Consider the following 144179-nt stretch of genomic DNA (forward strand, 5'->3'; position numbering starts at 1 on the left):
AGCGTTCCCTCTTACGCCGAACACTCGGGTTCGAATCCTCAAAGTGTGCAATGTGTGAAACCCATTTCTGGTGCCCCGCCCTGAGTTTCCTGGAATATTGATAAAAGTGGCGTAAACCCATACTCACTAATTCACAAGTCAAAATAGGGAACAAAATAAAACCGAATTAATTTATCAGACTGGCATCTGGTTAGGTAGACACAATTTTATGGATAACAACTTCTTTAATACTGTAAAAAGCGGTGTTTCGGTATAGATCCTTAAACCGTTGTCAAGCAAGACTGCTTGCTTGCTTGCTTGCTTGACAACGGTTTAAGGATCTATACCGAAACATCGCTTTTTACAGTATTAAAGAAGTTGTTATCCATAAAAATGTGTCAACCTTGTCACGCGTCAACTTCTAAGTAATGCCTATCAAACAATTTGACATCTGGTTGGCAACCAAACCAACATATATACCATTCATTTGACTGGGTGCTCAAAGTGTTATGGAAGTGACATCAAATCTTCACGCAGAGAAGTATCGTTACAGAGTAAAGAAATTGATTTTGATGTTGCATTTGACACTACTTTGTATTTCTTATCGCAGCCTTTGACGGAATGAGCCACACCGACACAACGCAACATCTCTGGAACAGCCACAAGATAAGGACACGGCTGTTGATGTCAAAGCCCCGCAATATACATCAGCAACAATTGAAACAGTTAAAGCTAAACACTTCAGTAGTTTCCGTCTACCCTACCTTAATCAACTGCAACGTCAGGGCATTGTTGTACGTACCGCTCCCAGGGCAGATTATCATAGCCGTAAACATGCAAACAGATCTGATGACCCTCACATTAGATGATGGTAAACGGTCCACTCTCAGAATCGGTTTACGGGTTAAAGATATGGACGTAGATGAGCGTCGGCAAGTCATCTTCCTTAATGTGTTCAAATCTGGTATTCAAGTTTATAGCATGTCAACCACTGGAACCAATGTTACGCACGTTTTCACAATAACAAGATACAAATATGCCTTAGATATTGTTGTCGATGAGAAAAGAAGACAGATTTACATTTCTACCAATGCAGATATTATTAGTTCTAGTTATGAGGGTAACGTAATTCAAACTATAGTTGTTAAAGGCCCGATAAGGGCGGATTTAATGGCTCTGGAACCAAAGGACGATGTGCTTTACTACACCAGCAATAAAGGCATTATAGGATTATCTTTACCAACAAACAGTTCACGGATTGTCACACACGTGTCTTCTTCTGTATTTGACATGGTTCACTATGATTATAAATTGTATGTCAGTACCAGTGGACAAATTGTTACCGTTGATCTAAAGAGCAATGACAGGTATGAATCACAGCTTCCGCCATCTTATGCAACCTATATATGTTTGATTCCCTAACTGCTCCTACTGTTTGAGGACATTTATAATACCACAGCAAGTTGTACCATATTATCTTTTATTGTGTGTTTCTTGTTTGTTTATTACATGGATTGTTACATTTGTTTTATATAGACATAAAATAGCAATGGCCACGTTCCTGAGACGGATGTCAAATATCTGACATATTTATTAATGAAGGTAGTTAAATAGTATCTAACATCAATCTACAGAAGAGAAAGAACAGCAACTTGATGAGTTTGACTGTTTGTTTGCTTGTTGTTTAACGCCGCACTCAGCAATATTCCAGCTATAGTAGAGTGTAACAGCTATATGTTACAAGTTGCAAATATACTGAACCGCTAACGAAACGTCACCGTGGATAGATATATGAGAAACCTTATTTGTCCAAACACTGTCAACATACTTTGAGACATATTATAAAGATGAAACCTGGCAACACTGATCATCAAGGTTGAAATTAAAGTGTCAAATGTTCTTAAAATGAAACACAGCGCTAGTCTCTGAGAAAATGTCATCACAAGTCAGTACCTCGTGTGTCCGCCATGTGCAATCATGACTGCCGTGCAACGTCGATACAAGAAACAGGATTGATGAAGGCAATAGGCACTTGAGCCCACACTCTGATGAACGCTTGACGCAGTTCAGCTGCAGTTGTCGGCCTTGGTCGGACGTCATTCAGACGTCTTTGAATCTCGCCCCACAGGTGCTCAATGGGATTTAAATCGGGACCGAGGGCTGGCCACTGTATGGTTCTGATGCCATTCTTCTGGAGGAAGTCTCTTGTTGCTCTCGCAGTGTGGTCACGGGCGTTATCATGCTGAAACTCGTGGTTGCGGCGACGTGCCAAATGAGGTATGGCTTGTGATCTCCAGACACCATTGCCTCTCCCTGGACCGATGTTCTGGAAGAGCACAGGGCCGACCTTCTGTGCAAGACCATTCCACCCCACACCCTGATGCTCGGACCACCCCACGAGTCTCTCTCAACAACACAAGCACACGACCCTCTCGCTGCCATCTGCTGTTGAGATACAATAACAGCTCTCGCCTGGGAAGAGGATTCTTGTGTGGCTGGAGGCGCCAATGCTGGTGCTGTGTTGCCCACTGAAGGTCCCGGCGATGACCTGGTGTCAGTATGGGTCCTCGGTGTGACCTGTGAAAGTGGAGATGTCTGCTCGTCAAACGTCGACGCACGGAATTCGCTCTAATGTGCCGCTGGTGTGTCCCCATGGTCTGTCGAGCAGTTTCCGCAGCAGTAACACACAATCTGACGATCCTGACGTCGGGTGATAACCCTTGGTCTTCCACCACGTGATCGGTCATCTGTAGTGTTGGTGGTATGGTACCGTTGCTGGAGCCTGTATGCGGCCCTCACGTGGACTTGAAATGCATTGGCTTTTTGCCGGGTGGTTTATCCAGCTTACAATTATCCAAGGGCTTGATGTCGCTTATTTCTTGTCAATCTTGGCATGTGGAAGCAATTCAATAACGAGTGAATGTTATACGATCTGGGCGGATTTTTATAGGGCAAGAAATGGGGGAACACATGTGCATTTCAATTTGCACGGAACTCACGTGCATCGGGTTACCATGGCCGTTGCCATGATGCGTTTGGGCGATCAGTTTTATTGTCATCTGCTTTGTTTTTCTTATCATCTAATTTCATTTTTCCGGACAAGGTAATGTTAAGTTTGAGAAACTTTGACAAAAATTACACAGATATTTAAATGACAATTTTTCATGCAATGTTACTTGGGGTGACGTTTATTTTGGAGTTCAGTATACATGCTTATGATAGGCTTTGAGTGACTGTAGAAAAGTGGTTAGTTATTTCTGAACGAGGCACTCTACTGTTAATTGGCTTTTGTCTCCTACATGCCAGGTACTGTGAATATCCAAGTGTTTTTCAAGACACCTGTTACATGCGATCAATAAATACATTTTAGAGCATATTATATTGTTGGTATTCTGGAAGAACCATTACGAACAGCCTTATTTCTTTTATATTTGACATTCCATTCAATCCTCCCATATTTTTCAGACAACTTACACAACCCTTCTATTTTGTCCATACACTCCATCGATACCTATGATAGCTACTTGACGAGCCTATCAAAAGGACAAGACATATCTGTGACCCCAAATGACGGAGAGCTTAAATTGATATTGTCAAGCCGTCTCTAGATCTGTGGTGTAGTGGGTAGTGTCTGCCCGAGAGTGGAGGGTCCGGGGTTCCATCCTATGACCGAGGCAAACCAAAAGACGTTGAAAGATGGTACTTGTCCTGCCTGGCGTTCGGCATAAAGGGATTAAAACTGATCGGCTCGGAGTCATGTGCATCATATGAATAAGTTGGGCATCCATATTAATCTGCAGCATGGTATATCTGTAAAACCGGAACTAGCCCGGACCAGCACAAGCAGCCACACACATTCATGCACTTCGCTGTATCAGTGTAATGCTCCGGACCGCGATGTTAAAGTCCATATCACTTCACCCCAAAACAAATATTATCAGAATTAAAATGGTTTTGCTTTGTCTGTGCGTCTAAAAGTCAGCTGTTCTTTGCACTGTTGTACTTAATTACAAATGAAGCTACTTTCTGTGTGCAAAGTCAGCACATATCCTGCTCCTTTGCTCTCGGAAAATGTTTCTGATAGGCTTGAATACACAAAAAAAGATACTGTAAATTTATATGTCCGGGTAAGACAGGGCATGTCTTGCACGTTCCGCAAAGAGGTGGTATCAACACAGATTTTCAGTGACCCATTCATATAATTTGATCGTTATTTTCCCTTATAGTCCAATGAAATGACGGATTATCGAGACTGGTTAATCTCAGTCCTTAACTGATAATAAGAGTGAGTTGGGTTGAACTCCGCTTTTAACATTATTCCAGTTAGATCACGACGTGTGAAGATAAGAACACCCTTAGACCTGCTTATAAGAAACATTTAGTTAACTCTATTTTCAAAGCAGCATACAACCTTAATTCTCTTAATTTAATGATGATTTGTTCGTTTGTTGTTTTAATGCTGCACTCAGAACTGACAGCATTCAATGCCTCATTACGCTTTCAAAAGCTTTTGGGGGTGCAGTTCCAAATGTAATACATCAGTGACAAGAGTAATGTCTGATGCCCCTATTTTCACTTGTACCAAATGGTGTTTTCAAGTGAATAACTATCTTGTCCTTGCATAGGTTTTGTTTTTGTTTGTTTTGTTGTTGTTATTGGGTTTTTTGGGTTTTTTTGGTGAGGTGTCTTTTTTGTGACGGGTGCCACAGGTGAGTCGTATACTGAAATCTTAGGATTTCTTTTGATTTCTTAGGATCTTATTTAAAGGGAGTACAGTATCAGTGACCACATTTCAGCTGTCATATCTAGAGCAGTGTTCATCTACTCAGCATGATGAAACTCACTGAGTCAGGTTACCCTCCAACCACACAATCCCCGGCTGTAGCCCGTACACAGGAGAGACCACGAGAGAACTTAATTATTGATGGTTTCTCATTGTTAAATAGCAGAACATCCATATTTAGAGTAGAAAGATTATCCTGCAAAGTCTAAAAGTGAGATATGTCTTATCTCTTTACACGGATATCAGATTATTCAGCAATACTCACCAGAGACCATATGATAGATTATATGGTCTCTGTTCTCACTGAGCATCATAACAATAGTTTCATTGTTGTTTGAGACGAGGCCCATAGCAACGTGATGTCGAATGAACGCATTGTCGCAAATAATAAACATGATGTCCTGCATTGTTCATGACGTCATGTTGATGTTATGTTCCACCAACAGATCAACCCAGCTATTGTCTCCATTGGACATCAGGGCCCACTTGCACAAAGCGATCTTAGCGCTAAGACCATTGTAAGCCTGTGTTAAAGTATGGGAGTTACGATCATCCTAGCACTAAAATCGCTTTGTGCAAGTGGGCCCAGGGAACCCTCGCCAAGGCCCGGACCCTACAAAATAAATCCACTCCAGAAAGATAATCCATAGTTCTTGGTTGTTTGTAGGTTATTCTCTATTCTACCATGACACTAAAGTATGCTTCCTTTTAATTGGTCAAACTCAGGTGTCAAATACCATTCGATACCTCAAAATCAACACGCCTTTTTAAAGAAAACATTGCACATGAAAACTTCGATCTAGCGATAGCCTGCACATCGATGCATATAACAATTGCTGTCAAGAATCATTAGAATTGTATAAGTTTCATACGAGAACAACGGGTTATCAAACATGATGATATCTGTTTAAGAACACGCACAATTAAGTTACACACACACACACACACACACACACACACACACACACACACACACACACACACACACACACACACAATGTGTGTTTTATTGTGTTTAAACATTTGTGAATAATTTGCACATAACCTTTGAAATGTTTTTGAAAAACAAATAATATATAGCCCAACTGTGAACAATCATATTTTGTTCTCGGCCCTACATCAAACTATCCAAAGGTCCATCAAGAGAGGGTGCATTTCCTTGACCTGATCGAGAGAATTCAAAGTGAATTCACCCTGTAGGATTATTTCTTGCTACGTGATATCTTAACTGGATTGGCACAAATATTTCAGGCTGCCTGGGGGGTATTGAGATATAACACAGACGTTAATCCAACGTTGGCTTAACTTAAGTAATAACGTTGGTCCAACGTCTGACTGCTTGCTGATGTGTATCTGCGGATCATGTTAACACCAAATAATTCCCGAAATAAAAACTAGGGAACAATCAAAAATTTGAAGAAAAGGTTTTTACATACCATTTATTGAACTTGAAACATACAATGCTATGACATGATAAGAATCAGGAACATTATATCAACAAACACGAATCCTGCCATTGTATTCTCTCACCAGCATCCATGGACCATGTGACCCGTGAAGATCTGGGGTAGAATAGGTCTTCAGCAACCCATGCTTCCCCTAAAAGACGACTGTGCTTGTCGTAAGACGGATCGGGTGGTCAGGCTCTCTGACTAGGTTGATGCATGTCATCGATCCCAATTGCTGTTGATATGCTTTGCCACGTAAGCAAACATGTAACAGGCAATAGCATACAAACATGCACATATAGTTAGGGAACCAAACATATGTAGGCTATTCTGGTAATCATTTCTTTTGTTTCATTGCTCCTCAAATCAAACGTAACGAGTGAATCCCAAATACTGATATACAGTTTGTTACCATAGTGAACCATGTCAAAATTAGACGTTGGCAAAAGTGACACATATCGTGAAACGTTTGTTTGTAATGAAAATACACTAATCATCTTGTCATTTATATAGTAAAACACATCTTGGTTTGGTTCCAAAGTCATTGTATTTACTTTTATAAGGTTTTTAACAATTGTATGCATGTTGTTACCCTCGTAACTAACACTAATAATTACTTTTGTAAGAATAGAAATGTACAAGTTCTTTCTCTTTTCATCAACAACAATGTCTGTGGCACCTTTATACTTTTTTGTATTGATAACCTGTGTAAAATTAGCACCCGTGGTTGTCATTCTATAAATGGTAACTCCCTTTCCGATAATATTCATGAAAACAAGTTGTCTGCTCTCGTCGACATCCATATCTTTAACGCGCAGACGAAGCTTGAGAGTAGACAGTTTACCATCATCTAATGCACAGGCCTTCATGCCTTTTTTGTTTGGTATAGCAATTAGGACCGTTCTACGAATAGACAAATACAATAATGCTCTCACTTGACAACTGATCAAACAAGGGTAATAGGTGGAAAATGAGGAAGTGTTCAAATTTAGCTGTCTCAAGTGTGTCTGACTTTTCCCAGTCGGTTTGGAAATCAGTAGTCGTGTCCTTGTGTTATTGTATCGTCTCCCTTCAAAGGCTAAAAAAGAAGAAAAACAGAATCTGTGTTTGTATCAATACCAAGCCGGATGTGCTAAACTACATGCGATATGTTTTCTGTAATTTACAATCCTCTAATGGAAACGCTTCCACGTAGGTTTGTGTTATAAAAAATAGTATTCTTCTAAAAATGAAAAAAATAAATAAAACAATGCTCCAGAATTGATTAAATTATTGTTCCAAGTGAGTTTCCAGGAGTTATGAGGTGCCTCTGAGACCAGTGGACTTGTCCTGATCTCTCTCCGGGCCCTGCCCGTGTCAGATATCCATTGTGTTTCTGGATGCTCTTCATAAAAAGGGGGCGGTCGGGTAGCCTAGTGGTTAAAGCGTTTGCTTGTCACGCCAAAGACCCGGGATCGATTCCCGACATGGGTACAATGTGTGATGCCCTTTCAGGCACCCCCGCCGTGATGTTGCTGGAATATTGCTAAAAGCGGCGTAAAACCATACTCACTCTCCACTTTATAAAAGATGCCACACAGAAACAGTGTATATATTAAATACACATAATTATGAATACCAAATTGTACAGGACATATTTTCTTAATAAATATTATGCCAATACAAATAGAGATCACCACATCACATTGCTTCGGGACTAGCTCTACTTCATTCTCTACTATACTGCCGATGTGACTGTAAATCTTAACTCACTCACTCACTCACTCACTCACTCACTCACTCAATCATTCTCTACTCTACTGTCAATTGATCACTTCAACAGTCCTTGTAAAGAGCCACAATGCTTAGTGTTTTCGGGGATATGACAAACGGGTAGTGCACCTTGTTAGCCATCGTTCGAACAGGTCTTCAGCAACCCATGCTTGCCCTTAAAGGCGACTATGCTTGTCGTGCGAGGCGACTAACGGGATCGGGTGGTCAGGCTCGCTGACTTGGTTGATGCATGTCATCGATCCCAATTGTTTGGTTCGATGCTCATGATGTCAATCACTGGATTGTCTGGTCCAGACTCGATTATTTACAGACCGCCGTCATATAGCTGGAATATTGCTGAGTGCGGCGTAAAACAACAAACAAACAAACAAAAGGTTGTAACACACATGCTCTCCACTCTGGAATTTCATTGTCTTACCTTTGTGGTGCGAAGACGCTGTGAATGAGACCATGTTAATGCCTTCGTCTGCAGTAATGACAAGCATCGATTGTTGGGCGCTATATAACAACGTCAGCTAATATGGGGAGTAAGGTGAGTGAGTGAGTGAGTGAGGTGGGTTTAACGCCGCTTTTTTAACATTATTCCAGTTATATCACGGCGTCTCCCCTTAATTTGGGAGGAAAGCCCGAAGTGATACAGGTCTCAGACGTTTACCACATCGTTGAAACCCACGAGCACGGGTACGGTGCTGACAAACCTAGAAACATAATTGGGGCGAACCGGGATTCGATCCCACAATCATAGGTTTCTGGCGAGCCCAAGGTATGCAACTCTGCACAGCAAATCGCGAGGGGGGGGGTGGGGTAGCAAGGTTCGCTGTATCACAAGGATGTTTAAGACATTAGGACCATATTGGTCTTTTGTTGAACTGTTTCAGGAAACAGAGTAGAGCTATTGTTATGGAATGGGCAAAACACTTACATGTCTGACACAAGATAATCTTGCTTTTGGTAATAAACTTTATCGACGTTCTTGGACAAGACGTGTCTGTCAAGTAGTATAGAGTGGCCAAACAACCAGTAATATGGGGGTCGTTTGCCTTTGGCTCCATACGAGCTTTACCAACAGAGCATGCAGTGACCCACACCAGAAGCATGCAGAGAAGAGGAGACGCCCAAAGAGTACGACCCTCCATTCTTCGTTGTTCTGAAATGCAAATTATACAATCGATGAATTGTCCCAAAGTGAAGATATTGCATGTCTTCTCCAAAATACATCTGCGCTTTGACCCGTGAAGATCCGGGGTAGAATAGGTCTTCAGTAACCCATGCTTGCCGTAAAAGGCGACTGTGCTTGTCGTAAGAGGCGACTAACGGGATTGGGTGGTCAGGCTCGCTGACTCGGTTGATGCATGTCATCGATCTCAATTGCGTGGATCGATGTTCATGATATTAATCACTGGATTGTCTGGTCCAGACTCGATTATTTACAGACCGCCGTCATATAGCTGGAATATTGCTGAGTGCGGCGTTAAACAACAAACCAACCAACCAACACCTGCGCTTTGAAGAACGTGTATCACAGTTCAAGTAATGTGAACCATCGCCGTTATATAGAGAATCTCACCCGAGTGTCTTTTGAGCCTTGCCGAGGGTTTTTCCACTTTTATCAACGAGTGTTGATATATTTGATATCAAAAGACACGAGGGTGAGATTTTATTTATCATCCAACATCATTCGTCCAACTTTTTAAGTTTATAGACAGTAATAAGCAGTGTAAGGGAGCGTCCGGGAGAATGATACTAAATAATCAAGTGTATTCCATATAATTGTGTTCTTGTATTAATTGTTAAAAAAAATAACGTATAGCTGGAAAATAATTACACACACCACTATTCTTTTTGAATGGTGAATCTGTGACGCAAATACGATTTTATTTAATTCGCGGTGGTCGTAACTGAGTCTTTGAAGGATACGATGATTAATAGGATTTTATCATTTCCCTTATTTTTGTCGGTAGTATATTTTTCATTTAAGACCTCCTAGTCAGAAGTACAAAAATAATATGTTGAAATTTCGAACAATTTCATAATTTTCCCGAATTCAAAGAATCTTCACTATCAGTGATTTGTTGGCACACGATTTGATATAGTCGAAATCATATACTGGTTATGGAAACGTTTTTATTGCTTTTATTTACATCACATTCAACAGGACGATTTCACGTTATGTGCAGTGCAGCTATCTGTGTAACATTATTGAATCATTTGTTCCCGTGAAGGATCTAATGGAAAAATAAACAGAAAATGAGGGGACAAAACCCTTTCCATATCCAATAGAAATATCTGCATAAAGCAGAGTCGATTGATTCCGACTATAGCATAACATCTTTATAAATCACAAACAAGTAGTAATGATACCAGGTGTGTGTGTGTGTGTGTGTGTGTGTGTGTGTGTGTGTGTGTGTGTGTGTGTGCGTGCGTGCGTGTGCGTGCGCATGCGTGCGTGCGTGCGTGCGTGCGTGTGGTCAGCACCCGTGAAGATCCGGGGTACAACAGGTCCTCAGCAACCGGCGCTTGCCGTAAAAGGCGACCATGCCTGTCGTACAGGCCGCGTCATATAGCTGGAATATTGCTGAGTGCGGCGTTAAACAACAAACAAACAAACTTGTTAAGCGCTTGCCTGATTGAAATTATTTGAAATTATCAATTATCAACGAAACAGCACAAAGAGGGGGAATAAGAACCGACCATCTGCAATTGGAGCTGCAATAGTCTAGCTATATAACGACTGCATGTCGAGTGTCGAGTGACCAAAATAAATATTCCGGTATATATGTGTTTTGTTTGGGATTGTATCCATCGCACTAGGGAGAGGTGCACGGTCACCTTTGGTCTACCTCGTGCACGGTCCGGGTAACTACACAACGAGGCATCCTATTTAATACAGGAATTTGACATTGCATGGAAATAATACATGCATTAATGTGTTGAAAGGATTCAGGACCCCGTTCCACAAAGCGATCTTAGAGCTGAGATTATCGTAACTCCCATACTTTAACACAGACTTACGACAGTCGTAACACTAAGATTGCTTTGTGAAACGGGCCCTAGAACAATAAATATACACATCATACGTCACGTGAACAATCTCGTAACACATTCCTCGTCGCAGTACTTACAACTTTGAACTTGATAATACACGTTAGAGTAGTCTCCCTTCGACCAACGGGTCAGCTGTAGGGTCGTTCTTCCAAGGTCGACTCAGTGCAACAACCCAATGTCCTGAAAATCAGGCGTGCGAGCTCATGGAAAAGTCCAAACTATTTTCGAAATTCTCAAAACCAAGCGTTTGAGTAAAACCAATAGCCTATCGACACGTGTCTCGCGCTGATTCCCTTACTTTTAAATCCTATCTATGACGCTTTGGTTTCGTCCGAATGCATCTTTCGTCTCCTCGTTACGCCGGTGACATCTTTCATCAACCTTTTATTGGAAAATGTGCATAATTTACGTGGGAAATAACCAAATCGCGACAATCGCTGAGTTACGTCTTTCAAATACTCCGTCGTGTAGTGGTAGAGCGTCCACCAGGAGAGCTTAAGGACCGGGGTTCGATCCCAGGCCGCGTCATACCAAAAGATGGTACTTATTGTGTCTGGCGCTTGGCATTAAGGGGCTAAAACAAGGACTGGTAGGTTCGGAGTCAGTATACAGTGTCTGAGTGGGGTATTCATGTTAAACTGCAGCATGGTATCTCAGTCGGTGGGCACTATCAATCGTCAGCCGGACTAGTACAAGCAGTCCAAGATGACCTCGACCCTTGACAGACAGCGCCAGCAATATTTGTTTATTTGTTTGTTGTTTAACGCCGCTCTTAGCAATATTCCAGCTTAATGTGGAAGGAAAGCACGATGTAGTGCAAGTATCAGACGTTTACCACTCACACGAGCAGGGGTATGGTGCTGACCAACCCAGAAACATAATCAGGGTGAACCAAGATTCGAAACCACAATCATAAGTTTCCTGCCTGCCCAAAAGTTGGTTTGTTGGTTGGTTAGTTGTTTAACGCCGCACTCAGCAATATTCTAGCTTTATGACGGCGGTCTGTAAATAATCGAGTCTGGACCAGACAATCCGGTGATTGACATCATGAGCATCGATCCACGCAATTGGGATAATGGAGCCTGATCACCCGATCCCGTTAGCCGCCTCTTAGGACAAGCATAGTCGCCTTTTACGTCAAGCATGGGTTGCTGAAGACCTGTTCTACCCTGGATCTTCAAGGGTCACATTTCAAACTGAAAAGGTTGTAACACTCAATCAGAATCAAACAAACCATGTATCAACACAGAGATATGAATCAAATGCTGAGAATAATAGTGACCATTTTAAGAAGCTATTTTCGTTTTCCTTTCTTAGAGCAATAAATTTCTCGATTTAATACACACATGTGTTTTAGTACGAGATATGGTTCCTGTGGTTTCTGCTCAAAATGTATTTTTGACCCTGCAGACATACTCTTATCTTCCCGAGGCAAGTGTGTTAACTGGACTTTTACAGTCAGTTAACTCCCTTGCCTCGGGAAGATGACATACTCTCCTCTGAAACAGCTTTGGGCGTTGTGTGTATATCAGTTTGTCATATTATGAGGACTGTAGCGTGTTTTGTGAAACACTTGAAATGTATTGTATAGCAACGTCTATGGCATATATGAAGGTCAGCGTTGAATCTTGTGTAAAGGATATTCAGCTGTGTGTATTGAAACAATGTTCCACATATGATATTCGCTCTTAAATATTATGATATTCGTTGCTTGGTTGGTTTGTTGTTTAACGCCGCACTCAGCAATATTCCAGCTATATGACGGCGGTCTGTAAATAATCGCGTCTGGACCAGACAATCCAGTGACTAATATCATACGCATCGATCCACGCAATTGTGATCGATGACATGCATCAACAAAGTCACCGAGCCTGACCATCTATTATGAAATGAACTCCTACATACTTGGAAAGAGTGTGTTACTTTGATTACAGTTTTCATATTTCTTAATTTTTTGTCTTCGTTATTTATTCCGCACCGTATAAGTTTTCTTGTGCCTGTTTTGCCGTTCCGACAATAATTGTGAACTTTCTTATGTATTCATTTAATTACTTGGGTTGGGAGGGGAGTATAGGATGGGCAGAAACATGTTTATGAAAGTGGATACAGTAAACTACGGTTATAACGAACTCAAAGGGACCACTGATTTTAGTTCGATATAACCGTAGTTCGTTATAAGCATATATACAGCATATATACAACAAATGGCCGGGACCAAAAATATGTAAGCGTGTTCGTATTAAACGTAGACTACTGTATTATTGACTAAATCTGAAATATTACATGTATGAGTTAGCTTGCTTTTCCAAAATCCTCTGTCTAGTGCCTGCCTCAGCTTAATATCATGTCACACGGTTAAGTATTGATGCGTTTAAGGTATTTATATCATCATTAAGGAAGCTAAACACGGCATAAATACAGAATAAGGACATGCTAATAAATAAATAATAATATTAGGGAATTGCAGTTAATGACGATATTAATAAGGAATCGTAATGTGCAAAGACATACCTCGTTATATTAACGAATTTCATAATAATGAAGGCATTACATGAGCGAAATGTGACTTCGATGACATTTCAGCTTCCAAATGTCACTTAAAGATATAATAACTTTGTTATATCATAGTTTGTCAACTTAACTTTACTTTCCATCCCAAACTACCACATAGTCATGAAATACTGAAATCTTACAGTCTTGGAGGCTTGTCATTTGTTCAGGAATTCATTTAAAAAATACTTGAAAAATTAAAATAGCATCATAAAATAGAACAAATATACAGTATATATACAATATATATATTGAAATGCTTTAAGAGAGACTGGGGTCACGGGAGGCGCCGCGATTCTTTTGGGCATGCCAGAAACCTTTGACCTTTGACTGTGGGTTCGAATCCCGGTTCGCCCCGATTATATTTCTAGGTTTGTCAGCACCATACCCGTGCTCGTGAGTTTCACCGAAGTGGTAAACGCCTGAGACCTGCATCACCTCGGGCTTTCCTCCCACAAAAAGCTGACACGCCGTGATAAAACTAGAATAATGTTTAAATGATGAATAAAAGCGGCGTTAAAACCCAAATCACACAATATTGCAGCGATGTCATGGCGTCCTGAAAATATTCTAGTCTGCACCGGACAAATCAGGAATTTGATTTCAAACTGTACTAACACCGGCGTCATATGATTTTTGAAGACACTGTTGTTGTCGTAGATAGAGTGTCTCCCGGGACATACAACGTCATACCAAAAGAAGTTAAAAGAAGGTATTTGCAGTAAACTGCCTTGTACTCGGCATTAACGGACAAAAGAACGACTAGTCGACGTGGAATTAATGAGTAAAAACTCGAAATTTGGAGTTACTGAAACAAATTTAAAGTAACGAGAGTAAAAAAGAGATTTCGAGTTTTTGAAATAGCGAGAAAATAATTCAAGTAATAAGAAAAAATTGAAGCAACGAGAAAATAATCGCAAAAGCGAGGAAATAATCGAAGCAATATGAAAAAAAATCGAACTTTCTTGTTATTGAGATAAACTTGAAAAAACAGGAACATATTCGCAGTAACGAGGAAAAATCTCGTTATTTTAATTTTTTTTAAACAGATGAAAAATCCCCGAGAAAATTATCGTAGTTACGAGAAAATAATCGAAGTAACGAAATGCTTGAAATATCGACGTGGCGTTAACTTTGAAATCACTCACTCACTCTTTCTTTTTAAAAATTCCTGTTTGTAATGAGGATTCGGTGGCCACAATGTGTGACCTTCTTCAACACCTGATTGTGTGTCGTCATTCTATGGCGTCGTATGTAGTTGCCCATCAATCACTGTTTCGCCTGGGTTGCTGGTGTGATGAAGATGGCATATCGCAAACAGTCACGTTAAACACGTTCACAAAAGATAACGCTTTTTTGACAGGACAGGCCGTCTCTTTGGTCGAGTTGATAGAGCGTCTGCAGGGAGAGTGGAAGGTTTGTGGTTCGATACCCTGGCAGCGTCATACCAAAAGACGTTCACACGTGGAACATGTTGTTACCCTGCCTGGTACTCGGCATAAATGAAATAAAACAAGTTCAAGTCGGCGCCATCTTCCCGAGAGAACTTTTATGGTCAGTTAACTCCCTTGCTTCGGGAAGATGAGTCGACTCGGTCTCAGTATGGTGAGGTAAAATGGGGTTTAACGTCGCGTCTAAGATTTGTTCACTTAAATAGCGACGTGCATGCACGTTTGTGTGTGTGTGGCTGCTTGTACTAGTCCGTGCTGTTGCCGATTTATAGTGCTAGTCCACTGAGATACTAACAGTTTAACATGTATACACCACTCAGACACAGTATACTGACTCCCAGCCCCTTAATGCCAAGCGCCAGACAGGGTAACAACAAGTACTATCTTTTAACGTCTTTTGGTCTGACGCGGCCGGGGATCGAACCCCGGACCTTCCGCTCTGGTGGGCGCTTTACCACTAGACCACGGAGGCGGTCCGGTGTCATTATGATGTGTCTGAGTGGAATACCCATGCTAACTGCAGCATGCAACACACACGTGGATGCTCGTGTCTATATGAGTGCAATAATCATAAAAGCGAAGTTGAACCCCATTTCACCTCAAATGTCAGCAAGACAACTTTGTGTTCGACCCGTGAAGATCCGGGGTAGAATAGGTCTTCAGAAACCCATGCCGAAAAGGCGACTGTGCTTGTCGTAAGAGGCGACTATATAACGGGAGTGGGTGGTCAGGCTAGTTGACTTGGTTAATGCAAGTCATCGTCATCGATGCTCATGATGTCAATCACTGGATTGTCTGATCCAGACTCGATTATTTACAGACCGCCGTCATATAGCTGGAATATTGCTGAGTGCGGCGTAAAACAACAAACAAACAAAAGCGCATTTACCGATCACCAAAACGCACCTGCATATTATTTTGAAACAGACTTGGGAAAAGATCGTCACACAACACAAAGGTTTCAGCCTTAAAATAAGCACAACATGGCTGTGGCAACACGACAAGAGTCTGTTTACAACAACTGCCATGTTTCAGCAGATGCAGAATCGGAGAAAAACATAAACTTTAATAACATGCCATATTTAAGTGACGGTATCTTTAAACAACTGGTGACAAGAATGGTGGTTTATTAAGCGATGTGTAAACAATCCTAGCTCAACCCATGTCCGCACAACATGTCAGCGTCACGTGCTGTAATTAATGGACGCGCTCGTTAAGGTCCCGATGTTTTTTATAACAAGCCCTGATCGAGCGTACATGTACAGAAAATAATTCGGTGTATATCAAAATCTTATTATTCAAAATAAGTGAAATGATATAAATCTGGTTGGGGTCATATTCCAAAACGCGTATCAAATTGGGAAATGATATGGGACTGTTAAAATTCCTTTAATTTTATCGAGAATTGTGAAATAATTAATTGTGAAGTGTGAACAAGGAAGTTGATAAATATATTTGTGAATACATGGTTGAAGCATATCATTTATGTCACGTAGAAACGTATCCATCTGCAATGATTCCGAGTAGATTATTGCAATGAATCAATACCCATTGTCATTTTAAGCATACAGAGAGTGAACGCAAAATGATTTATTGCTGACTTTTCTTCAAAAGACAAAAACAAATTTTCAATAGGGAAGTTTGAACAATGAAGTTGTTAAACATGATGACTGAAAAAATGCCTGGCTGAAGCATTTCTTAATGGAATACGCACGACATGCTCACCTGTTCGTGAGCACCTGCCATCATAATTATTTGATAGTGATTCATAACCAAATTTTTTTAAGAAAGAGATTTTCATCTTCATACAGTAACTGATGTCTACATTTTGGGTCTACAGACAGGTGTCTACATGTGTGGTCTACAGACAGGTGGGGCGGTCGGGTAGCCTAGTGGTTAAAGCGTTCGCTCGTCACACCGAAGACCCGGGTTCGATTCCCGACATGGGAACAATGTGTTAAGCCCAGTTCTGGTGTCAACCGCCCTGACATTGCTGGAATATTGCTAAAAGCGGCGTAAAAACATACTCACTCACTCACTCTACAGACAGGTGTCTACATTTGTGGTCTACAGACAGGTGGCTACATTTGCGGTCTACATACAGGTGGCAACACATGGGGTCGAAAGACAGTTGTCTACATTTGTGGTCTACAGATAGGTGTCTACATTTGGGGTCTACAAATAGGTGTCTACATTTGTAGTCTACGGACACGTGTCTACATTTGGGGTCTACAGACAGGTGTCTACATTTGGGGTCTACAGACAGGTGTCTACATTTGGGGTCTACAGACAGGTGTCTACATATGTGGTCCAGAAACAGGCGGCTACATATGTGGTCTAAAGACAGTTGTCTACATTTGGGGTCTACAGATAGGTGTCAACATTTGGGGTCTACAGACAGGTGTCTACATTTGGGGTCAACAGACAGGTGTCTACATGTGTGGTCTACAGACAGGTGGGGCGGTCGGGTAGCCTAGTGGTTAAAGCGTTCGCTCGTCACACCGAAGACCCGGGTTCGATTCCAGACATGGGTACAATGTGTTAAGCCCAGTTCTGGTGTCCCCCGCCGTGATATTGCTGGAATATTGCTAAAAGCGGCGTAAAAACATACTCACTCACTCACTCACTCTACAGACAGGTGTGTACATTTGTGGTCTACAGACAGGTGGCTACATTTGCGGTCTACATACAGGTGGCAACATATGGGGTCGAAAGACAGTTGTCTACATTTGTGGTCTAAAGATAGGTGTCTACATTTGGGGTCTACAGACAGGTGTCTACATTTGGGGTCTACAGATAGGTGTCTACATTTGGGGTCTACAGATAGGTGTCTACATTTGTAGTCTACGGACACGTGTCTACATTTGGGGTCTACAGACAGGTGTCTACATTTGGGGTCTACAGACAGGTGGCTACATTTGGGGTCTACAGACAGGTGTCTACATATGTGGTCCAGATACAGGCGGCTACATATGTGGTCTAAAGACAGTTGTCTACATTTGTGGTCTACAGATAGGTGTCTACATTTGGGGTCTACAGATAGGTGTCTACATTTGTAGTCTACGGACACGTGTCTACATTTGGGGTCTACAGACAGGTGTCTACATATGTGGTCCAGAAACAGGCGGCTACATATGTGGTCTAAAGACAGTTGTCTACATTTGGGGTCTAGCAGATAGGTGTCTACATTTGCGGTCTACATACAGGTGGCAACATATGGGGTCTAAAGACAGTTGTCTACATTTGTGGTCTAAAGATAGGTGTCTACATCTTGGGTCTACAGACAGGTGTCTACATTTGGGGTCTACGGATAGGTGTCTACATTTGTAGTCTACGGACACGTGTCTATATTTGGGGTCTACAGACAGGTGTCAACATTTGGGGTCTACAGACAGGTGTCTACATTTGGGGTCTACAGACAGGTGTCTACATTTGGGGTCTACAGACAGGTGTCTACATTTGGGGTCTACAGACAGGTGTCTACATTTGGGGTCTACAGACACATGTCTACATTTTGGGTCTACAGACAGGTGTCTACATTTGTGGTCCACATATCCCCTACACCACGGAGGCGGTCTCCTTACAGATGCTCTATCCACAACACCACGGAGGCGGTCTCCGTACAGACGCTCTATCCACTACACCACGTAGGCGGTCTCCGTACAGACGCTCTATCCACTACACCACGGAGGCGGTCTCCGAACAGACGCTCTTTCCACTACACCACGGAGGCGGTCTCGGAACAGACGCTCTATCCACTACACCACGGAGGCGGTCTCCGAACAGACGCTCTATCCACTACACCACGGAGGCGGTCTCCGGACAGACGCTCGATCCACTACACCACGGTGGCGGTCTCCGAACAGACGCTCTATCCACTACACCACGGAGGCGGTCCCCGAACAGACGCTCTATCCACTACACCACGGAGGCGGTCTCCGAACAGACACTCGGTCCACGGTGGCGGTCTCCTTCATTTACTTTCATGGCAACAAAAGTTTATGCTTAGTTGCATTTGTGTCATTTAGGAAAAGAAAGAAGTCAAATATTGCAGCAACTGACTGTAAAGAAAATTATGAATGAAAGTAAATTTGGTAAATAATGTTAAACATTAAATAAATTATATTATTTATATTTATAATATATTTAGTTTAATATGTCCATGTCCTAATGCCGAATGCCACGTTTTCAAACTTTGAATGAAACAGGAAAATAAGAAAAAGTATTCATGCGCAGTGAATAATTTTGCAGGCTTCGAAAGACACGTTTTTCAACCAATCTGTTTGAGCAAATTTATAATTGTTACAAATATAGTAGCAGATATGTTTTGGGTTTTTTACGTTTTAATCATACTGTTTGTTAGTTCAGTTATTTCATCCATTAAAAAGTTAAAATACAGTCGTCATGCTGTGCAAATATATAATATTTTTTGACAAATTGAAGGATTGGACCGTCTAATTTAGATGTAATAATTCATACATCGAATGAAGAGAAACGATAAGCAGACAGGAGTACTGTCCCTTTAGTGTACCGGAAGTTATAATAGTGTCAGCTGCCAGCTGTATTTGTGGAAGTGGTCCGTGTTTAGTATGGAAATTTAGCGTTTTGGTACCCTTCTATTTACAGTTTTCACAATGATAAAGGCCATTCTTGTATTTAACAACCATGGGAAGCCTCGAATGAGTAGATTTTATCAGCACTACGTGAGTACATAGCTTCCGTCTTTACTCGATCATATTACACATGATTTCTGATTCTGATTTTAAATTTTCCACTCTGTAAACTGAAATGTTTTGTAGCAGTCGTTATCATTGACAGTGCAGTTGTTTTCATTGACGGTTTGACTGTTTTTAGATGATAAGTATGTCATACAGATCATTTTTCAGTCGTCAATAGACTTCCTACTGTAACACTAGATCCTATTTATGAAATGACACACCCCTTTTTCAATATTTTCTATTCGACTCTCATCTGAGTGTAAATAAATTTCGAAGAAACAGATTATTTTTCATTTTACTGATGACGATAGTGGTTATATTTGTTTTATTTTGCATCTGAAGTACATGCAACACATGCACTCTCCTTCCCAGAGTTGATGACGGCCTCCGTGGTCTAGTGGTAGAGCGTCCGCCCTGAGAGCGGAAGGTCTGGGGTTCGATCCCCACCTGCATCATACCCAAAGACGTTAAAAGATGGTACTTGTTGTTACCGTGTCTGGCGCTCGGCATTAAGGGCTATAACAAGGACTGGTCGACTCAAGAGTCAGTATACGGTGTCTGAGTGGGGTATTCATGTTAAACTGCGGCATGGTATCTCAGTGAGCTAGCACTATAAATTGACATCAGTCCGGACTAGTACAAGCAGCCACACAAACACACACACGTACATGCACGTCGCTATATAAGTGCAATAATCTTGGACGCAATGTTAAACACCATTTCACCTCACCTCACCTCACTACCTCCCAGAGTTGATTGCAGACACAGGAGATATGTCTGTACAGCCAGATGTGACAATATCTTACTCAGTCCATTCAACAAAGTATATTGTTTTCTTCTATTTCATGTTTGCAAAGCCTTCACATTTAAATAAAATATGTTATGAAATTGGTAACTTTCATTGAAAAATATCATTAAAAGTGAAAAATTATGCATCTCTTGTTTACAATGGTTGTACTGATTTGACGTGGAGACATCCAGCCAAGATTACCAGTTGTCAGACTTTCATTTTTGTAGAAGCCCTCTGACTGAGTGGGTTAGATCCCTGACTTTGTGTGCTGGCAATTAGGTGCCTCACTCTGGCAATGTGGGTTCAAATCCTGGGTGGGACTCAACCCAAAAAAGTACTAGAATCTGTACATTACTAAGAAAGTGTTATCCCAAATTTAACATTTGTTACATTAGACCACTTTCTAAATGACATTTATGTTCATAGCTTTCAACCGTGTTAGCCATGCAAATTTACACTCGTCAAAAGGGTACACAAAGTATGTGATCTAAACTATCAGTTGTCGGACTTTCATTTGTGGAATCCTCGGTGGCTGAGTGTGTTAAATGACTGACTTTGTGTGCCCATGATTATGTGCCCCACACTGGCAGTGTGGGTTCGAATCCCGGATGGAACTCTACCCAAAACGTTACTAGAATATGTACTAAGAAAGTGTAATCCCAAATATGACATTTGTTACATTTGACCACTTTCTAAAAGGCATTGTGTGTTTATTCCTGAATATCTGGTCTAATATTTGGAAATAAAACTGTCTCATTTAATCAGTACTTTATTTCAGATAAAACTGGAGTGTCCAGTATTTGCTATTATTAAATATATTAACAAATTCCCTGTTTTCAAAAATACCTCAGACAGCTGACAAGGTAAGGATGTCATCTCTTTGATGACCCCACGCCCTATGTTCTATGCTCTATGCTTACAAAAAGAACATGCCAGGTACACTCTTATAATTTACAGGTCATGCTATTGCAGGCACTGGCATAGAACAGTATTCACATCAGTTATAATCATAACACTGCGTGTTGAATCTTCAATGTTTATGTCCTGGTTGCCATGGTTACAGGCGGAAGACATTCAGCAGCAAATCATCAGGGAAACATTTCATCTCGTGTCAAAGAGGGACGACAATGTCTGCAACTTCCTGGAAGGGGGAACGTAAGGATGTCTTCACGGTCAATCTGACTTGACTTCAGATTATTCTTTGAATCAATGTACCAACACTACTGTCTTGTATGCTAGGTTAAGACTGACAGTTTCATGCTGAAACAATTACATGTTTATAAGGTGTCTCGGTTTCTATAATTTGGTTTTCGGATCCACTGTTGTTACCATTGTTTAACTGTTCCAGATTCTTTTGCTTTAACAGTATGGGTATTCTGTGGTTAGAATAGTATGAGGGTAACGCTATTTTTCAGGGCATTATCATTTGCAAAAGCCCAAGGTCTTCCATTAACTGCCTGACAAAGATAATGCCCTGAAAAATAGCATTACCGTTGTTATAGCTAAATTGGATGGACTTTTTTATCAAATAAAAAGAAACAACAATATCAGGTTTGAAACATTTACTGCAATCAACACGAATGACCCTGACCCACTTTTACAAATATGGAAACGTCTTAGAAAAAAACTGATGACGTCACTATTGAACGTGACGTCACCTATCCTATCCTATGACGTCACCTAACAATGGGCGTGATAATGGCCCATCGTCAAGCGATATGAGGGCATTATCAAGTTACAGTGGACCGCACATTTCTGATAACATGCAAGCGGTTTACTGATAATTCTATCCATTTTAGCTACAATTCCCAAATAACCTATGTTGGTTGTAAGAAGCAACCAAGAGGATTAAGTGGTCACAGGCTCAGTGACTTGGATGATGCTCACAATATCGACTTGATTATTTACAGGCCCCAGGATTTATGTAGTATTCCAAACAAAGAGCCCAAGACTCACTCACCCTTGTCTTCTCCACTACAGGCTCATCGGAGGCTCTGATTACAAGTTGATCTACCGTCACTACGCCACGCTGTACTTTGTGTTCTGTGTCGACTCCTCGGAAAGCGAGCTGGGGATTCTAGACTTGATACAGGTCAGTATGCTGACTCCAAGATGACCAGGCCTTGTTTAATCCCAGTCATCTGAGGCACCGCAGAGTGAGTGAGTGAGTGAATTGGGTTTAACGCCGCTTTTAACAGTATTCCAGATATATCATGGCGTGTCAACTTAATGTGGGAGGAAAGCCCGAACTTATGCAGGTCTCAGACGTTTACCACTTTGATGAAACCCATGAACACGGGTATGGTGCTGACAAACCTAGAAAGCAATTAAACAGTTGTGTACCATGAACCTGGAAAAGGGCCTCCTACGTATACAATCATACAAACTCTTATTGCCACCATGACCATAACACAAAATGCTCAGTAAATATGGTAAAGCAGTAAGCAGTGCTCTTGTGAAGGGAAGTAACTGCGTAAAAACGAAACGTGCGGCAGAGTTCATGATGATGTGGGCGGTGCATGAGAGCCAAGGCTATTTTGTTTTTAGCCTGAGTTAGTGACGAGTCTCTTCATCATGGCAGCCATAACTCGGGCCAATCATCAGTATTTTGTCTTTGAAGTTTCTATCTGTATCTTCTGGTTCTCACCATTATTCCAGATACAAATCCTAACTTGTGCTAAGATGTGTTTTCAAACTTAAAAACAATTTACTTTTTAAACTTATCCTACATGTGCAGTCAATTGAATTATGATTTATATAGAATTGGTATAAAAGATCACCCGAACTGTACATGTTCGAATACATGTGAAAATTCATATCATTATCTCATGGAATGTCCATTCTTTAGTCATCAGCTCGAAATTATGTTAAACAGCCTTAAACATATTGTTCATAACATACCTATTGTACACTTACTGTTACACGGCAATGCAGATCCCGTTGTTACAGAAAATGAAGCTATATTTAAGGCAGTACAACATTATATATGTACAACTAAAAGATTTGTGTAAAGAACTGTTCATTCAACAATGTCTGTCTGTCTGTCTGTCTGTCTGTCTGTCTGTCTCTCTCTCTCTCTCTCTCTCTCTCTCTCTCTCTCATCTATAGTGTTTTATGTTTTATGCATATATATTGAATTTGAAATTGTGAATATTTTGTAAATACCAGGGAGAGGGCATTCTAAGTTGGAAGAACTTGTCCCCCAATCCCGTTCACTCCTTGTGAATAAATATGTTTAAATAAAAAAAATCAAATCACTTTTCCTATCTCACACTGTGCATTTCCCTTTCTTTTTGTCGATCCTTATTGGAAACATGTCTGAGACAATAGTTTATAGCTTCTACTAGTAATTCACCCGTGCATACCTCACATCACCTTGGTCACCTCCCAACATCTGGGTGACCCATGCTTCCATGATGGAAGAAAGAGAAATGCATAGTGTGATATAGGATAAGTATTTAATTATACAATTTATTGTAAAATTTACTAGTTTGACTTATCAGGATTCGTTTTAACTTATTTTTACTCTTGCGACTATAAATTGAATTCAAGGCAACTGTGAATTTGACATATCCAGTTTAAAATAGTGATAAATGTATAGTGCTGTAATGGGAAAATATTTGTATTGCAAAATAAAGAGATACAGGTATATCTATTGCAATATATTGGCAAGTAAAGTGTTTGATAGTGACTGACACTGATTGTACATGCAGATCCTATTTTCTACATACTAAAGTAAATTACTCAGCATTGTCAGTTGCCGCCATTTTGTAGTCATGGATACAGGGGAGATAACAACCGGAGAGAAAAATCACTTCCTTGTTTCTGCTGTTTTGTCGATCAGTTTGTGAATGAATTTCTGTTTAGATTTTAGGTTAAAAGATACAAATAATAACAGAATTTGTTTTGTTATTTTACCCCGTATACCAGAACTATTGCAATATGTATCGTTTGGAAAGAATATTCCATTAAACCAATATTCCGTGCAATCCTATAAATATCGTACTTTGCCAGGACTAAATTGTGAGTTCGACACAACCGGGGTTCGGCACATCCAAGTGAGAACTGGGGTTGACTGTATGTCATAATTTGTGTAGGTGAGGGGTAGCCTAGTGGTTAAAGCATTCGCTTGTCACGCCGAAGGCCCGAGTTTGATTTCCACATGGGCACAATGTGTAAAGCAGGAATATTGCTAAAAGCATAAAACCCAACTCGTAATTAGTGAGAGTCAAAGGAAGGGGCAGGTGTAGGTTTAGTTCTCCTTTAATAATCTGACATATAATTGAATATGTTGACCATGTTATTTGCAGGTATTTGTGGAGACGCTAGACAAGTGTTTTGAGAACGTCTGTGAGCTGGACTTGATCTTCCATGTAGACAAGGTATGTGTCCGCTTCCCTCTCAGCCAGTGGAATCTGTCCAAATCGGACTCTGTCAAATTCGGATTTCGGTGAACTCCAGACTTTTTCACCAGTCCCCTCTATCCAAACTATCCAAACTATCATTACTCAAACTGACCTACAACTCTCTGATTCAGACATATCATCAAATTGTACTCTGTCTGGCATATCCCGTGTAGACCTGGGTTAGAAATACAGTATTCGACGTAATAAGCTCTAATAAGCACCCACGGCGATATTTGTTAATATATTGGCTAGTGAACAATCCCAAATAGCACCCCTTCCGATTGATCAATGTACATAAGACTTATTTATTGGTGTATAATACGCACTTGTGTGTTTATATGCACCCTTATTTATGGGCAATTAAATTCTGGAAATATATATCTGTCGTACCGGTATATAAACATTTCAGGCTGTCAGCATAAACAGCAAAATTTATCTTTCAACTCTGTTTTTTTTCCACCAAAATACTATTCTAATAAGAGCCCCCAATTTCTAATTTTGAGATCGCCCTGGGCGCTATTAAGTCAAATATGGTAACCTTCAACATGCCATGCTTGTCTTAAGACGTGACTAATGAGATCGGATGGTCAGGCTTGCTGACATTTGTTGATGCATGTCATCGTATCCCAATTGCGTCGACTGATGCTCATGATGTAAATCAGTGGATTGTATGGACCAGACTTGATCATTTACAGACGGCAAACATATAGCTGAAAAATAATGCACACAAACAAAACAAACCTTTTATTGTGGCTGTTTGCAACCTACTACACTCTAAATTTGACGGCTACAGACAAACATTTCGATCCAATTCCTATGATCTGGGGATGCATTTACAAGACTCATAATTCTCATTGAGTGATCTCCTTTGATGTATGAACCAGTAAGTATAGCAATATTGTCATGTCATTCAAGGGAAGATGGGGTAGCCTAGTAGTTAAGGTGTTTGCTCATGTCGCCAAAAATCAGGGTTTGATTCCTTGCATGGGTACAATGTGTGAAGCCCATATCCTATATCCCGAACCGTGAAGATCCGGGGTAGAATAGGTCTTCAGCAACCCATGCTTGCCATAAAAGGTGACTATGCTTGTCGAAAGAAGCGACTAACGGGATCGGGTGGTCAGGCTCACTGACTGGCATGTCATTATATCCCAATTGTGTGGATCAATGCTTATGATGTCAATCACTGGATTGTCTGGTCCAGACTTGATTCTTTTCAGACCACCGTCATATATCTGGAATGTTTCTGAGTGCAGCATTAGACAATAAACAAACAAACAAATCCTATGTCCCATGCCATAATATGGCTAAAATATTGCTGAAACTGATGTAAAAACTGTGACCAATCACTCGCGTATGAGTGATTCATTGATTTGATCTTTAGTTCATTTGAAATTAGCTCCTTTGGAAATTGTTGACACTGCCAATAAAGTGGAAGAGGCGTTATTGCTTCGTTTAACATTATTGCTGAAATAAAGAAAATAAAAATAATACCTATTTGGAAAAAAATAACACTCGTTCCTCAATTTGCTTGCCAAAGGCACCAAGTTTTTGAATGCTGGATAAATCCCCACTCACTTACTCAATCACTCAGTCACTCACTCTCTCTCTCTCTCACTTGCAGAACTGGTTTTAGGTTTTCAACAAAAAATTTTAAAAATCCTCAATTTGCCTGGCAAGGGCACCAAGTTCGGAATCTCACTCACTCAACCCTCACTCACTCACTCGCCCATCCATACTCACTCACTCAACCCTCACTCACTCGCCAATCCATACTCACTCACTCACTCGCCCATCCATACTCACTCACTCACTCACTCACTCGCCATCCATACTCACTCACTCACTCACTCAACCCTCACTCACTCACTCACTCGCCCATCCATACTCACTCACTCGCCCATCCATACTCACTCACTCACTCACTCACTCACTCGCCATCCATACTCACTCACTCACTCACTCAACCCTCACTCACTCACTCGCCCATCCAAACTCACTCACTCACTCGCCCATCCATACTCACTCACTCACTCACTCACTCACATACTCACTCACTCACTCAACCCTCACTCACTCACTCACTCACTCGCCCATCCATACTCACTCACTCGCCCATCCATACTCACTCACTCACTCACTCGCCCATCCATACTCACTCACTCACTCACTCACTCGCCATCCATACTCACTCACTCACTCAACCCTCACTCACTCACTCACTCGCCCATCCATACTCACTCACTCACTCACTCACTCGCCCATCCATACTCACTCACTCACTCACTCGCCCATCCATACTCACTCATTCACTTGCTCACTCACTCACTCACTCGCCATCCATACTCACTCAACCCTCACTCACTCAACTCACTCGCCCATCCATACTCACTCACTCACTCACTCACTCACTCTCAGGTCCACTACATCCTGGCGGAGCTGGTGATGGGTGGGATGGTGCTGGAGACGAACATGACGGAGATTCTCACCCGCATCGAGGAGCAGAACAAGATGGAGAAGCAAGAGGTAGCCAAACAAATATTGCTCAGTCACCCAAAACAGTCTGCTTTCACTGATCAGAGTGCCCCACACCTTTGCAAAAATAAGTGCTGAAACAATATTTAGTTTCTTGTGTTTTATAAAATGATATTGTTAGTTTAAATATGGCTAAAAAATTAGTCTTGGTTCTCAGGCACCGCCCGCATCATCATGAAGTATTTATTTCCACTGAAAAAAAAAAATTAAAATTAAAAAACCTAATGTTTAAAAAAATGAGATTCTATATAGCATGCAGTTACTTCACTTTACATGCGCACAGTTTTACTGCGCATCGTGTTATGGTCATGGCGGCAATAGGAGTTTGTATGCTTGTTTATGTAGGGAGACCCTTTCCCAGGTTGATGGAACACAACTGTTATTTGGGTTACATACTAGTTTGAACAAGCAACAACCAAAAAACACAAAAGTAATTGTCTGAGAACCAATTCTTTCATCTTTTCAAGCTGATCCCATTGTTTTTATTTTTGCATCGCATGTATACATGTCGTTCCTCCGACACCAGGCAGGGCCATGTATAACTCACAGAAGTCAAATGAGCCCTTCTCTTTGACAATGTGTGGAAAATGTAAAACCTAGACTTTGATTAAGAAAAGTTGCCTCTCTTGCTTCGGCAGATGTAAAAACTAGACTTTGATACAGGCGAGTTTACTCCTGCCTCGGGAAAATGTCAAACCTCTAGACTTTGATTTAGGCGAGTTGACTCTCTTACCTCGACCGATGTGAAAACTAGACTTTGATACAGGAGAGTTGCCTCTCTTGCCTCGGCTGATGTGAAAACTAGACTTTGAAGGGAGTTGCCTTTCTTGCCTCAGGAACATGGAGAAGTTGAACAATTGTGACTTCTGTAACGCTCCTTTTTCACAACATCCAGCATCAGCAGTGAATAATTCCTTTTTCGTAAAACCTGGGGTAAGCAAATCATCTTTCCCAAACAAATCCTCCCTCCCACAATATCAAATGGTTGGTCCCCAAAACACAAGAGTTATTTTGTATTGTATTGACCACAAGTGGACAACTCGGTGTTTCAGGCGGGCATTGCTGCAGCTCCAGCTCGAGCTGTGTCAGCCGTCAAGGACATGAACATTCCACAGAAGATCAAAGACATCAAGCTCCCGGACTTGCCATCAATAGGCAACCTCAAGTTCTAACTGACCACATCGTGTCTATGTACTTTACTCATATAAGTCATGTTGTTGCTCTCAAGTTGAAAGTTCATCAATCATTGTCAGAAATTAAGGGGGTTGCCTGAGTTCTTCTTGTATGGTGTCTTGGCAACTCAAGAAGTTCTTTAATATAGGCTATTATATAATTATTTGTTGAATCACAGATTTCTTTTACAAAGCCAGATTTCAGAGGAAGGAATAAAATAGCTCTTCAGCTCTCTCTGATTTTAAATGGGATCACAAAATGCTCTTACAAGTATTACCTGTTGGGAATGGGGGAATGATCCACCATCTTTAGTGCCAATATTTGCTGGAAGCTTTGAGTTTTTTCTCTGAAGACAAAGGGAGTTACTTTCGTCAAAGACTGTGTATCAAGACAAGGGACATAACTCTTTCGCTACGATTTGTTGACTGAACGATTTGGTGAAATATTATTAATTTTTTTCTAATTTTCAAAAAAAACATATTTCAACAAATAAAAAAGAAAGGGCCTAAAGGTTTTGAAAGGACCCAGTGACTTTCATCCTTAATTCCGAACATGGATCAGGATGAAAATATCCTTATTTCTGACCTCGTTTCACTTGTCGCCATCATCTGTTGTGCTGAAATTGATCAGGACAGTTAATGACAAATTGTGAATCTTGAGAAACATGTATATTTGTGTATACTATGTGCAATCTACATTGTGTGTCAGTTGTCGAAAGTTATTTGGTGTGGAGTATGATCAGTAATGGGACTTGTTGTCACTTGACATAGCCAGGGCCAGATGCCAGGGCCTCCTCTGAGCAGGTGCCCTTGTGTGTTTCAATCAATTAAAGGCAAATCACATATCCATCTTTTGTGTTCTGTTTTGGCTCACCTGACTGAACCTTTGTCTGGCATCTGTCAGACCGGTCGGGGTAGAAAAGGTCTTCATAAACCCATGCTTGCCGTAAAAGGCGACTATGCTTGTCGTAAGAGGCGATTAATGGGATCGGCTGGTCAGGCTCGCTGACTTGGTTGAGACCCGTGAAGATTCGGGGGGGGGGGGGGGGGAAATGAGTGTTCAGCAACCAATGCTTGTCATAAAAGGCGACTAACGAGATCAGGTGGTCAGACTTGCTGACTTGGTTGATGCATGCCATCGTTTCACAAATGTGTGGATCAATACTCATGTTATCAATTACTGGGTTGTCTTGTCAACAAACAAACACAAGCATACAAAGGTAGGATATAATCTGTTGTAGACTCCATGCCCTGTTTGAAACTTACTGTCAAGTAAGATTTTGTTTGTTGTTTAACACTGCTCTCAGCTAAATTCCAATCAGTTGTCTGTTAAAAAATCGTATTTGGACTTTTGATCCATTGATCGATATTGTGAGCAACAATCTTGGCAGACAAATTGGGACTTAGACAACAAACACACACTTCAAGCGTGAAAGAGGGGCGATCGAGTGTCCCAGTGGTTAAAGCGTTCGCTCATCACGCTGTAGACCCGCTTCGATTCCCGACATGGGTACAATGTGTGAAGCCCATTTCAAGTGTCCCTCGCCCTGATATTGCTGGAATATTGCTAAAAGCGGCGTAAAACCATTCTCACTCACTCAAGTGTGAAAACACAATTGCTAAAGGTAGAGATGGCGAGTGATTCACACACTGCTCACACAAATACAGCTTGAAATAGTTTCTTAAACCTTAAACTGCCACGAGGAATATCAGTGGGTAGCACTATCATTAGCCTGGACAAGTACAAGCATGCACACACTCACATCTTTATATATAAGTATATATAAGGTACAATTATCTTGAACGCGTGACGTTAAACACCACTTTACCTCGCCGCGAAACGTTAAGCATTGGAAGCGTAGTAAAATCATAGCACGTTCATTGCAAACCATCGAGACGCAGTGGTATTTTATAACGCTTCGATAATGACGTTACAGTCCTGAAGAAGCTTGGCGTAAGAGGTGACTAATGGATCGGGTGGTTGATGCATGTCATCGTTTCACAATTGTTTGGATTGATGCTCATGATGTCAATCACTAGATTGTGTCAAAGAGTCAAATACTTACAGACCGCCGTCATATAGCTAGAATAGGTCTTCAGCAACCCATGCTTGCCGTGTAAAAGGCGACTATGCTTGTCGTAAGAGGTGACTAATGGATCGGGTGGTTGATGCATGTCATCGTTTCACAATTGTGTGGATTGATGCTCATGATGTCAATCACTAGATTGTGTGTTCCAGAGTCAAATACTTACAGACCGCCGTCATATAGCTGGAATATTGCTGAGTTGCTGCGTTAAACGACAAACAAACACATTTCAAGAGGTAACAAAAAGAATCAGGTGGTGAGTCCCGTGACTTGATATTGATGGCATGTCATCGTACACTCACGACATGGATCTTTGTTCACATTGTCTATCACTGTCATGGTATCAATCACTGGATTGACTGGTCCAGACGCGATTTTTTTTACTGACCGCCGTCATATATCTGGATGATTGCTGAGTGCGGCATCAAACAACAAAAAAACAAAAAACAAATAACCCCCTTCTCGTGGGTTTCAGCAAAGTGGGAAGTTTCTAACAAACAAACAAATACTACAAGCATGGGTTGCTAAGACCAATTCTAACCCGGATCTTCACGAGTCTTAGGGATACAGACAAACTGGGGATCAGGTGGTCACAATGTGTTGCCCGTTATGTTATGTTATCGACCTCTCACAAATGGTCTCGGGTGGTGGGGTAGCCTAGTGGTTGAAACATTTGCTCGTCTCTCCAAAGACCCAGGGGGCATGGGCGGCCCAGTCGTCTAAGGCGCCGCGATTCGCTGTGCAGATTTGCGTCCCTTGGGCACGCCAGAAACCTATGATTGTGGGTTCGAATCCCGGTTCCCCCCGATTATGTTTCTAGGTTTGTCAGCACCATACCCGTGCTCCTGGGTTTCATCGAAGTGGTAAACGTCTTGAGACCTGCATCACTTAGGCTTTCCTCCCACATTAAGCTGACACGCCGTGATATAACTGTAATACTGTTAAAAGCGGCGTTAAACCCAACTCACTCACTCACTCACTCACTCCAAAGACCCGGGTTCGATTCTCCACAAGGGTACAATTTGTGAAACCCTTTTCTGGTGTCTCTCGTCGTGATATTGTTGAAATATTGTTCGAAGCGGTGTAAAAGTTAAACCATACTCACTCATTCACTCACAAATGGCCAACACAGAAACCACAAGGAGAGGAAACATTTATGGCGCGTGTGTATCTTATGAGTGAGTGAGTGAGCATGCTTTGCCACCGCTGTGAACCGTATTTCAGTCAAACCATGGCGTGTCAGCGTGAGATTCACACTTCCAAAACAGCTGCAGCCAAACCCCCTTATCTCGAACCTAGCGGGACTGTGTTGTAACTTCGAGATATCCGGACATTTCTATAGTAAGGTCAAATGTGGGAACGATTCGAGGGTTCGAGATAGCACCATGCATTTTTTTCTGGATTTCAAGATAAGCGCGCAAATGTACATGTAATTACATAGTGAGGCGGTCGGGACCGGAGAATAGGTTCAAGATATCGGTACATTCGAGATAACGAGGTTCGACTGCATGTGTTTTTGTAAGGCCTAGGAAAACTCATTCTTTCACAAAGATGAGCGCCAACACACACATAATTTTTACAACTATAATGACTTGGTAGAGGTTACTTTTCTGCATTGATTGCATCGTTAACATGCCACTAAATTTTTAAAACAAAGTCCAAATTTTAACAAAATTACATTTTTTCCCAACTTTCAGAACAAAGGAACTTAGCTTAAAGTCCCAGGTACATCCTAACCCCATATACATTTATTTTATCGGTCGTTGTCGGGTAGCAAGGTGGTTAAATCGTTGTCTCGTTGACGTCACCCCGAAGACAGGTTTCGACCCCCCACATTGTACAGTGGTGTTAGTTTGGGACTGGGGTCGTTGTATCGAATACAGTCGAACCTGTATCGACCTTGTGTCGAACTCTTGGGGACCTGGAAAATGTTCGAGTTTTCCAGTGTTCGAGACTGAATTTGGATATTTGGGTTTCCCAAAGGGGTTCGAGACAACCGAGAATTCGACACATCCAAGTTCGTCACAAAGAGTTTCGACTGTACTTTTCAGGCACGTTTAAATCCGAACGCTAGATATCGTCAATCATATACAAATATAAATGTGGACAATTTTACATAGAATAGGGCGGTGTAGAGAGTAAGGGGGGGGGGGGGGGGGGGTTTCAAGGAGGTGGATTTACACCGGGTGGAGATTATACAGAGAGGGCATTTAATTTGTGGAATCGGTCATTAATTTATTTGTGGAATCGGTCATAAATTTGCCTTTTATTAACACTGTATGCTTTCAACCTTAGTGGATATGCTCCTGAAGTCTACATAGCGCCAATGAGTTGGTGGCAAGAAATATATTACGTGTCTGAAAGTTATTTGAGGTAAATAAGGAGCACAAACTCAGGGACAAAATCCAGGACGGCACGGTTGAATAACAGTCGACACGTGACAGAACGCACACCGGGACCGAGCAGCAATTTCCCTGGAGCGGAGACCCCCTTTGTGGCTGCATGCTTCACCGTCGACGTGGTCGTTGGTCCTTTCGTCTGACCTGCGTCATTTCGGGATTTCCTCCCACATCATTCTGACACGCCGTGATGTGACTGGAACATACTGTTCAAAGCGGCGTTTAACCTATCTTACTCGCTTCTATACAGTAAAGTACGTTTATAACGAACACGCTTATAACGAACTGACGGATATAACGAACTGATTTTTTGGTCCCGACCATTTGCTATAGTTATGCTGTATATATGTTTATAACGAACTACGGTTATAACAAACTAAAGTTAGTGGTCACTTCGAGTTCGTTATAACCGTAGTTGACTGTAGTTGTAAAGTGTGTAACGGTTAACTTGGGTTAGTTATGGTATCGATCTGTATCCTACGGACTTCGATAAACGCCGGTTTGAACAGTAGTTCAGTTATATCACGTCGTGTCAGATTAATTTGACAGGAAAGACCGAAGTTCTTTGACGTTTACTACTTTGGTGAAAACCCAAGAGCAGGTATGGTGCTCACAAACCATGCCTCATACTCGGGTGAATCTGGGATTCGAACCCAGGATCATATAGTCTTCAGGTACGTCTAACGGACCCAACTCTGCCCAGCGAAGGCACCGCAGACCAACATGCAAACCATCCAATAGTTAGGGGAAATTCTCGAACTATGTTAGAATGTGTTTTTACATCTTTTACCCATGTACGGGGATGATGATGATGGTGGTGGTGGTGGTGGTGATGGTGATGAGTGAGTATGGTTTTACGCCGCTTTGTGCAATATTCCCGCAATATCATGGCGGGGGACACAAGAAATGCATGGGCTTCAGACATTGTAACCATGTCGGGAATCGAACCTGGGTCTTCGGCGTGACGAGCGAACGTTTTAACCACTAGGCTACCCGACCGCCCTACAATACGAATGGACCCGTGAAATCCATGTCGAATGGGTCTTCAGCAACCCATGCTTCTAAGAGGCGACTAACGGGATCGGGTGGTCAGGCTCGCTGACTTTGTTGATGCATGTCATCGTATTCCAATTGCGTGGATCGATGTTTATGATGTCAATCACTGGATTGTCTGGACCAGACTCGAATAAATAGCTGGAATATTGCTGAGTGCGGTGTTAAACAACAAACAAACTATTTGAATGAGCTACAGATGAGTTTATTGAAATGAACGGTACGTGGATTTTGTGTTAAACAACAAACAATATGGTTGACAAATGCGAGTTGTATGAAAAAGACAGAGATTTTATGTATTCATTCCTTTCTTGTAATATGTTTTATCAATCTCATCAAAATCTGAACTTGTACTCCGATTTCAATTAGATTGATATACTTTACTAGAATTTTAGAAATCCAAAGAATGACTGTTTAATTTGCTATGGCGTGGCAATAGCCACGTTTATCTATTCAACATATCCGTACATTTTTACAGACAATATTACATGACTCCTTGACCCGTGAGGATCTGGGTTAGAATAGCTACGTCATCAGCAACACATGCTTATTGTAAGGGGTGTCTATGCGTGTCGTAAGAGGTGACTAACGGGATCGAATGATGCACGTCATCGTATCCCAGTTGCAAAGATCGATGCTTAATTATGTCAATCCCTAGATTGTCTGATTGAGACTCGATTATTTACAGATCGCCGTCATATACTTGGAATATTGCCGAGTGTGGCGTTATACAACAAAGAAACAAAAGGCATGTCTAGTACATGTGGATTTAGTGACATAGAGATACAGTAACTTGTGTGAAAGATGAGTTTTACAGAGCTGCTTTTAGACCGCCCTGGTAAAATGCCGCCGATCTAAAACAACTCTTTAAATGTCGATCATTGATAACGCTCACGCCGACGTATAATAGTTCACGCAACTATAATGTACTGGTACTAAATCTAAAATGTTTTATAGCATTTATCGACCACGTACTTTACATCGCATGGCGTTCCGTTGTAAAGGATTTCAATACGACACGCACAAATGTCATTTCAACATTGTTTTAATGTATCATATACGCTCTCTCTTATACTGTAAAACAAGTGACAGAAGGTTTATACGCTGGGTTTGTCACAACACGACACGCCCTCAAACAATGACACTTATTGTATCCATAACATAATTATTAACTGGTGTGTCTCCCTATATGCACAGACAATTGCAAATCAATATTCATCCTACATGCAACCATCACCTGTTGCACTGGGAATATATTCCGACACCTCCCACCTGCCACGCGCTGACCCCTGTCACCTATGTCACATGACACAAGATTAACCAATCAGGTTTGTCCACTGACTGCTTCGTCTCTTCCGGAAGTGAGTGTACGGTTTGAGCAGAGAAGACTTGTTTATGTTTGAGGGCTGAACTTCGTCTTGGAATATTCTAAGCAGGTGGAATAGTCTAGCAGCACAAGTAGTAAGTGAATTCTTTTGACAAATTTCACTCATCATTTATTTTCAGCACGATTTACATGTCAGTTCCTCATTGAAATGCAAAGCGGCGTTTAACCACCTGTCAAACTGCTGTCGGTGAGAGTGTATTCAAGAGTCAATATTGTTGGCATGTACTTTTGTGCAGAAGAATGCAATATGGTAAATTCGCATGCACATTTCATGCAGTCAGTCTAATTCATATGTATAGATAAGTAAACGTATCTAAACACTATATATCTCAGAAATGTCCCGGAGACGTTTCCCAGAGACGTTCGAAAGATTGTTTTCACGCTTGGTGATTTCCACGTGATTTTATCTAAAAATAACACTGACCTACTTTCCGTGTTCATTGAACCGTGAGATGATAATTTAAGTTGCTAGATTTTTTTTTCACACAGAACTATGTGTCAGGTTGTTTTCAGAATACATTTAGGGTCCTTGACGTAAAAAAAATCAATTTGTCTGTTGCAGTTAAGAATACGTTTGCAATTAATTTGATCTTTCACGAAGGTAGACTTACTCTGTTTCACCAACAACTATTTTTCGTTTTCCAAGTCGGAGAACAGGTTTGCTATTCGTTTCGTAATGAGTTAGGATAACAAATTTTACACATGTGTAACTATATATATGTGTGTATATGTAAATTTACTATGCGTTCACATGAAAAGCATCTTAGATGTGTAAATAAAGTATGTAAATTGTGTAAGGCACATTTATTGTATATTTGTCATCTTTTTCACAACTTTTGACAGAAAACAGGTTGTTTTCCAATCAAAGTTGAATGAGAGGAGAGTTACTTTACCAAAAATGTTGTCTCCTTGAAACCAAAAGGAAACACCCTTTGCCATACCCGGACGGCGGAAACACAAATACTAGACATATGTAATTACTCATATCCAAGAAATCTTAGATTGGTTCAACGCACTAATGAAGATACTGCATGGTATGCTGTGTAGACGGACGCTCATGAATGCATCACAAGTGACGTCCTAGATCCATTATTTGTGATGCACCATTTGTCTTGTGCAGGATTAGCTTGTAAAGTTTGGAAACACATGCAGCATATTGTGATAAAAATGGAGACACTTTGTGGTAAAATTTGACTGATTGAAGTTTTGTCATTAAGTGGTACACATTAGAAACATCTCTTCTTAACGTACACACTTCTCTATGTGTTTCTGTGATTCATGTTTCTTTTGGCTTAGTATATTAATTCGATCGTCCTCTGACGTTGGCATAAACGTTCACATTGCAACATATACACACAGTTCAAATTTACATTTACATTTGCTCCTGCTCCAGACATATGTAATTTTGCTCGTGGTGTAAATATACACACATGAGTAAACACGTTCTAATGACAAGTATATACACACCTATGCAACTGAGTCATTTTCAAAAGATGTCACTATTTGAGTTTCCAAAATTACAAAATCCAATGGTTGATATAATATCTTTTTTTGGTTTAAATGGAGTAACAAATTTCTGAAGCTGTCAGTAACATCAAATGGAAGTCTTAATGATGCTTTTTTGAAAGAAGAATAACCAGTTACCATGGCAACTGAAACTTGGCTTGTCTTTCCCGTAACAATGTTTGTGTGAATTATTTTGGTTTGAAATTCATGAAAATGCAAAAAGCACATACGAAACATATTTATTTCTTCATATTTTTGTATATTAAACTTGAAGTGAGGATGAAGGGCATTTATTTAGTCTCTTAATGACCAATATGTACTCAGTGTCAATTCTATGAAATACTGTTACCCCTTCAACATAAATATTATGATTTCTAAATTTTCAAGATTTCTTGGAGGTTTTTTATTTGATAAACAAAGATAAACTGTGATCAACTTATGTCTCATTGCGGAAACTAAAGACATATTAAGATATATATATTTTTTAAATGAGTGCGTTATAGGAAAGACATGCATGTTACAGGATTGACTATATTTGTTACAGAAAAGACATTGCAAATTCATATCATCAATATGAAAAGAGTGGTAAAGATTATCTTAAATGTTTCTCATGTACATAATAATGCTTGCAAAAGTAATACCAGTCATTATCTTTTTCAGTTATATTGATAAATTTATTCCAACTTTTTAAAGGATAAATTCTAAAATATGTTACAGTAAGGACAAAGGTTTGTTACATGACAGAACAAATTACCATACAATGACATTTTAGATCACCAAGCAGTTCCCGCATTTTTACTGTAATAGCAAATGTGTTACTTTGAATAACAATGCACATGTTTGTTATATTTATATTTTTAAATGATTAATATGAAGAATGTTACCTATGACCTACATTATAACTGTTACAGGAAAGACCTAAGACGTTACAGTACTGACAATGTGAAACAAAGTTTTGGTCAGTCTAGTTAGTTCACTATCATAAGTAAACAAAGGTTTACCAAACAGGGGTGCCACTAGATATAGTTATTGTTATATTTCCATCTCATTGTGAAATCTCCAGACTGATATGATAGAAGACAGTTATGGTGAAGACAACATTTTGTTACATGAAAGACATTTAGAGAATAGTTTTCATGTCTTTTTATGGTTTCAATGATCAACAATCAAATCCAAAGTTTTTGAGGTTGAGTATTAATTTTACTAATATTGTGAAACACTGAAAGTATTTGGTAAAAGAATTGTGGTATACGTGAGACAATAAAGACTTGGTCAATTCAGAAAATGTCAGAAAACACATGACCTACAATTAGAACACAACTTTCAACTGCAAGTAAGAATCTAAACTACAACCTGGAATGCAACACTTGAAACATCAAGCCATCTAAGAAGAAAGTTGAAAGATTATAGCTGTCTTCCCAAGACATTATACCCCTTCATAGTGGCTTTTAACTGTAGACCAAATGTTATTGTCAACCTCACAATGAGATGATTCTGGAGTCTTCTGTAACTTTGGGATGATTGTCTCCATCACTAGCCTCCTCATCTTCAGCCTTCACCTTCTCTCCATCACTAGACCTCTCATCTTCAGCCTTCACCTTCTTTCCATCTCTAGCCTCCTCATCTTCAGCCTTCACCTTCTCTCTATCACTAGCCTCATCTTCAACCTACACTTTCTCTCCATCACTAGCCTCCTCATCTTCAGCCTTCACCTTCTCTCTTTCACTAGCCTCATATTCAACCTACACTTTCTCTCCATGACTAGCCTCCTCATCTTCAGCCTCCACCTTCTTTCCATCACTATAGTTTCCTCATCTTCAGCCTTCACCTTCTCTCCATCACTAGCCTCATCTTCAGCCTTCACCTTTTCTCCATCACTAGCCTCCTCATCTTCACTTTCTCTCTATTTCTAACAGCATCTTCAGCCTTCACCTTCTCTCCTTCACTAACCACGTTTGGGGTAGATTGTGTGTAGTGGTCTGTTCAAAACATTGGCTAAAGTGTGAATTTGCCAGATTCCCATAAAAGACTTGTCCCTCTTCACTTTGAGGGTTCTGAGTCGAAATATGCTTTGGACTATGTTGTCTGTGAGACAAGTTCCTGGAACATATATGTCAGAATACTGAGCATAATGACGTGGCAAGTTATGTCCCTTTACACTGACATCCTTCCTTTATGCCTTGAGACTGGAAATTTCCATCAAGATCTTTGGCTTCATTGGCAACAAGTTCAGAGACTACTTTCACTGTCATTTCTGCTGCTCTGTCAATTGTCCCAAAAGCAAGTACACTGCCACATGATGGTGAGCAGTTACCATTTGATAACATAGTACAAGGATACAGCTCGCCATTTGTCATTGCCATGGTTAATTTAGTTGTACAGTTCCACTTTGGAGTTGCTTTGTATTCCAGTCAAGCAAACATTGCTATTCAGTAAACCTTCATGAAATCAGCATTAGTGAATTTCAAATTATTTTGATGATGTAATGAAATCTATACATTGTCATACTTGAGTGTTTGTCTTTGCCAACAAAGACCTTTTCAGAAAATAAAGAAGCGTAGAGAGTTGAATTTTAGTGCAGTGAAGAAATGTTTTTCTCCAAAACTCGTATTCTAAAACTTGTTTGACCTTTTAAAATAGAAAATACCCATAAGCTATTAGGTACTTCATGATCACTGCCATGATTCTATATTAAATGTAAAGTTTGTCTTTTCTATAACCATGGTACCATATTAACTCCGAAATCATAAACACTTATTTTAGCAAGCTTAGGAACAAGTAACTAAAATCTCATTGATCCCTTTAGTACAATATATCATCAAACATAACAGAGAGTAGTTACTTTGATTCTGATTGTCTTATGGAAATGTAGAATGTCATTACTGAAGCAAAACTGTCTTTGCCGTAACACATTTCTTATAACAATTAGGTGTTTCAATAATTTTGCATAAAATGATGAAGTGCAAGTTTATCCTACAAACTGCTTGATTGAAATAATTAATTAGAATATTGAAAAAGAACAGAGTAATTTACTTTGCTTCTTTATAACTTTTCAATTGCAAAATGTCATTACAATAACAAAATATGTCTTTACTGTAACACATTTCTTATAAAAACCATATGTTCTGACAATGTTGCTCAAAATGATAAAACACAGCTTTGTCTTTCAAACTGCTGAATAAAAATATTCAGTTGGAATGTTGTAAAAGAACAGAAAGTAATAGTTTTCTTACTTTATAGCTTATTAAGTGAAGAAAGTCATTACCATAACAAAATCTGTCTTAGCTGTAACAGAATTTAGTGTTACAGGAAAGACTGTTACAGGAAAGACAAATCATTAGATAAAAAATTATATTGACTAATTAATGGTCCCTTCATGAAGCTGAATGTTCACACAATTTTCTGTTCATGAATCAGCACATAAACTTGGATCTTGAAATAACTATTTTGCATCTGTTCCATTGAATTATAGCGTTATGGGAAAGACATGAAATGAAAATACTCATCATTTCCTTACCTTTTTGGTTAACTTTTAGTGCTTATTTGTCTCCTGGTGCACATGGCACATCACACTCCTATTGCATAGGAAATGGTACTAGGCATGACAGAAAGTACTGATATCCTTGCATTGGGGATCATTGATTATTCCAAAGTTTTATTGAGTGTTACAGGAAAGACACAAAATCTAAGGACGGTGTTATATATGATTATTATTCAGGAATTATGTCAGTTAGATTGAAATCATACACTGAAATTCCTAAATGAATCTCGTTTTTATAAGATAACCACAGTAATATTATATATATGCCAATATTTATAAAATGACAGTTTCTCAAATTTGAAGCTAAATGCACTGGGACAGCCAAAAATGCACTTTTTACCCATTTAAAACGCATCAAAAACACATAATATGACACAATGATTGAAAATAACCATTTTACTAGATGCATTACTTTGCAGGTGATAATCTATACAAATTGCAATGTCAATATATTTTTTTAAAATTTTTTAATGGGTTCGGACAGAAATAGTGACATCTTTTGAAAATGACTCAACTATGCACACATATGTATAGAGGTGCATGTGAACGGGGTATTAGTAATTCTGGAAATAATGTTAATGTGGAACCAAGAGAAACTGTGAATCACATGACATGCACTTCTCGTAAGCAATAACACAATCATCCACTTCTGTTCAAAACCAAACAAATATCTGTTTACACCTATAAAACCAGCTTTCGACTAACATGTTAAAATTCTGCAGTGTATTTGACGAGTTCTGTGGCAGATAAATGCAAAATTCAGCAAGATAGGTACATTTTTGCATCGAGTGTGCAAAATATTCTGCGACCACAGAATCGCGGAAGATAGCAAAGACTGATAAAATTTAGGTATTTTTTTTCATACAGATACTTACTGGAAATAGGTAAACTTGATCTATAGATTGTTTAGTGATCTTGACATTGCAGAAATTCTGCTTAGACATGCTGTTAATAGTCATAATATAGTATGGTATGTTAATGATAATTAATCCTAAATCATCGAGTTTGTTCTTCCAGAGAATTAGAGGTCAAAATAGGTCTGTGATGCTTGATTCAGGACAACCCTTGTCTGACAACCGTAAAATGTTTATGTCTTGAATCTTAATTGTCATTACTTATAAGATGCCAGACAAATACGCCGACAAATTATCCCGACAATACCAAGCACCTCTATTGGTCCTGCTATCGACCACTGGCTTGCCTGTCAAAAACTTCATTCCTGAGACTATTCCAAACCATGATCCAAAAATAGGGTAGGTTAGTTGTGTTTTAGTTTAAAAAAACCCAGTTATTTGCAGTATTTCAGTAAAAAGCATACTTTAAAGAGTAATAAAAGCTGTGGTGCAACAAATACAAAAAAAACAAAGTTTACAGTCCGCGTGGGAAAACACCATTCTGCAATTTTAGCCTCTTACCCGAAGCCACGGTCCAGTAAAACTATGTTCGGTCTAAACTTGTCCTCCCGGGGCAAGGGAGTTAACTGACTGTAAAAGTCCAGGGCCCCGTTCCTCAAAGCCATCTTAGTACTAAGGTGATCGTAACTCCCATACTTTAACACTGGCTTACGATGACTTTGTGGAATGGTGTCCAGGTTCCACCCTTGTCGAGGGGCGGTCGGGTAGCCCAGTGGTTAAAGCGTTCGCTCGTCACGCCGAAGATCCGGATTCGATTCCCGACATGGGTACAATGTGTGAAGCCCATTTCTGGTGTCCCCCGTTGTGACATTGCTGGAATATTGCTAAAAGCGGCGTAAAACCATACTCACTCACCAATTCTGGGCTCAATAGTAGCGCCACTGGTGGCTATTACGACTTATGCCCAATCTATGTCCCGCCTATTGACCAATCAGATTCCACCTCTCATATCACTTGCATTTGCTTTATAACAAAATGGCTAGGCCCAGTCAAGACAATCTGATCAATAATCAGATCTATTTTGTATTATAAAGGGTTTTACATTGTGAAATGCATTGGATTACGTGAGCACCTTGATTAAAAACATTAACAGATTTGAAAAATATCTGTTGATGCCGAGTTAGTTCTGCATGTGCTTCGCTAATCCAGCAAATGACCGAAATCTGCATGGCAGTTTACAACCCGATGTCTATTTCGTTAAGTGGACTCTTCATAGACTTATTAGTCCAGCCAAAATGTATCTCCAATATTCCAGCTTAGTTTGGCAAGGGTGAAAACTGGACTTTTATAGTCAGTTTACTCCTTTGTCTCAGGTAGAATAACATTCACGATTATAACATTAAATTCTACTGAAAATGATGCTAAGATCTAAGGGTTAGTAGCAGGGGTCTGGAAAATTTAAAATCCCAATCGGACATTTGCATTTAGGCCACACCCCCTTCAAATAGCGTATTTTAGTACGACTTTTCACACACATTACAAGTTGTTACGTATTCATAATATGATGAATTATGAATTGTTTCAATTTATATTGTTTAATTCACCGGGCAATTAATAACAAATAATATCATTTTAGATGTACATGGAAAACATATGTTTATAACGATCTGTTAACGTAGTGAACGGTCTAATTAATATTCATGAGCTATATTCATGAGTCTGCTCAAGTGTACGCGTTGTAACATTTGGATCGAGACTATTATCAATTTTTTTTTTAAACTAAAGATTATTTAAAAACAAGACAGATAATATAATCACAAATACTAAAATATTGTTGATAGCAATAGTTATTTGAATACTTTTTTCATCTTTACTTATTTATTGACCATAAAAAAATTTGATGTCGATCGTCACAGAAAGCAAAATTGCAGTCAATCAAGATTCCATATACGACTAGCTACTGAAAACAATAAAATCTGCAAATCCTCATTGTATGTCAACCAAGTGAAAGTCGTTAGCCACGACTTACAAACTTTGAGGGTTTGGCAGATCCGCTCGACTGATCTGCATCGTCCGACTGGCTGTTGTCACGCTTTCGCTTCTTGTCTGAGGTTACGTATCGTAGCATTGTGAGGATAATGAGGTACATCGATGATGCAAGGTATTTATGTACAGTTGTAAACACCTTTCACTCAAATTAACAAGATGTTTCTCAGTAATTAATCTTTGATTAATCAGTGTCAACTCAGCTTATTGCCTATTACAGTGATTGACCGATTGGACTATCATGTAGGTACGATGTATTTACAGCAATCAAAACAAACAAAGCTTGTCAGTGTAGATAATCTTCATTGTGTTACAACTGCAGACAGAAACTGCTCAGTCCTAACTGTTGATCATATCTGGTCAAAATTTAAGAATGTCCAGACAATACTTTTTAAAATGTCCGGTCAGAACAATTTAAATGTCAAGTAAGCAATATTTTAAACCGGACATTTGAGATTCCCAATCGGACATGTCCGGCGCATATGACGGTTTCCGGACCCCTGGTTAGTAGTCTGAAAAGTTTTTGACAAAGACTGAAACACATTTTGCCTTACAAAATGAAGGGGTGGTTGGGTAGACTAGTGGTTAAAGCATCCGCTCGTCACGCCGAAGACCTGGGTTTGATTCCCCACATGGGTTTAATATGTCAAGCCCATTTCTGATGTCCCCTGCTGTGATAGTGTTGAAATTTTGCTAAAAGCGGCGTAAAGCCATACTCACTCACTCACTCACTCACAATTAAAACTTTTTATCCCCCCCGGCATATAATGCAGGGGGGATATAGCGATCAGCCAGTCTGTCTGTCCGTAATCATTTCCTTTTCCGAGGCAGAATTCCAAAACCATTCAGTGTATTTGATCGAAACTTGGCAAAGCTATCAGGCACATACTGAAGTGGTGCCTTTGGATATTTTTTTTTTACAAATTTTTATTTTTTACAATTTTTATGGAAAGAAGTTGGACCTAGACTCCATTGGGCAACAGGTTCGTTTCCGGGGCAGAATTTGAAAACCATTCAGTGGGTAAACAATGTATGCTTCTAAAAGAACATTCAACTGACATAGAGAATTGCACATTTACTAGTGGTTACTTTACAGACAGCTGCTGGGGGGATATGTCATCTTTCTGATGACTCTTGTTGATTGTGTGGATCATTGCTCATGCTATCAACCACTGGCTTGTCTGGCCCACATTTATTTGTTTATAGGTCACTATTGCTGACAAAAAACTACATACACGATTGCTCTCACAATTGCAAATAGATGCTGATAATGATCCCGCGGGAACAGACGTTTTGGTCTTCTCCTGTTATTAAACCAATTTCCGAAAAGTAATGGGTTTCATTGAGACCATCCTCATCTAAATGCCTGTCTTCATCATGTTGAGGACTGTCTGCTACATCAATTTCTTTCGTTATTGAATCCACATTATCCCTTAGGAAAAGCTAGTGCATTTCCATGGCAACACATATTTTTACCAGTGGTTATCAGAAGCAGGGATCATCTTGTTTGTTATATTGTAATAAGATATCAGTTTCATAATGGAATGTAAAGATCTATGGCTGTATGTACAGCCAAACTGACAATGATGGCGTCTATTTGTTGTATTTCATATGGAATAATTAGGGATAAATCTAGCTGCAGCTTTTTCCCATCAGCACAGCCATATAGTTCCAGTCTTGTTGGCATGGTAATCTTGCCTGATTATGCTTTGATGGATCACTGTCAGTCTCAGCCCAAACTACCAGCCAGAAAGTGTCTCTTGGCACCATTTTCGGTAGATGTTTGTGTTATTACTGTATCCACTGTATTTACTACCCTGCTGCTATAAGCGCCCCAGGTCAACTTTTAGATCAGTCTGTAAGTAAATTTTCTACATGTTATAAGCATCCCAACAAAGCCTGAAAATTGATGTGACAGTTGGTGGCACGGATGGCCCAGTCGTCTAAGGCGCTGTGATTCGCTGTGCAGAGTTGCGTCCCTTGGGCACGCCAGAAACCTATGATTGTGGGTTCATATCCCGGTTCGCCCCGATTATGTTTCTAGGTTTGTCTGCACCATACCCGTGCTCGTGGGTTTCACCGAAGTGGTAAACGTCTGTGACCTGTGTCACTTCGGGCTTTCCTCCCACATTAAGCTGACACGCCGTGATATAACTGGAATACTGTTAAAAGCGGCGTTTAACCCAACTCACTCACTCACTCACTCACTCACTCACATGACAGTCCATGTTTTCCTGAGTAAATTACAGGTTTTTTTTGACAGAAAACTGCAGTGAAGGAGAGTAATATAATTGCCGTCGAATATAATTGAATATGTTTAGTTTGTTCACCACCGCTCCATCTCTGAAAATAAATTTCCCTCGTCATGCTCTTCGCAGGGATTATCCTGGAAATCTTTATTTATGAGAAGAAAATCTCTCCTGGCCGAAAATCAATGCGATTCTTTGGCATGTGGGGATATTTTTTGTCCTTAATCAGTTGAAAGTATTTGATTATCGTTATTTGTGATACGATTAATGTTACTAGGTTACACAGAGGTATCCTCACGTCCTATTTCTTGAACACTTAATTATTCAACTGCGAATATTTAAAAATGTGTATATTATTGGATAATGAACATTGTCAACTGAAATATAAATGAATAATAATTGCATTAATATTTCTGTATTTCTGTTCATTGTCAACTTTAGGAGGAATTATTTACGAGTACAATTGTAGATCGTTTGAAAGACTTGTCCACCACGTAAATCAGGATATTTTTGAATCTATAAAGATGTGACATTTCAGTATAGATCCTTACATGATCGTCAAGCAAGGGTAGTCATAGACATGATACTTGCTTGTGCTCTTATCTGTGGTGGGCGGTCGGGTAGCCTAGTGGTTCAAGCGTTTGCTCGTCTCACCGAAGACCCGGGTTCCATTCCCGACATGGGTACAGTGTGTAAAGCCCATTTCTGGTGTCCGCCGCCGTGATATTACTGGAATATTGCTAAATGCGGCGTAAAACCATACTCACTCACTCTTATCTGTGGTCCTTAAGCCATTTTTTTCAATGCACACTGCCGATTTACTTTGGCAGTGTCGAGAATGGCACAATGGATGAAAATATTTACGTTTTCACTAATAATTTTATGTACTAATTTGGGTATGGTTTAACAGTTATTAAGAAAACATTTAAGATAAGAATCAAAATTTCTACTCGGTGTGAGACTGTGATCAGTACTTTTATCGGGAAGCAAAAAATAGCGATCCATCGATGCACAAGTGAATCCTCCCACCACTACTACATAGAGCGTCCGTGGTTCAGTCCCCCAGCCACGTCTTACCAAAAGACGTTAAAAGATGGTACTTGTTGTTACCCTGTCTGGCGCTCGGCATTAAGGGGCTAAAACAAGGACTGGTCGGCTCGGAGTCAGTATACTGTATCTGAGTGGGGTATTCATGTTAAACTGCGGCATCATATCTCAGTGTGCTAGCACTATAAATCGGCATCAGTCCGGACTAGTACAAGCAGCCACACACACACATACACGTGCATGCACGTCGCTATATAAGTGCAATAATCTTGGACGCGACGTTAAACCCCATTTCACCTCACCTTTTACCAAACGACGTTAGATGGTACTTGTTGTTACCCTGCCTGGCTCTGGCAGTAGGGGCTAAAACAAGGATAGGGCAGCTCAGAGTCAGTATACTGTGTCTGAGTGGGTTATTCATGTTAAACTGTAACCCTATCAAAGTAAAGAGTAAAGTAACATAAAGAATAAAATAATAAATAATATATGTTTGTGCAAATTTGATTTTATCTAACTTCACAATGTTAGGATTTTTTAGAAATCTGTGCTATAATATACCACTCAAACTTAACATAGGGATGATCAGAGATGTCATTCTGTTTAAATATATACCGTATTCGACGTAATTAGCGCTCAGTGTGCTCTCAAGATTAGAAATAGGGGGCTCTCATTAGAATATAATTTTGGTAAGAAAAATAACAGAGTTGAAAGATTGTAAATTTCGTGGTTTATACTAAGAGTCTGAAATGATACAAAAGAAAATTCTGTGTGTATTATACACGACAGATATATTTTCCAGAATTTAATTGTCCATAATTAAGGTTGCATATAACACACAAGTGCATATACATAATACACGAATAAATAAGTCTTGTGTACATTGATCAATTGGAAGGGGTGCTAATTGGGATTGTTCACTCGCCAATATATTGGCAAATATCGCCGTGGGCGCTTATTAGAGCAAGGCGCTTATTACATCTAATACGGTATACACTTGGCATGATCAGTGTTACCATTTACCGGTTATCATCGTAATTACCATATTTTTACCAGTCACATTAGCCTTGGACCAGTAATTCATGTGACTGCCAGTCCCTGTGGACCGGCAAATTAAGTGCCTTATAAATCTTTGCTGTTGAACAAAACATTGGCGATAATCTGTAAAGTATATTTTCCTAACAAGGTCAGCTTGTCTGTTATGATCAAGGTTTCCTGTTGTCTATTTTTAGTGCAGGGAAATAACATTACTCTTTGCTTCAAGGTTAAATATCCACTTGGAGAGATTTAGTCTCGAACCAAAGTGAAACATTTCAGGGAAAACGAAAACTGCGACTGAACTTTGTGTGAATGACATGTAGATCTAAGTTATTTCAGAGATGATGTCATATTACCCATGAACGTACACTCCGTTGACCATGATGTTGAAAGAATTGAAACCAGGTAATTTTTATGCATTTTTTATTTGTTAAAAGTTTGGGCTGACCAAAATTTAAGGGGGGACTGGTAATTTTTAGAGTTGACAGTCCACTGGCACTGACAGTATCAAAAGCCGACAGAAACAGAGATTAGGGAAAGATAAACATATGCCTATCAAAAAGAGACCACTGTATTAGCAATGAACAAAAAGATATATTTGGGAGGTGTGATATTGAATGAAGTGCGCCTGGATTCTTGTAGTGAGAAGCCATTGTGAGATTTGTTGTTAGGAGCACTAGGCTATTATCTGTACCAACATGGAGACGTGATTGTGGAGTGTTGATTGAGGGAATACTGTATCAAGTCCATTGCGGAAATTGCCCAGCTCACTATGCCAACATGGATACCATGTATGTACAGCTAGTATACAGGGTTTTAAGTCCCGAGTAAATTTGTTCACGTTCTCATTTCAGCATTGTGTTGTAATAGTGTACAGAAGATTAGAACTGTATTTATTTAACCTTAAAGTTAGTGCAACAAAAGCCACGTTTGACAATTTATATTGTGTAGCTGTCGGGAGGGATATAGATAAACATGTTGTCAATGATTTTGTGTCCAAATGTTTGATATGATCATGCTGACTTTCCATACTGGTCGTTTATTGGGAGTGGGGTGGGGTGGGGTGAGGGGTTTGGTAGGGTGGGGTGGGGTTTGGTAGGGTGGGGTGGGGTGATTTTAGGACTGTATTATTTTGCTGACACCTCAACACTCCCCACCCATTTTGTGTAACCGTTCTTTTGATGCCACACACCAAATATGTTGTAGTATTTATTTATGGCAGGGATAGAAGTGATGTCATTTTCAAGTTAACCACGGGACTCCAGAGGTACAGATCAGCTGCATATTTGCGTAAAATACCCTCAAATATTCAAAACCCAATTACTTTCAATAAACTTGTGTACAGAAACACAGGCATTAAATGAAAAGCTCAAATGAACAAAAACAGCATGCGTTCATACCCAGTGAAGCTTTTTCAGCATGTGTACAAAGGAGCTAATTTCCGTAACAGAATTACGAGATAATTTACTTTCCAAGTCAAACCTACCGGGTATATATTTAGAACAGTTATATACATCTAAAACATTTTTTTAAAATCTTAAAATGTTCATGGACTTTGGGAAAAACCCAATCGAGTGATGAATGGATTAAAATAGACACCCTAGAGTAAAAATGCAATTGCTCTAAAGGTTATCTGAAGCTCTGCACCTTCAGAAACAGTGAACTTCATTTCACAATGAACTGTGTGAGAATTACATGAATTAAGCAGTTATAAATTTGAAACTTTGCCACTTCCATTTCATCGGGATTGGACCTGTGAAGATCTGGATTGAACCTATGAAGATCAGGATTGGACCTGCGAAGATCTGGATTGGACCTGCAAAGATCTGGGTAGAAGATAGGTCTTCAGCAACCCATACTTGTCTTTAGATGACTAACGGGATCGGGTGGTCAAGCTTGCTGACTTGGTTGATGCATGTCATTGTATCCCAATTGCGTGGAACGACTGTCAGTGTCATACAGCTTGACGGTGAGGTGATGTATGGACTGGGATAATACTGACAGGCCTGCCGATTTGCCCGAGGTAGTGGCTCTTTTTTCATGCATCTATGCTGCCTGTTCCTGTAGAGTCTTTCATTGATGAAGCAAGTGCCTACAGCACCCTTGAAAACTTGGTGTATAATTTACTATACTGCCCCATAAGCCTAAGGCAAGTAAATGCTGCAATAAACTATCCTTGTTGTCTAGTGTCAATTGAGATTGTTAATCTCTGTGTCTATTCTAGCTTGTTCAAATTAATTGACAAATAGCATGTACATATATATGTGTGTGTCGCTGTCATTTCCAGCTCTTAAACAATGGCAGATTAACATGGATGTCTATAATATGCCTTCCATAGTTATCGCATGAAGCTCCCTGCTCAAACACACGCCCCGACCAACTTCTAGACCAATCTGTAAGAAATATTTGTTCGCAGCACCCTTGAATCAATACTATATGAGACTGACAATTTACAGAACAGTCTGTTTTTTTTTCTTTTGTATACTACATGTCCCGTGAAGATCTGGGGTAGAATAGCTCTTCAGCAACCCATGCTTGCCGTAAAAGGTGACTATGCTTGTCGTAAGAGTCGACTAATGGAATAGTCTTGCTAACTTAATTGGTTGATGCATATCATCGAATCCTAATTGCGTGGATCAATGCTCATGATGCCAATCACTGGATTGTGTGGTCCAGACCCTCCTCATATAGCTGGTGTATTGCTGAGTACAAAAACAAACATACGAACACAGGGCTCCAGATAACATTTTGAGCAATTTAGTTTTTACTCGAAGGTTTCTATTTTAATTGGGTTATTACATTTTTCATCGGGTAACCATTTTTGTTCACTCATCTGTTCATCACTCTATTGGGTCTTTCCAAAAATGAGGAAGCATTTTGAGATTTAGAAAAGAATATGAAATGATGTTTTAGATGTATATAATGGTTCTAAATACAGGCTTGACTCGGAATGTAGATTAGCTCGTAATTGTGGAAATTAGCTCCGTTGTACGCATGCTGAAAAAGCTTCATTGGGTATTTACGCGTGCTATTTTCAAACTTGAGTTTTTCAATCAATACATGCGTTTCTGTACGAAAGTCAATTGAAAGTAATTGGGTTTTGAATATTTTGGGGGGTTATTTTACAGAAATATGCAGCTTATCTGTAACTCTGCAAATATTTTGTCACATAAAGCAGAAGTTAAAGTTTCATCAAGGTTTTAACTAAGTTAGTTCGCTACTGGGCTAAAGGGATGATGCTCTGCCCTTTAAGCATGTTTAGTATTCTAGATGCTCATGAAATGTCATGTTGAAGGGCAAGCCGCGTCTAAGTGATCTCTGGTCCTTATGCTGTCTGTATCTGCTGCCCAGAGCTCCAGATAATACCTGAGCCATTGAGTGTTTACTCACATTTCATCCTTCACAATGGGTCTTCAGCAACCCATGCTTGCCATAAAAGGCGACTATGCTTGTCGTAAAAGGCAACTAATGGGATCGGGTGGTCAGTCTTGCTGACTTGGTTGATGCATGTCATCGATTCCAATTGCGTGGATCGATGCTCATGATATATATAACTGGATATGACTCGATTTTTGGGTGAGTGCGGCGTTACAAAACAGACAAACAAACAACATATTTTGATCATGTAATGTAATCTTCTTCACCAATTTTAGAGTGAAATGGCATCATAAAAAATATGTACACAGAAACAATTATGAACATGATAAACAGATTTCTCCGTTGTTTTAATCATTTATGCCCAAAACAAGAATACTTATCAAGAATGCTTATGTTTATAGTAACCAAGGCTACCAACCATCCTATCATTTCATTGGTAACTCTGAAGTTTTTGTCACAGGTCGTGATTAGTTGTCAGGAAGTTACGATTTCATTCTGTTCTACCTGAGGGGCGGTTTGGTAGCCTAGTGGTTAAAGCGTTCGCTTGTCACGCCGAAGACCCGGGTTCGACATGGGTACAATATGTGAAGCCCATTTCTGGTGTTCTGGTGGGAAATCTGTATATGGCTTTTTACATCTTGATATCCAGTAAACAATCTTAAACAGAAGTTTCAAAGTGTCTCTTTGTTGTGATAGTAACTGCATGAGTGACTGTTCTAGTGGTAGGGGCGGTCGAGTAGCCTAGTGGTTAAAGCGTTTGCTCGTCACGCCGGAGACCCGGGTTCGAATCCCGACATGGGTACAATGCGTGAAGCCCATTTCTAGTGTCCCCCGCCGTGATATTGCTGGAAAATTGCTAAAAGCGGTGTAAAACCAAACTCACTCACTCACTCACTGTTCTAGTGGTAATTGTGAAGAATTACTTCAGCAAGTTCAATGCATTCAGACCTGTGTATCTCACTATTTTCATGAACTTTTGTTTCTTTGATTCTAAAATATTTGCAACCAGTTCTAAAAGTATTCAGTTTTCCACTTTTTTTACCGGCTGCCCTGCACGTGTGGTGGGAAATGTTGCCTGCACAGGGTGCAACCTGGCAACAAAACAGAGCTACAGATAAGCTGCGTATTTGCGTAAAATACTCCCCCAAAATATTCAAAACCCAATTACTTTCCATGATCTTGCGTACAAAAACGTGTGCATTAAAGGAAAAACTCATATATATAAAAACAGCTCGCGTAAATACCCAATAAAGCTTTTGTATCATGCCTACAATGGAGCTAATTTCCGAAACACAGTTATGAGCTAATTTAATTTCTAAGTCAAGCCTATATATTTAGAACAGTAAATAATGATAAATGGATGAATGAAATAATATTGGTTACCCAAAGAAAAATGTTATAACCCAATTAAAATAGAAACCCTAGAGTAAAAATTCAATTGCTCAAAAAGTTATCTGGAGCTCTGATAAAAATAACCTGCACTTGCAATGTTTTACATGCACTGGTGCAGCTTGGATATAGCGAAAAATGTTATAACCCAATTAAAATAGAAACCCTAGAGTAAAATTCAATTGCTCAAAAAGTTATCTGGAGCTCTGATAAAAATAACCTGCACTTGCAATGTTTTACATGCACTGGTGCAGCTTGAAAATAGCGAATATAGCAAAATCAATCCTTGGACAGGAGGATGAGTACTTTTCATCAATGTTAAACCTTGTAAAATATTGTTATTTTTTTACATATTATTTTAACCAGTACATATTTGTATTGGGGTGTTTCAAGACTCAATAATAGAATCTCCTCATGATAACACTCAAGGCGACTAAATTTAAACAACAAAAAACGATTCACTGCTTGATCTTAAAGTTCACGCCCACAAACCAGCGGGAAGACAGGAGAGCTTCCTGGCTCCCTGGCTATTCCACCTGTCGCCAGCTGTGAGTTGTCCCTCAATGGTGGAGCTGCTGGTTTATCAAGCGGTCAGGGCCATCGACCTATAACCTACAGGCTTATTGCCATTTAATGTGAACCTGTTACGTAATATGTCAGAGCTCTTTCAAAGGCTGGAGTGTTTTGATGGACAAGCGTATGGAGTACATTGTGAATATTGATGGGGAGAGTTCTGATGAATTGACAGCCAGTGTGTGTGGGTGGTTCCATTTGATTGTATATTTACCAGCTGGATATGTTGTGTTTAGCTTACTGTAGACTTTGAGTAATCAATTGTGACGGTTTGGAGTTGAGAACGGATCATTACAAGTTCAACTGGATAGACTGATTTTCAGGTATGTTTTTTCTGAGTGTGTAGCTGTGTGTGACTTTGGCCACTAGTCCAAGCCAGAGTCTAGTAAAAGTCTAAGTGGTCTCGTCAGCTCACTTGATAATCACACAGTCCATATGGTAGCACTGAGATGTACTATTATTAAATGATGCTGAGAGCCAGTAGACATAAATGTACTTCGCACAGACAGATGTAGGAAGTCGAGATTTGAACGGAGCTCGAGCGACCACGGAGATTCAAGTATGTGCTCTTACAGATACTTTGCATTATTTCTAAGTTTTCTTTTACCATGTTTACCATTTACAGACAAAATAGTATTGTTTTCAAAATGAGTTTGTTCACTGGGTTTCAGATTACCGTATTTGACGTATTAAGCGCCCTGGGCGCTCTCAAAATTAGAAATAGGGGGCTATTATTAGAATATAATTTTGGTGAAAAAAACAGATGAAAGATAAATTTCGTGGTTTATGCTGACAGCCTGAAATGTTTAAATGAAACAGATATATATTTCCAGAATTTAATTCCCCATAATTAACGGTGCATTTAACACACGAGTGTGTATTATACGCAAACAAATAAGTCTTGTGTACATTGATCAATAGGAAGGGGTGCTAATTGGGATTCTTCACTGGCCAATATATTGGCGAATATCGCCGTGGGTGCTTATTAGAGCGGGGCGCTTATTGCGTTGAATACAGTAGTTCATATTATGGGACATTGACTGATTGTTGCCCAAAATGTCCTGTAGTTACTTTGAAAAATAACAGAATCTTAGCATGCTAATATCTACAGAGAAAATAGTCAGATGAATGCATTCACAGAGTTTCAGATTAGTTCATTTTTAAGAATATTTACTGATTGTAATCCATAATATCCAATAGATATTTTCAAATTTGGTAGAGATATGGAAGAATGTCATATCAAACGTTGATTAAATCTTGAAAATGGCCAAATGTCATATTCCTGCACGAAATTCTTAGGGTCTTGGTGTCCTTGAGATCTGCTGCTATAGTATGTTTGTTTGTTTGTTGGTTTGTTGTTAAACGCCGCCCGCACCAGGCGATATTCCAGCTATATGACCGCGGTCTCTAAATATTTAAGTCTGGACCAGACAATCAAGTGTTTGTTATCATAAGCATCAATCCACACAATTGGGATACGATGACATGCATCAACCAAGTCAGCGAGCCTGACCAGTCAATTGCCTCTTACGACAAACATATTCAGACCAGTGGCACATTGGCCAAACCTGTGCCCAAGGTTTTCAAAGAAGTGGAGATCTTTATGTTCAATGCCAAGGCTGTCACTCTGTTCTCTTCTAGAGTTGTGTTCTTGTGTAGAAAAGTCTTTTGAAGATTTTGTGATTTAATTTCCAAAGATGGCTATCATTAGCCAGGTGACATTGTCAGTTCGACACGAAGATTCTGACAGGGATGCATTGACTTTCATCCTGATTTTGTGGGGCACGGGTGGCCCAGTCGTGTTAGGTGCCGCAATTCATTCTGTAAAGTTGTGTCTGTTGGGCACGCCAGAAACCTGTGATTGTGGGTTTGACTCCTGGTTCGCCCCGATTATGATATAAGGCTTGTCAGCACAATACTCGTGCTCGTGCGTTTCACCGAAGTGGTAAACATCTGAGTCCTGCATCACCTTGGGCTTTCCTCCCACATGAAGCTTACACGTCTTGATATATACGGAATACTGTTCAAAGCTGCGTTAAACCAAACTCACTGTTTCTTATTTTGAAACATAAGGACAAATAACATTCACAAGCTTCATGGTTAGTGTTAAATAAACATGTAAAAAGGCTCCGAACATAATTTACCATCCTACTTTGTAAAAGAAATGCCTCTGAAAACAGCTTAAAAGAAAACATGACAAATGACATTTGGCGTGTCGTAATTGTAAGCATGGTTATATGTTCTTGTTGTAATGGCAATGTGGGGCAGACATACACTTGCAGTGTGGAGGTCGCACCTTTAGGGTGAAATGTCAAGTCATCTGCATTGTAAACATCGTTCAGTTTGGTGAATACACTCTGGGAGGACAAATAGATTCATGAAGAAATGCTGACATTTCCTGACATTTCCCGCTCATTGTACGCTTGTGTCCAGACAGCAGACGTAGAGGTGAAAACATTGATTACAGAGACAGCTGTTTTTGTTCATTTTTTTAAGTCCACCTTATATACAGCTGGTACAGTGTTCCCTCGCTATGGCACCTTTCAATATTGTGCTAACTTGGTTATAGCGTGGTAAAGCATGCATCCAAAAATCTGCTTACATTTTTTATATACTCAGGTTTTACACTGACACAATGTTTTCCCTATCTCAAAAAACATTATCAGCTGATCACTGCGAGCACTGCGAGCACTGCAAGCACCTAACACCGTAATTACCAAGAACAAATCCGAACTGAAGTACGCAATTAATCCATTATTGTACTATCTGGTGTTCGTTGTATATCTGGACTTTTGTTTGTGATATATTTCATTTATTTTATTCATAATTTCATTTAATATTGTTTCCATTAATTTGGAGAAATCGTGTGTGAAGTGATCAGTAGATCGGCCAACTCACCGTTATGCATATACATTAAAACAGAAATATGTGTACACAAGTTGTTACATATTGAACTACTAGAGACTATGTATATACATAATGATGTAAAATATTAAGAATATGACAATTGATATATCTCTATTTGCAAAGGTTATCTTGACAAACACATTAAATGAACATGCAAATACTAGTTGTGGGACAATACACCGATGCATCGGGGGAATGCGATTTTTGACTTCTTGATACAAGTATCGATCATAGTCACACACTATGTAAAAACTGACCCGTGAAGATTTCCGGGGTAGAATAGATCCTCAGCAACCCATGCTTGCCATAAAAGGCGATTATGATTGTCGTAAAAGGCGACTGACGGGATCGGGTGGTCAGACTCGCTGACTTGGTTGATGCATGTCAGCATGACCCAAAGATGTGATACTCTTATCTAAGTAGACCATCTCCTTGGTCTAGTGGGTAGGGTGTCTGCAGGTCAGTTCTATCTCCTGGCTGTGACAGCCTGACCCCACGATGTGATACTCTTATCTAGGTAGACCATCTCCTTGGTCTAGTAGGTAGGGCGTCTGCAGGTCAGTTAGATCTCCTGGCTGTGACAAACCAAAAGACAAATTTAAAATTTGTACTTGTTTTTACCCTGTCTGGCACTCGTTACACAATACATTTTGCCAGGGCTACAGTCAAACTATTCCAAATCGGACATTTGGACCTATCTCTTGAGACCTACACTGGGTACCCGGGTAGAGTTGGGTAATAGGGGTGTGGGTACCCGGGTAGTAAATTTGGACTTGTCCCAGCCCTAATGATAACAGGTTGTATTACACAGGCAACAGACTACGGAAAGACCTCTACAATAATCTCCACACTGTCAGTATAGGCACAATCTGTAATCGTACGAAATTATCCATTACGGTGAAGGGTCAGTTCAAATGGACGATAATGTCCCTTGGGCGCCATTAATGCCTGACCAGGGTTTGTACAACACTGTCCCTCTCCTTCCCACCGACATAATCGCTTTATGATAGCTCTTCAGTGCTGGACATTCTACTCCACTGCCATATAATAGGCTGTAGTAGTTCCACAGGAATGTTTCTGTAGGCTGTGTGTTGTCGTCTGTACAGTGAGAAAATCCACCAGTTGTCCTGTAAACATTGTAAATGACATAGATCGTAATGATCTAGGTCTGATTTCTCATTGGTCCCAAAGGACTAACCCTTATATTTGGGAGATTTTAGTTTGACAAATACATGTTTTGGCGGAGTTTTTTTTCACAATGTAACATTTTTGTGACTGACCCAGACGGACATATATTTTACTTTGTGAAACGTTGAGAATCTAGGAAGACATCTGACTGTTTTAATGGAGCAACAATTATCACAATATTGTTAAACCCGTGAAGATCTGGGGTAGAACAGGTCTTCAGCAACGCATGCTAAAAGGTAACTATGATTGTCTTACGAGGCGACTAATGGGATCGGGTGGTCAGGCTTGCTGACTTGGTTGATGCATGTCATCAGTCCCAATTGCGTGGATCGATGCTCATGATGTCAATCACTGAATTGTCTTGTCCAGACTTGATTATTTTTGACCACCATCATATAGCTTGAATATTGCTGAGTGCGGCGTTAAACAACAAACAAACAAACAAACAAACAAAGGGAGGGAAACACTGAGCATGCTTTGTTGAGAAAAGAATTATCTGAATAATTGAGTTGTATTTTTTTGAATGTATCCTATACCTGCGTATTCATGTGAGCTAGACTGCCTCATGTTTCATAACATGTTGAATACATTCTCATAACTGGTATTTCGACTCAATGCCATCATTGAGGGATAGCAGTGTTGTACATACTTTCAGGGTTAGAAACTAACAGTTTTAGACCACTAGTTCTTATAATGATAACATATAGCAAAACCCTTAAAAAAGGCCACTTTCTACTAGTCCTTATGATACCTTTACCATTTGGCTGTTTGGCTTGGACTACAGGGCGAGTGCCAATTTCTAACGCTGCTATTATCTGAGTGCTATTACCATTGATTACTAGTTGTTGTTGATGTCAATCTGTTGCTTATCTCAACATATCATGTACATGTATATACCTCTCATTCAGAGCTATAGATGACATGTTGGCTATTTGGGTATTTTACCCAGGGGTTTAATTTTGATTGAATATCCACAAGTTTTAGAGTGTATTCAAATTGTTTTTACCCACCTGTTTCTTGATATTTTGGTATTTAACTTAAAACCTGTTTTGTAACAATCCCTGTAAATCATTTTAACTATATCCACGATTATGTTTCTAGGTTTGTCAGCACCATACCCGTGCTCGTGGGTTTCACCGAAGTGGTAAACGTCTTGAGACCTGCATCACTTCGGGCTTTCCTCCCACATTAAGCTGACACGCCATGATATAACTGGAATACTGTTAAAAGCGGCATTAAACCCAACTCACTCACTCACTCATTATAACTTTATGAATAATAGTATACCCGTCTGCGTCTGCTTGCGACTCCTTCTCTGGAAAGCATTTTTTTGTTTTTAAAACATAGCATTGTAAGAAAGGCGTTATTGTTTTAATTACCAATTCGGATTAATTAAAATACAACATGTACATTGATTAGGCACGATGTGCTTTTTAACTGGCATCCATCAGTATGTTTGTCACAGAAGCTTTTCCGAATGTAACTGTCGGTAAATAAATTCATCTAACAGTTGTCTTATACTGTGATATACACATTGATTCTATTTCAATAGCATATTTATTGTTTTTGTTGCATATTTAATACGCTAGGATGTGATTTGTCTGGGTGTTTTAGTTTATTTAATGCATATTTTACGCAAATACGCAGCTTATCTCGAGCTCTGCTTTCATCACTTGGTTGTGGTCCTCTAGCTTGATGACGGTGTTAGGGGCGGTCGGGTAGCCTAGTGGTTAAAGTGTTCACTAGTCACGCTGAACACCTTGGTTTGACTCCCGACATGGGTACATTGTGTGAAGCCCGTTTCTGGTGTCCCCCGCCTTGATATTGCTGGAATATTGCTAAAAGCAGCGTATAACCATATTCATCCATCATCATGATGACGGTGTTAGAATCTAGATCAAAACGTTGCTGAATACAATAAACAAGAAGTTGTTACCCATAAAGTTGTACGTTGTCATAGTTACTTGAGTTGGTTTATTCTTGCAAAATTCATCACTTTAGAGTTTCTTACGGCATTAAGATTACGTGTTGTGATATAACTAAAATACAGTTTAACGTGATGCTAAACACAACTCACTCACTCGCACTAGGACCATTTATCATAATGCTTATCATTATCATCATGACTGGGGTATATGCAAGTTTATTTAGCAGTTTTAATACAGTTACCATGGTAACCTGTGTTATCATACCCAAATTACAGGTTATTGTGATCTCAAAATGGTCAAATTTTCTTGTCAAGTTTGGGACACATTTACATCGTGGAGAAGTCAGTGCCGTCTACCAGAAAACAGGATCAATTTGTACCTAAAAATATATCAAAATGGCTTGTTTGTGAAACTGTTGCTATGGGAATCAGAATGGGTTATTACCAGAATCTTAACCTATTTATTAAGAGGAAGTGGCGTCTGATTCACTCATCTTTTGAGTGACTTGGCTAGGTTGGGACCACCCTACTTGCAGTGTTCCACGGTAACACTGGTCCGCTGATCAAATCGAGAATATTTTCTTAAGGACAACAAATTAAAAGGTGATCCAGTGTTTTTTGTTTTTATGACAAATGGATGTCAGGGTTAGAACTAAAATCAAAAGTTTTACTTACCCGGGTAATGATCAAATGACCTTGGAATGTTAAAAACAATAGGAAAAATTGGAAATTTATTGCCCGCAGTAAATTGAACTAGCCCAAGGCTAACGGGCTAGTGTTGACTTCTAGCCATGTATGTGTTCTACATTCTATTTGGGAAACGTTGACCTGTTGGAAACAAATAAACCTCGGAAGTTAACCAGCATTAACTTGTTCTTTTATTACTGTAATTTGGTAAACATTGAGCTTGTTTGCTTTTTTGTATGTTGTTTAACGCCGCACTCAGCAATATTCCAGCTTCATGACTGCGGTCTGTAAATAATCAGGTCGGGTCCAGACAATCCAGTGATTGACATCATGAGCATCGATCCATGTAATTTCGATATGATGACATACGTCAACCAAGTCAGCGAGTCTGACCACCCGATCCTGTTAGTCGCCTTTTACAGCAAGCATGGGTTGCTGAAGACCTGTTCTACCTCGGATCTTCATGGGTTTCATGGAGCTTGTATAATTATTAATTAGAATAATGTAATACCATTTACTTGTGTCTAGTTCAGATCCAACAGTTAATTTAGTATCGCTACAAAGCATCACTATGCAATACCTATATTGTGGCACAACTCTTTGCATTATGGCCGTCTTCTCACTTGCAAACAGCACTCAGCACTACGGTTATCGTAAGTCTGTGTTAAGGTTTTGGTGCTACGATCGTTTGTAACCTAGAGCACTAATCGTGTTCCCCAATGTGATCTCAGCACTACGGTTATCGTAAGTCTGTGCTGAGGTGTGGGTGCTACGATCGTTGTAGCCTAGAGCACTAGTCCTGTTCCGCAATGTGATCTCAGCACTACGGTTATCGTTAGTCTGTGTTGAGGTGTGGGTGCTACGATCGTTGTAGCCTAGAGCACTAGTCCTGTTCCAGAATGTAATCTCAGCACTACGGTTATCGTAAGTCTGTGTTAAGATGTGGGTGCTACGATCGTTGTAGCCTAGAGCACTAGTCGTGTTCCACAATGTGATCTCAGCACTATGGTTATCGTACGTCTGTGTTAAGGTGTGGGTGCTACGATCGTTGTAGCCTAGAGCACTAGTCGTGTTCCACAATGTGATCTCAGCACTACGGTTATCGTAAGTCTGTGTTAAGGTGTGGGTGCTACGATCGTTGTAGCCTAGAGCACTAGTCCTGTTCCACAATGTGATCTCAGCAATACGGTTATCGTAAGTCTGTGTTAAGGTGTGGGTGCTACGATCGTTGTAGCCTAGAGCACTAGTCGTGTTCCACAATGTGATCTCAGCACTACGGTTATCGTAAGTCTGTGTTAAGGTGTGGGTGCTACGATCGTTGTAGCCTAGAGCACTAGTCGTGTTCCACAATGTGATCTCAGCACTACGGTTATCATAGGTCTGTGTTGAGGAGTGGGTGCTACGATCGTTGTAGCCTAGAGCACTAGTCGTGTTCCACAATGTGATCTCAGCACTACGGTTATCGTAAGTCTGTGTTAAGGTATGGGTGCTACGATCGTTGTAACCTAGAGCACTAGTCCTGTTCCAAAATGTAATCTCAGCACTACGGTTATCGTAAGTCTGTGTTAAGGTATGGGTGCTACGATCAATGTAGCCTAGAGCACTAGTCGTGTTCCACAATGTGATCTCAGCACTACGGTTATCGTTAGTCTGTGTTAAGATGTGGGTGCTACGATCGTTGTAGCCTAGAGCACTAGTCCTGTTCCACAATGTGATCTCAGCACTACGGTTATCGTAAGTCTGTGTTAAGGTGTGGGTGCTACGATCGTTGTAGCCTAGAGCACTAGTCGTGTTCCACAATGTGATCTCAGCACTACGGTTATCGTAAGTCTGTGTTAAGGTGTGGGTGCTACGATCGTTGTAGCCTAGAGCACTAGTCCTGTTTCACAATGTGATCTCAGCACTACGATTATCGTAAGTCTGTGTTAAGGTATGGGTGCTACGATCGTTGTAACCTAGAGCACTAGTCCTGTTCCAAAATGTAATCTCAGCACACGGTTATCGTAAGTCTGTGTTAAGGTGTGGGTGCTACGATCGTTGTAACCTAGAGCACTAGTCGTGTTCCACAATGTGATCTCAGCACTACGGTTATCGTAAGTCTGTGTTAAGGTGTGGGTGCTACGATCGTTGTAGCCTAGAACACTAGTCGTGTTCCACAATGTGATCTCAGCACTACGATTATCGTAAGTCTTTGTTAAGGTATGGGTGCTACGATCGTTGTAACCTAGAGCACTAGTCCTGTTCCACAATGTGATCTCAGCACTACGATTATCGTAAGTCTGTGTTGAGGTGTGGGTGCTACGATCGTTGTAGCCTAGAGCACTAGTCCTGTTCCAGAATATGATCTCAGCACTACGGTTATCGTAAGTCTGTGTTAAGGTATGGGTGCTACGATCAATGTAGCCAAGAGCACTTGTCCTGTTCCCCAATGTGATCTCAGCACTACGGTTATCGTAAGTCTGTGTTAAGGTATGGGTGCCACGATCGTTGTAACCTAAAGCACTAGTCCTGTTCCACAATGTGATCTCAGCACTACGGTTATCGTTAGTCTGTGTTGAGGTGTGGGTGCTATGATCGTTGTAGCCTAAAGCACTAGTCCTGTTCCACAATGTGATCTCAGCACTACGGTTATCGTTAGTCTGTGTTGAGGTGTGGGTGCTATGATCGTTGTAGCCTAGAGCACTAGTCCTGTTCCACAATGTGATCTCAGCACTACGGTTATCGTTAGTCTGTGTTGAGGTGTGGGTGCTATGATTGTTGTAGCCTAAAGCACTAGTCCTGTTCCACAATGTGATCTCAGCACTACGGTTATCGTAAGTCTGTGTTAAGGTGTGGGTGCTACGATCGTTGTAGCCTAGAGCACTAGTCGTGTTCCAGAATGTAATCTCAGCACTACGGTTATCGTTAGTCTGTGTTAAGATGTGGGTGCTACGATCGTTGTAGCCTAGAGCACTAGTCGTGTTCCACAATGTGATCTCAGCACTACGGTTATCATAGGTCTGTGTTGAGGAGTGGGTGCTACGATCGTTGTAGCCTAGAGCACTAGTCGTGTTCCACAATGTGATCTCAGCACTACGGTTATCGTAAGTCTGTGTTAAGGTATGGGTGCTACGATCGTTGTAACCTAGAGCACTAGTCCTGTTCCAAAATGTAATCTCAGCACTACGGTTATCGTAAGTCTGTGTTAAGGTATGGGTGCTACGATCAATGTAGCCTAGAGCACTAGTCGTGTTCCACAATGTGATCTCAGCACTACGGTTATCGTAAGTCTGTGTTAAGGTATGGGTGCTACGATCGTTGTAACCTAAAGCACTAGTCCTGTTCCAAAATGTAATCTCAGCACTACGGTTATCGTAAGTCTATGTTGAGGTATGGGTGCTACGATCGTCGTAGGGCAATTGAGCCCGTGCCCCATTCCATAGTCTGATTTTGGCGCTAAGATTATCATTGGTCAGTGATCCCAGGTATGGGAACTATGATCATTGTAGCGTAATTGGAGACAGTTCCCTCCATAGTCTGATCTCAGCGCTATGATTATGGTAAGCCAGTGTTAAGGTATGGGAGCCTGGAGCCAATCCAGGCGCTAATTACCAGTCAGGAAGCACTAGGATAACAACTAGGTATCTAGTCAGAGAGTTAACTCAGATTACAACGTCTGGTGGCCAAGTAATCAATAACCAATTACTGAAACCAACAATCAATATGGATTGGCTGGTTTTCTGAATCAATGACCAATCAATTATTATCCCACATTCAGCATCACATTTGTCAGCATGCCATCTTGATTTCATTTCCTTTGTGCTTGAAGTTTAATTACGATGCCATGGGTTTGCATTTGTATCAGTATGCATCACTGCATGGACAGTTTGTCGGCCGTCCCAGGGGAAATTCTTCGTCCAGTGTTCAGGAGTTACTGGATAGGGCTGTAGTGCCAGACTGGGTACCCATGGATTTAATCAGATGTTTGTCATTGGCTATGCTACCTGTTTGTTTGAAGCTACATATACACCTGCATGCGACTATCAACGCGTGTCGGTCTGACGTCGATAAATGAACAATTGGCACACTGGTATATGCAAGGGACCGACGTATGGTTCTCAGTAGGAAGTGACAACTTGATGACGATGGCTTGCGATATATACAGTTTTACTTTATACATGTAGATATATACATACAAAAGACACTTTGTGCCATGTCAGCACATAGTGGTTGTGGTTGTTGTCTTGGTGCCCCGGAGCACCCAGCCTAACCCTAGCTAGGCTAAGGGTAAGACCTTTCTTTTCCTCCTGGACCAAGGCTTATATAGCCAAGGTCACCTGACATTTAGTAAGTAATAAATATAAATGTAAACAGTAAATCATCAGTGACATACTTGCAGATCCTGTTCAGGATGGCAGACGGTCGATGTACACAAAAAATGGGAATTAACAAATAGGATTAGCATCTTATAAATAACAGCAATTAAATGTTTCAAGGCATATAGATGTCATGGCTCCTGGGTAATGAGCCTTTGCAATCAAATGTTCTTCAGACAATGGGTGTCGTAAATCAGTCACCATGACACGACACCTGACTATTTGGGCCCATGAAGATCCGGAGTAGAATAGGCATATATAACGTATATAACAAGATTCAAGCATATTAGATCGGTGTACCGTTGAAACGTTGTGTTCACGTGGTGACATGAAATGTTATCACTCAAACAGTTACACATGGGGTAGAATAGGTCATCAGCAACCAATGCTAAAAGCCGACTATGCTTGTCGTAAGAGGCGACTAACGGGATCGGGTGGTCAGGCTCGCTGAATTGGTTGATGCATGTCATCGATCCCAATTTTGGGATCGATGCTCATGTTCCAATCAATATATTGTCTGGTCCAGACTCAATTATTTACAGACTGCCTTCATATAGCTGGAATATTGCTGAGTGCGGCGTTAAACAACAAACAAACAAACTTGACTATTTGAATAATAAACACATGATAAAGCTCAAAATAAGCAGGGAAGACTCTGCTTGTGTTTGTGTGGCTAAATATGATTACACCTCGAAATCTATAATGGAATGCGTCAACCTCATCCATGACATCTATCAGAGCCATATTTCAACAAACATTTAGTAGACCTCAGAGCTCCAGATAAGCTGCGTATCTGCGTGAAATACGCATCAGAAATGCAGAAATACGTAGTCAAATAACATCCAAGCGTATCAAATACGCAACGAACATTACAGATACGCTACAAAAATAAAACTTGTGCGTATCATCAAAATATTGTGAAGTAACCCTGCGTATAAGATTAGCAAATCAGCAACTTATTTTGAAATTATAAACGGGCATTCCGTCAACCTTGCTAAACTCCACGATGACACTTACATCATGATCATTTGCCATCACACTTTCTTGTGGAAGTATCGTGGTATTTTTGAGTTCTATAAAGCTCTGGAACCCCCAGACACCAGTTTGCAGGGACTAGATGAATAGTGTTCTTAAATATTTAACTTAAATACCCACATGTGTAAAAACTAGTGGGTAACAAAAATTTGAATACGCAGATAGAATTATTGATACCCAATGATTTTAAAATGCATGGGTAAAATACCCACAACACCAAAAGCTTATCTGGAGCTCTGGACCTAGACCTAGACCTAGACCTAGACCTAGACCTAACCAGCTAACCCACTCACCCACAGAGACTTCGACTAAATGGAAAAGGACAACTGGTCGTCTCAATTTGTACTTTGTGAACCCGTCTGATAAGTGTAAATTTTATCATCATCATAGCTCCCATGACAAAAAGATATCGGTCAAATGTAGCATAGGTTATATTTTGGATTACATTGTTGGCGTCATTTTTGGATTGTTGGGACCATACTGTGTCTACTCAGGCTGCTTCTCTTTAAGCCTCCTGTGAACATCTGGGTTAGAATTCGTCTTCAGCAACCCATGCTTGTCGTAAGAGGCGGCTAACAGAATCTTGTGGTCATCCTGCTTGATCCATGTCATTCTTTCCCAAATGCGTAGATCAGTGCTCATGATGTCAATCACTGGATTGTCTGTTCTGGTCCAGATTTGATTATTTAGAGACCACTGTCATACAGCTGGAATATTGCTGAGTGTGGCGTTAAACAACAAGATGCTCGTGATGTCAATCACTCGATTATCTGGTCCAGATTTGATTATTTACAGACCGCTGTCATACAGTTGAAATATTGCTGAGTGCGGCGTTAAACAACAAGATGCTCATGATGTCAATCACTGAATTATCTGGTCCAGATTTGATTATTTAGAGACCACTGTCATACAGCTGGAATATTGCTGAGTGCGGCATTAAACGACAAGATGCTCATGATGTCAATCACTCGATTATCTGGTCCAGATTTGATTATTTAGAGACCACTGTCATACAGCTGAAATATTGCTGAGTGCTGCGTTAAACAACAAGATGCTCATGATGTCAATCACTCGATTATCTGGTCCAGATTTGATTATTTACCGACCGCCGTCATACAGCTGAAATATTGCTGAGTGCTGCGTTAAACAAGATGCTTATGATGTCAATCACTGGATTATCTGGTCCAGATTTGATTATTTAGAGACCACTGTCATACAGCTGAAATATTACTGAGTGCGGCGTTAAAAAACAAGATGCTCATGATGTCAATCACTCGATTGTCTGGTCTAGATTTGATTATTTAGAGACCACTGTCATACAGCTGGAATATTGCTGAGTGCTGCGTTAAACAACAAGATGCTCATGATGTCAATCACTCGATTATCTGGTCCAGATTTGATTATTTACAGACCGCTGTCATACAGTTGAAATATTGCTGAGTGCGGCGTTAAACAACAAGATGCTCATGATGTCAATCACTGAATTATCTGGTCAAGATTTGATTATTTACAGACTGCTGTTGTACAGCTGAAATGTTGCTGAGTGCGGCAAAAAAAAAGAAAAAAAAAAAAAGACTCAGGTAAATCCAGATGTCATTCAAAGTTTCAATGTTATCTGTAACCATGGTCACCCTGGCGAGGACCAATCTTGGAGGCAATGTTTATCCCAGGTGTTCTTACTGATTATGAACTATTAGCGACAGATTCTGTTTCCCCAATCGTGTTTGATGTTGTAATTAATGCCAAATGTGGCCCATACTTTGTGCGAAAATCTAGGTTATTCTTGCGAGCATCCTGGAACACAGGTAATGAAAGACTGTGCTTGGAGATCCGTTAATTAGGAGATAAACATATTGTGTTTTCAATGTACAGCTAGGTTGCCTGTAGATTTGACTGCACTAAATTGTTTTTGGAACCCAATGTGCAGCTGTCTGTCAAACCGTTATACTGATGTAGTTTTTAAGCATAGCTCAATTAACAATACACAAGTTGAAGTGGACATTTTTATTGTCTCCACACCCTGACCAGATCCTTCACGCAACGTTTCAGAAGATCTGGGGTAGAATAGTTCTTCAGCAACCCATGCTTGCCATAAATGGTGACTGTGCTTGTCATAAGAGGCGACTAACAGGATCGGATGGTCAGACTCGCAGACTTGGTTGATGCTGATGTTGTCAATCACTGGATTGTCTGATCCAGACTGGATTATATACAGACTGCCGTCATATAGCTGGATTATTGCAGATTGCAGTGTTAAACAGCAAACAAACCAACTCAAAAAATCAGTTTCAGTGTTCACAACACAGGTAGCAATATTCCAGCGATATTGTAGATGTTTATGTAATAATCAAGTCGAGAGCAGACAAACCAGTGATTAACATTATCAGCAACGTTCCATGTTATTGGGGGTCCAATGACCACCAAGTCAACGATGGTGACTGTTGGAGTCGAAGTCGGGGGTATAGTTGGGAACCCTGCTCACTTGTTGTCTTGTTTTTTGTTTTTGTTTTGTTTAAATCATGAAGTCCCCTATCAGTGGTATTTTTGCAAACCATGGGACGCTAAATTCATAAACCTAAACTTTTGCATCCAGTAAGAGTGAGTGAGTGAGTATGGTTTTACGTCGCTTTTAGCAATATTCCAGCAATATCACGGCGGGGGACACCAGAAATGGGCTTCACACATTGTACCCACGTCGGGAATCGAACCCATGTCTTCGGCGTGACGAGTGAATGCTTTAACGCATCCAGTAAGACCCTGGAAAGATGTGGCAGCAAGTGACAGGCAATATTTGTGCCCACAATTCTGAGAGTCGACATATTTGATGTGTGCACAGGAGTGTGTATAACCGTGATAACATCACAACACAGATATGGGGATTTATACACCAGCCACTATTTGTGCATGATAAACACATGATAAAGTGAAGTGGACTGGGATATTGCAGCTGTGTTTGGTGACCAGCTTGTTTGTTTGACCATCATTTGTCAGGACGTTGCCAGGGTTTTATCTAGGCATCCTCAGAAACAGATATTTGATGGAAAAAATCCAAATTCATAAGAACATATCTTATTACAGTAAACTATGTTTTTAACAAACAAGCTTACAACAAACTGATGGATATACCATATTGTTCACTTTCCAATATATTAGCAAATATCGCCGTGGGCGCTTATTAGAGCGGGGCGCTTATTACGTCGAATATGGTAATAGATTTATTTTGGGGTTCTGACCATTTGCTGTATTTATGCTTATAATGAACTACGGTTATAACAAACTTAAATTAGTGATCCCTTGGGTTTGTTTATAACCGTAGTTTACTGTACTGTCATGTCAATTTTGGATAGTTTAACTGATTTCTTTGATAATACAGATCTTGAGGGTGTGACGGAGTCCTATATACCTTGTCCTTTGATTTAAAAAGAGAATTCCCAGTTCATTTGTTGTTTAGCGCCACACTCATGAACATCGATCCACACAAATGGAATGCGATGACATGCATCAACCAAGTCAGCGAACCTGACCACCCGATCCCATTAGTGACCTCTTCTGACAAGCATCGGATCTCTGTTGTAGATCATGTATCATGTTTTTTGTGGACTTGTGTGAAATAACAAGTTACGTTTCTAATCCTGCAAATTGTGTCTAGTGACCACTGGAGGGTATCCTATTAATTTTAATAAACACTGGAGGGTATCCTATTAGTTTTAATGAACACTGGAGGGTATCCTATTAGTTTTAATGACAACTGGACGGTATCCTATAAGTTTTAATGAACACTGGAGGGTATCCTATTGGTTTTAATGAACACTGGAGGGTATCCTATTAATTGTAATGAACACTGGAGGGTATCCTATTAATTTCAGTGAACACTGGAGGGTAGCCATATTGATTTCAATGAACACTGCAGGGTAGCCATATTGATTTCAATGAACCCTGGAGTGTAGCCATATTGATTTCAATGAACACTGGAGGGTAGCCATATTGATTTCAATGAACACTGGAAGGTAGGCATATTGATTTCAATGAACACTGGAGGGTAGCCATATTGATTTCAGTGAACACTGGAGGGTAGCCATATTGATTTCAGTGAACACTTGAGGGTAGCCATATTGATTTCAATGAACACTGGCCACCATTTGACCACCAGCTAATAGACACATCATTGTGCAGCAAGCAGAAACTAAACTTGGTCTTTGGTAGCAATATTTTTCTAGTTAAACAAGTAGACCTCGAATCTCATCCCATGAGAGTTTGCATAGGCAAATGTCTTTCCATTGAACAGCAATCCCTGCAGCTCTAAGTTCACACAACATCGACAGTGCAGTTCCGATACAGTGATAGACAACGTAGACGAAAGACTACCTCGTAATTAATTTCCGTGGAGGCGTCATTGCTCATAATCACTAGGGCAGATGTCAACTGCATGAAATTGATCCAAAACATTATAGGACCTTCAGTACGTACCGGGAGGCTCCCTGTGAGACCCTCAAGGTTGGTGTGTGTGTATTGTCCAATAACTTGTAGTCGATCATCCCAGACAGGGCCTCCCACATGATTACTTCCGTCACTAGAGTTCCTGATCATTTGGCAGCTCTGCATCAATGGAGGAGGGAATATGGGAGGTGATTTGGGCGGCCATTTTGGTTGCTGAGCATCATGGGAAATTTGCAAGCTGTTAAGGAATATAGCTTCTATGGTAACACTTCAATTCTGTCTTGTTTGTTCTTTTGATTTAAATGACTCTGGTGCTAGAATTGAGATTAGTTTTGTGTGGTTTTAGAATGATTGAATTTGCCTGTGTTCGTGATTTTCCTTGCTTAAATGTTTGCAATTTGTTTTTCAATTGTTGTCTTTGAAATGAATAATGCGCTGTTCAGGACAGTCTGGAGTATTATTCCTCGTGTGTTTAATGTCAGTGAAATTTGAATCTGCAAGTCAGGCTTGCTCATCAATACTGACAAGCAGGTTTGGGAGTGATTGGCGGAATATGAATATGAAAGATTCACGACTGAGGAAAGGGTCACCATCTTTGGAAATGTTTGCATGCAAAGATTAATTACATTATCCTTCTGCATTCTTCATCGTTGTTTGACAGTCCGTAAATAGGATTAACACATAATTGAGGGAGATAATTGCAAAACATTTTTTTAATATTTAATTTTGTGGATAAATCATAAATCGTGTATGTGTGACCCAGTTGTCTAAAGTGACAATCCATGTTTTCTTGTGTATGTTAATTTACAAGTAGTTTTATAGGATTTGCATGAGTGTAAAATCCAATAAGGGGCGATCGGGTAGCCTAGAGGTTAAAGCGTTCGCTTGTTAAGCCGAAGACCTGGGATCGATTCCCGACATGGGTACAATGAGTGAAGGCCATTTCTGGTGTCCCCCGCCATGATATTGCTGGAATATTGCTAAAAGCGACGTAAAACCATACTCACTCACTCACTCACTACAATCCAATAAATGTAATTGCTTTGTAATCATTGTCGAGATAGTTTTTGTTTCATCAATGTTTGAACTAAGTGTCGTCTGTTCCACTTGATTTCTGACAAGTTTAACTTTTGTAATCTCATTTGCTAATTTTACGGCAAATACAGAATTGGCACAAAGGCAGTGCAAGGGTTGAAATTAGCTCTGATTACGATCCTTGGTTCGTGGGGATAATGTGCTGTTTGAGGTCACCAGAGTTGGTAAACACATTTTTCTTCCATATTTGCTGACATAACGTGATATTATCATTATTATTGAAGTACTGGGAAAAAGACCCAGCTCACTCACTCACTCACCCATTTCTGGTGTCCCCTGCCGTGATATTGCTGGAATATTGCTAAAAGTGGAAGAAAAACCTCACTCGTTCACTCACTCACTCACTCACTCACTCACCCACTCATACATATACTTTCTCAAACACTCGGTCAAACACTCTCACTCAAATAATCATTCTCACTCACTCACTCACTCACTCACTCACTCACTCACTCACTCACTCACTCACTCACTCAAACACTCACTCAAACACTCACTCAAACAAAGGAACAATTTTTCCCAATTTTCCTGCCATGTGCAGTCAGTTTTGGATGCTAGATAAATCCTAGTGGAGTTCACATGTTCCGATCAGTATCTCTTCGAAGCGGCCTTCTGGTGCTGGCAGCTGACAGTCAGATGTTATCAAGCACCTGTTGTCACTAGGGAGATTTTCACACGACCAGACTGGGAATACAGTTAACGTAATCCCCATATTTGTATACAGGAGAGTTACCATACAGTCACATCTTTGTAGAGGTGAGGTGAAAAGGGGTTTAACATCGCATCCAAGGTTATTGCACTTACATAGCGACGTGCATGCACGTGTGTGTGGCTGCTTGTACTTGTACTGATGCCAATTTATAGTGCTAGCCCAAAGTTTAACATGAATACCCCACTCAGACACAGTATACTGACTCCGAGCTAACCAGTCCTTGTTTTAGCCCCTTAATGCCGAGCGCCAGACAGGGTTACAACAACAATCATATTTTAATGTCTTTTGGCATGACGTGGCCTGGGATTGAACCCTGGACCTTCCGCTCTCCAGGCGGATTCTCTACCACGGAGGCGGTCCATTTTTGTAGAAATATTGAAACTGGGTCATCATTCACTCACAACTGCCTCGGTGGTCTTGTGGATCCATACAGCATCTTCTTGAAATGCGGAAGGTCCAGGGTCCGATGGCACTTGTTACGCTGTCTGGTGCTTGGCATTAAGAGACTAGGAGAAGGACTGGTCCGCTTGGAGTGGTCCGCTGTCTGACCGGGGTTTCGATGTTAAACTGCGGCATTAGTCCAGATTGGTACAAGCATACACATAATTACAACTAATCTGATGCTTGAATTGTGTAAAATTTGATTGGTCCAGTTCACTCAGGTTAATATGGTCCACTGACACTAGACCTGTGTGTCTAGGGGTAGATTAGGTCTTCAGCAACCCATGCTTGCCGTAAAAGGTGACCATGCTTGTCGTAAGAGACAACTAACGGGATTGGGTGGTCAGGCCTCGCTAACTTGCTTGATGCATGTCATCATATCCCAAATGCTTGGATCGATGCTTATGATGTTAATCATGAGATTGATTGGTCCAGATTCGATTATTTACAGACCGCCGTCATATAGCTGGAATATTGCTGAGTTCGGTGTTAAACAACAAACAAACAAACAAACAAACCAAACCAAAAAAGGGAGAGAGTAAAAACACACTCAAGTCTTTTTGTGGAGTCCTGATGTTAGGTAGGGAGGATTTTGACTTTTATCAAACGGAATTTGTTGGCTAGGGAACTTTGCCTGGTTGTCTGAGAGGGCTGATTTGCTGTCTGGTTTGGCTGTTGAAGTTTTCTGTTCTTTGATGCAGATAACTCATTAACTTCCGTTTGGCAAAGTACTTAGTTGTTAGGGCTGGGACAAGTCCATATTTACTACCCAGGTACCCACCCCCTATTACCCGATCCTACCCTGGTACCCGCCCCCTATTACCCGCCCCTACCCTGGTACCCACCCGCTATTACCTGACCCTACCCTGGTAGCCGCTGTAGTTCTCAAGAGACAAGTACAAACTGTCCGATTGGGAAAAGTTTGACTGTAGTGCTAGCAAAATATGCTAAGATACACCTATAAAAACAGTCTGGTCATGCAACAAACCAAACCAAACCAAAAATCTTAAATAGTAATATTTTTTAATGTTGATACTGTATTGCTACAGGTTTATGAATATCACTACAAAATTTATAATTCGCTGCCACAAAACCATTCGCATTTATAAACATTGACCAGGTCAACAAATTAAAGATTGGCAATGACAAGGCAAAACAAATCAATTTAAAACATTTACCGCGGTAATAGATCAGCCTATTTCATGTGTAACATTACTTTTATATTGATATACTGAGTTACAACAATTAATTATTCTCTCTGTGTATATATAGATACAAACTACCCATGTAGAACTTCCATTAACCTATTGACTAAAAATACAATTCAAAACAAATCAATTTTAAACACAGAGCTCCAGATAAGCTGCATATCTGCGTGAAAAATGCATCAGAAATGCAGAAAGAAGCAGTAAAAAAAATCCAAGCGTATCAAATACGCAACGAACATTACAGATACACTACAAAAATAAAACTTGTGCGTATCATCAAAATATTGTGAAGTAACCCTGCGTATTCGATTAGCAAATCAGCAACATATTTTGAAATTATAAACGGGCATTCCGTCAACCTTGCCAAACTCCACGATGACAGTTACATCATGATCATTTGCCATCACACTTTTTTGTGGAAGTATCGTGGTATTTTTGAGTCTTGTAAAGCTCTCGAACCCACACGGCACCAGTTTGCAGGGACTAGATGAATAGTGTTTAAATATTTAACTTAAATACCCACATGTGTAAAAACTAGTGGGTAACAGAAATTTGAATACCCAGATAGAATTACTGATACCCAATGATTTTAAAATGCATGGGTAAAATACCCACAACACCAAAAGCTTATCTGGAGCTCTGACACATTTACCGGGGTAATAGATCAGCTTATTTCATGTTTTATTTCAATTAATTATTCTCTCTGTGTATATATAGATACAAACTACCTATGTAGAGCTGAAATTAACCTATTGACTAAAAATACCAATCAATGACTAAAAATAATCAAAGTTTGAATCTGTTTAAGTACAGACAATTTGTGTGCTTTGAATTAAATTATCAGGTTTTTTGGCATCGCAGGTCTTTTGAATCGACCCGAAGGCAATCCTACTTTCAGCATGTCTAGTAATTGAATGACAGACTTATTTCAGTGGTGCTCTTCAGAGGATGAAAAAACTTAGATATGCAGTGGGAAAAAATGAATTGGTAACTTTTGTTTAGTGACACATTTATAGTCTTCAGACGAAGTGGTCTTTCTCTAATCCCGTCTTTCTGTGGTCCTTCTTGAATGTTTGCAGGATTGTCAAATCAACCTTACGAAATACAAAGACTGATTTTCTAATACTAATACTAATACTTATAATATTGTCGAGTATCCTATTTTCAAATATCTCTTTTTGAACAGCTGTGTTGATAGTGACGTGGTGTGTATAATGAGAGGTGTGGCACCATCTAGGCTGCAGACTTGAGAGTGCACATGTTCGGCCTATCAACATTGGGTTCATGTTGAGTAATGTACACCTGTCAGACCATTCTGTCGCCATTCAGAATTTCAGTGCCCGTGTCATGATGAACAGGAAGACAAAAGTAATCGGAACACTACAGTTTTGAGAGATATTCGTATTTTGTGAATAGGTTTCCAAGTTTTATTTACTTTTTCACTTTTATACTGAAGCTGCAAGAATTATGTTGAGAGGTATGCACCAAAACATGTCCGTTAGAGTACAAAAACTTGTTGAATCAAGTGCAGCATCAGTTACCATGGTTACAGAGGAGGAAGTGGAGGTCACACCTTTTATCGAGCATTTTTATCTTTCGGAACGTAGCTAAATTCGGTCGGGGAATATTGTGGTTGAAGCATTCGGTCACAAGTGGTTGAAGCGTTCGGTTGTCACGCCAAAGACCGGGGTTCGATTCCCAACATGGGAAGCCCATTACTGGTGTCCCCCGCCGTGATATTGCTGGAATATTGCTAAAAGCGGCGTAAAACCTCTCACTCACTCACTCACTAAAACTATCAATGCATCAAATCTTTGATGGGCAATTTATCGGCGCATGAGTGTTTTCAATAATACCACCAAACAAACAAACATGTATCATGTCCTTGAACATCTGCCCACATGCATCAACCAAGTCAGCAAGTCTGACCACCCTCTTGTTAGTCGTCTCTTACGACAAGCACAGCCGCCTTTTACGGCAAGCATGGGTTGCTGAAGACCTATTCTAGCCCGGATCTTCATGGGTAGATGATCCACCATCTTCTCGAGGCAAGAGAGTTAACTGACGCTTGCTGAACTAGGCTGGTATTATGGAGTTGTCTGGAGTTATGGAGTCTATGCATAGTCCAATCAAAATCACTCACCGAAATCGAAATCTGGTTCGTAAACAGTCATGCAGATTTCAGTCCATTGCAGGATTTGCAATCAGATATTTTCCAAATTTTTTCAAGTTTTTAATCAAGGTGTTCACGTGATTTTATGCACTTCGCAAGGAACACAACGTTTCGGAGTATAGGCTTACTTAGGGTAGAAACTAACGAGGTTGGCTTCCATTGTCTATTGCTAATCACCTATCCAATGCTACCAATGCTATCAGTGCCAATCATCTGTTGGCTTCCGTGTTAGTTTCTACCCTTTGTTATTTTCCACCTTTTGTTATCTTATTAATTTTGTTGTCCTTACATGTACAGTGATCTATCGCTAAAACGCTACCTTCGGCGTCCAAATAACTAATGAGCGTTATACATGATCAGCGGTTTAACGAAGGTCGAGTCGTTGGTGGTAGATGATCAACAAAATAATACATGCTCTGCCTACCTAACAGTTTTTACTTTGCAGGTTTCAGAGTTTCAAAAAAGATTAGAATAGAAGTTATTTATGATTCATAGTGTAAAATGGATGCTGTCTCATGCCCTCTGCCTCATGGCCTTCATTCACCTGATGAAGGAGTAAGCATGTAAGCAAGAATGTTTTCCATATATATCTAAAATGATATTATTTGTTATTAATTGTCCGGTGAATTAAACAATTTAAATTGAAACAATTCATAATTCATCATATTATGAACACGTAACAACTTGAAATTTGTGTGTAAAAAGTCGTACTAAAACACGCTGTTTGAAGGGGGCGTGGCATAAATGTAAATGTCCGATTGGGATTTTAAATTTTCCGGACCCCTGTCCGAAACGTTGTGTTCCTCATACTAAAGAAGTTGACCTCCATATATTCTCTTCCTTAACATACATGTAGTTTATCACTGAAGAAACGATGGCTGTTCATAGTTTACTTCGTCGTCATGGATGTTGTGTGAGGGAATTATAAGTCCTCCGCAGCCTCCCTATGGTATTTGGTTTGACATTCTGGATGGCCTCGGATTATTATTTGTTTAAATTGTCACAGAAAGCCTTGAAAAAAATAATTCTGCTTCAGGTCTTTGAAAGGCATTTAGAAGTGATTCACATAGGAAGAGAATATATGGATGTCAACTTCTTTATTATGAGGAACGGGGCACGGGTGGCCCAGTCGTCTAAGGCGCCGCGATTCGCTGTGCAGAGTTGCGTCCCTTGGGCACGCCAGAAACCTATGATTGTGGGTTCGAATCCCGGTTCGCCCCGATTATGTTTCTAGGTTTGTCAGCGCCATACCCGTGCTCGTGGGTTTCACCGAAGTGGTAAACGTCTGAGACCTGCATCACTTCGGGCTTTCCTCCCACATTAAGCTGACACGCCGTGATATAACTGGAATACTGTTAAAAGCGGCGTTAAACCCAACTCACTCACTCACTCACTATTATGAGGAACACAACGTTTTTGAGTATATGCTTCAGACAATCGAAAAAATAATAACATGCCTTTCACAAAAATACATTGTTGCAAGGTGATTTTACACCCCCCCCCCCCCAAATATTAGACCCATAGTTTTAAATAAATTCGACTTTGCAGCAGTAGTGAAGAATTTATCTTCATCATGTTCATCAGTTTATGCTTTTCATAGAGGCTGACCGCCTCCGTGGTCTAGTGGTAGAACGTCCGCCCGGAGAGCGGAAGGTCCGGGGTTCAGTCCCCGGCCGCGTCATACCAAAAGACGTTAAAAGATTGTACTTGTTGTTACCCTGTCTGGCGCTTGGCATTAAGGGGCAAAAACAAGGACTGGTCGGGTCGGACTCGGTATACTGTGTCTGAGTGGGGTATTCATGTTAAACTGCGGCATGGTATCTCAGTGAGCTGGCACTATAAATCAGCATCAGTCCGGACTAGTACAAGCAGCCACACAAACACACACACGTACATGCACGTCGCTATTTAAGTGCAGTGATCTTGGACGGGACGTTAAACCCCATTTCACCTCACCTTTCATGGAGGCCAACAGCAGGATCAGGTGGTCTGAGTCCGTGATTATGTTGGTGCATGTCATCATGTTCTTAGATCAACAGACCTACAGGTAAGCAGCATATTTCGTAAAAATATCCCCTAGCCCCCAATATTCAAAACCCTATTACTTTCAGTTAACTTGCGTACAGAAACGCATGCATTAAATGAAAAACTCAAATGTATAAAAACAGCATGCGTACATACCCAGTGAAGCTTTTTCAGCATGTGTTCAAACGAGCTTATTTCCGGAAGACAATTACAAGCCAATTTACTTTCCCAGTCAAGCCTATATATTTAGAAAAGTTATTTAGATCTAAAACATTATTTCATAATTTTAAATCTCAAAATGTTGATTAGCTTTGGGAAAATCCCTATAGATTGATAAATAGATGAGTGAAAAAATATTGGTTACCCAATGAAAAATGTAATAACCCAATTGAAATAGAAACCTTTGAGTAAAAACTGGATTGCTCAAAAAGTTAACTGAAGCTCTGGATCAATGCTCATGGTTTCAATCACTGGATTGTCTGGTTCAGATCTCATTGTTTACAGACCACCGCCATATCACTGGAATATTGGCAACAAACAAACAAAAGTTAAAGATGACCTAAATTGAGAAGAGGCAATGTTTGTTTGTTTGTTTGTTGTTTAACACCGCACTCAGCAATATTCCAGCTATATGATGGCGGTCTGTAAAATAATAGAGTCTGGACCAGACAATCCAGTGATTAATATCATGCAATTGGGATGGATGACATGCATCAACGAAGTCAGCGAGCCTGACCACCCGATCCCGTTAGTCTCCTCTTACAACAAGCATAGTCACCTTTTACGGCAAGCATGGGTTGCTGAAGACCTATTCTACCCCGGATCTTCACAGGTCGAGAAGAGGCAATGTGTAAATCCTGCACATAACACTAACAACAATGTTTATGCTTGAAACTGGCACCAGACAAGGGAGTAGAATACCCTTGAAGCTTGCTGCAATCGAATGAATTAACCGACATGCAGATGAGCAGACTGATAAATAAGAAACAATTAGCATCTGTTACATGACATGCAATGCATCAGCAACCATAAAATACTGCATTTAATATAATTACCCGCTTTGCTATGTAGATGAAAACAGGACCCAAGCAATGTTTATTTAAGTGCCATATGTTTCGGCTTGAAAGGCCTAATTGGACAATTTGCGAAATGTCAGCTATTCCAATATGGTGGTCATTTGAGCCGTGTCTGGTGCGGCTATGAGGGTGTTTGGAGGGGCAGCTATCTGGATGGATCGTGGTAAATACCAGATTATGCTCGTATTTGTAATGGGAATTGTGTTATGTCTGCAGCTGCAAATACACAAGCGTCTGGTAGGTGGAGATTGTGTTATTGTGACGCATATTTCTGACAGGACGATCGTCGTCTGACTGGGGCTTGGCTTGGACTTGTCATCTTTGGCTCATGTTTGTGGGAGATTGTTTTCTGAGGCTGGGATCGTGTCTGATTTATTCTTCCTACACATGCAGGTCAGGGCTGGGATCGTGTCTGATTTATTCTTCCTACACATACAGGTCAGGGCAACAGAGCAGTGTTTTAGGTCCCCACTGTTCTGTTCAGGACGTGTCACAAGTCAAAGTTATTGTAGCTCACCTTTTGGTATTTTGATTGCATCACAATCCGACATTTAATATTCTGGGAAAGGGTCTGGGAGTATTGATGGAGACATGATATTTTCTAGGTCACTGCTTTAAGACTTGCCATTCTCTCTGTGATCGCAACATACATAATTCTTACGAATCCTCTACCTCTATTACATCATTGCCAGATTCATGTATTTGGCTGCGATCAATTACACTGTAACTAAATCTTCAGATTTTCAGCAGAAGTCCTCTTCACTGTCAACTATACATAAGTAGTTGGCACCGCAATAACACCATGCAGCTCACAGCTCTCCCGTGTGCAAAAGCACTCATATCTTTATCATTTGTTTGTTGTTTAATATTCCAGTTGTGATGGCAACCAGTAAATAATCGAGTCTGGATCAGACAGTCCAGTGATTGACATCATGAGTATTTGGTATGCAATGACATGCATCTACCAACCTATGGGTTTTGTTTTGACGTTGATGAACCAGTTTTCATATCTCCATGGCTTTTTGAGCAACCAGTTCGAACTGCAAAGGCTTCGATCTTACAATATAAAGTTGAACAAGCTTATTGGATATTATTAAAAATCTGTTGCTTGATTAGATCTATTAAATTTTTCAATTTTTTAGTTTATTTGTGTTTCCATGGAAACAGTTTGGACTTAGTCTCAAGCAAGTAGCATTTGTTTCCCGCCTCTACAGCTAATGAACATAATGAAACCATTATCTTTTCAGGGCATGATTTGCTATTATCGTTTTTATTTTACAAACACATTTATAGTAACTTATTGAACCATCATATCCCGATGCTCATGATGTTAATCACTGGATTGTCTGGCCCAGACTCGGGTGGTCAGGCTCGCTGACTTGGGTGATGCATGTCATCTATCTCAATTGCGTGGATTGATACTCATGATGTCAATCACTGGATTGTCTGGTCCAAACTCGATTATTTACAGACCGCCGTCATATAGCTGGAATATTGCTGAGTGCGGCTTTAAACAACAAACCAAACCAACCAAACCCCAAAAGGGAGAGAGGAGACATGTGTTTTATGAGTTAAAACACATTCAAGACTTTTTGTGGAGTCCTGATGTTTGGTAGGGAGGATTTTGACTTTTATCAAACGGAATTTGTTGGCTAGGGAACTTTGGCTGGTTGTCTGAGAGGGCTGATTTGCTGTCTGCTTTGGCTGTTGAAGTTTTCTGTTCTTTGATGCAGGTAACTCATTAACTTCCCTTTGGCAAAGTACTTAGTTGTCAGGGCTGGGACAAGTCCATATTTACTACCCAGGTACCCACCCCCTATTACCCGACCCTACCCTGGTACCCGCCCCCTATTACCCGACCCTACCCTGGTACCCGCCGTAGGTCTCAAGAGATAAGTACAAACTGTCCGATTAGGAAGAGTTTTGACCGTAGCCCTAGATAAATATGCTTTAAAACACCTATAAAAGCATCTGGTTATTCCTTCACTGAAGTTGACTGAAGTTTTATCTTTATTCAAACCTATAATTATATAAAAGTCTTAAAGTAATGGATGCTTAGTCAGAAAGAAATGTGAACATTAGTGACTAGATCATTTTTGTCATTAAACAATATATCACACTTAGTACCCATCCAACCCGAGTACCTGAGTTACCTGTCCAGCCCAATTAGTTACGAATCTTTGATCAATTTTGACTAAAGGTCTTGTAACTTCCAAGTTTGTAAGCACGCAACTGAAGCTGTTTTTGTCTTTGGCGATCTTGTGTAACGAGTCGGATAGTGATTTTTCACACCCTGTAGAGAAAACAAAAATTATTTAAGACACAAAAGGAGACAAGAAGACTTCTCTAAATTACCATATTATGCCAGATTTGGGAAATTCTTGGTTGACAGTCCCATTAGACAAGTCATTAAAAAAACTGCTTCGCATCTGAAATAACATTTAACCCGCGATGATAGCTGTCACTATGTTCTGCTTGAGGGATGAATCAAGCCCTACCGTGTTCATACATGTCGTCTTGAAAAGAAGCAGTTATCTTTTGAAAAAATGTTACACCAATCAAAATATTAGTCATCAGATGATTTCGAATAGCCCACAGTTGAAGTATCCAGCTGTTCAATGTGAAAGCCCATATGCTCTCTTCACAACGTTGAGAGAGTGTTTTTCAAAACTCTGAGATTGGAATCAGCATTCTATTCATGGAATTTCCCAGATTTGCGGTTCCTTAGTTCCATGAGGCAGCACACACCAACTCCCAGCTAAGTGCCTCCAAATAACCAATAACTGATTGTCATTGGGATCCAATCAGGTGAAGCCCTCGCAAATGAGGGTTCATCCTCTCCTTAATCATGACTGAATAGGTGGTAGCTGCAGGCAAATACGCAAGTGTTACGACAACACCGAGTCTAAATATCGGGAAGGAAGTATCCTCGTGTGATTACTGCTTGAAATTGAAACAGTTCTTGTGTCTCCTCATGGTCAAAGATCAGCCCTTGAGATTAATTGACTGTCAGGCATACTAGGCTTGGGTAGTGAAGTTTGGACGCTCTCTGAATAGTCAGTGGTGTGACTTCTCCAATGGGAAAGACAACTGCATGGGCATAAATGGATAAGGTTGAATGTGAATAAATGTTGATTGCTGTGGTAATCATCATCTGATGAAATACATTTTAAACAGTATTGAATGTCTAGCATTCCAGGGTGACGTCATAGTATTCCAGGGTGACGTCAGAGCATTCCTAGGTGACGTCATAGCGTTACAGGGTGACGTCATAGCATTCCAGGGTGACGTCATAGCATTCCTGGGTGACGTCATAGTGTTACAGGGTGACGTCATAGCATTCCAGGGTGACGTCATAGTATTCCAGGGTGACGTCATAGCATTCCAGGGTGACGTCATAGCATTCCAGGGTGATGTCATAGTATTCCAGGGTGACGTCATTGCGTTACAGTGTGACGTCATAGCATTCCAGGGTGATGTCATAGCATTCCAGGGTGACGACATAGTATTCCCGGGTGACGTCAGAGCATTCCAGGGTGACAACATAGTATTCCAGGGTGACATCATAGCATTCCAGTGTGATGTCATAGCATTCCAGGGTGATGTCATAGCATTCCCGGGTGACGTCATAGCATTCCAGGGTGACGACATAGTATTCGAGGGTGACGAGATAGCATTCCAGGGTGATGTCATAGCAAATGTTTGGCATTTGAGTGCAAACTGCCATAGAAAGGCTTGATAATGATGAAAATTAGTGTATTGATTGATGATAAAAAGGGCAAATTCCCAAATTTGTCTACAATTCTTGGGTAAGTTACATTTTCTGCAAATCTTTCTGCGATTACAGAACATGACCTACAATAAGTTACTCTGGTTTTAGAAGCATATCACGTTGCATTAAATGAAGAAATATTGGTACCAGGTCCAATTAATTTTTTGAATTTTAGATATAATTAATGCTTGACAGCATTCCTGTACAAAATGGAAGAATTATACAGAAACAACAAACGGAAATATCATGTGATACATCACACATGTTACCAGTCACTGGTCCATTCATAATTCATAAAGCTGGCTGTAGGCGCTGTAGATGCAGATTCTATCCCAGACCCATGTGGGAGACAGGTAGGCAATCTCTCCAGGCCATGTACACACAGTGATCCCACACGTAATGTAATATTGACTTACGATTATCTTAGTGCTAAGATCTCTTTGTGGAGGGGTAGGCTCCCTCTTATTGCAATATTAGGGAAGATTTTGCTATGGTATCATAATAGTGTTTGTTAAGTATTGTTATAACCATTGCAATAGTTGAAATGTCCCCACCCACAATACTCAGCCCTATTTAGTCCAAGACTTTCAGATAGTCACCATGGCCACACCATTGGCACCATCTGCAGTGAGAGTTGCCTTTCAGACAGTAAAAATCATTGCCATCATATTTATTTCCAAAGGGATGTAAGAATTATCTTACATTTAAAACCAATGGCACCATCTGCAGATCCGATGCGAGGTGAGAATTGTCTTACAGACAGTAAAAGACATTCTTGCTATCTTATTCCAAAGTGATCTTACAATTATCTTACATTCAAAACCATTGGCACCATCGGCAGATCTGATTTCAGGTGAGATTTGTCCTACAGACAGTAAAAGCCGCTGGTGCTATCTTATTCTAAAGTGATTTTAGAATTATCTTACATTCAAAACAATTGGGACCATCGGCAGTTCCAAAACAAGGTGAGAATTGTCTTACAGACAGTAAAAGCCATTCTTGCTATCTTATTCCAAATTGATCTTAGAATTGTCTTGTGTTCAAAACCATTGGCACCATTGGCACCATGGGCAGTTCCAGAGTGAACATGGTCATCATGGTGAAGTTGTCAGAGCCATTGGCGCCAACAATCTGCAATCACTCTTCAAGTATTCCATTAACATTGCATGATTTCATGATAACCTTGTTCATGTTCAAACTAGAGTTCTAATTTGATATGATTGTGTTTATAGCTGTGACATTAAAGTACTTTTAGGTACTCAGTCTATAGCATTTTTGAAGAACCAAAAGTTATGCATTTCCTCTTTGATAAACCTGTTTGTTTTAATGTCTGCCTTTCTTTTTCATAGTCTTGATCATTCATGGTCGATTCCGAAATTGGTAAGATTTTGTTTCTGTGGTGACCTGGTGCTACAGTGGATACCTTGGTAACTTGGTGCCTGGACTTGTAACCCAAATAATTTTGCTTTGGGCGGAATTCCAAACTATGAGCATTTCTATGACAACCGGATATTGTTCATAATTCTCTAATCTATATTCCAATGACACAGCTGTTTACCTTAGCATTCTTTTTCCTTTACAATGGGTCCTTCCTTCATTTCCATGACATATCTCTCGTATATTTTGTAATTCCTTTTGGTGTTGTCAATCATTATCAGTACAGTGGAGTCTGTCTTAACCTTACCTGTATAGGAGCAAAAGGAAAACTTGGTTTATGCTAAAGCCATGATTAGTGGGGCTATTGCAGGAGTTCGTCCCTTGTTTTCAACGCCGCACTCAGCAGTATTCAAGCTACCTTATTCGACGTAATAAGCGACCCGCTGTAATAAGCGCCCACAGCGATATTTGCTTAAATATTGGCTAGTGAACAATCCCAATCAGAACCCCTTCCACTTGATCAATGTACTAAAGACTTATTTATTTGCGTATAATACGTTATGTGTTATATGCACCCTTAATTATTGGCATTTAAATTCTGGAAAAATATATCTGTTGTATATAAACATTTCAGGCTGGCAGCATAATTTAAACCATGAAATTTATCTTTCAACTCTGTTTTTTTCACTGAAATAATATTCTAATAAGAGCCCCCTGTTTCTAATTTTGAGAGCGCCCTGGGCGCTTATTACGTCGAATACGGTATATGACGACGGTCTGTTCATAATCGAGTATGGACCAGACAATCTAGTGATTGATAGCATGCACATCGATCTACGCAATTGAGATACGAAGACATGCATGAAGTAAGTCAGCGAGTCTGACCACCTGATCCTGTCAGTCGCCTTTTACGACAGGCATAGTGGACCCTTTTGGCAAGCATTGGTTGCTGAAGACCTATCCTCTACTCGGATCTTCAATTGTCTGTTGATTGATTGATTGATGAGGCAGCGTATCGTACAGTCAAACTTTGTTGTGTCGTAGTTGAAGGGACCTACATAAATACTTCGAGTGATCCAAGGTTCGACACAACCAATAAATGATGAATAACACAGGCATATGTAGGGACCAAACTTTTACTTTGAGGCAACTGAAAGTTCGACACAACAGTGTTTGACTGTATGAGTAATCGAGGTGTGTGAAAAGTTAATCTCGATTAGGGAGCATCAGTACTAAACTAGTCCTTTCTCCTCCAATTTCTAGTAGATTTTACTTGATTGTTTAAATCTTAAGGGGTGCCACAATACTCTTATGAAACTTGTTGCTCTTACCTCATGTATCGATACATAGCGTGATACTCTTACCTCATGTACCGATACTATCGCCCAGTCATGTATCTGATGGTGACTCAAGTATCGCAATACACATGAATACATGAGGCAGGTGATACGTTCATGATTGGTTCATTTATTTATTGAAGTTTATTTTATTAAACATTTTGCATTTTGTTCGTGATGCGCAGTAACGTGACACGAGCCCTGGTGGTTATCAGACCAAGTTACTACATATGTAAATATTACATCTTGAAAATTGATACAGGTAAATTGATACATTGGTAAGTGTATTGTATCATCAGGTGTAACTTGGTGATGCATCGAAGTATCATTGAAAGATTACGACACTGGTACATTTGCTCTTGCATCCGCAGATATCTGGATTACGGTACCCGAAGTCCAGTTTCGACATATTCCACTGTATTTTGGTGGCCGATTTCATGTCCATTATCACGTCCTTCTGAATGTCTGTAGATGATATATTAATTGTTTTATGTATCAACTTCTGTAATATAATGTCAAAGTTCAAAACATAGTTTTATCAATAATTTTGTATGTTGTTTAATGCTGCACTCAGCAATATTCCAGCTAAATGACGAATCTGGACCAGACGATCCAGTGATTGTCATCATAAGCATCGGGATATTATGGCATGCATCAACCAAGTCAGCGAGTCTGACCCCCCCCCCCACCCCCCCCCCCAATCCTGTTAGTCGCCTCTTACAGCAAGCATAGTCGCCTTTTACCCTTGTGATGAAAGATTCACTGTCAAGGATGTTTATTGCCTCTAATGACAAACATAGTCGCCTGTTACGACAAGCATCTGTTGCCGAAGACCAGTTCTGTTTACAGTGTTTCACAGCATTAACAGTCAACAGCATATGTTGTTATACATGTTATGTGTTTTTAGAGTTTGTAGCTATATTCATATACTATGTAAGTAGGGCGATATCTTGTGTTTCGTATGACTTAACATCCTCATATCATTAACTGATGCTGAATGAGACATATATATTTAGCCCCTGTTGCGATTTTGGGCTAGAATAGGTCCACATTAATATATGCTTGTCATATGAGAAGAGTGCATTAATGGATCGGGTGGTCAAGCTTGGTGACTTTATTTATTGTGTGTCATTATAGCCCAAAAGCATGGGATTCATAATAACAATCACTGGTTTGGCTGCTACAGGTTAGATTATACAGATTATAATACGGCTTATATATTGCCGAGTAGAGTGTTTAACAACAAACGAAAAATATGAATTTACAATGAAGACAGGGTGTGACTACTGAGAACTTCTTGGGCTTCGGTCCTGCCCCTCACTGAAGCACATGTAACACATGTGGTGTCGCCTTAGGCCAGTTCACCCAGCAGTGAATGGGTACCCGGTAGGAAGAGATGGTAATGTGACTGTTCGACTTCTGGCACAACAGGCTGCTGGTCCCGTGACTGCTGTAATAAAAACAATTGACGATGTTAAGTCATCAGAACAATTGACATCAGCTAGGGAATTTTTTCGTAATGTTTGGAATTTTGATACTGTAAATCGTGAAATTAATGCGTCTCCAAAAGCCAAAAATGCAACTCAATATGAATGCAACACCCCCTGCTCTCAAGCATCAGTGGATTTATATCTAAAGAAACGATCCTGAGGAGACCTCTGTCAGGTTTACAGGAGATTCCTCACCTTAATCCATCCTTACATTAATCCAATCACACACCAAATTGCACCGCCTGTTAGCGCTGAGTAGAGTACTTCCGCTAAAACAACACATGCCCGCTGGCTCTAGTTGGCCTTTGACGCAGTCACAAAGAACAAAGACACCGTGTTGCATGGGTGGCGTCTGTATGGACTTGCAGGTGTGATCAGTGAGTAGAACTCTTGTCTTGACCCCAGCAGTGACAATTCACAGGATGAACTGTATTCGACGTAATAAGCACCCCACTCTAATAAGCGCCCATGGCGATATTTGCCAATATATTGGCTCATGAACAATCCCAATAAGCACCCTTTCCGATTGATCAATTTCCCCAATACTTATTTATTCGCGTATAATACGCACTCGTGTGTTATATGCACCCTTAATTATGGGCAATTAAATTCTGGAAAAATATATCTCTCGTATATAAACATTTCTGGCTGTCAGCCCTAAGTGGACTGCAAGCCCTAAGTGGACTGCAAGCCCTCCAAAACAAAAATACCAAAAACTGACCTAAATTAATAAATCAAATACTTAAAAGCTCCAACGACCTAACTAAGCCAGGCAAACAAATAACCTTCTTGTGAATACCCGCCCATGTAGGAATATACGGTAATGAAAAGGCCGATAAAGCAGCTAAACTATCCCTCAAAATCCCAGAAATAAGCTTAAACTTACCCATCTCAAAATCAGAAATTAAAAGCGTAAACAAGCAAAAAATCACCAAAAAATGGCATAACCTATATCATGTATATCTAAACTCAAATAGCCAAATCAAAAAAGTGCTCAGCAAACCACTAACCGAACCAAAAATTCTCCATCCATCAAAAAAAATCGACATAGTAATCACTAAACTTGGATCCAAACAGGACACACCAACCTAAATAACCACCCAAAAAAAAATAAAAAAACACACTACAGGTAACTGCCCACACTGCAAACAACCAGAAACCCCAGAACACGCACTAATCCACTGCACACACTACCTAACACATCGAACCGCATTACAAACCACCCTCAATCTAAACAAGGCTCTCACTCTAGGAGCAATACTAAACCCACAAAATAAACTAGAAAACTTCAACGCTTTAGGCGTATTCTTAATAAAAACAGAACTAATAAAACGCATCTAAAAACACAATAACCTACCAAATCAAAATCACATAAACAAACAAACATCCACCATACCCAGCTCCCTTAGTTCTCCTCCCCAACCCCATTGGCATTTATTCCAAATCTCAAAATTCCCCAATTCTATATAAGCAATTCCTAAACCCTCCTCTTGGGTTGCACAGACCACTTTCGCCCCTTTCGGAAACACATTAAATGGCCTGGCCGGGCCCGTGTGCGAAATACGCATTGGTCGGAAAGCGCACGTTAAATCTCCAAAGTAAGTAAGTAAGTCAGCATAAACCACAGAATTTATCCTTCAACTCGACAAAATATTATTCTAATAAGAGCCTCCTATTTCTAATTTTGAGAGCGCCCTGGGTGCTTATTACATTGAATATGGTAATTAGTGTTTGAATGACATTGTTTATATACTTGTTACAAGTACTGCTCAATAAACAGTGGTGTGGAATACATAGTTGTTTGTAAATTGTCTGAGTATCTTATTGTTGATATAATTGCGATGTTTGATAATGGGAACAAAGATCACTCGCATTTTTCAATTTAATTAAGGCTCATGTTAATTTCTAGATTAACAGTATTTCATGTGTTCCTATATTTTGTGATGATACGTAGAATAATATACTGAGGATTATGATTATCCCTCCTTCATGAACATGAGGGGCGGTCGGGTAGCCAAGTGGTTAGAGTGTTTGCTTGTCACGCCGAGGACTCTGATTCAGTTCCCGACATGGGTACGATGTGCGAAGCCCATTTCTGGTGTACCCGCCATGATATTGCTGGAATATTGCTAAAAGTGGCGTAAAACCAAAACTCATTTACGAACATGATGAATGAATTACCTGAAAGTTGGGTCTTCAGCAACCTTGCGGGTCGTAAGAGGCGACTAACGGGATCGGTTGGTCAGGCTTACTGCATGGTTGATACATGTCATCGTATCCCAATTGTGTAGGTCAATGTTCATTAGGTCAATCACTGGATTGTCTGGTCCAGTCTCTATTATTTACACACCACTGTCATACAACTGGAATATTGTTGAGTGTGGCGTTACAAACAAACAAACAAACAAACAAACAAACAAACATCTATCAGGAACAGATTATCTGGTTTGTAAGTAACTCATGCAGTCATTTAAGGCACCACAATTTGTTATGCAGAGTTATCTCCCCTAGTCACGTCATGATCCTATGATTGTGAGTTTGAATCCCATATTTGCCTCATAAGGATCACTTGTTTGTCAGCCTCATACTATTACCTGCATTGCTTCAAACTTCCTCCCACATCAAGCTTACGCGCCATGACAGCTCTATGAATAGCGTCCATTGGGTGGTCAAATGTGACTTAATATATGATTGGTGACCTAAATTTATCTACCACTTGTCACTTGGCAACCTAACAGTAAACAGGACTGATGACAATACTCCTAAATATTCGTGTAAGGAGCCGCTTGGCTCGCATTCCAAAAAACTAAGAGGGCTGCATGATATGACTGAAAGGCTTTTCAGAAGCTGTGCAAAACATCTAGTTTTCATCTGGGTTTCCAAACCAAATGCGACCCGTGAAGATTCTGGGGTAGAATAGGTCTTCAGCAACCCATGCTTGCCGTAAAAGGTGACTATGCTCGTTGTAAAAGGCGACTAACGGGATCGGGTGGTCAGGCTCGCTGACTTTTTTTATGCATGTCATCGATCCCAATTGCGTGGATCGATGCTCATGATATCAATCACTGGATTGTCTAGTCCAGACTCGATTATTTACAGACCCCGTCATATAGCTGGAATATTGCTGAGTGCGGCGTTAAACAACAAACAAACCAACCAACCAAACCAAATGCTCTTGGCAGGCAATTTGGGGAGAAATACTGTAAATCTTGAATTTAACGCGAGCGTGAATTAAATGCGAAAAATGTGAGTGGTCTTTGCTCACATTTTTAAACATCGCATTTATATCAACAATAAGACATTTTGGATAGCAAAAATACCAACTTAGACATACGCTGATGTATTCCACACCACTGTTTATTGAGCAGCACATTCAAACACTAATTACATCCTATGAATTGTCACTGCTGGGGTCAAGGCAAGAGTTCTACTCACTTATGTCATCACTGATCACACCTGCAAGTCCAGACAGACGCCACCCTTTGTTCTTTAAGACTGCGTGAAAGGCCGACACGAGCTCGCACGCATATATTGTTTTTGCGGAAGTACTTTTACTCAGCGCTAATAAACGGTGCTATTTGGTGTGTGATTGGATTAATGTAACTTGTAAGGTTGGATTAAGGTGAGGATTCTAAACCTGACTGAGGACATTTTCTTTAGATAGAAATCCACTGATGCTTGAGAGGGGGTGTCGCATTCATATTGAGTCACATTTTTGGCTAGGGTCCAGTGGTCGCATTCTTTTGGAGACGCATTAATTTCACGCTTCAAAGTAATTATTTTGTGCAAAATTGGCATTTCTTAAAACTTCATATTAATAATTATTTAGCATATTAAACATGTTAAAGTTACATTCAATACAATAATCTTTATTATTCCCAGTACAGGTCGACTCCAACCTCTAATATTTTCACTTGTCCTTTTTAACTTTATAGAGCTGTATGTTCTCAGATATTATCATTTTGTGTAATTAAACTTTAGGATATAAAAAAGGCTACATAGTAGGCAGTTAAAAAGGTTCTTATTCATCTTTTGTGAAGTTCACTAAAATGTCACTTGCTGAAGCTTTTCACAGATAAATATGAATTCTTAACCAAGTCCTAGAGTGCATGAACTGTTGACTTGATACAATTGAAATATGCACTAGCCTGGTAACAGTTAACTTGAATAAAAAATGAATATTCTTATTTGTCCCCCCCCCCCCCCCCCTCCTGTCAAAAAAAAGTTAACTACGGCCTTGGGTGAGACAGGCGTTTGTTCCCTTCTGAACACATGCTTCCATCGCCAATACAAACACACAAGTGGACCTTTCGACCCCTGATTCCCTAAATTTAGATACAACTTTAGTTTATCCCTGTGTCAAAATCAGCTGTTGCATACACAGCACCAGAACTACAACAGAGCAGTTGATGTGACAAGTATGCTGTGGTGAACACTATAATATTATCCCTTGAGTTGGGATTAATCAAGGCAAGCTAGTGCGTCTATTGTATAGAAGAATTGACAAGACAAGATTTTATCACAGACTCTGGAGCGTCCAAAATGCCAGAAAACGTGCGAAGCTGTGGAGAATGCTGGGAAATCAATACTCCCCCTCCTTTACAGGCCATATCGTGTAGAATAACGTGACAGAAATCGGGCAGAGTTGCGTCCTCTAATACACCACGGCTTGCAAGTATGTAGTTGTTCCTGCGGTTTATGTTTTCGACTTCCTGATGTGGGATTAAAGTGCAGGGGCCCTCCACGAAACGATCTTACAGCTGGGACTTTGGCTTTTTTAGAGTTTGTGTGAAAATATTGGAATCACGACATGAACTGTTCAAACTCAAAGACTGCACGTTGTGCCTGGAAGTTGTGTACTTCCTGATGTTGAATTAAAGTGTTGTGGCCCTCCACAAAGTGATTTTAGTGCTATGACTTAGTTTTTTCAAGTTTGATTGATCACAACACTTGAACTGAAGCACTCAGAATGTTTCACAGAATTTTGTGAAATATTGGCGTCTTGAAACTACCCAAACAGTTTGTGAGATCATCTTCTCTCATATTTGCATGTTTTGATGTGTAATGAAATACATATTCCGATATATTTGATTGTGGATTCCCCCCATATTCAAAACCCAATTACCGTATTCGACGTAATAAGCGCCCAGGGCGCTCTCAAAATTAGTAATAGAGGGTTCTTATTAGAATATTATTTTGGTGGAAAAAACAGAGTTGAAAGATAAATTTTGTGGTTTATGCTGACAGACTGAAATGTTTATATACTAGAGATATATTTTTCCAGAATTTAATTGCCCATAATTGAGGGTGCATATTACACACAAGTGCGTATTATACGCGAAAAAATAGGTCTTCTGTACATTGATAAATCGGAAGGGGTGCTAATTGGGATTGTTCACTAGCCAATATATTAGCAAATATCGCTGTGGGCGCTTATTAGAGCGGGGCATTTATTATGTCGAATACGGTACTTTAAGTTAACTTGCGTACAGAAACGCAGGAATTAAATGGAAAACTCAAATGAATAAAAACAACATGCATAAATACTCAGTGAAGCTTTTTCAGTATGCGTAAAATGGAGCTAATTTCCTTTCCGAGTCAAGCCTATATTTAGATCCGTTATGTACATCTAAAACATTATTTCATGAGAGCAGAGTTTGTCGTATGAGGCGACTATGCTTGTTGTAGGAGGCACTTCATGGAATCAGGCAGTCAGGCTCGCTGACTTGGTTGATGCATATCATCGTATCCCAATTGTGTTGATCAGTCCTCATGACATCACTGGATCGACTGGTCAAGATTCTATTATTTACAGAGCTCCATCATTTAGCTGGCATATTGCTGAGTGACGTTAAACAACATACAAACAAACAAATCATAATATCAATCACTGGTTCATCTGGTCCAAACTCCATGCTGTCTTATAGCTGGAATAGCGTTGACTGCAGTGTGAGTGTGTCCCTTGCTTATCGTGCTGGGGTCACGGGTGGCCCAGTCATCTAAGGCGCTGCGATTCGCTGTGCAGAGTTGCGTCCTTTGGGCACGCCAGAAACCTATGATTTTGGGTTGGAATCCCAGTTCGCCCTGATTATGTTTCTAGGTTTGTCAGAACCATACCCAAGTTCGTGGGTTTCACCGAAGTGGTAAACATCTGAGACCTGCATCACTTCGTGTTTTCCTCCCACATTAAGCTGACACGCCGCGATATAACTTGAATACTGTTAAAAGCGGCGTTAAACCCAACTCACTCACTCACTCATTGAGCTTATTAGAGGACCCAGACAGCACTCACTTTGGACCAGGTAAACCAGCGATTGATATTATGATTATGACGGAGGCCTGTAGATAATTCAAGTCTTGGTCAGGCAAACCAGTGATTGATACTAGGGTGGGACGGGTAACTCAGGTACCCGGGTCGGGTGGGTAGTGACTACAACCCGGGTACCCACAGGACTACCCGGACACATGGTTAGTCACGTGATATATTGTTTAATGGCAATAATTATCTATAACTCTATGGTTACACTACAAGTCACTAATGTTTGCATTTCTGTCTGAGTATGCACCCATTCCTTCTGATTTTTCATATGGTTGAATGAAGATATAACTTAATTCAACTTCAGTGTATGAACATGATGAATGACTAGATTGTTTAATACATGCATCTAAATACGTTTTGCTAGGGCTATGCTAAAAATGTTCCCAATTGGATATTTTGAGACATCTCCTGTAGGTACCCGGGTAGGGTCGCGTAATAGGGGGGTGGGTACCCGGGTTGTAAATTTGGACTCGTCCCAGCCCTAATTGATACGATTGGGCCAGTCCAGTAACCCTTCTCTTGGACTGGGTGTATTTTTTTTCTCTGTTTCCCATCTCCCGCCTGCCCTGAATTTTCATTCCGACACGTCAAAATAAATAAGTTTTCTTTTCTCAATACTCCCACCGCTGTGGAAATGTATGCCCTGAAACATGCATCTGCAGTTGCACATTAAAATAAACCCTGGGTAAAACTTGACTTTTCCTCTGCTATATTTATTAAAACTTAAAACAACTCGCTCGTCACGCTGAAGACCCTGGTTCGATTCCCGACATGGGTACAATATGTGAAGCCAATTTCTGGTGTGCCCCGCCGTGATATTGCTGGAATATTGCTAAAAGCGGCGTAACACCATACTCGCTATATCATTAATTAATTTAATATCTGTTACCAAGTGTTCTTCACTTTAAAATTTCAAATAAGTTACAAATTTAATTTAATTTTTTTTTAAATTTCGCCCACCAGATCTCTTGCTGGTTGAGGTTGAAGATGAGAAACACATAAAAAATATCGATGGCCTATTCGATGGCCTATAAACCCGGTTCCTTGTGGACAACTTATGCAAAATAGCTTGCAGCAAATCTCTACGATGCAAACATTCCAAGATTAGAATATTGATGTTATTCAAATTAACAACAGTGTTATATGAAGGTTTTTAGATGATTACAGCTTTAAATTTAAGAAAAAAACGGCTCCTGCTTTTTTCGAATCGTATTTCCATAACGATCCCGCTCAGCAGCAAACCCACCTAGCACTCACTACACACACAGAGGAGTCTGCCTGATCTGTTGTGTCTGTGTGTGACAGAGAGTATTTTAACGTTCTTAATGTTTTAGGGGTTTAAGTCGTCGGAAGACTTTTCGGTGTTGATGAATGGGTTTGCCATGGTAACTGTCGCATGCTCACTGGGTCGCTTGCTGTTTTCAGATATGATCGGGGCCCAAATAGCAGCAGATTACAGCGGTATCTTTAAGATGTTTTTACCATAGTTTTTGTTGCAATTTCATTTTGGTATGACAGACAGTTTTGATGGGGATGTGACAAATGCAAATTGATTTTCTTTTTTTGGAAGTCAAGTTTTCTGAGCATAATGTCACTTGATCTTAATGCTGGGTCTTTGACAAACTTGACATCTCCTTTAATACCAGTTTGGGAATGTATTTTGTTAAAAGGTTAAGGGTCCTTTTGAGCCCTCATGATCAGCGTAATTTGATATTTAATCAAATCTCTTAGACCCCGTGGGGATTCTGGGTTTTTGTTTGTAGTTTGATTGGGCAATATTTCAGCTGTAAATAATCTAGACTGGACCAGACAATCCAGTGATTGATATGATGAGCATCAATCCACGCAATTGGGATACGATGACATGCATCAACCAAGTCAGCGAGCCTGACCACTCGATCCCGTTAATCGTCTCCTACGACAAGCATAGTCGCCTTTTACGGCAAGATGGATTTCATTAGGAAATATATACAGTACAAACATATGGTAAAAATGTCTTTGTGGTTTACAATGTTTACAGTCCTGCTCTAGCTTAGATTTTCATTTGACGTTTTAAAAGACAGCCTTTATTGTTTATCTCTCATTTGAGCCATACTGACGTATTTGATCATGTCAGTACAAAACTTGCAAGTTAAGAAGAAAAAAAATGTAAGTTTAAATTTAAATTTGAACATGTCTGATAGTTTTCATACTAATATTTCAAGTTTTGTGAGAGGCGGTCGGGTAGCCTAGTGGATAAGGCGTTCGCTCGTCACGCTGAAGACCCGGGTTGATTCCCCACACGGGTACAATTTGTGAAGCCCATTCCATGTGTTCCCTGGTGTGATAATGCTGGAATATTGCTAAAAGCGGCTTAAAACCACACTCACTCACTCCAGTTTTGTGCAGATTTGCAGTTTGACGTATCCAGTGGGCCGAAAAGGGCAGTTTTCCTCTTTTTACTAATGTACTAATGGACATATTTTATTTTGCAGATTTGGAGATGGGGGACTCCACTCCCACTCACGGTGGAGGGGGAACGGGGGGAGGGAGCTCTGGCGAGTATGACTATCTCATCAAGTTTCTAGCATTAGGTAAGTATTGATTCCATGCCATGACACTGTTGCGTATGTCCTGCTACGAAGATGGAGATGTTTAATGGGGTTTAACATCGCATTCGGGATTACTGCGCTTATATGGCGACGTGTGTATGCTTGCTCTATTCTGGAATTATACCAATTTTATGAAATGTCGTGCTGCAGTTTAACATGGATACCCCACCAGAAACATCATATGGACTCCAAGCCGTCCAGTCCTTGTTTTGTCCCCTTAATTCCTAGCACCAGGCAGGGTAAAAACAAGTACCATTTTATAACATGGCCTAGAGGATCAAATCACCAACCTTCCACTCTCAAGGAAGATCTCTACCCATTGGACCAGTGAGGCGGCTGTGAAAATGGTCAATGGGTACCGGTAACCTATGGCCTGGCAGGTCGAGAAGTGCAACCTGTTTTGCATCCTAGCTTAAAAAATGGTTGCCATATTGTATAGAATCTTGCATAGACAGATGCTAGTCAGATGTAAAATGTGAAAGCAAAAACATAGAATCATGAACACTGACAAGGATGGAAGGCTAATTACATGAACAGCGGTCAAGTCATTGACCAGGAGATGGCTTCATCACGTGACAGTGTCTGCGGACACTTGTTAATCCCGTTCGAGGGTTTTTTGTAGGTTCTGTTCTAGACATCATTGGCAACTAATTTTTGAGCTAGCATAGAAAATAGGCTGGTACTTACCTGCATGATAATAGTCTATAGGATGACGGACTGTGAATAATTGAGTCTGGACCAGACAGTCCAGTGATCGATATCATGAGCATCATCCCATACAACAATCAACCAAGTCACTGAGCCTGACCACCCAATCCATTTTTGTTACCTCTTACAAGCCAAGGTTGCTTGGGTTTCCTCCAACCCAGAAGGGGGCCACGGATAACCCAGTCGTCTAAGGCGCCGCGATTCGCTGTGCAGAGTTGCATCCCTATCTGCCTATCTGCTTTATTATTTTTTTCAAGATGCATGAGTTGAAATTTCAAGGTAATAAGTTGAGATTTTGTTGCTACTACTTGTCCACAACTTGCCATCAGCAGTGTAATGAACAGACATTATCTTGAAATTTCAACTATGTATCGTGAAATTTCAACTATTTATCGTGAAATTTCAACTTAGTATCTTGAAATTTCAAGAAAGAAAAAAAAAGAGCAGATGGCTTTTAACGGATTCCGTATGTTCTACACTCGTCAGTTTAAACTTGCGTTATCTAAAAACAGAGCATTTCACTAGAATTGCAGATAAGCTGCTTATTTCTGTGAAATACTCAAAATACATCACCATTATCCAATTATTTTGATTTGCTTGCTTACAAATTATAAAAACACTGTGGAATTACCCAGTGTAGCCTTTACAGATTGCGTACCTGTGTTGCTTGACTGACAGATGTTTACATACCATGTATACTACTCAACGTTTGATAGGGATACAGGACTATTTACTACTGTTATGTAACAAGGGGACAGCAACTGGTGTTCTTGAACTGTGTACTTTCTTTATTAACTTTCAGGGGGCACGGGTTCTAAGGAGACGCGATTAGCTGTGCAGAGTTGTGCCCCTTGGGCACGTCAGAAACCTATGATTGTGGGTTCGAATCCCAGTTTGCTCCAATTATGTTTCAAGGTTTGTCAGCACCATACCCGTGCTTGTGAGTTTCACAGAAGTGGTAAACGTCTGAGACCTGCATCACTTCGGGTTTTCCTCCCACATTAAGCTGACACGCCGTGATATAACTGGAATACTGTTAAAAGCGGTGTTGATTTGCTCGATAATCATGATTATGTTTCTAGGATTGTCAACACCATACCCTTGCTCGTGGGTTTCACCGAAGTGGTAAACATCTGAGACCTGCATCACTTTGGGTATAATGATATAACTGGAATACTATTAAAAGCAGCGTTAAACCCAACTCACTCACTGAGTTATCACTCACTGAGTTATCACTTAGCTGTCATGTATATTGATTGAATGCATGCATCATGAGTACATACGACATGTCAGTGAATAATGCATGTCTTGCTTACTGTATATCACGGTTGTGAGCTTATGCGAGATGTTATACACTTGGGACCGAACACAACAAGATCGAAATTAGAAGTCACCGGAAACAGCATTTTAAGCAGAGTTATTTGTAAAAAGAGTACTTATTGCTTGGAAACTACATAATAAACTGGTCCCAAGGAAATAATCATTTTGTATGAATACCCAATGAAAACTGTCAAAAACCAAAATGAATGTTAACATGTAAGAACTCAATGCCACAGCCGTGACTCGAGCCCTGCTATCACACAGCCATTCTGTTCAAACACAAAATTACTAATGTTTACAACACTAGTTCTCGTAAAGCCTGGAGATCCAGATTATTTCAGTGATTCTGAAACCCTGCAAATGCCCAGCGAACATCAGTACATCCTACGACTTCCTGGTTTCAGAGCCCAGAGGGAACTGTTCTGTCGTTTACTTGAAGCTGAAATTAGTCCATTACCTTTTCGAGAAATCTTGCCAAAGAGTATTTTGGTGGGTTAGCCTGATGAATATTCAGAAGTCTCCAATTACAGTTCATCCCAATGGGCTGATGTGATTTGTTCTTGAGAAAATGCGATTTGTGTTTTGTATGGACATGCGGGACAGGCTGTTGTGAAGAGATCCTCTAACTTAGTCTAAGCTGGTGGCTATTGCATTTGGCGTATGGGATGGAAAGAGAGCCTTGTTTAACTTCATCCCATCTTCTTCATTCTGAAAAAGCCTAGGGGTGAAACTGACCTAGATGTAAATGTGGAGGAGATATGGGAAGTTGGGATGTGACTGTCAGTGTCAGGGGGATATTCAGAGGCAGAATAGGGCCTCATTTCCTGCAGTGCTGTTTGTGTGACAACTGTCGTTAACTTCCATACATCAGCGTATACTTGCGTTAACTGAAGCACAATCATCACGCTCTGTTCTACTAAGGCTGTGCTCTACTAAGGCTGTGTTCCACTGAGGCTGTGTTCCACTGAGGCTGTGTTCTTCTAAGGCTGTGTTCCACTAAGGCCCTGTTCTACTAAGGAACTGTTCTACTAAGAAACTGTTCCACTAAGGCCCTGTTTACTAAGGAACTATTCTACTAAGGCCCTGTTCTACTAAGGAACTGTTCCATTTAGGCCTTGTTCCACTAAGGCTCTGTTGCACTAAGGAACTGTTCTACTAAGGAACTGTTCTACTAAGGAGCTGTTCCACTTAGGCCCTGTTCTACTAAGGAATTGTTCTACTAAGGCTCTGTTCTACTAAGGCTCTGTTCCACTAAGGGTCTGTTCTACTAAGAAACTCTTCCACTAAGGCCCTGTTCTACTAAGGCACTGTTCTACTAAGGAACTGTTCCACTAAGGCCCTGTTCTACTAAGGAACTGTTCTAATAAGGAACTGTTTCACTAAGGCCCTGTTCTACTAAGGCTCTGTACTACTTAGGAACTGTTCTAAGAAACTGTTCCACTAAGGCCCTGTTCTACTAAGGAACTGTTCTACTATGGCCCTGTTCTACTAAGGAACTATTCTACTAAGGCCCTGTTCTACTAAGGAACAGGGGCGGTCGGGTAGCCTGATGGTTAAAGCGTTCGCTAGTCACGCTGACGACCCGGGTTCGATTCCCGACATGGGCACAATGTGTGAAGCCCATTTCCAGTGTCCCCCGCCGTGATATTGCTTGAATATTGCTAAAAGTGGATTTAAACCATACTCACTCACTCACTCACTCTACTAAGGAACTGTTCCATTTAGGCCCTGTTCTACTAAGGCTCTGTTCCACTAAAGCTCTGTTGCACTAAGGCTCACTTCCACTAAGGAACCGTTCCACTTAGGCCCTGTTCTATGAAAGAACTGTTCTACTAAGGAATTGTTCTACTAAGGCTATGTTCTACTTAGGCTCTGTTCCACTAAGGCTCTGTTCCACTAAGGCTCTTTTCTACTAAGGAACTGTTCCACTTAGGCCCTCTTCTACTAAGGAACTGTTCCACAACGGCTCTGTTCTACTCAGGAACTGTTCCACTCTGGCTCTGTTCTACTAAGGAACTGTTCCACTTAGGCCCATTTCTACTAAGGAACTGTTCCACTAAGACTCTGTTCTACTAAGGCTCTGTTCCACTAAGGCTCTTCCACGAAGGAACTGTTCCACAACGGCTCTGTTCTACTAAGGAACTGTTCCACTTAGGCCCTCTTCTACTAAGGAACTGTTCCACTACGGCTCTGTTCTACTAAGGAACTGTTCCACTTAGGCCCTCTTCTACTAAGGAACTGTTCCACAACGGCTCTGTTCTTCTAAGGAACTGTTCCACTAAAGAACTGTTCTACTAAGGAACTGTTCCACAACGGCTCTGTTCTACTAAGGAACTGTTCCACTTAGGCCCTCTTCTACTAAGGAACTGTTCCACTACGGCTCTGTTCTACTATGGCTCTGTTCCACTAAGGCTCTGTTCTACTAAAGAACTGTTCTACTACGGCCTTGTGCTACTTTTTGCCTCTTCATCATGTGAATGCTGAATAGGTTGATGCCTTTGTCTCTGTTACGAGTGCCCAGCTTGTTTGTTTGGGTTTCTATAGTTTCTTGAAGGTTCCTTTTTCCAGTAAATGGTATGAAATCACTAGAATAAGAGAAACTACAGAACCCCAAGGGAAAAGCCAAACATTAACAGAGACCAAGCATCTACACATCTTCCTGATGCAAGGGAGTTAACTGACTAAAATAGTCCAGTTTCCACCCTTGCCAAACTAGGCTGGAATGATGAACTAACAAGTCTATGCATAGTCCAATGCAAATCGTGTAATGAAAGTGACATCTGAAGTAATTAAGAAAGAAAATTTGTGGATATCAACTTCTTTATTATGGGGAACACAACGTTTCAGAGTATATACTTCTCAATCATCAGGTGAATTAATGCTATAGAGCAGAGAACATTTATATGTACCTGTACGAACAGTTAAAGTAATAAGAAAACAAAGGTGGAAACTTAACAAGGGAAGACAACAGTCATTTGTCGCTGATAGTGGACAATTGGAAGCCAGGACTTAAATTAGCACTGATAGTAAATAGCAATGTAAATGGACAAATGGAAGACAAATGATAAAGGAGTAAGTATGTACTCAGAAACGTTGTGTTCCTCATGATAAAGAAGTTGACATCCATATGGCCTCTTCCATATGTGGGGCGGTCGGGTAGCCTAGTGGTTAAAGCGTTCGCTAGTCACACCGACAACCCGGGTTCGATTCCCGACATGGGCACAATGTGTGAAGCCCATTTCTGGTGCCCCCGCCATGATATTGCTGGAATATTGCTAAAAGCGGCGTTAAACCATACTCACTCAATCACTCCTCTTCCTTATGTGCATCGATTTTAAATGCCATTCAAAGACTTCTGAAGTAAGGAGCGGTTCAGTAGCATAGTGGTTAAAGCGTTCGCTGGTCACCCCAACGACCCGGGTTTGGTGCCCGACATTGGCACAATGTGGGAAGCCCATTTCTGGTTCCCCCACCGTGACATTACTGGAATATTGCTAAAAGCGTCGTAAAACCATACTCACTCACTCACTCACTTCTCAAGGAATTTTTGCAATATTTCAAGTGACAGTTTTTGCGATCTTTCAATATCTAAAATGCCTGAATGTTGGCAGGTAACCATGAAGATGTTGAGGCAACACTTATCAGTCACCTGACCGACTGTCTTTTTGGGGGTTTTAAGATTACTTCAAACACTGAACCACGCTAAATGTCTGTATTGTTTGCAGGTGACTCGGGTGTGGGGAAGACAAGCTACCTCTACCAGTACACGGACAGCATGTTTAACTCCAAATTCATTTCAACCGTGGGCATCGACTTCCGGGAAAAACGTGTGGTGAGCAGTGTTACCTCCTACAAGGAGAGAGAGAGAGAGAGTGGGTGTCTTTATGTGCGCTTTCCGACTTTATGCGTATTTCGCACACGGGCCGACCAGGCCAATTAGTGGTTTTGCTGAGGAGCGTATGTCCGAAATGGAAGGGCAACCTGGGGGACTTTAGGGTTGCTTCGTTAAGTTTGGGCAAATTTTGAATTTCATACAAGGAACATGGAGGTTCCATTTCAAAGGTGAGGTGAAATTGGGTTAAACGTCGCGTCCAAGATTATTGCACTTATATAGCGACGTGTGTGTGTGTGTTTGTGTGTGTGTGTGTGTGTGTGTGGCTGCTTGTACTAGTCCGGACTGATGCCGATTTATAGTGCTCACCAACTAAGATACCATGCCACAGTTTAACATGAATACCCCACTCAGACACAGTATACTGACTCCAAGCCGACCAGTCCTTGTTTTAGGCCCTTAATGCCGAGCGCCAGGCAGGGCAACAACAAGTACCATTTTATAACATGGCCTAGAGGATCAAATCACCAACCTTCCGCTCTCAAGGCAGATCTCTACCCACTGGACCAGTGAGGCGGCTGTGAAAATGGTCAATGGGTACCGGTAACCTATGGCCTGGCAGGTCGAGAAGTGCAGCCTGTTTTGCATCCTAGCTTAGAAAATGGTTGCCATATTGTATAGAATCTTGCATAGACAGATGCTAGTCTGATGTAAAATGTGAAAGCAAAAACATAGAATCATGAACGTCTTTTGGTATGACCCGGCCGGGGATCGAACCCCAGGTGGACGCTCTACCACTAGACCACGGACGCGGTCCTATTTCAAAAATTGATCGCAGGGCTATATCTGTCTTTACTTCTATACCTCAGAGTTATGATGGGCGTGGGATTACCGATACCTTTGTAAAGAAGGCCCTGCGTGGGCTCTGTGCCAGATTGTGACATGGGGGCTACGACTGCTGACACGTCTGTCATTTATTTTGACACGTGATGGAGACGGAGTTAATGATGGCTTTGAGGAACTGGGTTCCTGGCTTTGATCATTAATGTGAGCTCAGCTCGGGATTTGTAGTAATCCTGCTGCTATTACATAGTCCAGTGCAATTCCCAGAAAATGTCCTGATCTCCTGCAATGATCTTGTTTTGTAGGTCAGTCACAGTCTGTGCAAAAACCTGGAGTCTACTGGCATTAACATGCCACCTTGTATCATTTTCAGCAGAATGGAGTGGTATTATATGGACTTTTATTAGCTGAGCTTAGTTGCCCAAACGGAATTTTACTTGACTGGGGCTACGTACAACATTCCAGAGTTTAAGAAGGGAATTGTTTTTATTAAAACACCAGAAAATATTTTGCTTCAGGGTTTACCACAACAGCAATAAATGTTGCAGGAAATGTTAGCTGTCATGAAAGACACTGTTGTCAAGAATAATGGTTCCAGAAAATACCAGGAGAAAAATAATTTGGCGTGGGCAAATTATTAAACTTGTCGCAGGGCATGCCAGCTGTCAGGAAGAAAACTTCAGAAAACACATTTGTATGTCTTGAACCAGTGACCCCCCCCCCAAAAAAAATATCCTGTTTCTGGCAAAATATACTACTTTGAAAAAGTAGAGGACAACCGATTTATTTCGTATGTGGGGCAGTCTGGTAGCCTAGTGGCTATAGGGTTCGCTCATCACGCCAAAAACCCGGGAAGGGTCGGGTAATGGGGGGTCGGGTACCAGGGTAGTAAATCTGGACTTGTCCCAACCCTAGATTGTAGTATTGATGTCAGCTATTGCTGTAATGACATGTGGGATCCGGACATGGAATTGCAAACTACTGTTGGGAATCACTTGCAAAATGAAGTTTAGTCGACAATCGAGCATGATCGAACAATTTCGAAATTTGGCCCTTTACTTTGATGTCATCACTTAAGTTTCTTCTCTGTCTCCATCAGCTTCAAAGGTTCATTTTATTATGATCTGGTTGGTTGGTGTGGTAGGTTGGTTGGATGGGTGGCTGTTTGGTTGGTTGGTTGGTTGGGTGGCTGTTTGGTTGGTTGGTTGGTTGGTTGGTCTGGTATGTTGGTTGGTTGGTCTGGTATGTTGGTTGGGTGGGTGGCTGTTTGGTTGGTTGGTTGGTCTGGTATGTTGGTTGGTTGGTTGGGTGGCTGTTTGGTTGGTTGGTTGGTTGGGTGGTTGTTTGGTTGGTTGGTTGGTTGGTTGTTTGGTTGGTTGGTTGGTTGGTTGGTTGGTTGGTTGGTTGTTTGGTTGGTTGGTTGGTTGGTTGGTCTGGTATGTTGGTTGGTTGGCTGGGTGGCTGTTTGGTTGGTTGGGTGGTTGGTTGGTTGGTTGGTTGTTTGGTTGGTCTGGTATGTTGGTTGGTTGGTTGGGTGGCTGTTTGGTTGGTTGGTTGGTTGGTCTGGTATGTTGGTTGGTTGGTTGGGTGGTTGTTTGGTTGGTTGGTTGGTCTGGTATGTTGGTTGGTTGGTTGGGTGGTTGTTTGGTTGGTTGGTTGGTCTGGTATGTTGGCTGGTTGGATGGGTGGCTGTTTGGTTGGTTGGTTGGTTGGTCTGGTATGTTGGTTGGTTGGTTGGGTGGTTGTTTGGTTGGTTGGTTGGTCTGGTATGTTGGTTGGTTGGTTGGGTGGCTGTTTGGTTGGTTGGTTGGGTGGTTGTTTGGTTGGTTTGGTTGGGTGGCTGTTTGGTTGGTTGGCTGTTTGGTTGGTTGGTTGGCTGGTTGGTTGGTTGGTTGGTTGGTCTGGTAGGTTGGTTGGTTGGATGGGTGGCTGGTTGGTTGGTTGGTTGGTCTGGTATGTTGGTTGGTTGGGTGGCTGGTTGGTTGGTTGGTTGGCTGGTTGGGTGGCTGTTTGGTTGGTTGGTTGGTTGGTTGGTCTGGTAGGTTGGTTGGTTGGTTGGCTGGTTGTGCAATATTCCAATATTAATGCAATTGTGAATTAAATGTGAGTGGTCTTTGCTCGCATTGATTAAACATTGCATTTATATCTCAAAATGATATGATATATCTCAACAATAAGATGGCCTCACTTCACATTTTGTAAAGCAGAAATACCAACATGGACATAAAAACAAACAACTCTGTATATTCCACAGCACTGTATATTGAGCAGCACTTGTAACAAGTATATAACAATGTCATTCAATCACTAGAAATTACATAATAGACATCCTGTGGCCTCACAGAAGCAATTTTCTCTGTACAAACTAGTAATTCCACTTGGGCTTGGGGAGGGGTGTGTGTGATTGGGTGGGGGGAGTCATATTGAGTCACATTTTTGGCTAGGGGCCAGCAAACTCATTCATTATGAGACGCATTCATTTCAAGATTTACCGTATATGAGGATAGTCAGTAAATAAACACGTCTGGACCAGACTACCCCATGATTGACATCAAGACATATAATCTGCCAGGTAACAGCCAGGGGACTCCATGTGCAGGTATTCATGCCTTGTGTTGCTTCAGGGGTGTAAGACATGGGATGTGGCCAAATTTACTACCCGGGTACCCACCCCTCTATCACCCTACCCAAACAGGTACCCCGCTTTAGGTCTCAAGTGATAGATAGGTATAAAATATTCTATTAGCAATAGTTTGGCCGTAGCTGCAGCTACCCGCTACAGGTCTTAAGAGTTTGGTACAAAATGTCCGATTGGAAATAGTTTGAGCGTAGTCCTGGCAAAATGTGTTTAGATACACGTATAATACGATCTGGTCATACATACACTGAAGTTGACTGAGTGAGTGAGTGAGTATGGTTTTACGCCGCTTTTAGCAATATTCCAGCAATATCACGGCGGGGGACACCACAAATGGGCTTCACACATTGTACCCATGTCAGGAATCGAACCCGGGTCTTCGGCGTGACGAGCGAACGCTTTAACCACTAGGCTACCCGACCGCCCCGAAGTTGACTGAAGTTTATTCTTTCTTTAAACATCTAAAAGTCAGAAGGAATGTGCGCATCGTCCAAAAGAAATGTGAACATTAGTGACGTGTAGTGTAACCATGGACCTCTAGATAATTTTTGTCAATAAACAATATATCACGTGACTAACCACGGGCCCGGGTAGTCCTGTGGTTACCCAGATCCTTTTCAGTACCCAAACGATCCGAGTACCTGAGTTACCCGAGTTACCCGTCCCAGCCCAAATAGGATGTGTAACAATGGGAAGCAAGGCCGTAGTTAACTTTTTTTGAAAGGGGGGGCAAATATTTGTACAAGTATCACTTGTCCCCAACTTGATTCAAATAAAACTGTGCTATGGCACTGGGAAGGTACCCCAACAGAAGCCAACACAACAACGACAGCAACACAACAATGAAGGATACTCCCTGCTCACCTATTAATGTTGCTAATGTACTCTCTCTCTATCTCTGCATGACAGGTTCACCGAGTGCCAAGTGTGGACGGGTCAGTCGGGCGGAGTCAGAGGATCCACTTGCAGCTGTGGGACACGGCTGGGCAGGAGAGGTACTCAATAGACGTTTTGTTTGTTTGATTAACGCCCCACTCAGCTATATTCCAGCTATATGACGGCGGTCTGTAAATAATCGAGTCTGGGCCAGACAATCATGTGATTGACAACATGAACATCGACCTACGCAGTTGGGATACGATAACATGCATCAAGCAAGTCAGTGAGCCTGACCACCCGATCCTGTTAGTCGCCTTTTACGACAAGCATAGTCGCCTCTTACGGCAAGCATGGGTTGCTGAAGACCTATTCTACCCCGGCATCTTCATGGGTACAATAGACGTCAGCCAAACGGCAGTTACATTCCTGTCTCAACACAAGGAATTACGTATTATCTGTCTTCAATGAATGATTGGTTGTTTGTTTTTTGTTTCACGCCACACAATATTCCAGCCATATGATGGTGGTCTGTAAATAATCAAGTCTGGGTCAGATGATCCAGTGATTGACATCATGAGCATCGATCCACGGAAATTGGAGTACGATGACATCAGTGATGTTTTCGTTTGTTTGTTTGTTTGTTGTTTAACACAGCACTCGGCTATATTCCAGCTATATGACGGTGGTGTGTAAATAATTGAGTTTGGACCAGACAATCCAGTGATGGACATCATGAGTATCGACCCACGAAAATTTGGGTACGATGACATCAAACATTTGTTTGTTTGTTTGTTGTTTTATGCCTCACTCAGCATTTTATCAAAGTATTGATGTCATAACAGTTATAGCCTGAGGTCATTTGCAATCAGTTCTGTTCTTGTAATTTCCGAAATCCTTGTTACTCTGCTTTTGTTTCTAGGTTTCGAAGTTTAACGACAGCGTTCTTCCGTGACGCGATGGGCTTCCTGTTGCTGTTTGATCTGACGAGTGAGCAATCCTTCCTCAACATCCGCAACTGGCTGACCCAGCTGCAGACCCACGCCTACTGCGAGAACCCAGACGTGGTGCTGCTGGGAAACAAGTCCGACCTCGAGGACAACCGCCTCGTATCGGAGGACCGCGCCAGGGAGATAGCAGACAAATACGGGTAAGTGTGTCAGCTCCGTCAGTCTTGAAGCAGCTTTGTGTTCAGGCCTACCAATGGAAACCAGCGGAGAGCATCCTTACTGTAGAATATGTAGACACTTTAGATAGAAATAGCCACAAATTACGAACAACACACAAGCCCCATAAACTTTAACAGTGATTTTTCAAATTGTTCTGTGCCAAAAAAGTATCCGATAATACACAAAAGTGCTGCCACCTAGCCCAGTTATGGTTGTCATTATTTTGAAGATATATAGTAAAACCTACAATTGAAATAACACGATATCAGAATATAATATTCGTAGTAAAATAGTAATTTAAGATAGTATTTTTTCTGTGATGTTATTGGGTATGTTTTGGCGTAATCACCAGAAGATTGGGAGAACATGTGGTAAAGCTGATTGCTATTTCCTGCTTAGTTTACGAGGCAATACACACAGTTATTTTAATCCCTGCATACAAAACAATGCCTAGCTTATTAAGAAATACAATCAAAATGGTAAACTACATGTCTGGTGATGTTTAATCGCAAATTTCACATTTTCGTAGACAAAGTTGTTATAGCATTGTTTATTCACTTGAGGCAATGTGATGTCGTTTTTTACCAACAAAACAAAGAGTTCGATGAAAGTGTCACCCATACATAAGCCAAACCCTTTCTACAGAATCTTTTTTCTGGTCCTCAAAATTTGGCTTATCTACGGTCATTTACGGTAGTCTGCGTCGTAATGATTAAAACCCACCACATTTTCACTAGCGACTGCAAGTGCAGACGAGGTTTGGTGCGGTCTGCATGATTTACTGTAATTGTTTCCATTGCTGAGTATTTTTGATATTACCCAGTAAAGTAATGACATAAATCCTGCTCGGGATCCTGCAGGAAGCTGAAGCACTCTAAGTCCCCATCACCCCCAGCGGCCTGTGTTTTAAACTGTATAAATGATATCTGTTTTGCCCAAATATATTTGACAAATTTGCATTTAAATATACCGTATTCGACGTAATAAGCGCCCAGGGCTCTCTCAAAATTAGAAATAGGGGGCTCTTATTAGAATATTATTTTGGTGGAAAAACAGAGTTGAAAGATAAATTTCATGGTTTATGCTGACGGCCTGACTGTTTATATATGACAGATATATTTTTTCAGAATTTAATTGCCCATAATTAAGGGTGCATAAAACACACACGAGTGCGTATTGTACACGAATAAATAAGTCTTGCGTACATTGATCAATTGGAAGGGTTGCTAATTGGGATTGTTCACTTGCCAATATATTAGCAAATGTCGCCATGGGTGCATATTAGAGCGGGGCGCTTATTACTCGAATACGGTAAATGTTTATTCAAGACTCACTTGTGTATATATCTATCAACTTGTTCTTGTTGCTGTATGGCTGAAATAACTCCCTCACATGCTCCTCTGAATTCTGTTTCAAGCCTCCCGTACTTTGAGACGAGCGCCGCTACTGGCCAGAATGTTTCCAAGGCAGTGGAATGCCTCTTGGATATGGTCATGACACGAATGGAGAAATGCGTGGACAAATCTCAGCTTCCCGGCAGTCGAAACAGAAACGGACACGCGTACGGACAGCATGACACAGACGACTCGGAAGGAGGAGGCTGTGCATGCTGACATATGACTGGTCGATAGTGGTTATACTCTCATCTGATTGGACTAGGGAAGAAGATATGGTCTGAGATGCTGATTCGCGATGATTGTGTGTCGAGGGATTGTCGGGATATAACACTAGTTATTCACTGCTGACTGTGATGTTAATACTTGTTAAATGCCTATCACTATATATGACCCATAGGTTTGATTTATGATGTATTATTACTGCATGTTTGAAATTTTATTTTGCATTTTTTTTTGTATTTCTGGAGAAAATATTGAATGTGAAAATATGCATTTTTTAATGTTCAGTATCAACATTCTGAGTGTAATGATGTTTTGCTGTAGTTTCACTGAAAGCATGAATATGTTTGTCTTGTTAATAGTATTATTATTTTATCATATGTTTGAAAACTTGTTAATTATAACTGTTGACTCATCGTTGATTGTCCAGTGTAGTATCTGTAATGATAATGATAATGATAATTGTCCTGGGCTCATTCACCCGTAGCTGGGGCGGTCGGGTTAGCTCGTCACACCAACGACCCAGGTTCGATACCCGACATGGGTACAATGTGTGAAGCCCATTTCTGATGTCCCCCCACCGTTATATTGCTGGAATATTGTTAAAAGCTGCATAAACCATACTGACTCGACCACCCCCAGCATCGTTTTGAAAGGGACGTCACCAACCCCACTGCTCCCTCTCCAACTTAGCACAGAATTTCTCTCACTCCCATTAGGCTGATTTAATTGAATAGCATTTTATTTGTCATGCTATTTGAGTCGGACTCAAACCAAGGCTGTGATAGCGTATAGGTCCAGGGTGTTAATTAGATGTGATGGGAGGTACAAGCGATGGATGCTGGTGACTACAGTGTACTGTATTCGACGTACTAAGTGTGTATACAAAAATTCAAACAAGATCCGTGATCAGGCTCAGAGGCTTGATTGACTGTGTGTTATCGTACCCTGATGGCGTGGATTGTTGCTCACGATATCAATCACTAGATTGTGTGGTCCAGACTTGATTATTTAGACTTGTTGTCATATAGATGGTATATGGCTGAGTGCGGTGTCAAACAACAGTTATCTGTGTCTACATAGAGCAACTGTCCCTCTCCACATGGCAATCATGTTTATGGTCCAACAGTAGCAAAGTGTGGTTTTTGGATATTTAGATTGGTTTAAAGTTTAGATGCGTTTGTTATTTGCTCATTTATTCGTAAATTCAAACATGCATTGAAGTTGTTTGCAGTAAGGTGTTGATTTATTCAGTTCATATTTTGTAACATGCATAATATTTTGTTTCATAGGGCCAGATGTTTAAAAAAATCAGTTTCGTTAATGGATTTTGATAGTGAAAAATTTGTTTGGCAGAAAATATATAATATATAGTGCATTGTTCAGGATTTGTACTCTTCTATAAGTATGATTTGATCAGAAGGTGATACAAAATATATCGATACCAAATTTTGGTCGGTTTGGATTCTTAAAAATATTTTTTGAAAGCTAGGCTTCAAGAGTTGTCTCCCTTACATCCATATGTACACTTTATTTTTCACTTGGATCAGTGTTCAAAGATGTATTGCTTCTGTCCCCTATAAGGAAACATTATTAGGAAAACTAATAATTCCAATTCCACATTTTTGATAATTGCCCAAAGCCACATAGATACTTTGCTTCAGATGCTATTAATGGTGAATCTGCCGTTAGGTGATAATATGTCCATAAGTCAGTTAAAAATTATGCCACGTTTACATAAATCATCCCCTTGAAACTTGCCTTTAAAGAAAGTTGAGGATCACCCAATTCTATATTATTACCATAGTGATGGTGTGACGGATTAACTGTAGTACGTAATATGAAAGAATCAGGTGATCCTTAACTTTTTTAGGAGTATGTGTAGATTCTGTGTCACGTTGGAGTCCTTCAGTACCATTTTATCTTTGTCTTTGTTATAGCTGAAGGGATTAATTCTTTAACAACTCTGTCAACATAACATCAGTATATGGTGTCACTCTTTGATAATATCGTGTCCTTAATAGGCTAAATAAAGAAATATTCTTGGTTCTCAGACACCGGCCACATCATCATAAAGTCCGCATGTTTCGTTTTTATTTCCATTTTCCAAAAATTAAAAAATCCTGACACTTAAAAACAATATAAAACACAGTTGCTTCCCTTTATATTGCTTGTTATGGTCATGGTGACAATAGGAGTTTGTTTGTATTTATGTAGAGAGGCCCTTTCCCAGGTTGATGCTACAACTGTTTATTTACATACAAGTTTGGTCAACAACAAAAAAAACAAAAAAAACACAACCTACATGCACTATATTTTCAAAAGTCATTGCCTGGGAACGAATTCTTTTATTTTTTGAAGCCATAGATATTGTGTGTGAAATATTATGTATCATTCAAGCCTATAGTTAAAACCCTTACATACATCTAAAACATTACTGCATCTATTTTTAAATCTCAAAATGTTAACTCATTTGGGGAAAAACCAACAGAATGATGATTAGATGAGTGAAAAAAAGTTGTTACCCAATGAAAAATGTAATAACCCAATTAAAAGAAAAACCTTTGAGTAAAAAGTCAATTGCTCAAAAAGTTATCTGGAGCTCTGAGTCCGAAACGATTGCAGATTACCAGTAGTTGGATTTGACTAACGGTGATTAACCCAGGTGAGGTCCAGCAAGATCTATTTGTATATATATCGTGTATCGTGTATATGTTTGAAGATGTCCCTCTGTACATGTATTTTCTTAACTATGCTAAATATTGTTATATTATATGCTGTGTTTACATTTTCTTACAAATTCTACGACATGATTCCTATTTTTGTATGTTTCTTGTCTTTGTTGGGTCTTTGTATGTGTGATCGACTGCATGATACGCACCAACAAACAATCTATATCACAATGTAAATGATATTTTAAGGGACAACTAGTTATTTACATTGCAGAATAGCCCCAAAACATTAGACAGTGTCTCCAGTAGCTTGGGTAGAGTACTTTAGGAAATACTTTGAAAGAAAAAATACTGAAATCATATAAAAATCCTTTTTTTATCAATATTGGTAGAGTCCATACTTGTACAATCCAAATAAATATATGGTCCCTGAAGATAGAACTGTGTCTTAACCAACATGTGATTACTGTTATGTTGTTTGTTAAACAATATTGTTTGGGGAAGTTGTTCTTTTAATATGAATGTGTTCTTTGTGACAATTTTTGCATGAATTCTGAATTGTGTTAAGTATTGTTACCGAAGTGATAACACACAATGAGTTATATTGTGGACTTGCTGCAAAGATGTATCGCTACAAGCCACCTTAACAATCCATGTTCCGCACCGTGAGATTTCCCGCAATTGTACCTGCTGCCAATCATGTGACAAAGCACACGTTATTATTACCTGTGTCCTTCAGAGCAGACATGGTGAGAAACTTTTCAGCCTGTCTACACCCCGCTTGCAGCGATAGAAACTAACATTTTTAGTCCACTAGTCCTTACAATGATAACAAATAGCAAAACCCTAAAAAATGGCAAATTTCTACTTGTCCTTAAGATAGCTTAGCTATTGGGCAGTTTGGCAAGGAGAATAGGACTAGTGCCAATTTCTAATCCTTGGGACCTGGCTCCGAACCTCTGTTAGTAACCAGCTGGTAATTATGGATATAGACAAGGACATGAGAAGTGGAAATACTCAACGATGAGTTTGACAGTAGCCATTTTGTCCTGCAGCATGTCCTTTGTCACGTGATCATCGAACAAAGTGGAAAGTCCAGTCTGTGCTCCCTGTGTTATTGTGATATCCCTGTTGATATATTCCATCTTGCTCAAATGTAACCGCTGCCACTCTTCCTATTTCTGCCCAAAGTGGATGGAATAAAGAAGCAGACCAATTAAGCCGTTATTACATTGGCTTTGTTGGTATTCTCATATGTTGGTATTCACATGGTGATATTCACACATTTTGGTATTCATATGTGTTGGTATTCCCATATGTTGGTATTCACATGTTGGTATTCATGTTTTAGTATTCATATGGTGATATTCACACATTTTGGTATTCATATGTGATGGTATTGACATGTGTTGGTATTCACATATGTTGGTATTCACACATGTTGGTATTCACATGTGTTATTCACATGTTGGTATTCACATGTGTTGTTATTCATGTGTTATTCACATGTGTTGGTATTCACATATGTTGGTATTCACATCTGGTGGTATTCAAATGTCGGTATTCACACATGTTGGTATTTACATGTCGGTATTCACACATGTTGGTATTCACACATGTTGGTATTCTCATGTTGGTATATTCACGCATGTTGGTAATCACACATGTTGGTATTCACATGTCGGTATTCACACATGTTGGTATTCACATGTTGTTATTCACATATGTTGGTATTCACATGTTTGTATTCACATGTTGGTATTCACATGTTGGTCTTCACATGTCGGTATTCACATTTGTTGGTATTCACATATGTTGGTATTCACATTGTTGGTATTCACATTAGTTGGTATTTACATACAGTCAAGTCTCATTAATCCGACACTCGTAAATCTGTCAATCGGCTTTATCTGACACTAATGATGGGAACCAATTAAATCAGTGGTATTTAGACTTAACTTTGTTTAGCAGACATCCTCATTAATCCGACCTAATCATACCAACCATGTCGGATTAACAGGACTTGACTGTATGTTGGTATTCACATATAGGGACAGTGACCCAGAGTTTAATGCTCAGGCCAATATTATCTGTATTTGTTAGATCACCGCTGCACTGACCCTATTTTCTTAAAAATCAGGAGGAAAATAATCAAATTTTCAATTTATTTTTTCCCAGCCGTCACATCATAGACGCAAGATTATTTTGAGATTATTCGGTGTTTTAAAAAAATCTATAAAAGTTCACAATTTGACATAAATATTTCGCCAAAACGTGTTAATAATATTTATTACCCCCTCCAACTTCTGACTTTGGAAAAAATAACTTGGGGTTCATTTTTGTTATACCCAGTACCACGACCCCTTCAGATTCAGCCACTCTTTAAAGAATGACCTGATTCAGACTTATTTGGGCGTTGTACAGGAAGTATGCTAAGAAAATGCTTCCCGAATATTTATTCGATATGTCACTTTGACAAAAGTCAGACAGGTTTAAAGTTGTTAGACATGTGGTGGATTCGGTGTGAGTTCTGACTTTCCGATTGGTCAATCATGTTGTTTGATTTAAGAGCTTTTGGTGATTCTTCCAATCCAGTTGCTTCAACATGATGATATTTAAACTTTTTTTTGAGAGAACATATTTCTGAATTTGGATTTGGAGTAACCTGTTATCTATTTTGTTGTTGTTGTTTAATGCCTCACTCAGCAATATTCCAGCTATATAAGGGCGGTCTGAAAATAATCGAGTCTGGACCAGACAATCCAGTGATTGATATCATGAGCATCGGTCCATGCAATTGGGATACAATGACATGCATCAACCAAGTCAGCAAGGCTGACCACCCGATCCCTTTAGTTGCCTCTTATGACAAGCTTGGGTTGCCAGATTTGATCATTTACAGACTGACAGTGTGTAGCTGGAATATTTCCTGAGTGCAGCGTTAAGCAACAAACAGACAACCAATCATTCACTCCGGACAGATAATCAGTAATTCTTTGTGTATAATCAGTAATGCCAGTTCGTGTTGCAACAAAACGTTGTCCTCAACCAACCACAATGATACATCTAAGTATCACCAACCACAATGATACATCTAAGTACACCCTGTGGGTCTTCCAAGTCTCCCAAGTCCTTCCATGTCTTTCCAAGTCTATCCATCTTACACCGTATTCTACGTAATAAGCCCCCCGCTCTAATAAGCATCCACAGCAATATTTGCTGATATATTGGCTAGTGAACAATCCCAATTAGCACCCCTTCGATTGATCAATGTACACAAGACATATTTATTCGTGTATAATACGCACTCTTGTGTTATATGCACCAATGGGTGATTAAATTCTGAAAAATATATCTGTCGTGTATAATACACACAGACTTTTCTTTTGTATCATTTCAGGCTGTCAGCATAAACCACGAAATTTACAATCTTTAAACTCTGTTTTATATTTTTTCTCACCAAAATTATATTCTATTAAGAGCCCCCTATTCCTAATTTTGAGAGTGCCCAGGGCGCTTATTGCGTCGAATACGGTAGTTGCCATTCAGTGCAGTTCCAATGTTTGATGTTGGATAAAATGCTTAATTGGGAGTGGGCATGGTCTGCATCAGACAAAACAACTTTTCAGGGGATAGGGCAAAACCTCCTTTCTGAAACAAGACCCCAGGAACAAAACCATAGTTTCTACAACTACAAATTCAGGTGATATAATGTTAAATACAGTACCATATATCGCTGTGTATAAGGTGAGTTAGTCGTACCTAGAATGAGGGGGCTTTCAAAGGGGGTCGTCTTATATACAGGGTTTGAAGAGTTTTGGTATGTTTTTCCCCCAACACAGTGACAATGATTTGCATCCTGCATGGAACAGTTGAAATGCTCCCCTGCTATATCACTAGCTAACCATCCTCAACAAACTGATTTATTGCAGTTGCATTGAAATCAGATCTTTTACTCTGATAGATACCTCTGAGACCTCTAAGATCTGAGGTCACCTGCATAGGAGGTCGTACCAGGGTAACCCTGAGTGAACTTTGACCTCCCAATCAAGATCAAGGATAGGTAGATTCTTGAGCCAATCAGATGTCAGCTTTCTAACTTGATTCCTCTTTGTTTCCTTACCATCTCAATTCGGGAATTTTGATTTCACAGAAAGCAAATATAGCCTTGGAAGTACATCTTTTTGGGGGAATTTGCCATGGCGCTCAGAAACGACAAGATGTATGGCTTTATTTTTTGCATTCGGAACTCGCTGATAAAATTTGTTTTCGAGATACAGACATCAGATATGCTTATCTGAATTCTTTGTTAACTCATATTGAGAATGTAGAAGCCTTGACACTGATTGACGGTTGAGCAAGTTCATCTGACACAACCTCCTTGAGCTGTTCTCCAATCTTCACACAGAGAGTTATGATATCAGACTAAGTGATATGGTTTTAATGAGATTTATTGTCATCTACGTTTTGTGTAGTTGTTTATCCTGAACCAATATTTATTCCCTCCTTTACATGTATTCTTGCCAAAGTTTCTCAAAACTCCAACATCCAAACAATGCTTACACAACTGCACTTTGCCTAGTTTATTTCAGTGTCTGAAACAAAAATAATATAACCATTTATGATAATAATGTGCATTTTTGTAATGGGCCAAAACCACACCCAAGAGCATGCTCAAAGCACTTCATTATTACCCAAGTTAATGGATCAGAGTGCACACGATTTTCATTCTCAGCTCCCTTGGGAGTATACAACTAATTTATAACTGATTCTGGGAAAGTTATTTTTCATTATTTCATGCAGATGGATGATCTTTGTTTTAAGATATGAAATGGTGCTACCCTGGTCTGAGATTTTTTTATTATTTTCATCTGTAAGACAAAACCAATTATTTTTCTTGTTTTACACATTTTCTTGGTCATTATGGCAAAATAATAGGGAAGGAAATAAAAAGTGTTACATGATTTTTAGGTTAATATCCTAAAAAGAACTTTTAAGGTTATAACCGAAACATATTTAAAAAAATAAATCCATTGGTTAGAAATATTTTTCACTTTTGTAAAATTGTGCTTTGGCTTGCCTGCAAAACAAGAAAGAAACTGGGGTGGCCTGAACAGAAATATACTACACAAAAGAAGTTAAAGAACACCCAAATCTTTCATATTACTACAGTTAATCTGTCGTGTAAGATGGTTAGTGTTCTTTAACTTCTTTTGAGTGGTATAAATGCAATTGTTACAGAAGGTAGGATCAGAATGTGGAATCGAGCCGAGAAATTCCAGCCTAATTCGGCAAGGGCGGAAACTGGACTTTTACACACTCAGTTAGCTCCCCTGCCTCAGGGAGACTGTCTATTCCAGGGCATGAATCGAGACCTTTGGCATAAAGGGAAAAGGCAGACTACCCCATCACTCCCTCTAAGTTGTACCCCACCCCACCCCACTATTACCTGACCCTACCCGGGTACCCACTGTAGGCCTCAAGAGATAGGTACAAAATGTCCGATTGGGAATTATTTTATCCTAGCCCTGGCAAAACGTATTTAGACACATGTTTTAAACAATCTGGTCATCATACACTGAAGTTGACTTAAGTTACGTTTATTCAACCATATGAAAACTCAGAAGATGGGTGCATAATTTTTGTCATTAAACAATATATCACGTGACTAACCACAAGTCCAGGTAGTCCTGTGGGTACCCGGGTCCTACTCAGTACCCACCAGACCCAGGTAGCCCGAGTTACCCGTCCCAGCCCTAACATTAACACATATTAAACACTGGATTGTCTGCCCCATTGACTATTTACAGGCCACCGTCATATAGCTGAAGGGGACAGTCGGTAGCCTAGTGGTTAAAGCGTTCGCTCGTCACACCGAAGCCCCGGGTTCGATTCCCGACATGGGTACAATGTGTGAAGCCCATTTCTGGTGTCCCCCGCTGTGATATTGCTGGAATATTGCTAAAAGCAGCGTAAAACCATACTCATTCATATAGCTAAAGGTAGAATAGGTCTTCAGCAACCCATGCTTGCCATTTAAGGCGACTATGCTTGTCACGGGATTCGGTGGTCAGGCTCGCTGACTTGATTGATGAATCGCAATGTATCCCCATTGTGTGGATTGATGCTCGTGATATCAATCACTGGATTGTCTGGTCCAGACTCTTATTTACAGAACGCAGTCATATAGCTGGTATACTGCTGAGTGCGGCGTTAAACAACAAACAAACAACATGCACACACACACACACACACACACACACACACACACACAAACGGACACACACACGACAGTAGAGTGGGGAAATAATATGTATGATACAGAATCATACATATATGTTTTCAGTATAACGTGGCATATGTGACACACAGTATCATATAGCATGTGTATACACATTTTAACACCGCATATGTGATATTCTGTAATCATAAAAATTGTAAACTGGCATTTTTTTAATTACACTAAAGAAATATTACAATTTAATTAGATATTGAAACAAGACCTCCGATCATATTTATGACACATTTGATCATCCACATTCAATTGATATTTGATATGTTCCACTATCAATGACATTAAACTTTAGCTCGTCATGCAATAACTTCCAGTTGTTCGTTGTGACAATCGTGTTATCCCAGACATTGTTTTTACAAAGTTTTAATGTTAAATGTATTTACAAGTTATAAAATTTTATTGACAAAATGAAAGTTATTGTTGATTGTATATGCTTTCCATGTGGAATAAACTATGTATATTTTTCTGAATACATATATTTGCTGTTGACGCCTGTATTATCTAATGACCATAGTAAATCCTACCATCCCAACCTGGCATTTAAATCTCAATTTAATTGATAGATTTGACAAATTTAAACTTCATTTAAGTTGAAACAAATTATTTGAAAACATTTAAACTTAATCAACTATTTTATCTTCAGTAAAACCCTCCTTTCAAGACAAGTTATTATTTTGGTCATTCTTACAGCATGCATTTTCCAGGGGTGTATTAATTTATTTTGGCTGCCTTGAGATACAGAATAAGACTATTTATTTAAAAACACAAAAATAATGAAAAATATTTTTTGCAGATCATATGTGTGAAAAACCCCTCTTCCCCACTCCTCAGAAAATAAAATGGTTGAACTTAAGTTCTCTTGTCAATTGTTGAAAAATACCGGTCATATAAATATGGTGTTTTGTTTTCAACGCTAGCATTGCATTTGAATTAAAATTTAGCTTTAAAGCCTCTGATTGTTAAGTGTTTTCCTCAAATGGATGTGATTTGTTTGATGACATCCCCTGTCCACATTGTTGAACATTGTTTGGAGTTTCCCGTTGAAGAGACCCCTACTGTACTGTTACGTACATTCTCATTTACAGGTTTATTACTGTACATTCAAACTTACTGTATTCCAAGGAAATTTATCATGATCTATTTTCTATATAAAGATATGGATTATGTCTGAAATTGTTCGTCCTTATTTGTGAGTGTTCATTTTACGGGTGGCCCAGTCACCTAAGGCACCGCGATTCGCTGTGCAGAGTTGCGTCCCTTGGGCACGCCAGAAACCTATGATTGTGGGTTCGAATCCCGGTTCGCCCTGATTATGTTTCTAGGTTTGTCAGCACCATTTCCGTGCTCGTGGGTTCACCGAAGTGGTAAACGTCTGAGACATGCATCACTTGGGGCTTTCCTCCCACATTAAGCTGACACGCCGTGATATAACTGGAATACTTTTAAGAGCGGCATTAAACCTAACTCACTCACTCACTAACTCACTCACTCACTCATTCACATTTTACGCCGCTTCCAGCAATATTGTCGCCCTATGACGGGGTCATTGAACCCATGTGGGAAATCGAACCCTTGCCTTTGCGTCAGATCAGATTTTAACTTTGAAGTACCCAACTGATACTTTTGATTGGCTTGTCAGGATAATGTGAGATGTACAGTCATGGGATTCCGGGTAAGAATGTAGGTCATCAGCAACCGATGCTTGTTAGAAGCACCTGTCGCTATATGGCTGAAATATTGCCGATGCGACGGTGAATTTTAACTCACTGTAAGATTGGTTGGTTGGTTTGTTGTTTAACGCTGCACTCAGCAATATTCCAGCTATATGACGTCGGTCTGTAAATAATCGAATCTGGACCAGACAATCCAGTGATATGAGCATCGATCCATGCAATTGGGATCGATGACATGCATCAACCAAGTCAGCGAGCCTGACCACGCGATCCCATTGGTCGCCTCTTACGACAAGCATAGTCGCCTTTTACGGCAAGCATGGGTTGCTGAAGACCTATTCTACCCCGGATCCTAACGGGTCCACTGTAAGAGGCACCTGAATGGGCCAGCCTTGAAGACTTGGTTGATGCATGCCATTGTATCCCTATTGCGTGGATCGATGTTCATGATATCAATCATGAACTTCTCCATGACCTGACTCTGTCTAATTGGGCGCAGTGGTGACCATTGCCATATGCCAATTTGCATATCACGTGACCGGACTTTTCTCTTGTTTGTGTACAAGCGCGTTTATTTTGAAATCAGGACAACGGCCTAATGCAAGCCTTTCGTTGCGTTTTACATGTTGTTTTGCATAATAATATAGATATTCTACTACAACTGCGGCTGTGAGGTGCATGACAATATATCCTTATACATCAGAGTGGCCATATCGTCAGCTCTCCGTGTGGTTCGAAGACAGCAGGTAGAGCCATACAACCAATGTAAACAAAGGACAACTACGCAAATGTAAATAATGTAAAACTAAAAACATATGCAATATCTTGAATGAACTGTGAAAGATGTGACGAATCGTCACCTGGCTCTGGCCTGTGGCAGAGGTACTATGCTGGCTGCCGACCGCAAGTAGTGCACATTGGCACTACTCACACAGCAGACGTCAACAATCTTCAGCTATGACGTCATTTATAATGGTCGTCATTCCGATTTTACGTCACATTAGAATCGAATGAGGTCAACAATGAAGTCCGGATGACGTAAATAATACGCTGATGAGCGTGAAGTGAAACACAAAACTAGCGGTGAAACTGTAAACTGTGTCGTGGCACAACACGTATGTGTTTTGAACTGCTGTGGGAAAGGGATATTAGTTTGACGTGCACAACAGGTGTATTTATTATGCCTCAAAGTGTGATTGACCAATCAGAGAGCAGAACTACTGACCCCACATGAGCCCGTATACCGTCAGGAAAAATCCAAGATGGTTGTTACTAACATACTATGAGACCGTATACCGCCAGTAACAGCTATCTTGGATTTTCCAACCACATGAAAATTCTGGTACAGAAATTGGTTACTCTACACTCTTTTGTGTTTTTATATCATTGATTGTGATGTGCAAGGACATTATTTAAAAAAAAAAAATAACGTTCGTGACTTCATTGATAAAGATAGCTTTTAAAATTGTCAACATGGTTTGGTCTCTAAGGTTTGGAGAGTAGTCTCCCTTTGACCCTAGATTAGAATTGTAGTGCGATATGGATACCACATTGTGTAAACTTTTCGGCTTATTAATTTCGTTATGGTGTCCTTAGTTGCCGTATACGGTGCCATATTGTCTAATATGACACTGTATACGGCAACTAAAGACACCACAACTAATAGTATCGAACTGTTCACAACATTGGTAAGGGATATTGGTACGTGTATATATTATTCGACACTTTGTTGTGTTTTAATATCATTTTTTTGTGATGTTCAAAGACATCAATTTTAAAAGAAACCACATTCGTCCCCATACCAAAACCTGGCCGGGATGAAACAGATCACTCAAATTACCACCCTGTATCATTAACCAGTTGCGTTTGCAATATCATGAGTGTGTGAGTGAGTTTAACGCCGCTTTTAACAATATTACAGTTATATCGCGGCGTGTCAGCTTACTGTGGGAAGAAAGCCCGAAGTGATGCAGGTCTCAGATGTTTACCACTTCGGTGAATCCCACGAGCTCGGGTATGGTGCTGACAAACCTCGAAACATAATCGGGGCGAACCGGGATTCGAACCCACAATCATAGGTTTCTGGCGTGCCCAAGGGACGCAACTCTGCTCAGCGAATCGCAGCGCCTTAGACGACTGGGCCACCCGTGCCCCCTGCAATATCATGGAACGCATGGTAAGCAATAGATTAGTTTGTTATTTGAATACGAATATTTATTACGAATATTCAATGTGGTTTCCGTAAAAATAGACGTACTATTGTTTATTTAGTACGATTAGAATCCTTTGCAAAATGGCAAATACCAGGGTATTTACCGTGTAATGGCATGTTGCTAAATGGCTCCAGGGTATTTACCGTAACAAAATGGCATGTTGCTAAATGGCTCCAGGGTATTTACCGTGTAATGGCATGGAGCCTCATAGCTTCAGGGTATTTACTGTAACAGAATGGCATGGGGCTGCATGTCTCCAGGGTATTTACCCTTTAATAGCATGGGACTGCATGGCCCCAGGGTATTTACCCTATAATGGCTTGGGGCTGCATGTCTCCAGGGTATTTACCCTATAATAGCATGGGGCTGCATGTCTCCAGGGTATTCACCCTTTAATAGCATGGGGCTGCATGTCTCCAGGGTATTCACCCTTTAATAGCATGGGGCTGCATGGCCCCAGGGTATTCACCCTTTAATAGCATGGGGCTGCATGTCTCCAGGGTATTCACCCTACAATGGCTTGGGGCTGCATGTCTCCAGGGTATTTACCCTATAATGGCTTGGGGCTGCATGTCTCCAGGGTATTTACCCTATAATAGCATGGGGCTGCATGTCTCCAGGATATTTACCCTTTAATAGCATGGGGCTGCATGTCTCCAGGGTATTCACCCTTTAATAGCATGGGGCTGCATGGCCCCAGGGTATTCACCCTTTAATAGCATGGGGCTGCATGTCTCCAGGGTATTCACCCTACAATGGCTTGGGGCTGGAAGTCTCCAGGGTTTTTACCCTATAAAGGCATGGGGCTGCATGGCTTCTGGGTATTTACCCTATAATGGCATAGAGCTGCAAGTCTCCAGGGTATTTACCCTATAATGGCTTGGGGCTGCATGGCTTCTGGGTATTTACCCTATAATGGCATAGAGCTGCAAGTCTCCAGGGTATTTACCCTATAATGGCATGTTGCTAAATGGCTTCTGGGTATTTACCCTATAATGGCATAGAGCTGCAAGTCTCCAGGGTATTTACCCTATAATGGCATAGAACCGCATGGCCTCAGGGTATATACCCTATAATGGCATAGAACCGCATGGCCTCAGGGTATATACCCTACAATGGCATAGAACCGCATGGCCTCAGGGTATATACCTAAATAAATGACACGATGCTGACTGGCTCAATGATATTTTATCAACAGTAACCAATCTTTCAACCGTTCAAGCCAATTAATGGGGCTCGACGTTCAAGGTTCATTGACAATTATTTAGTGTCTGACCAAGTAAGGATTAATTTACATTCAGGCCATTGAACATCATCCCAGTTGATACATCTAAAACCTTACCAGCATGTTGTATTACCACTAACAATTACTGCCCTACAAACTACCAAATACAGACCGCCTCCGTGGTCTAGTGGTAGAGCGTCCGCCCGGAGAGCGGAACGTCCTGGGTTCGATCCCCGCCCGCATCATACCAAAAGACGTTAAAAGATGGTACTTGTTGTTACCCTGTCTGGCGCTCGGCATTAAGGGGCTAAAACAAGGACTGGTCGGCTCGGAGTCAGTGTACTGTGTCTGAGTGGGGTATTGTGTAAAACTGCGGCATGGTGTCTCTGTGAGCTAGCACTATAAATCGGCATCAGTCCGGACTAGTACAAGCAGACACACAAACACACACATACATACACGTCGCTATTTAAGTGCAATAATCTTGGACGTGACGTTAAACCAAATTTCACCTCACCTCACAAAATACAACCAATGACAAACAACTAACACAGAAATAGTAAAATGTAATTACAATGTGTGACAATGAAACAAATCTGATAAACCTAACAGCGCCATTAGATCCACAGCCAGGCTGACAAAACTGTTATCAGCTCCCCATTAGGATAGCAGCGATCCCAGTCTACGGACTTGTTTACCCAGGAACAACAGCATTACCAGTCCTACGTAAGTGCACCATTAGGGTCAGTGATCTAGGTCGGTGAACCTGTTGACACACCGGCATGAAGGGAATGGTTAGAATCACCAACACAATACACCAACTTGTTTAAACAAAATTACCAGACTACGGGATGCCTTTCATGACGTATGTTCTTGTTCCTCTCCAGTTGGACCGCCTCCGTGGTCTAGTGGTAGAGCGTCCGCCCGGAGAGCGGAAGGTCCAGGGTTCGATCCCAGGCCGCATCATACAAAAAGACGTTAAAAGATTGTACTTGTTGTTACCCTGTCTGGCGCTCGGCATTAAGGGGCTAAAGCAAGGACTGGTCGGCTCGGAGTCAGTATACTGTGTCTGAGTGGGGTATTCATGTTACACTGCGGCATGGTATCTCAGTGAGCTAGCACTATAAATCGGCATCAGTCCGGACTAGTACAAGCAGCCACACACACACACATACACGTGCATGCACGTCGCTATATAAGTGCAATAATCTTGGACGCGACGTTAAACCCAATTTCACCTCACCTCGCCTCCTCTCCAGTTATCATAAATCGATACCTGCTTACATGTAATATAACATAGGTTGTTATACACGGGCTTGTCGTAAGAGGCGGGGTCAGGTGGTCAGGCTCGCTGACTTGGTTGATGCATGTCATCGATCCCATTTGCGTGGATCGATGCTCATGATATCAATCACTGGATTGTCTGGTCCAGAATCAATTATTTACAGAGCGCCGTTATATAGCTGGAATATTGCTGACAATAAAGAAAAAACAAAAACAAACAAAAAACAGTTGGGTCCACCAGGTATTTCCCACTACTTACAATAATACATTGAGTAGCTGTGGAGAAGTGATATTCCATGAGTTCTCTTTAAATCATGTCACACCAGATACCACCCAGATAGGTTTATCAACACGTCTACCACTTTTGAAGACACACTACTGCTTACAGTCAATAGGTATACCATTTTATTTGGATTCAAAAGCAAACTGAACCAACTGTTCTATACGTTTCACGAATGCTGCCAGATTGTGTCACGTGTACGATCCTGTGGAATATGGACGCCTGCTAGTGCTCGCCAAGTTCCTGCAAGTCTTGTAGTGCATACTGATGCTTGTGTCCATGACATCCTAGTTGGTGTGTCTTATATCATCACATGTTGCTTTTATTGTTACATTCATAAAAGAAATAATGTTTCGTTGAAATAATTTGAAATTAGCTATCAACGTTCGAATACTAATGATTAAGACCCGAGAAGATCTGGGGTAGAATAGGTCTTCAGCAACCAAAGCTTGCCGTAAAAGTCAACTATGCTTGTCGTAAGAAGCGACTAATGGGATCGGGTGGTCAGGCTCGCTGACTTGGTTGATGCATGTCAACTTATCTCAATTGCGTGGATCGATGCTCATGATGTCAATCCCTGGATCATAACCAAACAACCAATTATTTATCATTTGGTTATTCGACATGACAAATATTTCATCAACTAACTAGTAACCAGTTGTGTCATTATGTATACACTGACATCATCTTCTGACGCCGCTGTCTCAAACTTTTTCCTCCGCGACGTCCATGCCGCCCATGTCGATGACGTCGTAGATGTTGACGTCAAAGTTGCTGAGCTGAACATACTCGGCCTCCTCCTCCAGGTGCCCCTCGATGGTGTCCGCCAGGTCGGAGAAGGTGGGTCTGTCCCCGGGGTGGGACCGCCAGCACTGTGTCATCAGCTTGTACCTGTGGGGAAGGGAATTACAGAACATGGGTACCAGCGAATCTCCATAGCAACACCAGAACAGGTGCCAAGAACCCTGGCCCAATGCTGGACGTCAAAGGGGAAATAATTTCGGTAATGACGAATATACAAAGGGCTTGAAAATAATAATAAAATTACAGTGAGAGAACTCAACATCATGAAAACCCGTAAGGTTGCGTAAGTGTTCCACCCAGACACTGCCTTTAAGGTAGAATAGGTTTTCAGCAACCCATGCTTGCCGTAAAAGGTGACGATACTTGTCGTAAAAGGCGACTAACGGGATCGGGTGGTAAGGCTCGCTGACTTGGTTGATGTATGTCATCGATCCCAATTGCGTGGATCGATGCTCATGATATCAATCACTGGATTGTCTGGTCATGACTCGATTATTTACAGACCGCCGTCATATAGCTGGAATATTGCTGAGTGCGGCGTTAGAAAACCAACCAACCAACCAACCAACCAACCAACACTGCCTTTAAGAATGGAGAAGAAGAGCTGGTCTTCAAAACGTCCAAACAAAAGTTCTAAAATACTATACCCACAACAGCATTGTCTCTTTTAGAATCGGATTCCTCGTTGAGATAGCTCACAAACAATATGAATACTTGGCAAAATGAACGAAACATGAACTTAACAAGGCCAAGCTTACTGCAAGGTGTGCATTTATCGTGAGAACCTTTGTGTCCCAAAACAGTTTCACTTGATTTCCTTTTTCTTCTCACCAGTGACAAAAACGATGTCCGCTGCAATTCCCTATTTTGAGTTGTACCAAATGTTGCCGTGTTTCTTTTCGGTTAACAATTGACTTGCCTTTGATTGTGTTTGTGACGGGTGCCATCGGTGGTACAGGATAGGCTCACCTTTTCGTGAACACTTGGTATCATTACTATTTGATAGTGATTCATAAACACATGCTCATGATATAGTCGGAATCATCCAATCGTCTCTGCTTTATGCAGAGATTTTTATTGGACATCGAAAGGGTTTTGTCGCTTCATTTACACCTGTTGATACAAACTTCTACTTCACATTAAACTTACACATGCTCCGAACAGTAGTCCGGCTTCTCCAGCCTCTTTCCTTCTGTGACCGACATCATCACCTGCCGGGCACTCTGACCCGAGTATGGACTGGCTCCTGGTGAACGATGGGCAGAAAAGGTTTGAGTATATTTTTACGCCGCGTTTAGCAATATATCAGTATGGGGACTTCACATATGGTACCCATGTGGGAATTTGAAACCAGGCCACTGTATGACGAGATATCGCTTTCACAACAGCCCCCCCCCCCCCCCCCCCCCCCCCCCCCTCCCGAACAGGTCCAGAAATAACATCTATTTAATTATCAAAATTAAGCATATTGTCATTAACAATTTGTAACGAAACATAAATACACCTACAATATTGAATGAGTGACTTGGAATAACACCCCAACGAACACTATTTCAGTTATATCACGGCATGTCAGCTAGTTTTTCCAGAATGCGATCCTGTGATCAACGGATTATTGCATGGTTGAGGGCAAATCTGTAAGAAATTGTGGCACCTTCTAACACTGGCCCATCGTGCATCCCTTAAGGGAATAATAAAAAGTGTACGTTGACAAGTGCCAACAAAAACACTTCTTCTTTGTAGCTAACTCATCATTGCATGGTTGAGGGACGCAGATCTGTACAAGGAATTGTGTGACCATTGAACATTTGGCCATCGGGCATCTCTTAAGTGCGCTCTGAAAAAGTTGACGTGATCTTGGTCGTGGGGAACGATCTTTCCAGCTCTCTTTCTCATCCCTCATCTAGATGTAGCCAGGATGTTCACTTACCAAGGGTGACAATCTCCCAGAGAAGAACCCCGTAGGACCACACGTCGGACTTGAGAGTGTACAGCCGGTCTGTCAGAGACTCGGGGGGCATCCAGCGTATTGGGAGGGGGCCCTGAACACACCAGAGATGGTAATAAGACTTTAGTTATGGTGGAACACATGGGATGAAGAGAGCGTCGTGAACATACCAGTATTGACAACAAGTTATGGGGACATGGTAAAAGAGTCATTTCGTATTTACTATCTTTGATCTGAAAAACAAGTTGCTAAACATTTCAGTACAAATCTCTCATTTGTCTCTGTTCTGTTTTGGGGCATGCGCCTCATATCATGTGTCCCAGAACGTGTCCGTCTGGTTTTATATTTGCCTAAAATTCTTCCATATGCCTACCATTGTCGATACTTCATATTCGTCACTCCCCTCCATGTCACGTGACAGCCCAAAGTCAGAAATCTTGCAGACATTCCCTAGTCCGAGTAGAACATTCCTGGCAGCCAAATCTCTGTGAATTATCTGTGAAGAACGTCAACATGAAATTTAACAAACCATAAATAACACTCTTGACATAATTAGGGTTAATGCTGACGACATATGTGTTTGAACACCTTACTGACCTAAATATGTGAGGCTATTGCTCCATGGACCATCATATGTGGCTGATACGGGACACCTTACTGACCTAAATATATGAGGTTATTGCTCTATGGACGAACATATGTGACTGATACGGGACACCTTACTGACCTAAATATATGAGGTTATTGCTCCATGGACCAACATATGTGACTGATACGGGACACCTTACTGACCTAAATATATGAGGTTATTGCTCCATGGACCAACATATGTGACTGATACGGTACACCTTACTGGACTAAATATATGAGGTTGTTGCTCCATGGACCATCATATGTGACTGATACAGTACACCTTAACGACCTAAATATATGAGGTTATTGCTCCATGGACCATCATATGTGACTGAAACGCGACACCTTACTGACCTAAATATATGAGGTTATTGCTCCATGGACCAACATATGTGGCTGATACGGTACACCTTACTGACCTAAATATATGACGTTATTGCTCCATGGACCAACATATGTGACTGAAACGGGACACCTTACTGACCTAAATATATGAGGTTATTGCTCCGTGGACCAACATATGTGACTGATACGGGACACCTTACTGACCTAAATATATGAGGTTATTGCTCCATGGACGAACATATGTGACTGATACGGTACACCTTACTCACCTAAATATATGAGGTTATTGCTCCATGGACCAACATATGTGACTGATACGGTACACCTTACTCACCTAAATATATGAGGTTATTGCTCCATGGACCAACATATGTGACTGAAAGGCGACACCTTACTGACCTAAGTATGTGAGGTTATTGCTCTATGGACCATCATATGTGACTGAAACCGGACACCTTACTGACCTAAATATGTGAGGTTATTGCTCCATGGACCATCATATGTGACTGATACGGTACACCTTACTGACCTAAATATATGAGGTTAATACCCGACTGGTCAACATATGGGGGGTTAATACAATGCATTTTAGTGGCTAAACTTTGTAAGGTTAACACGTGATATTTAATTGTTACACCTCTATGTCAAGATACCGAGACTGATTATATTATGGATACACCTCAATTGAGTTCAAAAGTGTATACAATTAAGAAATTGAAAATGAAAATCATACATTATGCGAGGCAACATGCGCCATGCCCTTTGCTATCTGCAGCGCAAAAGAGGACAAGTCACGTGATGACAATAGATTCATCTGTCCCGAGTCATCATGTCCCTCAGACTTCTGTCCTCCACCATCCTCTGTACTTTCTTCTCTCTCTCCACTGACTCCTTCACCCGTCCCCTCTTCATCCTCCTCCACCTTCTGGGGACGCCTTTTTCTCAAGAACTGAAGAAGATTTCCCCCAGGCACGTATTCCATGATCAGCAGAGTTGGCTCTGTACATGTACACGTACAGTAAACTACGGTTATACCGAACTCAAAGGGACTACAGTAAACTACGGTTATACCGAACTCAAAGGGACCACTAATTTAAGTTCGTTATAACCGTAGTTCGTTATAAGCATATATACAGCAAAACGAGAGCAAATAGTCGGACAAAAAAGAAGTTCGTTATATCCGTCAGTTCATTATAAGCGTGTTCGTTATAAACGTAGTTTACTGTATTTAAGTTTGTTTGGCGTCTTTATGGAAGCAATCGTTTGAATATGTAGATGAAAGAGCAAGCCATTCAGAGCTCTACTTGAACTACTGTGATAAATAAAGGGGACGGTCGGGTAGCCTAGTGGTTAAAGCGTTGAACTTCGCTCGTCACGCCGAAGCCCCGGGTTCGATTCCTGACATTGGTACAATATGTGAAGCCCATTTCTGGGCTCCCGCCGTGATATTGCTGGAATATTGCTAAAAGCGGCGTGAAACAGTACTCACTCACTCACTCACTCACTGTGATAAAGCGTTCAATGGACAAAGGAATGAAACAATCCTTGTTACCATTAGACATTGAGAAAATTGTAATTGCTCACGACAGCTGTTCATCTTGCTTTATTGGTTTTAACAAGGCATAGACAAGAACAGATATTTTTTTTATAGTTATTTCACTCTTTGACAATGCTCACGTTCTATTACTTTGACAAATTTTTACCGCGGTCTGTCAAAGATGGACAATGAGACAGAGATATCATGCCTGCTGCGGGCAAACCAGTGTGGTCATGGAACCATGAAGTCGGAGTATGACCCAATGCTAGTTCACTCAGAGAACAGGTGCGAGTTGCTTTGGACTACATACACGCGGCAACCACAACACGTCCTCGACAGCGACGTGTTCGTACCTGATGATGCCACATAGCTGAGGTAGGTGACGACGTTGATATGCCGGGGGACCTTCCTCATGATGACCATCTCGTGGTAGAGGTTCTCCTTCTCAGCGTCCGTTGCTATGTCTGTATGACGGTAACATTATGTTTAACATTCAAATTAACGCCATGCTTATGATATGGGTGAGATAAGAAACGTATCACAATTAAGTTATAGAATCCGGGATGACTTTACTATTCTATTGTCTCAATATGTTGAATATGTTTCTTTCCACCTGTCATTCTCTGCAGAACCGTGAAGATCCGGCTTAGAATAGGTCTTCAGGAATCCATGCTTGTCGTATAAGGCGACTATGCTTGTCGTAAAAGGCGACTAACGGGATCGGGTGGTCAGGCTCGCTGATTTGGTTGATTCATGTCATCGATCTCAATTGCGTGGATCGATACTCATGATGTCAATCACTGGATTGCCTTGTCCAGACTCGATTATTTACAAAACGCCGTCATATAGCTGGAATATTGCTGAGTGCGGCGTTTAACTACAAACCAACCAACCAATCATTCACTGCATGGCCGAGCTCACTGGATGTCATTTCGAGTTTCATAAGCATCTCAGTTTTGTCTCGAGTCTTCACCACAATGAAAATGACCCAAGGAACATCACCCTCCACAATGTATAACACAAGTTGGGTCATAGAACAACAGTTACAGTTTGGAACTAAAGCTGTACTTCATAACATCTAAGCAACTCAGCCCAACACTCACACACCCAAACATCCACTCACCCCAACAGATCCAGAAAACCCAATCAAACCTCACACACACACACCCTAGATTTCCAGTCTCCCAGATATGCCCTCTCTGTGTCAATTTATAGTTTCCGTGAAGATTTAAATGTAACTCTCAGTAATATGAAAAGAGGGTATTCTGTGTCAATTTATAGTTTCCGTGATGATTTAAATGTAACTCTCAGTAATATGAAAAGAGAGCATTCTGTGTCAATTTATAGTTTCCGTAATGATTTAAATGTAACTCTCAGTAATATGAAAAGAGGGTAATCTATGTCAATTTATAGTTTCCGTAAAGATTTAAATGTAACTCTCAGTAATATGAAAAGAGGGTATTCTATGCCATCTATTGCACTCAAACGTGAGCTACTTGTATTGAAAGGCATATGACTTAGAAGATAGACTCAAATGAGTTTAACACACCAATGCCTTTATAGGCCAAAAATTAATGTAAGAGGGTACTTCTTGTTGTCTATGCTGACCTTTGCACATCTTGACCGCGACCAGGTCCCACTTTCCGGTTCCGGCAACATCCAGCGCTTCCGCCTTCATCACCTTCCCAAAATTCCCCTCGCCAAGTGTGTCCAGGAAGTGAAGTCGATCTATGGGAAACTCGTCACTATAGGCGGGGAACTTGACGTAGCGGGAAGCCTGGTGTGGCGGAGAAGAAGTGGATGGATATTAACATGTACGTGGCTTAGTTGTACGTCGTTCAGAAAAGAAATAAGTCTTTGTCCGCGAGCATGAAGTTACTTGAACATGTTTAAAAGTGTGAGTTTATTGTCACATATGAGAATGAATATGTTGAATCTCAAGAAATTAAAAAACATTCGTCAACATCATTGCTTCATTTTTCCAGTATACTGTGAACAATCAACGTTTGTATGACAATAATTGTTCTTGAACAGGGTCAGATATGGTCGGTATGATCATTTCGCCTTACAGGAAACTGAAAATCGTATAAACTTCTAGTCTAACCCCAAAAGCACGATTCAGACAAAACAATCGAGGATAATTTCAGCACAATTGTTTTTTGTGTGATTCTTGTTTAATCGGTGCCAAATGGAATCTGTTTCGGCAGATAATCGAGACTGGTTATTCACTTGCGTTGCCGTTAATATTTAACAGGCATATGAAGGTTTGAAGCCGAAGCATTATCTTTGACGAAGCCGCAATCGCATCTACTGAGACCCCTTGAATAACAACACACTTACGTGATTATACTTTGCCAGTTCAAGACGAAACTTGATCGATTGTTCCATCTTACGCTTCCGCCATTTCTGAAACGTAATTAATCAACATAAACAAGCTCTCGATCTCTAAGCCCTGGAATTTCAAAGCCATCTTAAAGTAATCCTTGTCCTATCGTGGCGTATAGAAGTCATATAAAAAAGTGTCATTGATTACATATCTTTGATCGCGGGATACAAATAAAAAAATCGTTCTGCGAAGAAATGGTAAGATTCAGTTAGAGGCAATACAGTGTCAAGTGAAAGTGGTAGATCTGAAACTGTAAAACAATTGAAGGTTGGAACTTTGTTTTGTCGTCTCGCTCCTTTGGTTTTCGCCCTAATCAGCTGAACGCCTGTGGTAGGAGTGAGTGAGTGAGTAAGGTTTTATGCCGCGCCTGTGGTAGGAAAGAAATAATTTTCAAAGAAGGGTTAAACCATTACCACCTCACTTCATCATATGTGTCTTGGTTTATTACCACGATACTTGTGATCGTGGGTTTCACTGAAGTGATAAACGTCTAAGTGAGTGAGTGAGTGAGTGAGTATGGTTTTACGCCGCTTTTAGCAATATTCCAGCAATATCACGGCGGGGGACACCAGAAATGGGCTTCACACATTTTACACATGTCAGGAATCGAACCCGGGTCTTCGGCGTGACGAGCGAACGCTTTACCACTAGGCTACCCGACCGCCCCGATAAACGTCTAAGACCTGAATAACGTTGGGCTTTTCTCCCACTTCAAGCTGATATACTGATTACAAACGTGAATATTGTTCGGTGTTATACCCAACTCACTCATTCACTTAACCGAGTGGTATTAGCTGCTACAAACTTTTAAAGAAACCAGACATGTGTCACGAAGAAGTAACTTGGAAGTTTTCCTCATTATTTTTGTATTAACAGCTTTCAAGCGAAGATGGAAGAAACAGATATTGGCGCTGTATAAAAGTGAACGTTTAGTGGTAATTGTAAATTGTACATAAATTATAATGTCATCTCAAAGACAGCAATGAAAACAGGAATAATTTGTTGTTTGTCTGTTTGTTTGTTTGTTTGTTTGTTTGTTTGTTTGTTTGTTGTTTAAGGTCGCACTCAACAATACTCCACCCACATGACGTTGGTCTGTAAATAATCAAGTCTGGACCAGGCAATCCAGTGATTGATATCATAAGCATCGATCCACGCAATTCGGATGCGATGACATGCATCAACCAAGTCAGCGTGCCCGACCACCCGACCCCGTTAGTCGCCTCTTACGACAAGCAAAGTTTTAAAGAAAACATGGAATGAAAACAGCAATGAAAACAGGAATGAAATGTGTAAGGGAAATTGGAGAATTTATTTATTGCACAATTTGTGTTCCTAGCGTCCATACTAACCGTGGTTGATATAATAATAGATGAACGAACTGCCATTTCAATAAAACCCCTTGCATTTTGGGTGACCCATCAACACAACTGTCGGGGGCACGGGTGGCCCAGTCGTCTAAGGCACCGCGATTCGCTGTGCAGAGTTGCGTCCCTTGGGCATGCCAGAAACCTATGATTGTGGGTTCGAATCCCGGTTCGCCCCGATTATGTTTCGGGGTTTGTCAGCACCATACCCGTGCTTGTGGGTTTCACCGAAGTGGTAAACGTCTGAGACCTGCATCACTTCGGGCTTTCCTCCCACATTAAGCTGACACGCCGTGATATAACTGGAATACTTTTAAAAGCGGCGTTAAACCCAACTCACTCACTCACTCAACACAACAGTCAGACAAACATCTTCCTCATCCATACTGTGAAATGTTTGTGAGTGAGACCATTTCCTTGATTTCTTAGGGTGCTACCAGTAACGCCCGACTCTTTTATATTCTCCTTCTTTAAAATAAATTAAAAGAAATAGCTGGGTTTGTCACAGAAACTGCCAGCCATAAAAATTACATTGTTGTTCCTAAAATATAATCTGGCTCATAGATTGAAATAAAACAAGCGTATAGTCGACGAAGTCATCTATATCCCCCGCCCATTTTAACACGTTATCTCTTAGCCCATGTCAAAAGAGCGGAAATGGAAATTCTAAAATAGACATTTCTAAAAATCCTTAATATCACCAATGGCACCAGATCAGTATGTGCTTTATATATAAACATGCACTGTTTGGCAAGGAAATAGTTAACGGTTTATTTGTTATACTCCATAAGTGAACCAACCCTATATTAAAACTTAAATCCGGCTTGTTGCCATGGAAACGTAAAAAATAAAAATTCCTAAAATTCCTAAATAGCAAAAGGCATCAGTTCAGTATGTGTCTGGTAGACATGCGAAGTTTTGTAAGAAAGTATTGAATGGGTTTTGAGTTATGCTCCGGAAACGAACTCTACCCTTAAGAACCTAAGTCCAACTTGTTGCCATGGAAACATACAAAATAAATATTTATGAAATGCAAAAGGCACCAGTTCAGTATGTGCCTGGTAGACATGCAAAGTTTTGTAAGAAGGTATTTAACAGTTTTTGAGTTACGCTCCGGAAATGAAAACCACCCTCAGAGAACCTAAGTCCAACTTATTGCCATGGAAACGTAAAAAAAATAAAAAAATAAAAAATCCTAAATAGCAAAAGGCACCAGTTCAGCATGAGTCTGATACACATGCAAAGTTTCGTAGAGAAATATTTAACAGTTTCTGAGTTATGCCCCGGAAACTATTTCGGGACGCACACACACACACACGCACACACGGACGCACGGACGGACGGACGAAACCCATTTCAATATCCCCCGCCTACTTCGTTGGGGCAGGGGATAAACATATATCCGGTTCTGTAGCTGTAAATGACGACGTGCAAAACAACTGGTATCTTGTGAATGAGTGTTTATTGTGTAATGTTACTAAGAATAGCCTTCCTAAAGTGAAGGAGTGAGTGAGTTGGGTTTAACGCCGCTTTTAACAGTATTCCAGTTATCACGGTGTCAGCTTAATGTGGGAGGAAAGACCCAAGTGATGCAGGTCTCAGACGTTTACCACTTCGGTGAAACCAACGAGCACGGGTATGGTGCTGACAAACCTCGAAACATAATCGGGGCGAACCGGGATTCGAACCCACAATCATAGGTTTCTGGCGTGCCCAAGGGACGCAACTCTGCACAGCGAATCGCGGCGCCTTAGACGACTGGGCCACCCGTGCCCCCTCCTTCCTAAAGCTCGGGCCCAGGTTACACTTGAACCTTCAGCGCGACATGTCCAACCCCCCGTTTCTGTGACACTCCGGAGTTGTACAACACACACTGTTACCTTCTTTATCCACTCCCTTTCCTTGTACACGATGCCGAGTGCCATGAGGAAAGCCACCACTGTCACTAATCCAAGGATCTCGCCCAGGTAATAGTTCCTCTCAAAAGGACCTTGTGTCTCCAGATGAAGTTCATCTGTACAAAGGTTTCAGGAATTACAATTGCATTTGTTTATGGTGCAACGGAACGGATCAGCTATCAAAGGATTAGACCAGTGAATATCCGTGTAGAGAATAGGTCTTCAGCAACCCATGCTTGCCGTAAAAGGCGACTATGCTTGTCGTAAGAGGCGACTAACGGGATCGGGTGGTCAGGCTCGCTGACTTGGGTGATGCATGTCATCGATCCCAATTGCGTGGATCCATACTCATGATGCTAATCACTGGACTGTCTGGTCCAGACTCGAGTATTTACAGACCGACTTCATATCGCTAGAATATTGCTGAATGCAGCGTTAAACAACAAATCAAACCAAAACCAAAACTATCAAAGGATCAAGACATTAAGTTAAATTCTAGCATCGATTAGAAAATGAATTATAATTATTTGTCTGAAAATTCCAACAAATATTTATATTTGAGGAAGTTCTTTTTTTCGCTTTTAGTTTTAATGAGTTGGGATTTGGGTTTGGTCGGTGGTTGTGTCATTTTCAGTCTAACAGAACAACGCCCCCTCTAAATATCAAATGGTCAGTCCCATGTGTAAAAAGCATTCCTGTGTATGAGCTATTATGACTCTCGTTTCCGACCTCGCGCTTTATTTATGATTTTGAGCTTAAGAAGATTTTGTTTCTTTGTTAGTTGTTTAACGCTTTATCCGGCAATATTTCGGCCAGATGACGGAGATCTGCAAATAATCGAGACATGACCGGCAAATCCACTGATGGACACCATGAACATCGATCGACACACTTGGGATACGATGGCATGCAATTAATCAACTCATCGAGCCTGATCGATTAATTCGATTTTTACAACAAGCATAGGTTGCCGGGGATCTATATTCTTACTCGGAATCCTCACGGACAAAATTCAAATACTTACCATTTGACCTCCGTGTAACATAAAAGCTTATGCTTCTGTCTTCATACTTATTACGGACTCTGAATATGTATGTTCCAAGTAACGACTCCCATGCAGTACCGTTGCTAATACGTTTGAGAATGTTTGAAGTTTCCCCTTTTAGAGTCGCAGCAAAGACATCGTTTTCGGGAATATGTTCCCAAGACAATCTGTTTTCCACTGATGGGTCTGTAGCGAGAACAACGGGCAACGCAATGCTGGGATTCTCAGCCGTGATCGTGATGTTTGCTGTGTCTGTACCAATATTGATCGACATTGGTTCTGAAAAGAGGGAAGGTTTCGCTTTCAATAAGTCCACACCTCTCAGTGTCCCTCTCTTAAGTACAAAAACAATGCAAGAGTGAGTGAGTGAGTTGGGTTTAACGCCGCTTTTAACATTATTCCAGTTATATCACGGCATGTCAGCTTAATGTGGGAGGAAAGCCCGAAGTGATGCAGGTCTCAGACGTTTACCACTTCGGAGAAACCCATGAGCACGGGTATGGTGCTGACAAACCTAGAAACATATTTGGGGCGAACCGGGATTCGAACTCACAATCATAGGTTTCTCCCGTGCCCAAGGGACGCAACTCAGCACAGCGAATCGCGGCGCCTCAGACGACTGGGCCACCCGTGCCCCTAACAATGCAAGAGAATGACTACTTTTGATTTTCTATCTTCAAAGAAAAAGAGTGCTATAATGTAGAAGAATATTACAGACGTTTTTGCCTTTGGGTATAATAGATACATTTTGAAATATGTAAATGTTGTACATATAAAGTAAATATGCACTTGATTTCATTAATGTATTATAAAAGCATATAAGGAAATTTACATATTAAAATAAACACACAATATCACAATATTATCGATGGCATGAAACGTTTGCAGTTTGGGGGAGTATGTCACCTCCGGGGCCCCAAACATCCTTCAGCCCCATTCCCCAAAGCTATCTTACCGCTAATATTTCACACTTAACATTGGCTTAAACTAGTGTTAGCGATACGATCCTATACTTAACGCTAATATCCCACATATACTAACACTAGTTTTAGCGATAAGATCCCAAACTTATAATATACTTACACTGTTCTTAACGCTAATATCTCACACTTAACATAGGCTTACACTAGTTTTAGTGATAAGATCCCACATGTATAATATACTAACACTATTCTTAACGCTAATATCTCACACTTAACATAGGCTTACACTAGTTTTAGTGATAAGATCCCACATGTATAATATACTAACACTATTCTTAACGCTAATATCTCACACTTAACATTGGCTTACACTAGTTTTAGTGATAAGATCCCACATGTATAATATACTAACACTATTCTTAACGCTAATATCTCACACTTAACATTGGCTTACACTAGTTTTAGTGATAAGATCCCACATGTATAATATACTAACACTATTCTTAACGCTAACATTGGCTTACACTAGTTTTAGCGATAAGATCCGACATGTATAATATACTTACACTATTCTTAACGCTAATATATCACACTTAACATTGGCTTACACTAGTTTTAGCAATAAGATCCCACATGTATAATATACTAACACTATTCTTAACGCTAATATATCACACTTAACATTGGCTTACACTAGTTTTAGCAATAAGATCCCACATGTATAATATACTAACACTATTCTTAACGCTAATATATCACACTTAACATTGGCTTACACTAGTTTTAGCAATAAGATCCCACATGTATAATATACTAACACTATTCTTAACGCTAATATATCACACTTAACATTGGCTTACACTAGTTTTAGCAATAAGATCCCACATGTATAATATACTAACACTATTCTTAACGCTAACATTGGCTTACACTAGTTTTAGCGATAAGAACCTATGCTTATAATATACTTACACTATTCTTAACGCTAATATATCACACTTAACATTGGCTTACAATAGTTTTAGCGATAAGATCCCACATGTATAATATACTAACACTATTCTTAACGCTAATATATCACACTTAACATTGGCTTACACTAGTTTTAGCGATAAGATCCTATACTTATAATATACTAACACTATTCTTAACGCTAATATATCACACTTAACATTGGCTTACACTAGTTTTAGCAATAAGATCCCACATGTATAATATACTAACACTATTCTTAACGCTAATATATCACACTTAACATTGGCTTACACTAGTTTTAGCAATAAGATCCCACATGTATAATATACTAACACTATTCTTAACGCTAATATATCACACTTAACATTGGCTTACACTAGTTTTAGCAATAAGATCCCACATGTATAATATACTAACACTATTCTTAACGCTAATATCTCACACTTAACATTGGCTTACACTAGTTTTAGTGATAAGATCCCACATGTATAATATACTAACACTATTCTTAACGCTAACATTGGCTTACACTAGTTTTAGCGATAAGATCCGACATGTATAATATACTTACACTATTCTTAACGCTAATATATCACACTTAACATTGGCTTACACTAGTTTTAGCAACAAGATCCCACATGTATAATATACTAACACTATTCTTAACGCTAATATATCACACTTAACATTGGCTTACACTAGTTTTAGCAATAAGATCCCACATGTATAATATACTAACACTATTCTTAACGCTAATATATCACACTTAACATTGGCTTACACTAGTTTTAGCAATAAGATCCCACATGTATAATATACTAACACTATTCTTAACGCTAACATTGGCTTACACTAGTTTTAGCGATAAGATCCTATACTTATAATATACTTACACTATTCTTAACGCTAATATATCACACTTAACATTGGCTTACAATAGTTTTAGCGATAAGATCCCACATGTATAATATACTAACACTATTCTTAACGCTAATATATCACACTTAACATTGGCTTACACTAGTTTTAGCGATAAGATCCTATACTTATAATATACTAACACTATTCTTAACGCTAATATATCACACTTAACATTGGCTTACACTAGTTTTAGCAATAAGATCCCACATGTATAATATACTAACACTATTCTTAACGCTAATATATCACACTTAACATTGGCTTACACTAGTTTTAGCAATAAGATCCCACATGTATAATATACTAACACTATTCTTAACGCTAATATATCACACTTAACATTGGCGTACACTAGTTTTAGCAATAAGATCCCACATGTATAATATACTAACACTATTCTTAACGCTAATATCTCACACTTAACATTGGCTTACACTAGTTTTAGCGATAAGATCCTATACTTATAATATACTAACACTATTCTTAACGCTAATATCTCACACTTAACATTGGCTTACACTAGTTTTAGCGATAAGATCCTATACTTATAATATACTAACACTATTCTTAACGCTAATATACCACACTTAACATTGGCTTACACTAGTTTTAGCGATAAGATCCTATATTTATAATATACTAACACTATTCTTAACGCTAATATATCACACTTAACATTGGCTTACACTAGTTTTAGCGATAAGATCCTATATTTATAATATACTTACACTATTCTTAACGCTAATATCTCACACTTAACATTGGCTTACACTAGTTTTAGCAATAAGATCCCACATGTATAATATACTAACACTATTCTTAACGCTAATATCCCACACTTAACATAGGCTTACACTAGTTTTAGCAATAAGATCCCACATGTATAATATACTAACACTATTCTTAACGCTAATATCCCACACTTAACATAGGCTTACACTAGTTTTAGCAATAAGATCCCACATGTATAATATACTTAAACTATTCTTAACGCTAATATCTCACACTTAACATTGGCTTACACTAGTTTTAGTGATAAGATCCCATACTTATACTATACTAACACTATTCTTAACGCTAATATATCACACTTAACATTGGCTTACACTAGTTTTAGCGATAAGATCCTATACTTATAATATACTAACACTATTCTTAACGCTAATATATCACACTTAACATTGGCTTACACTAGTTTTAGCGATAAGATCCTATACTTATAATATACTAAAACTATTCTTAACGCTAATATATCACACTTAACATTGGCTTACACTAGTTTTAGTGATAAGATCCTATACTTATAATATACTTACACTGTTCTTAACGCTAATATCTCACACTTAACATTGGCTTACACTAGTTTTAGCGATAAGATCCTATACTTATAATATACTAACACTATTCTTAACGCTAATATATCACACTTAACATTGGCTTACACTAGTTTTAGCGATAAGATCCTATACTTATAATATACTTACACTGTTCTTAACGCTAATATCTCACACTTAACATTGGCTTACACTAGTTTTAGCGATAAGATCCTATACTTATAATATACTAACACTATTCTTAACGCTAATATATCACACTTAACATTGGCTTACACTAGTTTTAGCGATAAGATCCTATACTTATAATATACTTACACTATTCTTAACGCTAATATCTCACACTTAACATTGGCTTACAATAGTTTTAGCAATAAGATCCCACATGTATAATATACTTACACTATTCTTAACGCTAATATCCCACACTTAACATAGGCTTACACTAGTTTTAGCGATAAGATCCGACATGTACGCTAATATCCCACACTTAACATTGGCTTACACTGGTTTTAGCAATAAGATCCCACATGTATAATATACTTACACTATTTTTAACGCTAATATCCCACACTTAACATTGGCTTACACTAGTTTTAGTGATAAGATCCCGAACTTATAATATACTTACACTATTCTTAACGCTAATATATCACACTTAACATTGGCTTACACTAGTTTTAGCGATAAGATCCTATACTTATAATATACTAACACTATTCTTAACGCTAATATATCACACTTAACATTGGCTTACACTAGTTTTAGCGATAAGATCCTATACTTATAATATACTTACACTATTCTTAACGCTAATATCTCACACTTAACATTGGCTTACACTAGTTTTAGCAATAAGATCCCACATGTATAATATACTGACACTATTCTTAACGCTAATATCTCACACTTAACATTGGCTTACACTAGTTTTAGCGATAAGATCCCACATGTATAATATACTTACACTATTCTTAACGCTAATATCTCACACTTAACATTGGCTTACACTAGTTTAAGCAATAAGATCCCACATGTATAATATACTAACACTATTCTTAACGCTAATATATCACACTTAACATTGGCTTACACTAGTTTTAGCGATAAGATCCTATACTTATAATATACTTACACTATTCTTAACGCTAATATCTCACACTTAACATTGGCTTACACTAGTTTTAGCAATAAGATCCGACATGTATAATATACTAACACTATTCTTAACGCTAATATCTCACACTTAACATTGGCTTACAATAGTTTTAGCGATAAGATCCCACATGTATAATATACTTACACTATTCTTAACGCTAATATCTCACACTTAACATTGGCTTACAATAGTTTTAGTGATAAGATCCCACATGTATAATACACTTACACTATTCTTAACGCTAATATACCACACTTAACATTGGCGTACACTAGTTTTAGCAATAAGATCCCACATGTATAATATACTAACACTATTCTTAACGCTAATATATCACACTTAACATTGGCTTACACTAGTTTTAGCGATAAGATCCTATACTTATAATATACTTACACTATTCTTAACGCTAATATATCACACTTACCATAGGCTTACACTAGTTTTAGCAATAAGATCCCACATGTATAATATACTAACACTATTCTTAACGCTAATATCTCACACTTAACATTGGCATACACTAGTTTTAGCAATAAGATCCCACATGTATAATATACTTACACTATTCTTAACGCTAATATCTCACACTTAACATTGGCTTACACTAGTTTTAGCGATAAGATCCCACATGTATGATATACTTAAACTATTCTTAACGCTAATATTCCACACTTAACATAGGCTTACACTAGTTTTAGCGATAAGATCCGACATGTATAATATACTTACACTATTCTTAACGCTAATATACCACACTTAACATTGGCTTACACTAGTTTTAGCAATAAGATCCCACATGTATAATATACTTACACTATTCTTAACGCTAATATCTCACACTTAACATTGGCTTACAATAGTTTTAGCGATAAGATCTGACATGTATAATATACTTACACTATTCTTAACGCTAATATCTCACACTTAACATTGGCTTACACTAGTTTTAGCAATAAGATCCCACATGTATAATATACTTACACTATTCTTAACGCTAATATATCACACTTAACATAGGCTTACACTAGTTTTAGCGATAAGATCCCACATGTATAATATACTTACACTATTCTTAACGCTAATATACCACACTTAACATTGGCTTACACTAGTTTTAGCGATAAGATCCCACATGTATAATATACTAACTCTATACTTAACGCTAATATCTCACACTTAACATAGGCTTACACTAGTTTTAGCGATAAGATCCCACATGTATAATATACTTACACTATTCTTAAAGCTAATATCTCACACTTGACATAGCCTTAATTAGTTTTAGCGATAAGATCCCATACTTATAATATACTTACACTGTTCTTAACGCAAATATCCCACACTTAACATAGGCTTACACTAGTTTTAGTGATAAGATCCCACATGTATAATATACTTACACTATTCTTAACGCTAATATCCCACACTTAACATGGGCTTAGCCATAGTCTTTGCGCTAACATCCGTGGAACGGGACCCTAGAGTGTGAAGGGCAAGTCTGTTTAAGCAAATATTTGTCAAATATTACCCTGATAGAAACAATCGGAATCATTATTAGCATCAGCTGCCTTTGTCTTGGAATTAATGTTCTGTCATGTTTTAAACAGTTACAATTGATCAGCTGTCGTTATGAATTTGTAGCTAATATTCGTCATCACCTACACTACACAAAGCAAGCGATCCTCCTTGTTAGGAATATGGACTCACCTATGACTCGTAAATAACTGTTGAAGTACATGCTTCGGTGTTCAGATGTGGTTCTGCATTGGATGTTATGAATGTTCCTTATCCGGCTGACATTTTCGAATTCAATCATGATTCCGTTTTCTGACATCAAGGACATGGAATAGTAGCAAAGACATTAAATGACCACTGTTTATACGAAAGACGTGAACTAGAGCAACATCATTTAAATATCTTTCCATATCTACTGTTTGTGCAAAGGATGAGATATGTTAAATACCTGTTCCTCTGTCAGCATATCTTCCCGAAGCAGGGGAGTTAACTGACTGTAAAAGTCCAGTTTCCACCCTTGCCGAACTAGGCTTGTATTATGGTGTTACATTTTGGCTGGACTAACCAGTTTATGCATAGTCCAATCAAAATCGCGCAACGAAATCGAAAACCCTCCGGTTCGTAAACCCTCGTGAAGATTTCGGTCGATTGCAGGATTTGCAAAGCATGCCCACCGCCAACTCGTTGTCAACAGATATTTTTTCCAAACCTTTTCATGTTTTTAATCAAGATGCTCGCGTGAATTCATGCACTTCGCGATTTAATTATAAGACCCGTTTTATCACAATAAAGATCTTGATTATCGATCAGATCGTCTTGACTGGGCGCCGCCATTTGGTTTGAAACAAATGCAAGTGATGGAATCTGATTGGTCCATAGTTGAGGCTCAGAAGGGACATAACTCGTAATAACTACTGGTGTCGCTACGATCGAGTCCAGGAATTCAAGCCCAGTTCGGCAAGGGTGGCAACTGGATTCTCAAAGTCAGTTAACTCTCTTGCCTCGTGAAGATGCTGTCAGCATGGAACCTAGAAGACAGGGTGAGTGAGTGAGTGAGTGAGTGGTTTAACGCCACTTTGAACAGTTTTCATTTCTGTCACGGAGTTCTCAGCTGTACTGTGGGTTGATCGATTGCACTAAGGCACCGTCAGACAGTACTGATGCTCTGATCAAATTCGTCTTGATGGAATACAAATGTATTTGGATTGATGAGCTCAACGAGGTAGTCGGGAGCAATTCCAATCTGGCATTGAAAATCCACACATATCATTTTGTACTCTATCATGGCCTTTGCAGGTAGCCAATTTAAAGCTTTAAGAGGTGCAGAAGAGGTGAAGTAGGGTTTAACATGGCGGCCAAGATTCTTGCACCCATACAGCGACGCGGGCGCGCGTGC

The 144179-nt window shown here is 40.2% G+C and overlaps 3 protein-coding genes across 4 annotated transcripts in view; 2 read left to right on the forward strand and 1 right to left on the reverse strand.

The window, feature by feature from the left end:
• Positions 1-19565: 19565 nt before the first annotated feature.
• Positions 19566-29494, forward strand: LOC139461204 (AP-3 complex subunit sigma-1-like). Its single transcript, XM_071242801.1, has 6 exons — positions 19566-19732; positions 21601-21692; positions 22518-22629; positions 24848-24919; positions 27362-27469; positions 28531-29494. Exons 1-6 carry the CDS (start codon positions 19664-19666, stop codon positions 28648-28650), a joined length of 573 nt encoding a protein of 190 aa, XP_071098902.1. The 5' UTR covers positions 19566-19663; the 3' UTR covers positions 28651-29494.
• A 6064-nt stretch (positions 29495-35558) lies between these two features.
• Positions 35559-110176, forward strand: LOC139461205 (ras-related protein Rab-27A-like). 2 transcript variants are annotated; one of them, XM_071242803.1, is made up of 6 exons: positions 35559-35650; positions 95230-95328; positions 101100-101206; positions 105597-105682; positions 106486-106713; positions 108150-110176. In XM_071242803.1, the coding sequence occupies exons 2-6, from the start codon at positions 95238-95240 to the stop codon at positions 108343-108345; spliced, it is 708 nt and encodes a 235-aa protein (XP_071098904.1). In that variant the 5' UTR covers positions 35559-35650; positions 95230-95237; the 3' UTR covers positions 108346-110176. The 2 variants fall into 2 exon arrangements, with proteins under 2 accessions (XP_071098904.1, XP_071098905.1); XM_071242804.1 differs by lacking the exon at positions 35559-35650 and adding an exon at positions 53292-53517.
• Positions 110177-124694: 14518 nt separating this feature from the next.
• Positions 124695-144179, reverse strand: part of LOC139460756 (fibroblast growth factor receptor 3-like) — a 56666-nt gene continuing 37181 nt past the window's right edge. Inside the window, exons 11-21 of the mRNA XM_071242228.1 lie at positions 142976-143095; positions 135933-136232; positions 134891-135024; positions 131598-131663; positions 130866-131034; positions 129611-129721; positions 128454-128719; positions 127116-127238; positions 126725-126836; positions 125944-126040; positions 124695-124881 (exon numbers count right to left, since the gene is read on the reverse strand). Coding sequence (XP_071098329.1) covers positions 124695-124881; positions 125944-126040; positions 126725-126836; positions 127116-127238; positions 128454-128719; positions 129611-129721; positions 130866-131034; positions 131598-131663; positions 134891-135024; positions 135933-136232; positions 142976-143095 — 1685 coding nt within the window. The remainder of the gene's footprint in view (positions 124882-125943; positions 126041-126724; positions 126837-127115; positions 127239-128453; positions 128720-129610; positions 129722-130865; positions 131035-131597; positions 131664-134890; positions 135025-135932; positions 136233-142975; positions 143096-144179) is intronic.

The sequence above is a fragment of the Haliotis cracherodii genome, unplaced genomic scaffold, assembly GCF_022045235.1.
Source record: "Haliotis cracherodii isolate W230 unplaced genomic scaffold, xgHalCrac1.p SCAF_14, whole genome shotgun sequence".
Taxonomy (NCBI): domain Eukaryota; kingdom Metazoa; phylum Mollusca; class Gastropoda; order Lepetellida; family Haliotidae; genus Haliotis; species Haliotis cracherodii.

Coding starts and splice junctions, on each gene's coding strand:
- LOC139461204 (XM_071242801.1), top strand. CDS start 19,664: ATGATAAAGGCCATTCTTGTATTTAACAACCATGGGAAGCCTCGAATG. Junction 19,733..21,600: donor GTAGATTTTATCAGCACTAC/GTGAGTACATAG, acceptor CCATGGTTACAG/GCGGAAGACATTCAGCAGCA. Junction 21,693..22,517: donor AACTTCCTGGAAGGGGGAAC/GTAAGGATGTCT, acceptor TCTCCACTACAG/GCTCATCGGAGGCTCTGATT.
- LOC139461205 (XM_071242803.1), top strand. CDS start 95,238: ATGGGGGACTCCACTCCCACTCACGGTGGAGGGGGAACGGGGGGAGGG. Junction 101,207..105,596: donor ACTTCCGGGAAAAACGTGTG/GTGAGCAGTGTT, acceptor TCTGCATGACAG/GTTCACCGAGTGCCAAGTGT. Junction 106,714..108,149: donor GAGATAGCAGACAAATACGG/GTAAGTGTGTCA, acceptor TTCTGTTTCAAG/CCTCCCGTACTTTGAGACGA.